The sequence below is a fragment of the Nerophis lumbriciformis genome, linkage group LG04 (genome assembly GCF_033978685.3).
Source record: "Nerophis lumbriciformis linkage group LG04, RoL_Nlum_v2.1, whole genome shotgun sequence".
In the NCBI taxonomy this organism is placed as follows: Eukaryota; Metazoa; Chordata; class Actinopteri; order Syngnathiformes; family Syngnathidae; genus Nerophis; species Nerophis lumbriciformis.
In genome coordinates, this window is record NC_084551.2 from 17,951,760 (window position 1) to 18,095,938 (window position 144,179).

The following is a 144,179-nucleotide window of genomic DNA, read 5'->3' on the forward strand; positions in this document are numbered from 1 at the left end:
GCAGAGGACAAATTTCACCACACCTAGTGTGTGTGTGACAATCATTGGGACTTTAACTTTAATATGCTGTCACTTTACAAATGGATTTTCTAAAATCCATCGACATCCAAATCGCTGTTTTTATTTACTCAGATTCTAAATCTATTTGTAATTTTTGCAATTTAAACAACTAGTTTTGATTTTGTCATTACTATTGATACTGTTGTTTTTAAAAATGTTTGCTCTTCTTTTCTTAAATATTGTATTTAATTTATTTGTATATGTCTGCATCCATCCATCCATGTGTACGCTGCCTTCCGCCCGATTGTAGCTGAGATAGGCTGCAGCGCCCCCCGCTACCCCGAAGGGAATAAGCGGTAGAAAATGGATATATATGTCTATACTAAGTATTGTAAGGGACTGGGTGTGTACCTTACGTTCATTCTATTTCATATTCCATCCATCCATCCATCCATCCATTTTCTACCGCTTGTCCCTAGATGGAAATCAACAAACAAAAATGTTTCTAGATTAATTTCTGAAACAAAAGTTGGACAACTATTTAATGACACTTTTTTAAAACGACAATAGAACTCTTGCTGAACAAAGATTGTTACCGTTATGCTAAAAACATGCTTAACGAGAAGGAAAAGCTAAAAAACTGCTTTCGGTTCAATTTGTCATCACACAGATAACAATGCATTTTTGTATTTTGGATTAACATAAATTGGATTTAAATTTTAATGAAAATCAACCATTTTTTGTTTGTTTCAAAATCTGCCATACATAATAAAAATCGAAAAACGTCCTTTATTTAGTTTTTTGATTTGCGTTTCAGAATTGGAAATAGAAGGAACGAAAGGACCTGTTCGAGTTAGGGTTGGTTAATTTTTTTTTCGCTCGATTGATTATACCAAAGACTATACAAATGGAACCCATTACCTTCCCTGCTTGGCACTCAGCATCAAGAGTTGGAATTGGGGGTTAAATCACCAAAAATTATTCCCGGGCGCGGCCACCGCTGCTGCTCACTGCTCCCCTCACCTCCCAGGGGGTGATCAAAGGTGATGGGTCAAATGCAGAGAATAATTTCGCCACACCTAGAGTGTGTATGACAATAATTGGTACTTTAACTTTTAACATTCTGTGATTTTTGTAATTAGAATTTTAGATATACATTCCTCAAAATATATTTTTTAGGCCAACATTACGCGTACAAGTACAGCTAGCCTCTTTTGAAACGGTTTTATTATGATTTATATAACCAAATAATATATTATGAGAATTTTGTTGAATCAAGAATCGAGTATAAACGAATCGTCACCCCAATAATCGTAAGTGCACAAAAATTCCCACCTCTAATTTTTATAGTTGATTACACTCTCGGTTTAACAGTATACCACCACTTAGGCCATGTCTACTATAAGCCGGATAACTCCTTAAAGGGGAACATTATCACTAGACCTATGTAAGCGTCAATATATACCTTGATGTTGCAGAAAAAAGACCATATATTTTTTTAACCGATTTCCGAACTCTAAATGGGTGAATTTTGGCGAATTAAACGCCTTTCTATTATTCGCTCTCGGAGCGATGACGTCACGTTGTGACGTCACATCGGGAAGCAATCCGCCATTTTCTCAAACACATTACAAACACCGAGTCAAATCAGCTTTGTTATTTTCCGTTTTTTTGACTGTTTTCCGTACCTTGGAGACATCATGCCTCGTCGGTGTGTTGTTGGAGGGTGTAACAACACGAACAGGGACGGATTCAAGTTGCACCAGTGGCCCAAAGATGCGAAAGTGGCAAAAAATTGGATGTTTGTTCCGCACACTTTACAGACAAAAGCTATGCTACGACAGAGATGGCATAGAAGAATATCGACCCTAGCTTCCCTGGCCTGCTGACATCAACTCCAAAACTGGACAGATCAGCTTTCAGGAAAAGAGCGCGGATGAGGGTATGTCTACAGAATATATTAATTGATGAAAACTGGGCTGTCTGCACTCTCAAAGTGCATGTTGTTGCCAAATGTATTTCATATGCTGTAAACCTAGCTCATAGTTGTTAGTTTCCTTTAATGCCAAACAAACACATACCAATCGTTGGTTAGAAGGCGATCGCCGAATTCGTCCTCGCTTTCTCCCGTGTCGCTGGCTGTCGTGTCGTTTTTGTCGGTTTCGCTTACATACGGTTCAAACCGATATGGCTCAATAGCTTCAGTTTCTTCTTCAATTTAGTTTTCGCTACCTGCCTCCACACTACAACCATCCGTTTCAATACATGCGTAATCCATTGAATCGCTTAAGCCGCTGAAATCCGAGTCTGAATCCGAGCTAATGTCGCTATACCTTGCTGTTCTAACCGCCATGTTTGTTTGTATTGGCATCACTGTGTGACGTCACAGGAAAATGGACGGGTGTATATAACGATGGTTAAAATCAGGCACTTTGAAGCTTTTTTTTAGGGATAATGCGTGATGGGTAAAATTTTGAAAAAAACTTTGAAAAATAAAATAAGCCACTGGGAACTGATTTTTAATGGTTTTAACCCTTCTGAAATTGTGATAATGTTCCCCTTTAAACAAATACTTATTTAGCCTAAGCCCTGTGTCAGCCACACTAAATCATCGTTTAAGGTTACCCTCCTTGGATATTTTTTTACACGGTAATTTCTTGAATCTCCGGCTCTTAGCTTTGTATGGACTCATTGATCGTTTACAAACTGAGTTCGGAGAGGAAGTGAAGTCAGAAAGACCGCGCCCCACACAGGAAGTGACGTCTGAAAGAACGTGCCACAGCCAGCTTCATAACAACCGGAGCTAACCACTGGAAAGATGGAGGCGAGTCATCCAGACATGCCCAAGTTTCTCCTTCCGTCTGTACTGACGCTTGTGGAAATCACACATGAGTACCTTAAGTGAAGTAAATGCGCGATTGCAGCTATTTCTGATACTACACACCTCAGACGGCACGACTGTGATTCTACTTACCGAAAAACTTTGTCTATTTGTCGAAGGAGAGACAACGAGAATGCGGGCTCCCATGGATGTGATAAAAAAAGGTAGCGTGTGCTTTGTATTACCTGGTCGACGAGTGAAGACTATGGAAAACGGCGAATGCATTTGGACTGGCAAAGCAGACTGTATCAGTTATTGACTGCCATGTATGTCGCGGACTCAACGTCTAGGTCCAGAGTATATAAAGTCACCAAAAAGGAATGGACAATGAAGGTGAAGGCAAAAGAGTGAGGAGTGTCCTGACCAGATATCTAGATCCCTAGATTGATTGTTGTCAAATGTTCTTTATCACATTACTTTCACATGTCCATTAAAGATTTGATTATTTTATGATGGCCCAGGTGTGATTCACTACAATAGGGCCCCGCAGCACACTGGATTCCAGTTAATTGAAATACCACAAGACTGGATATTGTTCAGATAAGTTACATTTAAGAACTTGCACACAAAGAAACACTGGAGGTGACTATGACGTGCGCATTTTCCGAGCATACGTACTAGGTCGCATGGAGGGGGGGAGGGGGTCTTAAACGACCATTGTGTGTGTGTGGACAAGGATAAGGTTAGGTGGGATTTACCCTGGATAACCTTAGCCGGCTTAGTGTAGAAGGGGCCTTACTCTACTCTACTTTTTTTTTTTTTTTTTTTTTTACAGTGTAGTTGTTTTTCATCAACAGCAGCCAAAGCTTTTGTTCTTAGGAACTGAACTACTTTTCAAGCGTCTGCCTTGGTGGTGCTATCAGGTGCAAATACATGCATCTTGTGCATGTGCTGCTTGTACAGTGGCAGGTGGTCGGGGAGGATTTTTAAACACCCACTCCCCCCCACCCACCCACCCACCCACCCAGAAGGTGAAGGTTCACCGTGGTATGTATTGTAAAATGCTACGGGCGACCTGTAAAGAAAAGGGCATGTGCTAACGACACAGAGGCTTCTTCCCTGATTGATTCCGAAGGAAGGGGAGTGCGCCCACATAGGTGTGTGTTGTGCCTGACATTCATACAGCAGGGGAAGCGTGTTTAATAAAGACTGCTCTCTTAAAGCAGGAAGTATCTGAATAGTGACTCACACACTGCAAGGAGAGAGAAAGAGCAGAGAGGCTCACTGTTCCAACTATGCAATAGTGAGAGTGTCATCATATTTAAGGGCGTGTGCTTCTCTTTGTTTTGTTTTGAGTCATTAAAATTGGAAGGTGTATTAGTTGTAGCTATGCAGGTCAAAAAAGGATTGTAGTATGTACGCGTGGTAGGAAAGAAATACCATTTAAAAAAAATGTGCGTGGGTGGGAATTGTACGTGTTTGCAGATTATATTAGTGTGGCTCTGAATTGTGGGTTTTCTGTAAGGTCTTGTACAGCTGAGTAGATCATATTACCTTAATGACTTGCTTTTATTACTGTGTGTTAGTAACAATTAGGGCTGTCAAACCATTAAAATATACGATCTCGATGAATCCCAATTTGTCTATAAGCAAATAAAAGTTTATATTTAATATGGAACTGATCTAGAAAGAGGTTCCGCAGCCTCTGTAGCAGAACCTCCAGGTTCTGTAACAGCTTCTTCCCTCAGGCCATAAGACACTTGAACGCATCATAATAATCCCCTCAATTCCCCCCCAAAAATGGATTAACTCGCTGGACTATAAAGACAATATAACATACATCCATAAACGTGGATGCATATGCAAAAGTGCAATATATTTAAAGATCAGAGAATCAGAATCAGAATTGTTTTATTGCCATTGTTTGAGAACAGGTTCACAAACTAGGAATTTTTCTTGGTGCAATCGTGCAACATAAAACACATACAACACAGATTTGGTAATAACAAGAGCTGTAACTGAGCTATCAGATCTTGTTATAGACTTAGAAGGAATTCTAGGGAGCTACTGTTAGGAGTTATTGTTCATGTGCCTGATGGCCGAGGGGAAAAAACTGTTCAGGTGGCGGGAGGTGTGGGTCTGGATGGACCGTAGTCTCCTGCCTGAGGGGAGAGGGGAGAATAGTGTGTGTCCAGGGTGAGAAGAGTCAGAAATTAGCTCTTCGCTGGTGTAAGAGCACCCGGACACACAATTTACGCACAAAAACAAACAAAACAGAGCGCACAAGAGCATGGCAGCCTTCATCGGCGCCATGATGATGACGATAGATAGATAGATAGATAGATAGATAGATAGATAGATAGATAGATAGATAGATAGATAGATAGATAGATGGATAGATAAATAGCTAGATAGATAGATAAATAGATAGATAGGTCTTTATTTTCATTGCATAAGTACAACGAAACTTTGCTTTCAGCACAAACCCGTTCAAGATTAAACAAACAAACAGTGTACAGGGTTACAGAATAGGAACGCTGATGGGTCGCCACAAGGCGCTCCGTAAAAGATGAGAAAAAGGTAAAACGCTGGGGAAGGATGAGTAAAAAAAATACAATCTAGACTGGGCTCCAAAGGGGGCCCAGTCTGGAGTGGGAAAAAAACCTCCATAGCAAAGCACATATACATATTACAACGTACATCTCGAGATATCTAGCAACAGAGGGAAGGGAGTGCGGGGTCATGGTGGTAGGCCGCAGCTCTCAGGCGCTGACCATCCTTTCATCACCCCTATGGGATGAAAGGATGTTTTGCATTACTGTACTTTATCTGTACAGTAATCTATTTATCTATATCTGAACCTTGTTGCTCTTTTATCCTGCACTACCATGAGCTAATGCAACGAAATGTCGTTCTTATCTGCACTGTAAAGTTCAAATTTGAATGACAATAAAAAGGAAGTCTAAGTCTAATCTACTAAAGGTTTGCGTGTGTTAAAACACGTGCAAACTTGACAGCGCACGGAAAGCTGATCCACCAAACTTGTGTATTGCGTCTCATAAATGCGGCAAATTGAGAGCGAGTGTTTGTCTTTGTGTACGTGTAGAATATATGCTGATTATCAGAACACCCACAATACTGGGAGGAGGGAGGAGATGCACCTTTAAAAAATGTTGCGCTTGCAATGTGATTCATGAAGACTGAAACTGTTCCACGTTTGCTGTTTTGCCTGTATATTTAGCACGTCCTGAAAGTACATGGAAACTGGCACAGTTACGCACAAATGACTGTTGGAATGGAGGCGATTGGGCAGCAAAGATAGACCGTGGCAAAAGAATCCGGCATTCCTGTGCGAGTCTCAGAAATAAAAATAACAGACATATTGTCATTTAAGCAATATCATTTTGTAATTTTTTTGCTGCTAGATGACTTAAGGGGCTCATTAAAACAACCGAGTAACAAACTGTGATTATTCATAACTAATCCAAATCAAAAAGTGTGATTAACCTGAATAAAAAAAAAATCATTTGACATTTATTATCATTTCAATACTTTTAAGGCTGTCCCAATCCGACATATTATTATTTTATTTTATTTTCTTGCACCTGGATCATTCTAAACGCACCATTACAACACCAGCGCCTTCTAGAGTGTATCTTCAGCATGCTAAAACTATATGCTGTTGTCTCGATCACACTTCTGGATCAAGTGGTTCATATTATATTTGTGTGCCGCATATTCCACAACACAAATTGGACCGTTTGAGCATTTGATGTCATGAATGTGGAGAGAAATGAGTGTCTTCATGGGCCTAACACACGCAAAGACTTCCTTTAAATATTGCAGTCTGCGCCACTTTTAGACTTGTTATCAGTTGTGAATGCAGTCTTAGTAGATCACCCCCCACAGGACCACTGATAGTACTCAAAATGTTTTACTTTGCGTACACTGTTTAGCGCTGTTTATTTCAAACATGCATACATTTACAACATGGTACTTCACATGCAGTTTCTTATCATAGCATGTCCGAAAAGGAGTAGGAAGAAGCAACTTTTATTTAATCCAACCCATTTTCCGTTTCATAGCAATTGTTTAACACCTTAGTTTGCTCACTTCCTGTGCTCAATCTATAACACAAACAAATACATAAATAAATTGATAAAGTTGTCATGAACAAATAGTTGTGATTCACATAATAGAAATTAATAAGATTGTTTTTTGGATTTTAGTAGATCCGGCCCTTCGTGTGCCTTGTTAAAATGTACACCCAACATTGGATTGGAAGAAATGTTTGATTTATACAAATGTTTATTTATTATACATTATGTTTTGCATATATACACTATTTGAAATTGCTCAACATAAAATGAACACAAACATTATTTTACAAACACATACAGCATACTTGCCAACCTTGAGACCTCCGATTTCGGGAGGTGGGGGTGGGGGTGGGGGGCGTGGTCGGGGTGGGGCGGGGGCGTGGTTGGGGGTGTGGCTAAGAAGGGAGGAGTATATTTACAGCTAGAATTCACCAAGTCAAGTATTTCATATATATATATATATATATATATATATATATATATATATATATATATGTATATATATATATATATACTGTATATATATATATATATATACTGTATATATATATATATATATATATATATATATATATATATATATCCATCCATTTTCTACCGCTTATTCCCTTTGGGGTCGCGGGGGGCGCTGGAGCCTATCTCAGCTACAATCGGGCGGAAGGCGGGGTACACCCTGGACAAGTCGCCACCTCATCGCAGGGCCAACACAGATAGACAGACAACATTCACACTCACATCCACACACTAGGGCCAATTTAGTGTTGCCAATCAACTTATCCCCAGGTGCATGTCTTTGGAGGTGGGAGGAAGCCGGAGTACCCGGAGGGAACCCACGCAGTCACGGGGAGGACATGCAAACTCCACACAGAAAGATCCCGAGCCCGGGATTGAACCCAAGACTACTCAGGACCTTCGTATTGTGAGGCAGATGCACTAACCCCTCTGCCACCGTGAAGCCTATATATATATATATATATATATATATATATATATATATATATATATATATATATATATATATATATATATATATATATATATATATATATATATATATATCAAGAGGGACAGAGACAGCGCACAGTGCATGTGAATCACATGTTATCATGGTGAGAAAACATGGAGAGACTGGAATGTAATGGAGTGATCCATGTTGCCATCTCCTGGTGAATGTTGGCTATAGCGTACTGGGGTTACTTTTTGGTTGGCCAACGATTTACGTGGTGTTGCGCACCTGACGTCAAGTGTGTGAGTCTGTTCTGAAGTCTACAGTAAAGAGATGTACTTCATCCCCTCGCCTGTTTATTGCCTCCAACTCAATATATTACAACAACATTGCTCCATACGGACCTGGAGGGGGCGTGGCCTCCAGGTCCGCCTGAATTTTGGGATATTTTCGGGAGAAAATGTGTCCCGGGAGGTTTTCGGGAGAGGCGCTGAATTTCGGGAGTCTCCCGGAAAATCCGGGAGGGTTGGCAAGTATGACATACAGATGCAATAGAATTTCCACCTTATTTTTATGATTACGGTAATTTTTCAACACTTGCTGTCTGCCAGTCTGGGCTACGGCGTAGTTGCATATAAGTTATTTGTGTGCCTGTGTTTGGAGGCGTAAAAAGGCAGAAAAACAAGCCCAAATAAGCAACCACGCTTTCAAAAACAAGCCCAAAAAAAACGCAACTTGTACCTCACAAACTTTGCAAGCGACTTTAGAAAAAATAAGTTACTAATAATACACCGTATATTGATAACTGAAAGCAATGTGAAAGAAAATAACTTTGGTTAAAAGAAACTTTAATTGACTCATTGTTATCGAGTGAACTTTGACAGGCCTAGTAATAATATACACAAATATTTACCTGTATCGGGGTATGTTTAATTCAGCTTTGGGAGCTGCAAAGCATTATTGAAAGGCTGGTCACTGATAAGACATCTGTCTTCAGTCACTCCATGGCAGCAGCAGTCTAAAAAACATGTCTCTCTCACTGCACTCATGCCGAGTCAACAAGCCCTCTGCAAAACAGCCCAAACACTGTAGAGTGACAGTTATTACACATGACTGCAGCACGGACACGCTGCAGCAAGCATTTGCGTTTATTATGCCTAAAATACCGTGTATGTGCATATCATATTTGTTCACGTTCCCTTGCTTCTGCCTTTATCATAGTACTCTTCCTTGTTTCTCCAGAAATTCCAGTATTCCCAGACAGTCAGTTTAACCCCTTTCTGCCCAGCACCTATGAGGCTCCAGGCAAACACGACCTAATTAATTGCCTCACTTTGGTTATTTTTAAGTAAGTTATTGTACAAAAGGTATATCTCCAAGGGGAACCCTAAGGTAAAGTGCAGAGCTGCAGAGGGCTTTTTGTCATTATGTAAGACAAAAAGCTGTCAGTTTGATTTGAACACTTTCTAACCCACTCATTTTAAATTAGTTTTTTTTTTTTTTTTTTTTTTACAAATATACATTCTACAGATTCTACGTATAAGGAGGAATAAAGTTTCCCTTGCACAACAATTCTGTAATTTTTCAACTGAAAGAAGTATTTCTGCATTTTTTTTTCTGTATCTGTACAATGTTATCTCAACTACAAGGAAAGAAGATACAACTCATTGACACTGATACTACAATATTTGTGTACTTAGTCTCATTGTTCTCGATTTACTTGTCTTTATTTATACTGTATTTATTATAGGGCTGTCAAAAACAACGAGTTAACTAATGTTAATAATCACAAAATGTTTCTTGACCGTTTAATGTTTATTTACTTCTACTGCGGAGGGTTACCTGAAAAGTGGCACTGGTTGTTATATGGTCAGTGTTTAGGTGAATCAAATCCAAATAAACTCCTGTTGAACTTAATGTGAAACAGACACTAAGTTTAAAAAAAAAATCCTAAATTACATTTTGACAATAAAATATTTAAACATTTGGGTAATTTTCAACGTTAATTTAACTCATCCAAGTGATTATGCATGATATGGCTCTCCCTTAGAGATAGGGTGAGAAGCTCTGCCATCCGGGGGGGAGCTCAAAGTAAAGCGGCTGCTCCTCCACATCGAGAGGAGCCAGATGAGTTGGTTCGGGCATCTGGTCAGGATGCCACCCGATGGGGAAGACCCAGGACACGTTGGGAAGACTATGTCTCCCGGCTGGCCTGGGAATGCCTCGGGATCCCCCGGGAGGAGCTGGACGAAGTGGCTGGGGAGAGGGTAGTCTGGGCTTCCCTGCTTAGGCTGCTGCCCCCGCAACCCGATCTCAGATAAGCGTAAGAAGATGGATGGATGGATGGATGGAAGAAAGGAATCTATATGTGTTAAACACGCTTGTATTATCATCAAACACCTTTAACTTGTTAACAAAAACGTCTCTTTCATAAATAAATAAATACAAATGATATATATGAATGAGGTAGATCGCCCTCGACTTGGTCAATTGAAAAGTAGCTGGCCTGCAGAAAAAATGTGGGCACCCCTGCTCTAAAAAGTACACGTGCAGTTCTTTGGACTAGATGTTGTTTTTGGCTCAGTCTCCTTGCAAGCTCATCTACATGCAACGTGTGTGTTTGTGTGTGCGTGTGCGTGGGGCGGAAACATGTGGCCATGAAGGAGTAAAGGGAAGGGGGGTCGATGGCGTGTTTTTGTCGATTGAACTTTTTTTTACCCAAATGATATTTCCCCCTGCATCCCATTGAATGTTTGCCTGCTGTGTTGTCATGCACGTCCATAATGTTTTCTCTTTGACATATGTGGTAGTCTTTAAATAAGGACGTGTGGATTTTAGCGACATTCGCAAAAATCGATTGTTCACGTAAGACCCTCTTAATGGTGCCGCTCAACAGGCAAACTGGGTAATCCCGTTGGGGATGAAAATGAAACAAAAAACACAAAAAAATGCAGCAGGCAGCGACCATTTAGGCTTAAGGAATAAACTTTTGATTTGTGTTTCGTTTTGTAGCTCTGATAGATTTCGAACTTGTCCTCGATGTCTCGGGCAGTGCTTTCTTTTTATTCGTGATACGTTCACGGACAAACTCCAAGCTCCGGCATTAAGTTGTGTGCGGCATTCAGGACAAGTTTCACGCGTCCGCCTATGCGTTACAGTGCGTTCTCTTATGTGCTAAAAGTCGCCACACCGCGTTTATATTTAAAAAGTAATCATAATAAACGGTATTGCAGCTCAACGTGCCGTTTTTTGCACCGCCTGAAAACCCGCGTGAGATTATATTTTCCGCCGAAAGTATTTGACTGTGGCATAAAGTGTGAAGTTTTCGTAGCGCCTGTGAAGGCAGCACTAACGAAACGACAGAGACAAGAGAAACCCACGGAGAGTGGAGTGAGAGAGGAACCTGTACTCTTCCACAGCATAAGGAGAGAGGAATCCTCATCACATTATAATCACTCGCTCATTTTTATTTTTTTTACAAAGTGAGCTAATGGCTTCACTGGGAGACACATTATAATATATCTTCGCTAGATCTGGACTCTGTCTTTTTTTTTTTTTTTTTAAAGGTGCACCTTTCTTTTTTCGCGTGTTGGAGCTCAACGGTATTTCAACTGGTAAGGAAGTGACTAGATCATTATCACTGTTTATTATTTTCAGTGTGTGTTTACAGCGTCGTGGTCATTAATATACCCTTTTCTTCCTTTTAACTATCATCACGTCCTTCAAGAGTAGGCAACAAAAGTGAATTAGCGAGAGTAAAGGTGGTTTTAAGACCAATAGAGGATGTAATTGTGCTATATGTTAACATTGTTATATGGTTACCAGTTAGCAGACTGTTAAGGTTCAAATGAATTAAGGTTTAATGATAGTTATTATATGGACAATCTTTGCATAGTCATTCTCCCTCAGGGACAAGATTATCATAGGAGTTAGTTATGTAAAACATTTTTTTAGGAGAGAGAGAGAGAGAGCGCAAGTTCATGCACAAAATAGTCTCATTGGATGTTGTTTTACAGTTTATCCAACAGGAATGATCAATAATCTCGGGTTGTCCTAATTCCTTGTTGATGTTCTTGTTTAGAAGTAGCCTTTAATTATGACACACACACACACACACAATATAATGGTGGTTTTATTAAAAGTTTATGTTAAAGTACATATTTGTCTGTAACATATTTAAAGGGGAACTGCATTTTTTTGGGTGGAGTTTTGTCTATTATTCACAATCCTTATTTGAGACAACAACACTTACAGTCATGGTCAAAAGTTGACATACACACTAAAGAACATAATGTCATGGCTGTCTTGAGTTTCCAATAACGTCTACAACTCTTATTTTTTTTGTGATAGAGTGATTGGAGCACATACTTGTTGGTCACAAAAAAACATTCATGAAGTTTGGTTCTTTTATGACTGCATTATGGGTCTACTGAAAACGTCACCAAATTTGCTGGGTCAAAAGTATACATACAGCAATGTTAATATTTGGTTACATGTCCCTTGGCAAGTTTCACTGCAATAAGGTGGTTTTGGTAGCCATCCACAAGCTTCTGGCAAGCTTCTGCTTGAATTTTTGACCACCTCTCTTGACAAAATTGGTGCAGTTCTGCTAAATTTGTTGGTTTCCAGACATGGACGTGTTTCTTCAGCATTGTCCACACATTTTAGTCAGGACTTTGGGAAGGCCATTCTAAAACCTTAATTCTAACCTGATTTAGCCATCCCTTTACCACTTTTGACGTGTGTTTGGGGTCATTGTCCTGTTGGAACACCCAACTGCGCCCAAGACTTTGGAGGTAATCCTCCTTTTTCATTGTCCCATTTAAAGCACCAGTTTAATTGGCAGCAAAACAGGCCCAGAGCATAATACTACCACCACCATGCTTGACGGTAGGGATGCTGTTCCTGGGATTAAAGGCCTCACCTTTTCTCCTCCAAACATATTGCTGGGTATTGTGGCCAAACAGCTACATGTTTGTTTCATCTGATAACATGGAGAAAGATAAGACCAGCAATACTCCATGTACATGCTGTGAGCTGCATATTAACTAAGTATCAGCGACATTGGTATTATAAGTGTTAACGCTTTGGGAACAGTAACAGCACCTTGATCACAAAAATAATGCATCTACCGCAGTTTTTGACATCCTGAGTCGGTGATTTGCTACATTGCCTCTTGAGTTAGTAAAGGTTCATGCTAGATTATACATCCTGCCTCACATTTGTATAGTAGAAGGTTGTGGTCATAAACTGAGAAGTTGGTCAACTTTAAAATTCAACTTAGACCCGAAGACATCACAAGGACCTCACTAGATGCTCGTTTTCACCCAGCATTTTTTACCTGAGGAGTGAGGATTATGATGAATTCATCATCTAAACAGGGTACACAAGTATTGTACTGAAATATATAAACATCCCATAAATCCACATCCCAATGAGAACTGACATTGTACAGTAAGTAGGGGTGTAATGGTAATGTAGATACCGCTGTATTGCGGTTTAAAAGTCTCCACAAAAATGCAGTGATGAGTGATGGTATCAAACCAAAACATGATGTGGAGTTTTTTTTCCTGGCGCTCTAGCGTTGGCCAGGTCTGAAAAAACTATATCTCCCAGAATTCTCTGCGCAGCGTGGGGCCGACAAGGCGGGGGCGTGGAACGCCGTAAACAGGAAGTGAAGTTTGTTCGTAGGAGATGAGAGAAATTTATATTTTTGGATATTTCCAGAAAAATATAATCAAAATCGATCCATAACTGTTTGAGTTATGTTGCTTACAAACACACAAACAAACCCAGCCGAAAACTTAACCTGTTTGGCAGAGGTAAGAAAGTCTGCGTTGTGCAAAGCAAAGCGCACCACTTTCGTCTTGATCATTTCCAAGGCGATACAGCCAGCTGGTTACGTCGCAGCGCATGGAAGGAAAAAAGTGTATACCACGGGAAATACGAGTAAACTGAAAAGCTACTTGATAAATCCTCAATCCATTCAATCATGTTCTACCGCTTGTCTCTCTCTCCCCCCCTCATAAACCACCACCAAGAAAATATATTTGGAGCCAGCGAAGCTAAACATCAGTGTGTGAGGTATTTACATGATTAAAAGTTATGTAGTTAGTTGATTTTTTCTGATAAACAGCATTTCCAAATTGATAAAAACATGTCCACTGTGAAGGACACTGCTTGTCTGAAAGAAAAAGTTCAAAGACACTAAAGTGAACATTATTGTTTTACACCGGATGTTTACATTGTCACTTTAAAGACACTCAACTGTAAGTTTATTTACATTTTTGCCTGAAACAATGGATGTTCCTGCCCCTAAAATACATGTTTGTAGTAATAAATATGATCAGAACCTTTCGGCAAAATGTTTGTGTTCAATTCCGGCAAGATAAATAAATAAATGATAAATGGGTTATACTTGTATAGCGCTTTTCTACCTTCAAGGTACTCAAAGCGCTTTGACAGTATTTCCACATTCACCCATTCACACACACATTCACACACTGATGGCGGGAGCTGCAATGCAAGGCGCTAACCAGCAGCCATCAGGAGCAAGGGGTGAAGTGTCTTGCCCAAGGACACAACGGACGTGACTAGGATGGTAGAAGGTGGGGATTGAACCCCAGTAACCAGCAACCACTCTGCAAGAGTGTTTATCCTCAACATTCCTGCCATTTCATTTTACACACTATGGCATTTTTAATGTATTTATTTTTGTTGACATATCGTACCAAGATATTTTGATACCGTTACATCCCTAACAGTAAGTGATAGTTGTATTACGTTCGTAGTTTGTATTTCTCGTTTAGCACTTAACAATACTGCTACATGATGCTTAGTTTTTCACTAAAACTGCAAGTGCTTATTACTGAGCTTGTAAAACTTCTAGCTCATCCTCCATATATTTAGGCTCCAAAAAGAAAGATTCTGGATTATGTTTGTCCTAAAGTAGTCATCGTTGGCTTTCCCATGATTGCAATGCGTTCTGTGAAATGAGCCCCAAAATATAAGTTCCAGCAATGCTCAAAATGACTAAAACACTGTAAATATTACATGGTATTATGAATGTACGTGCCTCATTTATAAGGTTTTGGATGTTTTTTAGAGGGTTTTATGGGCGGATCAGATCAAATCCCCATTAGCATCTTTGTTAGCCATATCTTGCTAGCGTTTATTTTTTATTTAGAATGCACATAAAAAGAGAAAGACGTGTGTTGTCTCACATACGGATTGTGAATGATAGGCAAAATAAATAAAAAAACTGGTGAAAAAAAAACTGTACATGCATGTTTATCTTCTTTGCACACTTGCTGTGAGAAGAGGTATTTATTTCCTTCACTGCCAGGTCATATTGAGGAAGAGAAAGAAGGGAGGGAACGAGAGGAAGGAGGACAGAGTGTTGTTTTGCAGGCAGGATTACATTGTCTCCCTCCATGTACTGTCGATCTCAGACACTATTTGATGTTATGTTTTTTTTTCTTTCCCTCCCATCTACTGCCAGCTGCTCTCAATGCATGATCACATAACCAGCAACAGCAGTAATTTATGATGTATCTTAGGCAAGGTGACTGAGTCAATGACAGTCAGCTATTCTTTCATGGTGATGTTTAGTCACCAAACGTTTGTGGAACATGTGAATACACATGAGGATCTGGATATTGAAAAAAACCAAGAAGAAAAAAACAATAGACATATAGGCAGTTTTTCTGAAGTGTGGGAGTATTTTCCTAGGTGTTTCTAGAACAGAGTGGTTGAGCTCTGTGGACAGAATGCCACCCATGTTTGACTGAATTTTTTTGTGGTTACAAGCAGACAGATGACTAAAATGCAAAACCGCAGTTGCTCTTTGGATAGAATAACTTAACTTTTTTTTTTTTACAACTCAACCTTGCTTAAAAAAGTTCCAAATAACTTGAGTGAAGCACGTTACTTTGCTTTAGTCAGTGGGTCTGTTTGCCTTTTGTATGCACTTTTGTGTGCTTTACATCCCTGTGCTTATCTTGATCAAACTTTCAACTTTACCATGACTCTTTATCTTTTCCAAAGACTTGACTTTTGTAGGGTAACCCCAAACCCCCACAGCAACCTTCCCCCACTCACCCACACATCTGTACACATTACTTTATCCTTTATACGTACACATTTAAAATGACATGTATTTTTTTATGTTTTTGTTTACTGTCAGCAAAATGCGCAAAAAAGTGTTGTATCGATGTGTCAAGAAACAATAAGAACAAGGCCATGCTTTGTGATGGTAGAAATCCATGTTTAACCCATGTGAATGAATAGAGCCTCACATTCCACAGCGACAGGCCCTTTACTGAATGGCAGTACTAACGCGGCTGTTTTCATTACTCATTACTGCCTTGTGCCTTTTTCAACATGGACATAATCATCTACCTTCACCACAGTGAGGGATGGATGTTGTCATCAACATAATGGTAATACCAGTGTGATTATCATATTACCCATTCACATAGTGCACTTACACTACAACCTTGACTCTTTTGTGTCACTCAAAGTTCAAGTTTTTGTTTGCCTCATCACCCCCACCAACTTGACATCACATGCCGCCCACCTATTTCCATGACTTGCATGATGTTTTTAAAAACAACCTGATTAATCTTACTTAATCGCAATCAAGAGCAGTAAATAACTTGCTTGCATAGTTTAAATTAACTTGAAAAAAGACCCCAGAATGTGATGTTTTACTTGAATACACATCATTTATTTGCTCAGAACTTGATAAAAGTATTATCTAGAGATGTAATATCGGAAATTATCGGTATCGTTTTTTTTATTATCGGTATTGTTTTTTTAAATTTATTTTTTTAAATTTATTTTTTATTTTTTTATTAAATTAACATAAAAAAACACAAGATACACTTACAATTAGTGCACCAACCCAAAAAACCTTCCTCCCCCATTTACCTCATTCACACTCATTCACACAAAAGGATTGTTTCTTTCTGTTATTAATATTCTGGTTCCTACATTATAGATCAACATATATCAATACAGTCTGCAAGGGATACAGTCCGTAAGCACACATGATTGTGCGTGCTGCTGGTCCACTAATACTAACCTTTAACAGTTCATTTTACTATTTTTCATTAATTACTAGTTTCTATGTAACTGTTTTTATATTGTTTTACTTTCTTTTTTATTCAAGAAAATGTTTTTAATTTATTCACCCGATTGTAGCTGAGATAGGCTCCAGCGCCCCCGTGACCCCAAAGGGAATAAGCGGTAGAAAATGGATGGATGGATCTTATTTTATTTTATTAATTTTTTTTAAAAGTACCTTATCTTCACCATACCTGGCTGTCCAAATTAGGCATAATAATGGGTTGATTCCACGACTGTATATATCGGTTGATATCGGTATCGGTTGATATCAGTATCGGTAATTAAAGAGTTGGACAATATCGGATATCGGCAAAAAGCCATTATCGGACATCCCTAGTATTATCTAAAGTCCCGTTGGGGCGTATTTTGAGACACAACTTGACACCGAGCACACCGGTCGGAGTATCTCTGCACTGATATATTCATTGACATGATCACTGACCGTTTTGCAGCCATTCATGTAACCAGCCACACGTACTGTCAAAATAAATTGTGTGTTTAATCTGGTGATTAATGTGATACTTTTTTGTGATAAATAGCATGTGTTGACATTGACATCCGTGATATAAAATGCACTTAAAAGGCATTTCTTAATACTAGGCTTAGTGATATTTACAGTATAACAAACCGTAGGCTGTTTCTACACGTGAATTTATATAACTAGGGCTGCAACGGTTAGAGTAGAAAAATGCAATATATATTATGTTACTTTGATTATCGTTTAGAGTGTAGGGTTGTACGGTATACCGGTATTAGTATAGTACCGCGATAATAATGAATCATATTCGGTACGATACCGCCTCTGAAAAGTACCGGTTCTGCACCACCCGCGCCCCCGTCGTCGTCACGTCGTGTCATTGCTGGTTTACGAGCAGAGGAGCATGTTCGGCAGCACACAATCACGGAGTACTTACAAGCAGACACAGTGTGTAGACAGAAAGGGGAGAACGGACGCATGTTGGCTTAAAAACTGATGATAAAGGTGAAGCTATAATACTGGAACACCCTCAGGAAGAGGTGCTTTAAGACATGGCTGGCTAGCTAGCGGCTAACGTCCATCCGCCGTCGGCAGTGTTTTAGCTACTTCTAAATCACTAATCCTCGCCTCCATGGCGACAAGTAAAATACGTTTCTTACAAGTATCATCCCTGCAGGACGAGGAATAGCTAAACATGTTTCACTACATACCGTAGCTCAGCGGCGTCAAAATGTAAAAACGCCATTGGTGGATCTACACCTGACATCCACTGTAATGATACCAAGTACAGGAGCGTACTGTATCTAGTCAATACTACTATGATTACGTTGTTATTTTTTGGCATCACAACATCTTCTTTCATTTAAAAAAAAATCATATTATGTTTATAGACTCAGTAAATATGTCCCTGGACACATGAGGACTTTGAATATGACCAATGTATGATCCTGTAATGACTTCGTATCAGATTGATACCCAAATTTGTGGTATCATCCAAAACTAATGTAAAGCATCCAAACAACAGAAGAATAAATGATTATTACATTTCAACAGAAGTGTAGACAGAACATGTAAAAAGAAAAAGTTAGCAGATATTAACAGTAAATGAACAAGTAGATTAATAATTAATTTTCTACCACTTGTTCTTAATAATGTTGACAGAATAATAGAATGATACATGACACAATATGTTACTGCATATGTCAGCAGCTAAATTAGGAGCCTTTGTTTGTTTACTTACTACTAAAAGACAAGTTGTCTTGTGTGTTCACTATTTTATTTAAGGACAAACTTGCAATAAGAAACATATGAAGCCATATTGTGTGTTGCGCTACCGATGTAAGTGTGTGTAGTGTGTATTATGTAAATAAAAAGACTCTTTGAGCAAATGTAATGCTCGATCCTCTAGTTTGTAGTCAAGAGACAGAATGAACTGAAACACATTCAAGCCAGATGTGTTTTAATGCTACACAAACGCTGCGCAATGGAGTGACTTCAGACGGTAACCAGTCACAGCGGATGCTGTCTTGTTTTAAAGCAACTTCATGGATTATTACACTATCTCAATTTTTCACTTTTTTGAGTGGATTAATATTGGCCTGTGGATTAATGGATTGCTCGGAGGACGGTTGAAAAAGTTCACTTCAAAGTGACACAGCGTGCGTGATTTTGAGGAACTTTTGAGGAGGAAATTTAGTGTTACAAACTTTTGTGTGGTGTTGCTTCCTTATTTGTCACTATTCAAAGCTGATTTTAATATGTAGCAATGGCAGTTGAACTGAATGGGACTGCGTGTCATACTTACGTTAGTCAGCTGGAACAAAAAATACCGATAGCAGTATCGTTAGGCTCAAATCATCACGGTCCTCATGGACCGACCTAATTAGGAACCGGTGCCAAAAAATACCGGTCTCTAGTAATAACACATTTAGGCATCTGAAAAAACACTTTGTGCCACACATGTATTTTTCACTAAGGCTTCGGTGTCCATATCTTGCTGTTCTTATTCTCATTTTCTTCTAATGACCCGTTGACAGTATAGTTTGAAATGAATTCGCTACACTGAAGACAAATATTATTTTGTGAAAGAATACAAGCAAATATATATATATATATATATATATATATATATATATATATATATATATATATATATATATATATCCATTCATCCATCTTCTTCCACTTATCCAAAGTCGGGTCGCGGGGGGAGCAGCCTAATTAAAAAACAAATATATATATATATATATATATATATATATATATATATATATATATATATATATATATATGTATATATATAAAGGATAATAAATGTGTTGTACTTGTATAGCGCTTTTCTACCTTCAAGGTACTCAAAGCGCTTTGACACTACTTCCACATTTACCCATTCACACACACATTCACACACTGATGGAGGGAGCTGCCATGCAAGGCGCTAACCAGCACCCATCAGGAGCAAGGGTGAAGTGTCTTGCTCAGGACACAACGGACATGACGAGGTTGGTATTAGGTGGGGATTGAACCAGGGATCCTCGGGTCGCGCACGGCCATTCTTCCACTGCGCCACACCGTCCCATATATATATATATATATAATAGGGCTGCAACAACTAATTGATTAAATCTATTAAAATCGATTATAAAAATAGTTGACAATTAATTTAAACATCGATTCGTTGGATCTATGCTATGCGCATGCGCAGAGGCTACGTTTTTATTTTAAATTTTTTTCAACCTTTATTTATAAACTGCGACATTTACAAACAGCTGAGAAACAATAATCAAAATAATAGGGCTGCTAACGGTACGTGTATTTTAGGGCTGCAACAACTAATCGATTAAATCTATTAAAATCGATTATAAAAATAGTTGGCGATTAATTTAGTCATCGATTCGTTAAATCCATGCTATGCGCATGCGCAGAGGCTACGTTTTTATTATATATATATATATTTTTTAACCTTTATTTATAAACTGCGACATTTACAAACAGCTGAGAAACAATAATCAAAATAATAGGGCTGTAACGGTACGTGTATTTTAGGGCTGCAACAACTAATCTATTAAATCTATTAAAATCGATTATAAAAATAGTTGGCGATTAATTTAGTCATCGATTCGTTAAATCCATGCTATGCGCATGCGCAGAGGCTACGTTTTTATTTTATATATATTTTTTTTAACCTTTATTTATAAACTGCGACATTTACAAACAGCTGAGAAACAATAATCAAAATAATAGGGGTGTAACGGTACGTGTATTTGTATCGAACCGTTTCGGTACGGGGGTTTCGGTTCGGTGCGGACGTGTACCGAACGAGTTTCCACACGGACATATTAAGTAGCGTACTGCACGTTGTGTAAACAATACTCAAAATGCCGGACAGCGCCACAAAAGAGGACATGTCGGGTGAAAAGAGGACGTATGGTCAGTCTATCCTAGCCCGTTAGCTGCTAGCATGCTAGCAAAAGAGGACATGTCCGGTAATAGCATGCTAGCAGTGACCGGGCTAGGTCCTGACCATACGTCCTCTTTTCACCGGACGTGTCCTCTTTTGCGGGGCTGTAGGGCAGTGTTTCTTAAATGCCTCAAATGTCCGGCATTTTGAGTTAGGGTTGCGTGTATTTTCAATGTACGTTCAGGGTTAAGAAGGTTAAAAACACAACAAGTTGTGCGTGCAGCAGCATTGGTGAGGGAGGGGGAGAGACAGAGAGAGCGAGAGAGTTGTGATAAACGCGCATGCGTCGTCAGGCTCTGCTTTTTATCGATTATATAAAAAAAAAAATATATATATATAAATAAATAATGATAAATGGGTTGTACTTGTATAGCGCTTTTCTACCTCCAAGGTACTCAAAGCGCTTTGACATTACTTCCACATTTACCCATTCACACACTTATGGAGGGAGCTGTCATGCAAGGCGCTAACCAGCACCCATCAGGAGCAAGGGTGAAGTGTCTTGCTCAGGACACAACGGACATGACGAGGTTGGTACTAGGTGGGGATTGAACCAGGGACCCTCGGGTCGCGCACGGCCATTCTTCCACTGCGCCACGCCGTATATATATATATATATATATCAGATTTCATTTTTTATTATCTATAGCAGGGGTGTCAAAAGTGTGCTTTTTTGTAACATTTTCCTTGTTTTATTTGGCAAGTTGAAAGAACATGGCGCCAGTATGCTGTTTTTTTTCAATAAAATACTGGAAAGGATAGAAATGTAGTTTGTCTCTTTTATCCGATTATTAATCGAAGTAATAATTGACAGATTAATCGATTATCAAATTAATCGTTAGTTGCAGCCCTAATATATATATATATATATATATATACAGTTGTGGTCAAAAGTTTACATACACTTGTAAAGAACATAATGTCATGGCTGTCTTGAGTTTCCAATAATTTCTACAACTCTTCTTTTTTTGTGATAGAGTGATTGGAGCACATACTTGTTACATGTCCCTTGGCAAGTTTCACTGCAATAAGGCGCTTTTGGTAGCCATCCACAAGCTTCTGGTTGAATTTTTGACCACTCCTCTTGACAAAATTGCTGTAGTTCAGCTAAATTTGTTGATTTTGTGACATGGACTTGTTTCTTCAGCATTGTCCACACATTTAAGTCAGGACTTTGGGAAGACCATTGTAATGGCTACCAAAAGCGCCTTATTGCAGTGAAACTTGCCAAGGGACATGTAACCAAATATTAACATTGCTCTATGTATACTTTTGACCCAGCAGATTTGGTCACATTTTCAGTAGACCCATAATAAATTCATAACAGAACCAAACTTCATGAATGTTTTTTGTGACCAACATGTATGTGTTCCAATCACTCTATCAATCAAATCACAAAAAAATAAGAGTTGTAGAAAGTATTGGAAATGCAAGACAACCATGACATTATGTTCTTTGCACGTGTATGTAAAGTTTTGATCGCGACTGTATATGTGTGTGTATCTGTATATATATATATATATATATATATATATATATATATATGTATATATATATATATTACACAGCTCTCACTAGTACTACACAGTCTTGGATTTGCTGTCTATTCAGTAGTGACAACATTGATTCTCTGCTGCATGGTGGGGGTTTTCACTCCTAAAGGGCAATCTCTCTGTGTTAGCCTCGAAACACCAAGCCCTTGGATTAAATTATAAATGAGCCCTCTATGGGAAACATTGCATTCTGCCATGGAATCTAAACTTGATGCAGCTACCAACTGTAGACTACTCTTTTGCTAGGGCATTCTTGGTTGACAAATGTCTTGAAGCTTCACTAACAGGTGGGTATATATTCTCTTTATTTACAAACCCCGTTTCCATATGAGTTGGGAAATTGTGTTAGATGTAAATATAAACTGAATACAATGATTTGCAAATCCTTTCAACCCATATTCAATTGAATGCACTACAAAGACAAGATATTTGATGTTGAACTCATAAACTTTTTTTTTTTTTTGCAAATGATAATTAACTTAGAATTTAATGGCTGCAACACGTGCCAAAAGTAGTTGGAAAAGGGCATGTTCACCACTGTGTTACATGGCCTTTCCTTTTAACAACACCCATTAAATGTTTGGGAACTGAGGAGACACATTTTTTAAGCTTCTCAGGTGAAATTCTTTCCCATTCTCGCTTGGTGTACAGCTTAAGTTGTTCAACAGTCTGGGAGTCTCCGTTGTGGTATTTTAGGCTTCATAATGCACCACACATTTTCAATGGGAGACAGGTCTGGACTACAGGCAGGCCAGTCTAGTACCCGCACTCTTTTACTATGAAGCCACGCTGATGTAACACGTGGCTTGGCATTGTCTTGCTGAAATAAGCAGGGGCGTCCATGGTAACGTTGCTTGGATGGCAACATATGTTGCTCCAAAACCTGTATGTACCTTTCAGCATTAATGGCGCCTTCACAGATGTGTAAGTTACCCATGTCTTGGGCACTAATACACCCCCCATACCATCACAGATGCTGGCTTTTCAACTTTGCGCTTATAACAATCCGGATGGTTCTTTTCCTCTTTGGTCCGGAGGACACGACGTCCACAGTTTCCAAAAACAATTTGAAATGTGGACTCGTCAGACCACAGAACACTTTTCCACTTTGTATCAGTCCATCTTAGATGAGCTAAGGCCCAGCGAAGCCGACGGCGTTTCTGGGTGTTGTTGATAAACGGTTTTCGCCTTGCATAGGAGAGTTTTAACTTGCTCTTACAGATGTAGCGACCAACTGTAGTTACTGACAGTGGGTTTCTGAAGTGTTCCTGAGCCCATTTGGTGATATCCTTTACACATTGATGTCGCTTGTTGATGCAGTACAGCCTGAGGGATCGAAGGTCACGGGCTTAGCTGCTTACGTGCAGTGATTTCTCCAGATTCTCTGAACCCTTTTATGATATTACGGACCGTAGATGGTGAAATCCCTAAATTCCTTGCAATAGCTGATTGAGAAAGGTTTTTCTTAAACTGTTCAACAATTTGCTCACGCATTTGTTGACAACGTGGTGACCCTCGCCCCATCTTTGTTTGTGAATGACTGAGCATTTCATGGAATCTACTTTTATACCCAATCTTGGCACCCACCTGTTCCCAATTTGCCTGTTCACCTGTGGGATGTTCCAAATAAGTGTTTGATGAGCATTCTTCAACTTTATCAGTATTTATTGCCACCTTTCCTAAGTTCTTTGTAACGTGTTGCTGGCATCAAATTCTAAGGTTAATGATTATTTGCAAAAAAATAAAATGTTTATCAGTTTGAACATCAAATATGTTGTCTTTGTAGCATATTGAACTGAATATGGGTTGAAAATGATTTGCAAATCATTGTATTCCGTTTATATTTACATCTAACACAATTTTCCCAACTCATATGGAAACGGGGTTTGTAGGTCACATTGCACCCTCCCTTCCTGTAAGGATCAATAGAGACTATGCTAAGCAAATCAGGTAGTCAGGTAATATACACTGTCAAGCCCAGATAGCTATCCAAATTAAGAGTCCAAGAAATGATTTAGTAATCAGAAGCTTAAGATAGCAGAAGGGCTGGAGCTGGTGGGGGTAGGGAAGGTGCTGCTGTGGGGATTTAGGCACAGGCACAATTTAGTCTATACTCTTGCTGGCAGCGAGCTGAGGGAGGAATGTGTTGCGTTGTGCTCAACTTGAGAATATCACTATTGTTTAGTCAAAGCTGACAAACGTTTAAACATTTGTGCTAGAAATCCACAAAGATGAATCATAAACAAATGGGGAATAAGACATGGCTTATTTAGTCACGCAGAGGGAGGAACAAGGTGGACATCTTATCTTCTCATATTCTCGTCACATAGTGAGTTGTTATATTCATCAGCAAAAGCAGTATAGCATCTAGAAGCTAAGGGCATACTTACTAAAATAGGGCGTGCTTCTCCCTCCCTCTCCTGACCCCCGCTGCAGGCCTGCACTCACACTGAGCATTCTTGCTTCAGTCTGTTTGCTGATGCCATCATTCCTACTGCTATATCATTGCAATATCGCCGACTATGTGAATTATTTTCTGTTTTATTTGAAGTCGTTGTATTTATTTCTATTGTGTAAGGTGGCAGCTGTCATTACTTGCATGTGCGAAGAGTAGGGCTCTGTAACATAATCAGTTTGTTTGATTGTGGATCGATTTATTTTAATTTCTACTAATTCACAAGGCGTAATATCAATTATTATAAATTGCTGTGCGTTACATCCAGTCTGACTGTGCTAAGAAAATAAGAGACCCATAATACTTACATATGTACTGTAATTATTTTGAACTTGAAAAAACAATACCTTATTGTAATTTGCATTGACGGAATGTTGCAATACAATTACAATTTCACTTGCAATTCGTTTCTTTTTTTCAAAATTGCACTTTTGAGATTTTGGAAGAAGTTTAAACTGTCCAAAGTTTTTTTTATGGTGAAGAGGAAAAACCGGGTTGCTGGATTGCAATCACATGACCTAGAGGCGATGGTCTAGACCAGGGGTGCTCATTACGTCGATCGCGATCTACCGGTCGATCTCGGAGGGTGTGTCAGTCGATCACCAGCCAGGCATTAAAAAATAGTCCTAAAAATGAGCGATCATAAATCTTCACTATGACGTCACTTTCGTCACTTGATTGACATTCACGGCACCCGAGGGTCTTCTGAGATGACGCTGGCTGCTGCCAGCTCATTAAAATTACCGACTGGAAGGCGAGAAACACTTTATTTCAACAGACTCTGGCGCCGTACCTGTCGTCAAAACTCCAAAGACCGACTGCACAGTTGCACAATAAAAGCTCTGCTTCATCCTGCCTGCGCTACCAAAATAAGAGTCTCAGAAAGCTGGCGTGCACAAGCTAGCAAGCTATGGAGTTTACCGACAATGTATTTCTTGTAAAGTGTATACAAAGGAGTACGGAAGCTGGACAAATAAGATGCCAAAAACCAACCACTTTCATGTGGTATTGGACAGAAAGGAGGACTTTTTTCTCCTCCATTCGAAAATGCGGACGTTATCATCACCACTGTCTGATTCCAATCAATGCAAGTCATCAGAATCAGGTAATACACCAACTTATATTCTTGTCTTCATGAAAGAAAGGAATCTATATGTGTTAAACATGCTTGTATTATCTTTAGCCACCTTTAAGATGTTAACAATATTAACTATATGTGTTAAACATGCTTGTTTTATCTTTAACCACCTTTAAGTTGTTAACAATATTAACTATTTGTGTTAAACATGCTTGTATTATTTTTAACCACCTTTAACTTGTTAACAATATTAACTATATGTGTTAAACATGCTTGCATTATCTTTAAACACCTTTAACTTGTTAACAATATTAACTATATGTATTAAACATACTTGTATTATCATTAAACACCTTTAATGTATTAACAATATTAACTATATGTGTTAAACATGCTTGCATTATCATTAAACACCTTTAACTTGTTAACAAAAACATATATTTCATAAATAAGTAAATATAAATTATATATATATGAATGAGGTAGATCCCCACGACTTGATCAATTGAAAAGTAGCTCGCCTGCAGAAAAAGTGTGAGCACCCCTGGTCTAGACTCTAGAGCCCCATTAGGCAACTGTTTATTTACCTGCATCAGTGCAAATTTGGGCATATTTTGAAAGGTTTGGAAGCATATATATATATATATATATATATATATATATATATATATATATATATAAAACCAATCATGAAAAAATATGAAAAAATTGGATGGAGAGGATTTATACACTCTTAAAACAAATATATAAAATATACAATTTACATTTTTTGAAAGATATAATCCATTCATCCTTGCTGGGTGGATGGATGGATAAACCGTTCATCATCACCAAGACGTTACTACTCGCCTCGACCTTCTTTCCTTGGACTCTCACAAGGATTTAAAGTAGAAAAGATTTGAGGCACATTATATCTTTACATCTGGAGGGGTCCACAAATGAAGCATTAATCCGTGAAAGACAATGTTGGACTTAGTCGTGCATTGCTAAATACCGTATTTTGATTGACATAACGAGTGTCGTGCTGCTGTGATTGTGACGCTAATGAGAAAAAGGATATGTTTGCTTGCTGTTGATTTCCTGCAACAAATATTAGTCTCATCTACAATTCATGCCTGCTGTTGTTTTCATGGCGTGACGTTCATATTTTGTCTCATTATTTAGTTATAGATATCCCTGTTGTTCAGTTTGCTAGCGACATCAAGATTCAGTATACATTATGCTGTTGAGCCTACGAGAGATTTATTCATCTTGTTTGTTATTAATATTAATTATATTTTTGTGATGCTAATGCATAGCACCAAAGACGCTGTAATGTGGTCATCCATTTCAAATATAGCACTTAGTTTTCCTATACAACAACAACTAAGCTTTTAGTTTCTAATATGAAAATGGACAATGACAATACGGTGGATTGGATTAACAATGTCAATATTTATTACTAGGCCTTAACATGACATTAGTTTATTTGGACAACCAGGTCTTCTTAGTTATATTTAGGTGTAGCAACCACAAATTAACACAAACTAATGCGATCTCTTGGCCTTTCTTTACGTTTAACTCTGCTCTTAAACACTACTAATATAGTAGAGAATAAACTCGATTGCATCATAGAAAGCTTCTCAAACAAATCAAATTTTCAAACAAACATTTTACAAAGTGACACAGACATGGTCCGATTGTATTCCACAAGATGATGAAAGTGATATTTTTAAAAGCCATTTCCTGTGACGCACTTACTTTCGTTTTTTCCCTGACTATTACCTTTATGACCGATTTCTTTGGGGACTCTATGAAAGCTCTTTCCTATCTCTATATCTGAATGACCGGCACACCCGAGAACAGAACACCAATGCGGCATTTTCTGCTCAAACGCTACACTCACTCTCACTTGTTTTCATGCTACGCTCAAGCTATTTGACCATCATGTGAATTAAGCCGGAAAGAAGAAAAACGGATGTGACGTCAAATGCAACACAGCATGGAACAATCAACTAGGCCACCTACTCAGTGGCCTAGTGTTTAGAGTGTCCGCTCTGAGATCGGTAGGTTGTGAGTTCAAACCCCGGCCGAGTCATACCAAAGACTATACAAATGGGACCCATTACCTCCCTGCTCGACACTCAGCATCAAGGATTGGAATTGGGGGTTAAATCACCAAAAATGATTCCTGCTGCTGCCCACTGCTCTCCTCACCTCCCAGGGGGTGAACAAGGGGATGGGTCAAATGCAGAGGACAAATTTCACCACACCTAGTGTGTGTGTGACAATCATTGGTACTTTAACTTAACTTTAACAGACATATTGAGACATACTAAATATTTACATGTAGTTCGAATAGAGTTGTATTGGGATTATTCAATTTAAAACTCTATGAATAGAAATTGAATCAATTTAGGAAATTGGCCATGATACCCAGTCCTAGGGAGGAGGGACAGGATTAATCAAATGAGACATCTTTATTGCAAGATTGAAGCCGCATGTGAGCGAGCGTACTGCCGTTTGTAACGTTTGAGTTATTTGTACTATGAAATTAGTCTTTTGTCATTAAGAACTTGCATTGCAGTCATTCTGTGAATCGTCTATGTTGTGTGTGCATGCAATTGGGTCGTGCCTGGGCCTAGCTAGTCCAGTTGTGCCTAAAGAGTGTGAGAGTACCAAACTTGAGTGTGGATCAGCACACTCACACTAGCAAAACGAGCAGGCCTTTAGGTGTGAACCAGGGCCTGAGCATGGTACAATTGAACTAGTGTAAGGAAACCCTAAAACAGTAGACTCTTCCCTGAGGGGTATGATGGAAAAGCAATAACAGAACTATAGGAAACAGAATAATTCCATTCGTCAGTCAGACAAAAAAATAGCAAATTAATAATAATATTTCTCATCTGGAGGTACAGTTAACTTAAGTTAATGACAGACAACAAAACTATTTCTAGTTAGTTTTAAGTACCGGTAAAACAAGCCACTAATGTTATGTTTAACTGTTTGTAAGACGGAAGAAATCGTTATGATTTCCTTTTATTTGCTGCAGTTGTTCAGTATTGCTTTTCACAGATCTCTCAATGGAGTAACCAATAAAAATAGAGAGCGGTTTTATTTACACATTACCAAGCGTGGCTGCAGCTCAGTGTGGGTGTTTTGTCAAAACATATCTGGCAATTACATGTTTTAAACAATGTATAAAAGGCTATAGCCAATTTATACACATTCCCAGGTGTCCAACATTACTGTACCAGCAAATGCAAAACAATGAATCAGAGCATCAATTAAGAAACAGGACATGATTATCAAAATGTGGCTTTGCTTTGTGAGTTAATGTTTGAGTAATTACCACATGCATGTGTACAGCAAAGTCACACAGTGTTAGCATCATTCTGATAAAGAGCACAATTTTGTAAGTATATGAGCAATGCTGTCGAAAAGGTTTTAGCGTTGCTTTAATTTATTCTGTCAACTTGCATCCAGTGCAATGAATGTGACTTGGACATCTATTTGACATTTTTTTTCTGAATACTTTTAAAAACCCTTTAACACCTCTGATGGCAGAGAGGTGTGTTTTAAGGGAGGAATGCTTGTTAGACCAGTGCTGATGTTTTCCACAATCATCTGCACCTCAGTGTGGGTGTGAATTTGAAATATTTGGTGTTTGAACACTTCTCTACTTACACAAATAACCCCAATGGAATAACCCACCTTGTTAGCACATACTTTCTACTCCAATGACTAAGGCTATTAAGAGTGTGACAATAAAATACTGTATCAAGTTTTGGCAAACTATAAAGATATTTAACCTCACAACGGATTATCGGTGCATATTGGTTATTTTTTGTGAGTATTTTCCTTTTTTTTTTCTATACGTATACATACACATTTATACATATACTGTATACATACAGTATATATGCACATATATACATATCTATATATATATATATATACATACATATATATATATATATATATATATATATATATATATATATATATATACTGTATATATGAATTGAGTAGAAGTCACAGAAGAAGAAAGACAAACTAAGATGTCAGATTTGAGCAATGAAGCCGAATTAAAAGAAGCACCGGCATAGTTTAAAACGGAAGTGTTGACTCACCGTGGTCCATAGTATGGATAGGACATGGATAAGGACTTTGCTGTATTTGAGAAGTGGCTCATGAAAATACAATACATGGGCGGCACAAAAAACATGCACAGTCAGCCACCTCTCTTTTGAGGAAAACTCTCTGGTAAAAAATGTTTTCATTTGTCTATCCAAACGCTAAATATTTTTGAAATGTTTCTACTTTATTTACTTGAGAGAATCAGTTCTCACTATTTGTAAGACATCTAAAATAACAGTTTTTACAGTTATGTTGCACTAAAATTTGATTTTTTTTTGCACTCCAGTTGTCACTCAATTCAATTGTTACCGGATACCGGTCGCTGCGATACACTGATTTCTGCTAAGTATAATTATTATTAATTAATCTAATACTTTCATAGAGCATAACATATTTTTTCCAACCTTCTAAATACGTTTTTAAACATAAGAGCCTTCTAAAAATAACATCCATAAAGTCACCTTGACACTCATTTAACCGACTATAGTAGCCTTGAGTTTGTTCTACTGTAGATTACTGTACTTAATTGTAGCCTGGAAGATCTTCAGTGCGTCATTGCTATGGTTGTCACCCGGCCACTAAAACACGGCCACGTCGTGGAAATACTTTCTCACATTTTGGGTTTTCCTCTAAGTTAGAACTGGGCTTCTTTATTCTGAAACCACATGCGTGTGTTGTTCTGCAGAAACGTGATCAAAAGGTCACAGCTTTGATCATAAGCTTTGTTTATACTTGTTAGCATTCCGTCTTATTAGCAATGCGTGCCCTGGGTTGTCATTCCACATCACTCACGCCAAAGCTGTGTTATTGATGTCGTTCATCTCCACCTTTCTGTTGAAAGCCGGGAGCTGATAGCAGTCTCAGTTAGCCTGAAGTTCCGCGCCAAATGTTCGATGCTACGTCTTGCTGTCGTCTTTTGACATCGCTTGTGCCAAATGCTCACCAATGCGGTGATGTGTTATTGTTGAGGCAGGAGTTGAAGACAAAGTCCATCCAAAATTGAGGTATATAATCTAAATAATAATAGGAAATACAACAAATAATACACTGTAATACATATGAGGCATAAACAACTTAATTTAACACTCAATGAAGGTAAAAAACATACAGAATATGTTTAAAAAGTAAAAATCAGCCATGTAGTGAAGCCACGATATATTTGAAGCGCGATGTAGCAATGGAACGACTGTATTTCTGTTTGTACTTTGTAATGTTGCAAGATGTAAACTCATACATTAGTTGTTTTGTTTCTTCTTCTAAAAAGTTACTAAGAGCAATATAATGGCACTATCACCAAATTGACATATCCTCGTTATTGAAGCCATGTATCATATCATATCGCTTCATGAGGTACCCTCAGATTTAAAGCCCTAATGGCTATTGTTAAGGATATTGCAGTATTGAGTTCTCAGTGGCAGTGTCCCTAAACAAACATGAAAGGGCCTAAACAAAAATCTGATAATAATGGATGAATATCAACCCTATTAATCAGTACTGTTATGTTTGTTTTCATTGGGGACACCTATGGGAGATTTTGGAATTGCGTTTTACAACAAGGAGATTCAAACCTTTGTCACACCTTTTGTTATAGATTGCATAAAATTTAATTTTTAAGAAAGAACAACCTTACTCTACCTCCGGTACCTTCACCACATTTACAAGCTGCATGTTCTGCACTACAAACACTGTTGATTTCTTATCTTACACATTATTAATGAGCCAATGAAATAGCAATTGTGATCACAGAGCAGCTGGCGGAATGTGCAGGATTAATTAACTGCCCTAATCAGTTTTTGTCGACATAGTGATCATAGTTAATTGATTTCTGCCCGCGTCTATGAACCAGTGCATGGCATTGTTGCTGTGGGATTAAAGAAGAGAAATAAGCTTAGCTGGGAAAGAACCACGTGGTTTTGATCAGGGATTGAAAGAGAGGAAAGAGAGAGAGAGAGAACGGTAAAGCTGCCCAGGGAAAGAACTGCAGTTTTCATCCAGTCCAGATGTCACTGTAGTTGACTAAAACAGTTGATCCACAGCTTTTCTACATGCACGCACCCACACACACTTTAATTGATTATTATTAAAATGCTATTACTTCAACACTTCATCTAAAAATTAACCATTAGGAATCATTTCCATAACAATACATCTCATGTTATTAGCACCCATGATTTTACTAATAAATAAGTACCATTAGTATATTTATACTCAAGCAATCAATAAACAATGTTTGAAGAACTTTTAGCATGTACATTCTTTCTTAGCCACTAAATTACTATTAAGATTATTTCTTTCTTTCTTTCTCTTTCTTTCTTTCTTTCTTTCTTTCTTTCTTTCTTTACTTTATTTTGAACATGAACACACTTACAGTATAATACATCACACAGTTTCATATCATTTCACTTTACATCATGTCCGAAAAGGAGTAGGAAGAAGCAAAGCTTATTTAAGATTATTTTTTACTGTACATCTGTAATACATATGCTCCCAAAAAATGATATTGCCATTATGTGATAAATCAATGCATCATACAACATTTTTATGCTGTATCCTGCAAACCATTTCCCTGTATTCATATTTGATAAGACCGCTAAATATTGAACAAAACTAGGTTTTCATTATTTTAAAATTTATACGTGTATATAAGTCTGTATGTTTAGCAAGCATGATGGCGGGTCTTCCTAGGGAGCCAACATAGCACCTAAACTTAATCCAAAATCACAGCAGCCCAGAGGGCATTAAGGGTGAGTGGGGGTTGGGGCAATGGATGTTTAAGCAGAGAGCTCCCTCTTTTTTATGTTTTAGCATCTGCTCGTTTGTTTTAACAGATAAACACAATTCATGTTAATTAAATATTCCATTGTTAATAAAATACAAATACTAATTATGTGGGTTCTCTATAGTTTTGGGACATTATGTGAAGGTGATTTAAGCAATGAAAACTTGTAGTAAGCATAATTTAGGGTTGTGTCTATGTGGACAAATCCTTTTATTATTTAAGTTACAGTCGAATAATGTTGTGCTTTGTTGTGAATATTGTGCTAGTATTGACGTTGTGTGCACACTACAACTAGAACGCAGAAGCAGCTCATTCAAAATGTTGATGCTATGTTTATGGGTTAGGTGATGGATGTCTCCAAATTATTGAGGTCGTCCGTTATAATTATCCGTTATAAAATACTTAAAATTGGTTGAAAGTTGACAGACATGCGGGTTGGTTGTCACACTCACTGTATCTAGCTACCAGATGGTCTGTCTGTCTCATTGTGGTATGGAAATGTACAGAATTAGGATCAGAGTTCACCTATTTCTATTGAGTAAGATGGCTGAACCTGAGGTGAGAAGACTTTTTATGTTTTTTATTTCAAATTGTAAATATACAGCTCCTCATCTTCAAGGCTTTCACACAATGAGTTAATGACAAAACAATTGTTACCCTTGAAAAAGTGTGAAGCTATAGTTTCAATTGTTGTTAGCCAGTTAACTAATTTTTACATGGTCAATAGATTTGATGTAGCAGTAAATTATATTTGGAGTTGTTTGTCACGAGGGATGCGCCGATCGATCGTCCATCGATCATAATCGGCAGATTTTAGTCCCACGGCTGACACCCTAGCAGCTTATTATGTTTCTTCATACACAGTTTGGAGCCGCTCTTCTGAGATGATAATAATCACCTCCATTGCGGCATATAAACTTAAGTATTATTATCAGGTACATTATCACATGAGGACAAGGCTAAACATGTTACATACAAAAAGCAAGTACACATGCAAATAGCTAAGCTAACTGCTCAGCTAGCTTTAAACAACACTAAGACAACTGGCCTTAGTAAACTTTAAGAAGTGTAGATGGAACTGTTTTAGAGCAGAAAGTAAAAAAACCTGATCGGAACATCCATATTATTACAAATACAGTACATAGATTTGCCTAAAGATGTGATTTCTGTTAATGTCCGTTGCTAATTTTATGTTAAGATGCATTAAGTTATGTACCGTATCTTCTGGACTATAATGCTACTGTTTTCCCAAGTTTAGAACCCTGCGACTTTTACAAAAGCGCGGCTAATCTATGGATTTTTCTTCGCTAACAGCTAAATTACAACGGTATTAAGCAATGAAATCACACAATGTACTAAAACAATTCACTTAAAAAACTGTTCAAACTCAAACTGTTTACAAAGTACAAAGAAGAATAACACTGATAAACATCTTGAACCTTAATAAGAAAGAAAATCTTATTCACCTTATAAAGGATGAATAAAGACATCACTAACTTTTCTGTTTTGTTCGATCAGCTGTTTTACTGCCGTGTTACAGGCACCGTTTGGAAACAACTATGGTTTTTAAATAACCATTTACAAAATCTTTCTATGTAAATATCTAATTTCACAACGCACCGGTATATATCTGGGGCTTATAGTCCGGTGCGGCTAATATATGAAAACATTGTTTTCTTCTTTTAAACATTTTTTGGGTGCGTTTTATATTCCGGTGTAGCTTATATTCCGGAAGATATATATTTGTAAATTTATCAATGCAATTAAATATAATATTACAACTAATCGATTAAATCGATTAAAATCGATTACAAAAATAGTTGGCGATTAATTTAGTCATCGATTCGTTGTATGCGCAGAGGCTATTTTTTTGTTTTGTTTTGTTTTTGTTTTTTTTATAAAACTTTATTTATAAACTGCAACATTTACAAACAGCTGAGAAACAATAATCAAAATAAGTATGGTGCCAGTATGCTGTTTTTTTTTCTCAATAAAATACTGGAATGGATATTAATGTAGTTTGTCTCTTTTATCCGATTATTAATCGATTAATCGAAGTAATAATTGACAGATTAATCGATTATCAAATTAGTTGTTAGTTGCATCCCTAATATATATATGTATAAATATTAGAGATGTCCGATAATATCGGACTGCCGATATTATCGGCCGATAAATGCGTTAAAAATGTAATATCGGAAATTATCGGTATCTGTTTTTTTATTATCGGTATCGATTTCTTTTTTTTATTAAATCAACATAAAAAACAAGATACACTTACAATTAGTGCACCAACCCAAAAAACCTCCCTCCCCCATTCACACTCATTTACACAAAAGGGTTGTTTCTTTCTGTTATTAATATTCTGGTTCCTACATTATATATCAATATATATCAATACAGGCTGCAAGGGATACAGTCCGTAAGCACACATGATTGTGCGTGCTGCTGGTCCACTAATAGTACTAACCTTTAACAGTTAATTTTACTAATTTTCATTCATTACTAGTTTCTATGTAACTGTTTTTATGTTGTTTTACTTTATTTTTTATTCAAGAAAATGTTTTTAATTTATTTATCTTATTTTATTTTATTAATTTTTTTTAAAAGTACCTTATCTTCACCATACCTGGTTGTCCAAATTAGGCATAATAATGTGTTAATTCCACGACTGTATATATATCGGGTGATATCGGTATCGGTTGATATCGGTATCGGTAATTAAAGAATTGGACAATATCGGGATATCGGCAAAAAGCCATTATCGGACATCCCTAATATATATTATAAAAATATGTCAAAATGTTTTAGTATGAATTTGGTAAGTTATGAAGCCGCACCGCTTGATGGATTGTTGACGCATTACGGCTACCGTAGTCAGACAGACCTTGCTTCAACATACGGTTATTATTATGGTGTGTATTAGGACCCCAAAATAGGAACCTATTTGGAGACGTAATATCTGGCTTTTTGTTTCACAATATTATGCAAAACCAACTTTTTTTACCCATTGGTACTTTGGAATCTGAAAATGTGCGTGCGTCCACCATTGTAGTCCGCGCTGTAGTTAATAAGCTCCTTATTTTTCTATATCCTCATGTTGTGGAGCATTCATCCTCCGCTGTTGACATTTCTAATATAAAGTAGCGTACAGTTCTAACCTATATCTGTCAGTTGACTCGCTATGGAAGCGCTAAAAACTACTGGGACAACAAAGGTGACAGGGAGAAGACGCTGTTGAAGTTGAGCCACGTAAATAAGACCGCCGACAAAACGACTCATGCTGAAGAAATGGTCAGAAAGCGGCTTAAAGATGGACCGTAGAACATAATCTTTGAAACATTTTGACATAAGAACCACTATCACACGTTATGTAGACCACAAGGAAATGTTTTAAATGTAGACAAAAAATCATAATATGACCCCTTTTTGTATGATTATTGTATTTTGTATTATTTTTGTGATATTGTATTTTGTATGTCTGATATCGTATTGATATTGTCTGATATTGTGTTTTGTATGTCTTGAATAGACCCGCTCATTGGCAGTGTGCCTTATAATCCGGTGCAACCTACGGTTTGAAAAATACAATACATTTCAAGCACACACTTTAAGCTTCAATTTAATGGAGGAATTACTATTGAAAGATGTTTTGATGTTAAACAATTCACACAAAAGTTAAACATGTGACAACCAACCATACATATTCACCATTTCATACATGTAGACATTTTGACTGGATAAGGCTCACACGTCTGTCCACGGGTACACAGATGCATTCATGCAGACAGACATACACACGCTCACTAAAAGGCATCCTGGCAAGGTTAGACTGACATCAGTAGCTAACGATCAGCTCTTCTGTGGACTGAATGATTAGCTGGAGTAGCCTGAAGACATTTCCAGTGTGTTTCCCTAAGTTAGTCAGACATGCAACATCACTGGCCTTCAAGCTTCACTTTATCCACTCTCTTGCTAGCCCAAATAAATGACAGTTGATTGAAGGATTATGGGAATATTGTAGACACTGTGAGGTGGCTGAGTGAAAAGCAGAACAGAGGTTGTGGTATATAAAGTGCTTTTCGTATTCAAATAGTAATGTCATTGTGTATACACACTGATGTGTGGGTGGGTCTGTTTTTGTCAATAGGGGACATTAACATAAGAAAAAAAACAAAGAATTCTGGACAATGTACAGATCAGATCATCTGATCTTGAACATTTCTGACAAAGTTGTCACACATGTGAAGTACACATTTTGTTTGTTTGTTTTTTGTGTCCTCAGATGATACTGTTACAATGAATCAACTTAGTCAGGTGGCAGCTGGCGGTGTTGTGTGATGCAAATTGTACATGACTTAGTGAACTTGTGATTTGAAGTTTTCTGATTAGTCTTAAAATCACATTGTGGTTGTTTATTTTTGTATGTATAAAAAATACCTGCCATTTTTACTCTGAGATTTGTTCATTACATCAATACTTTGGTAAGAAATCAAAGTACAAGGAGGTAATGTGCTTAAACAGGGCTGGGTAAAGAAATCTATTTTGTTTATGGACCGATATCTTTACAATTTTGCAATATCAATTCACTGGGCATGATATCGATTCCCCCCCAACCTGCCCCGTAGTAGTCTTGTGCATGAAGGAGAAAGCAGCATAGGTATCACACTATGATAATGTTAGTTTCCAACAAGCCGTCCAGGGCAATACAAAAGCACCACGAGCCGTAATAATACGGTATTAGAGGCCATCACAACTATTGTTGGCAAAGATTTACTTTTGCACTCGCCGGCTTCAAGCGGCTCGTTCTGGTGATTGAACCACATTGAGTCATTATCATGCAATGTAAACCTTTGACTGAAAGTGATATTTTTTCAAATGTAATACATTTGTCAATGAGAGTCTTGTTAGATGATCGCTAATGTGGTGCAGGCTCACTATCAAGAAAGTAAGGCAGCCATACTTCGTGAGGTACTTTTGTTTACATATGCATCTTCCTGTACACAACCAAAGAAGAACACATTGTTAGCCTCAACAATAAAATCACTGTGCGGTTTATCCTGTCTGACGGCACTAACAAAATAATTGTATGAAAAAAATAGCTTACAATACTGTTATTATTTTACACGTGACGAAACAATACCTTCATGCAATTTGCAGTGATGTAATGTTGCAGTACAAGTGCAGTTATAAGCTTTTGAGATTTGAGGCAGTCTTGCATACAGTTGAAGTTTAAATTGTCCAGTTTACAAGTTAATGCATAAAACCTATTTATAGTGAAGAGAAAACATAGAGCACCTTTGTATTTTGTAACATAGTTGAGTAGGGGTGTCACAATTCATTCATACATTTATATTCTTAAGATTCAACTACATCAATCTATGCTGGGCAAGTTGAATTTGGGAAGATATATATCATTTTAACATTGTTTTAAAAGGCAATCAGTTAATTTTATCGATACTAGAACACATTACAAAATTGGATTTATAACGGCAGACTTCATATTAAAGTTAAAGTACCAATGATTGTCACACACACACTATGTGTGGCGAAATGATTCTCTGCATTGGACCCATCACCCTTGATCACCCCCTGGGAGGTGAGGGGAGCAGTGGGCAGCAGCGGTGGCCGCGTCCGGGAATCATTTTTCGTGATTTAACCCCCAATTCCAATCCTTAATGCTGAGTGCAAAGCAGGGAGGTAATGGGTCCCATTTTTATAGTCTTTGATATGACTCGGCCGGGGTTTGAACTCCCAACCTACCGATCTAAGGGCGGACACTATAACCACTAGGCCACTGAGTAGGTGGCGTAGTATGACGTAACGACTTTAAATGTTATTGAAGTCTGTGGAGTCATCGCCACACACCATCAGTCATCAAAACAAAAATGGCGGATACCTAAATGGCCGAGAAAAGTCACAACAAATGCCACAAGACAATAACATAAAGCGACAACACAACAACTTTCAGCTACAGCACAGTTGCAGAAGCCACAACAAATACAAATGCCACAACACAGTAACATAAAGTCGCAACACGCAAAGGAAGTGACGGACACAATAGAAGTGACAGAGGACACGTTTCGCAGACGGACTCAAGGTTGACAATTGTGTAATAAACATAGTATAGTAGGAATATTGAAAAAGTAAAAGTTATTTGTGATTAAAAAAGTGGTCACACTTCAATTACTTTTCCAACTTCGACTGTTTTCAACTTTTCGCCTCAACCACTTGATCTGACGGCCAAACTGGTCCGCTATCACTTTCGTTGTGTCTCTTAGTTTGTGTTTTGGCTTAAAGTTGTTGTCTTGTGGCGTTGTGTTGTGGTGTTTTATTTATTGTGGCTTTTGTAATCGTGCTAAAGCTAAAATTTGTTGTGTTGTGGCTTGATGTTGTTGTGTTGTGGCGTTTGCATTTCTTATGATTTTTTTGGCCACCATCTTTAGTAAAAGGAGCGAAGGCTCAGGTCAAACCACTGCTCATTTAACCTAAGAAGATTTGGTTGCACTTAATTTCTTAGGTAAACTTACTGTAAATTCAACCTGAAGAGATGTTGGTTGCACTTTATTTTTGATATTAATATTGTATTAGGCTTATTTTTTTTAGCAAAATTAGCAGGTAAATCTACTGTTAAAATGTTGGTTGTTGTACTTTTATTGAAAGTCTCTTGATTGTTGAAAATGAGAACAGAAACCCAGCAGGCACAAAACATTAAAACAACATTGAGAACTTGTTGAATTAGGTCCTAACGTTGAGCAACTCAAATATAATGTTGAAACAACATGATTTTTGACAACGTTTGATCAATATTAGGTTCTGACGTTGATTTAACCATTGAATTTTGGTCATTTCCCAACCAATATTCTGCAACAAAAACACAACATTGAAACTACATGCTTTTTGACTTTTTTGGTTGTGATGTTGATTTGACCTTTCAAATTTGATAATTTCCCAACCAACAACGTGGATCCAACGTTGGACATCAACGTTGTTTCAATTTACAAACACAACTATTTTGCAACGTTGTTTCAAAGTCAGTTTTAGAAGACATGTATGTATATCAATGTCTTGTGCCGGCTGGGAAAGGTTGTGCATGCATTGGCCATTAATTGTTGTTTACTTGCTTGTTTGAATCCATAATTAATTTTATGCCTAATTCCCTTACAAGAAAGAACAGGAATATAGGAAACTTCACCTGCACTGTCTAGTATCAAGTATTTATTTCACAGTCACACAGTTTTTACACAGTCACAATTTTTCACAGGTAAAATTTTTTGCTACACATTTACTTAATCAATTTCAATTCACTGAATCATTTCAGATCAAATCATTCTAGATAAATCAATATCGTCCCTGAATCGTTTCGCTAATATTGAAATGAATTCTTACATTCCTATAGTTGAGACATTGTCTGTAAATAAGTGCAGGTCGTCTCGAATCATGATTTATAGATTTAGAACATAGAAAATCCAATCGATTTAGAACAATGGTCATAATACCCAGCTCTAGTGCTGAACCTTCTCCAATATGAAAATGTACTTCAAATAATATGATTTTTCACACTATGCAAATAGCCTTAATCTTGAGGAAGTTGTCATAAAGGCTCAGTGTTACTAAACTAATCATGTCTGCCATTAAAGGTTGTGTTCATTGGTGTCAGCTGTGGTAGGTGAGAGCATCCATGAGGTGTTCATCATTCGAAAAGTTTCCATCATCGGAAAACTTTTCACGATGATAAATATGCACTAGGGATGTAACGATCAATGGTAAAATGATCAACTAGGGGACAACTCCCAACGTTTAGTATTACCGTTTTAACCTAAAATTATCATATGTCCTTGATTGGTAACACTTTGATACACTCAAATGCTTAAATGCTAACACTAATAACATTAGTTATTAGTTATTAGACATTAACGTCGTTCCCTATTAAGAAACGACAAACCCCAATATAAACCTGTCTAACCACATTACTGTCTTGACAACTAAAGGAATAATGACAACAGGAAGTGAACTCGATTGATGTCACATAAACCGAATGTTGTGTGCCCAAAACCCATTTTTTATATGTCATTATAAATACCTTTACAAATTAAAACAGAAGATAAACATGTACACTCAAATAATAATAATATGCCCCCTGAGAAGCCAGAACAATATTTAATATTTATTCTGCCGATTGTGTGTCAATCTATTTTTTTAAACTGTTTTAAAATAAAACATGGTTTAAATATTTTAGTTAAACAGGTAGAATAAATGTTTGTTGAGCACATTCAACAACACCGTGATGAAAATGACAACTATAATGATAATGTAGGTCACAATAACCGTGATATGAAGTGTTCATATTGTTACATCTCTAATATGCACAACCTTTAAATATTGTTTTTTTGTCTCCTGTATATCATTGTTTTGAGGTAAACCGTGTTCAGTGTTGTTTTGATCTGTTAATGTTGTATAGTGAAATGATGGAGCGTGTTAGGAAGTTTAAGAAGTCGTAAAGAGGCAGTGACAGGGTCAAGTCAGCTTTGGGTTCATTAAGGACACAAGGTAAAGGAGAGTATATGTGGATTATACACTCCTCATAAAACTAAATGGAACACATTTCCTGCTACTTGTTATCTTTGTTCCGTTAATTGAAGTGTAGGATGTATGTAAAAATACAAAAATTTGATTTACTAAAACACCAGATTGTGGGAGGTCAACTAAATCAGATCTCATCTCACTACCAGTCAGTCTGACACTGGTATTGAGATGAGACCAGCCCATTGTTAACATGTGAAATAGTCATTTGAGATATTTGACTGGAGGCTAGATAAGAATGCAGGTCATGCATGTTTGTAAAATATTTTCAGTCAAAAAGACATGCAAATAGTGAACAATTACCTTAACATTTTGGCTTATTATTTGTAAGAACATAAATCTATTCTGCAGATGTAAATATCATTTTGTTTATCATTTAAGTATTATTCTTTTGTTTATTTTCTGCTATAAAAATAATCATAGTGGTCTTCTATGGACATACATCTTGGAGCTGCCTATTATGTGTGATGTCTCCCAGGGTAGTACAGGATTGTTTACTTTAGTTATATTTTACTTTGTGTTTTGGGGTTTGCTCCTCACCTCAGTTCCTAGCTGCCTCTCTGTCTGTAGCTTGGGGGCCTTGCAGTCAACTATACAGAAAAGAAGAGACCAAAGACAGGCAGGTTTTTTAGTATCTCCCCACCTCAACCACAATACACACAATCCCACGATCAGCACTACCACCTTTTCCACTGGCTCTTAAATCTTTTGTTGAAGAATTCCCCAGCACACTTACACCCTCCCTTTAGCTATCCCCTTGGCCTCAATGCCCCATTCCCACATTGTAACCAGATGTGAAGACAGCTGAGGAGAGAAAGCCCTAAAGGCAAGCCCTCCTGATAATGACCTGACATTATATTTTCTACTGTGACTTGTTTGATAATAAGCACATACTGTACTTCTGAATAATGGAAAAAAAGGTTCATGTCATAATTGCTCTATAAGTGGTCGTGTAGTAGCAGTATTTAGGGATGTTTTCAAAAATAATTGATTATTAGTGATGATTTTTTTTTTTTAATATAGCAGGTTTACAACACAGCCCATTACAAATTATTATGTTTTTGGAGGTGTTCCCTTTAGATTGCAAAGGAACTCCTCCAGGTATCACCTTCTCCAAAAGTATCAGAATTTATCTTTTGAAAATGTACACTGTTAAATATATTTCTTGAAGATTTTACCAGCATTTATGTCACTGTGTGTCGCATGTCCGTGTTATTGTGTACATGACACCAAAAGATGAAATAATACTCATCCTAACTTCTCTTTTGTCCTCCTAAACTAAATACTTATGTCGCTATGGTGCCGTCTTTTTCCGTCAGAGTTTAGCAGCTAATTCCAATTTTTTACTGGCTCACATTAAAGGGACCTATTACGCAAAAACAACATTTCTTACCTATTGGTAACCGCTGTTGTGTATTTTGGGTCCTGCATAAGTCCCGAAAATGTGAAATCAAACCGTGGAGATATATATAAAACAATCTAGCTTCATCCTTCTGCCAACAGAGCCACATGGAATTTGCGCAACCTTTGATGTCAACAGTTGGCAAAAACATCACCAGATTATCCATACAGCGGTGTACCGTCAGGGCCAACAAGGCCTTTTCTGCATAAATCATGATCATAAATTAATAAAAGTTAATACATTTTTTTTATTTACTTTCCATGAATATATACGTTTTCATCATAATCTCTTCATGTCATATTGGGCTCCTAGTGGTTAGAGTGCCCGCCCTGAGATCGGTAGGTTGTGAGTTCAAACCCTGGCCGAGTCATACCAAAGTCTATATAAATGGGACCCTTTACCTCCCTGCTTGGCACTCAGCATCAAGGGTTGGAATTGGGAATTAAATCACCAAAAATGATTCCCGGGCGCGTCCACCGCTGCTGCTCACTGAGCCCCTCACCTCCCAGGGGGTGATAAAGGGTGATGGGTCAAATGCAGAGAATAATTTCGCCACACCTTGTGTGTGTGTGTGACAATCATTGGTACTTTAACTTAACAGTGTTGCTTGTTTTTACATTAGAGCTTTTATCCAATCAGTATTCAGATAGCATGTTGCCAGCGCCTTATGAATTCTGCCGGAGGCCTTCTGAATCAACATTTGCGGCGGCTGTACAGTGTAAACGAACGGAGGACATTGCGTTAATAGACAGTTGCGATAGCCAATCAGGTCACGTGTTGTTGACAGTAGCCCATCTAGGTAGCCTTACGTTAAATGTGACTGTGATTGGATACTCACTTATCCAATCACAAATTGTTATTTGCGAAAGCAGGAAGTGGCACCAGGGCCATACCTGGCTGGCAGGGAAAACATTTTTTTAACCCACAAAGAAGGAGAGTTAAATGTTGATTAAGTGGGAAACGTACGGCCCGCCACTGGTGTTTTCTATCTTTTTGCCTTTATTTTTTGCGGTGTTTGTTGCATATTTGTTGCTCTTGCTTAATTATAAACAATGTCGATCAAGGAGTCAAGGAGGTGGCCTGCATTAGAGGAACAACGTTCATATATATTTATATATATATATATATATATATATATATATATATATATATATATATATATATATATATATATATATTAGAGATGCGCGGTTTGCAGACACAACCGCGGAGTCCGCGGATTATCCGCGGATCAGGCGGTTGAAATAAAAAAAAATTAGATTTTATCCGCGGGTCGGGTCGGGCGGTTGAAATAAAAAAAAATTAGATTTTAAATAGATTCAGGCGGGTGGCAGTTAAACCAATTCGGAAATATATATACATAGTTAAATGTTGTTACCCACATACGAAAAACGAGCAGGCACCTGCTGCATATGCCACAACAGAAGAAGAAAAAAAAAAGAGATGGACACTTTTACGGAGCGGAGAAGGGACGCCTCGCCGGGGTCCGGGACCGAGGCCCCTTCCCCCGAGAGGGCCCCACCGGGAGCCGTAGCTGAGGCGATCCGCGAGAAGGGCCCGACGCACGTCCAGGGTCACCACCGCGGCCACCGCACCGACACCCCGCCTCGTCCGCCTTCGCCGCGGCCGGCGTCACGCGCAGCAGGTAAGCAGCTTACCTGCCCGCCACCCCTGTTGCCGGGGGCGCGTAACAGGGGTCACTCCGCGCGCAGTGCGCTCACGAACGGGGTGGGGCTCACCCTGGTTGATATAGACAGCAGGACGGTGGCCATGGAAGTCGGAACTCGCTAAGGAGTGTGTAACAACCCACCTGCCGAATCAACTAGCCCTGAAAATGGATGGCGCTGGAGCATACCCGGCCGTCGCCGGCAGCGAGACGCGCTTGGAGGGACGGCGTGGCGCAGTGGGAGAATGGTCGGGCGCGACCCGAGGGTCCCTGGTTCAATCCCCACCTAGTACCAACCTCGTCATGTCCGTTGTGTCCTGAGCAAGACACTTCACCCTTGCTCCTGATGGGTGCTGGTTAGCGCCTTGCATGGCAGCTCCCTCCATCAGTGTGTGAATGTGTGTGTGAATGGGTAAATGTGGAAGTAGTGTCAAAGCGCTTTGAGTACCTTGAAGGTAGAAAAGCGCTATACAAGTACAACCCATTTATCATTTATCATTTATTTGGAGGTGCGCTCAGCGCGGCTCCCATATGATTGCGCACTGGTGTGCGTCTGGGCCGTGACAGCGTGGCACGCGAATGTCTGTGCTGCATTGGATCAGTCTCCTTTCTTTAACAGGCAAAAGCTTTATAACCTCACTAATGCCTTGCATCGTCTATATTAGATATATAACAACGGGCGGGTGCGGGCGGGTGCGGTTCTGATTAAATGTTAGACCATCTCAAAAATTATATGCACTTCAGTTATTTTACTGATTTACAGTATTCGACAGTCACAATGTACAAAAACATATAGAATGTGGGATTTACAATATAAACTGTGAACAATAAAACACTGGATATTGAGAATATGCATTGCGCTCCTGCAGACCACCTCCTTGATCGACATCTTTTATAATCGAGCAAGAATAAAAAAGATGCAACAAACATGGTGAAACATAACCGCAAAGGGTAAAAAACATCCACATATGTTGTGCAGAACTCTGCAGTAGAATTCTGCCTCCGACTGATACCCGCCTTGGCTATTTTGCTCTGTAAACAAGCCCCGCTCACTCTGCCCCACTCTGTTTGTTCCCAGAGCTCTGTATGTTACTCAAAAGTGCAAATTCTAACCATTGGAATCATATCTATAGTTTGAAAACATCCAGCGGGTCACATTAGCATGTTAATTAAATGATAATGGGTTGTACTTGTATAGCGCTTTTTTACCTTCAAGGTACTCAAAGCGCTTTGACACTACTTCCACATTTACCCATTCACACACACATTCACACACTGATGGAGGGAGCTGCCATGCAAGGCGCTAACCAGCACCCATCAGGAGCAAGGGTGAAGTGTCTTGCTCAGGACACAACGGACATGACGAGGTTGGTACTAGGTGGGGATTGAACCAGGGACACTCGGGTCGCGCACGGCCATTCTTCCACTGCGCCATTTATAATCCTGTCTTGTCACAGTGGTACGGATGCATTCTTTTTAAAGGGAACAATGAGCCGCTTCAGAAACAACAACAAAATGTAGACAGGCGAAAGAAAAAAAGAGCTAAACAAAGCTGAACACGGACAGCAAATAAACATTTGTCGCGTCTGTTTTACGCCATTGCCTGCAAACGGCGAGACTTGATGACAATGATGATGTTTGGTGGATAGCTCCCCATGTGAGTTGATGTGTATGGTTGATTGTGATCCACGTCTATCTACCAGTGAGCCGTTACAGTGTTGATAGTCGATAATTTGGTGGAAAACCATGCGGTTGACTCTGGTGAAGAAAAACGGTGTCCATGGCACGACCGCGTTTTATAGAACATTACTTTATATCGGACTGTGTTATCGAACTATACCTATACCTTACTTATTACCTAATTTAGGCCCCTTATACACTAAGGGATAACTAAGGTTATCCAGGGTAAATCCCACCTAACCTTATCTTTGTCCACACACACACAATGGTCGTTTAAGACCTCTGTTCGCCGGCACAACGCGACCTAGTACGGATGCGCGGAAAATGCGAACGTCATAGTCACCTCCAGTGTTGCTTTGTGTGCAAGTTCCTAAATTGAATTAATCTTATCTGAACAATATCCATTGTTGTGGTATTTCAATTAACTGGAATCCTGTGCGCTGTGGGGCCCTATTGTAGTGAATCACACCTGAGCCATCATATATTAATCAAATCTTTAATGGATGCGTGAAAGTAAACCATGTGATAAAAAACATTTTACATCAGTCAATCTAGGGATTTAGATATCTGGTCAGGACACTCCTCACTATTTTGCCTTCACCTTCATTGTCCATTCCTTTTTGGTGACTTTATATACTCTGGACCTAGACGTTGAGTCCGTGACATACATGGCAGACAATAACTGATACAGTCTGCTTTGCCAGTCCAAATGCATTCGATGTTTTCCGTAGTCTTTCCTCGTCGACCATGTAATATAAACCACACGCTACCTTTTTTATCACATCCACGGGAGCCCGACAAATGGACAGAGTTTTTTGGTAAGAATCACAGCTGACCTCGACATTCGAAAGTTCTCTTGCCGTCTGAGAAGTTTTGTATCCGAAATAGCTGCAATCGCTTTCTCTTAAAGTATTCATGTGTGATTTCCCACTTCTCTGTGAGCGCTTTGAGTATTTAATAATAGAAAGGCGCGATATAAAATCGAATCCATCCATCCATCCATCCATCCATCCATTTTCTACCGCTTATTCACTTCGGGGTCGCGGGGGGCGCTGGAGCCTATCTCAGCTACAATTGGGCAGAAGGCGGGGTACATCCTGGACAAGTCGCCACCCCATCGCAGGGCCAACACAGATAGACAGACAACATTCACACTCACATTCACACACTAGGGCCAATTTAGTGTTGCCAATCAACCTATCCCCAGGTGCATGTCTTTGGAGGTGGGAGGATTCCGGAGTGCCCGGAGGGAACCCACACAGTCACGGGGAGAACATACAAACTCCACACAGAAAGATCCCGAGCAGGGGATTGAACCCAAGACTACTCAGGACCTTCGTATTGTGAGGCAGATGCACTAACCCCTCTTCCACCGTGCTGATTTCCCACTTCTCTGTGAGCGCTTTGAGTATCTAATAATAGAAAGGCGCGATATAAAATCGAATCCATTATTATTATTATTATTATCTCCACAAGCGTCTGTACATGTAGAGGAAGGAGAAACACTGGCATGTCTGGATGACTCGCCTCCATCTTTCTAGTGTTTATCTACGAGTGGAAACAGGCTGTTATGAAGCTGGCTGTGGCGCGTTCTTTCTGACATCACTTCCTGTGTGGGGCGCTATCTTTATGGCGTCACTTCCTATCCAAACTCAGTTTGTAAACGATCGATGAGTCCATACAAAGCTAAGAGCCGGAGACTCAAGAAATACATGGCGCACTTACCCGTGTAAAAAATTATCCAAGGAGGGGAACCTTAAATGATGGGTTAGTGTGGCTGAAATGGGGCTTAGGCTAAATAATTATTCGTTTAAGGAGTTATCCGGATTAATGTAGACAGGGCCTTAGTAAAAATAACAAAGCTTTACATTTTGTTATTTTTAATACTATTTTCAAGACTCATACAATGGAAGCATACAAACCACCACAAAATCGTCATGACTATTTGGCTACATTTAAAATTTTGCTAACATGTATTGTGCTGACTAAATTGGCCCTAGTGTGTGAATGTGAGTGTTGGCCTTGCGATGAGATGGCGACTTGTCCAGGGGGTACCCCGCCTACCGCCTGAATACAGCACCCCCCGCGACCCCAAAAGGGACAAGCGGTAGAAAATGGATGGATGGATGGATGTATTGTGCTTGTTCCTCAGCATATAGAAGTGCCAAAGTACTGCTTCTTTAAGCCCTCATGTTGGTTGATGCATCTGTGACTGTTGAGGAAGTAGCGCGTGTCTGGTCAGTGTGCTATTTTAAGGTTTGGACGACTGTTAACATCAGAATGATACATCTTCTATCATCAAGTAATATTACACAGTTTTACATTTATTTATATAATTGTCATAAATTATATTGCTGCTCCATTACATCACGTTATCCTAACGATGTAGGGAGTACACAGGCCCACACATTAAAAACAACATCTCACACTATCATCCATGCAACTTTAAGTAGCTTTACACTAAAACCTGTGATGAAAATCTATTGCTTTTCAGGCTGACTGGCTCTGATCATTTAATCCCTCGTTGCTGAACTCTATTTAAAGAGCATGGCTAGTAATCCCATCAGATTATACCTGACCAACTCCACAGCAAATCAGTCAATTAATAGTCCTAAAGAGGGCCACAAAAGACGGTCTTCCACAAAACCAACCCCTGTAAATGATATAAAACCACTGACCCATTAATAATGCCCTAATCTCATACATTTGGTCTCAGACGTGAACTTTTTTCTCAAACCACTACAGACAAAAGAGCGGCATTAGACCTCACAGAACATAATTCCCATTTGGAGTATGATAGTGAATTGAATGTGCAGTTCTCAACACTACAGTATCTGTACACAATTATGCAAATATAATGATAGTTATGAGACATCATTATGGTTGCTCTCCAAAGAAAAGTGTGAATCTTCAAACGTTACAAAGTTTTAGATTTCTTCCAAAAACAAAGACATTTCTGTTTTTCACATAAAAGAAAACTCTCCCAAAGCATCAGTGATATTAATTTCAATTCTAGACCTGAACAATTAGTCCCATAAGCAGCTGGTCGGCCTGAGTTTAAATACTGAGGCAACTGGCTCCACAGGCATCGTTGTCCCAGATAGATCTTAGGTGGAGATTTGTGTTGTGATGTTGTTTTACTGTGTTCAACATTTTTAGGATTTATAGCCAGCTTTGTGTTTTTAGCAGAGACTGTTTATGGCCAAAGTTATTTCCTTTTAAAGTACCAGTAGAATGGCGAAACAAGTTGCCTCTATATTGAAGCTATGATCATATATTTGTGATTTATAACACCAAAAGACTTACAAAGTCTGCGAGTAAATAGATATGATCAAAATATTATCAAGCTCACTGAGATTTACAAGCCATTTTGAGAGGTAATGAGCAAGCCAGTCATGTGATCTGTGACGTAGAGGTAGGAACCACAGATTCCTTCCCCACCAACAACAATGCAAATCATGCAGACTTTGCGAGAGACAACAATGATTAATTAAAAAAATATGATCCAGAATCTTATATTTTTTAGCCTGAATATAAGGAAGGTGAGCTATAAATTTTAAAAGCTGTGTGCTAAACAAATCCAGCTTTAGTGAAACAATATAGCATCATGTAGCAGTATTGCTAGGTGCTAAACAAGAAACCATAAACATAATTAAATGATCCCTTACTGTACAATGACTGCTCTCACTGCGATGAGGACTGTTAAGATGTCCATATCTTCCTGTTTAGATGAATAATTAATCATAATCCACAAAAAGGGTTAAAAGGAAAAGTTGCTGTCTACAGACACCTTCTTTTGTTGTTGTCTTTGTATCCATCTACGGGTATACATTGAATGTCACAGATGAACCACCTCTAAATTAATGGCTCAATCCTCATATTATCCAGATGAGAGGCATGATTTGTAATATAGAATACCTTTGACGATCCGACACGCGATGTAGCAGCAGCAAGGCCGGCTCACAGTACCGCAGCATATGCTGTAGTTAGCTCTCTCTTATCAATGCGCCGCTGAAAATAGTTTGTCTGCTTTAGTGCGTATAATAACATTATTGCTAATATTTGGTTAATATTGATGTCATGGCAGGTTTTGGATGTTTTTTTGGAGGGTTTTGTGGACAGAATAGTGAGCCCCAAATGACTCAATTGTGAGTGAACTTTTTAAAAATGTATTTAATTATTTTGCATAAACAAAGAAAATCATATGTGACAACACATATCTTTTTATATTTTGCATATTTCCAGTATGACTGATCTGCTGATATGGTCACAGTGCAGAAGCGTTGCCTTTGTGACGTCATGCCACCCAGGATTTACGGAAATTGCCCAAGACATTCGTAGCGTAATATTGGAAATGGCCGTTTGAAATTGTGGCATTTTGTGAAGTTTTGACCGTATTTTCAAATACTTTGTGGATTGAAAATGGCTGATGTACAATAGGTAACTCCCAGAGCGGAATATTTGAAATGGCCGTCTGAAATTGTGGCATTTTGTGATGTTTAGATGGTATTTTCAAATACTTTGTGGATTGGAAATACAATTGGGTATGGTTTAAGGCATGGGTGTCAAACTCTGGCCCGCGGGCTAAATTTGGCCCGCCGTGTAATTTCACTTGGCTCGTGAGGTGATATCAAATTAACACTACAGCTGGCCCGCCGATTATATACAGCGGCGGTGCCGTGGTACACCGCTAATTCTCATACTTGCCAAACCTCCCGGGAGACTCCCAAATTTCAGTGCCCCTCCCGAGAATTGTAACGTCCCCTTTTCGTCCAGTTCAGCGAGTGCTGGCTTAGTTACATAATATGTGCGGCTTTGGCACACACACAGAAGTGAATGCAACACCTTTGCAGCACTAACTCTACAAGGTGTGTGTATGTGTGTGTGTGTGTGGGGGGGGGGTGGGGTTTGGAGGTAGCGGGGGTGTATATTGTAGCGTCCCGGAAGAGTTAGTGCTGCAAAGGGTTCTGGGTATTTGTTCTGTTGTGTTTATGTTGTGTTACTGTGCGGATGTTCTCCCAAAATGTGTTTGTCATTCTTGTTTGGTGTGGATTCACAGTGTGGCGTATATTTCTAACAATGTTAAAGTTGCTTATACGGCCACTCTCAGTGTAAACTGTATCGCTGTTGATAAAGTATGCTTTGTATTTCCGTGTGTGTGCGTACAGGAGCCGCTCATATCTTGTGAATGGGCAGGCACGTTGTTAGAAGGGATGAAAAGCGGACGGGACGTCAGCTCGTAGAGGACGTTAAAAGCAGTGCCTGTAAGGCACGCCCCCAAGACTGTGGAATACGAGATATAATGACTGATGAACACCTTCATTCGATAATGAGGGATGCCTCAGCTCAAAGCCTGAGCCCCGACATTAATGAACTAGCATCCAAGAAAAGATGGCAGGTATCTGGCTTGGGCACATCAGATTAGATCAGTGTGTTGCAAACTGAGCAGTTTAAAGTCCTGAATGGTTGGTTTATTCATTATTTTATTTTCAAATTTATTAGCCTGTGGAAAAAGTTAATGTTGATATTTACCTCAGAAGGCTGCAAATAGAAAAGAGGCATTCAATTTTTATTTAAATTGTATTTGATATGCCATTGATATTTTTTAATTATTATTATTATTATTTGAAACTCGATTTTGCTTGTCACAATAAAGTTATATAAGCCTTGCTTGTTCAACATTTAATGCAAAACTTGTTTGGGTCCCTATCAAAAAGGTTAATTTGTTCAACCTTGGCCCGTGGCTTTGTTCAGTTTTAAATTTTGGCCCACTCTGTATTTGAGTTTGACACCCCTGGCTTAAGGGATACAATGAAACACAATTAAGCATATAAAGTCAACTTGTTTTTCCATTCTACTGGTACTTTAAATCTTACTAGCACTTTCTAAGAGTTGCTATGGATTAAATAATATGAAACTTTTTAGAGCAGGAGGGAAAGGTACATCTAAGAGTTACAACACTGTACTAATGTCACATTGGTGTTTTTGTACTGTAATGTATGCCAAATACAGCTGGTCTATTATCTTGAGTCCGTTCTTCTTTCACTTAACAACGTTTAAAACTTGCCCAGCCCATCTGTCACTTAATAAACAAAGGTCTTTTTTATGTTGTTCAAAGTCTATGGTTTGCGCACCCGTTTTATAGTATATATTTGTGGAAGAGTATTTAAACTATGACATCAGTACAGGTACTTCTAACATATACCCACTCTAGCATTCTACCTAATACAACATTTACTGTGATAATTTATGTGCATCACAGCAGTTAAATCAGATTGAGATACTGCATACTTGACCTACATTAAAAGTTCATGGTCATCTTATTGTTGCCATTTCATCATTAATGTGACAAGTGTACTGTATGACATTGAAGTAGCGACCATCTCACTACATTTTACTGCTTAGTAGTATTACATTTTATTACAGATCATTTTTGTTTTCATATGTTTTCTCCTTAACTGGTTTTCATTTTTCTCAGCTCATGATCATAGATCAGAGGTGTCCAAACTTCTTAACACACTGAAAAATCAAAGGATTGTTATTGTATTTTTGTACAAGCTTGTGTGCTGTTATCCACATTAGTAACCCTTCTTACAGTCCGTGTGTTGTGAAGAGCTGTCCACTGAAGTGATGTGGAGAGAATGATAGTGTTTATAGCACTTTTTTCTTGTATAACAGAGCCTGCCATTTTTTTGTGGTGGCTGACTGGCTGTTTGGCATAGTTAATGACTGTTTTGCTGCTTGGCTGATACAGTAGGTAACTCCCGTTGGAACAGTCCGATCCCACCAGGGAAGTCATAACATAAACATGACTGCTTGATGCAACATTTTCCACTCAAAAATTCTAAATTTGCAGTTCAAAATCTAACAGAAACCCGAACACAGCTTATATTTTACTGTGATTCCCACTAGGGCTGCACGATTGTGAGAAAAATGGGGAAATAACATAAAAAGTACATTTCACTCGCTAACTGTGTTACAAAAAGGATCAGTTAGAAGAATACCTTACGTTGGATAAAGAGAACATTAAAATCCTTTATTTATTGAACCCAAAATATTTAAATTCAATGACTTGGTAAAAATAAAATAAAATAAGTTGCACTGGAGCCCGACCCTGCGATGAGGTGGCGACTTGTCCAGGGTGTACCCCGCCTTCCGCCCGATTGTAGCTGAGATAGGCTCCAGCGCCCCCCGCGACCCCAAAGGGAATAAGCGGTAGAAAATGGATGGATGGACTTGGTAAATTTGCAAACAGCTAAAAATATGTTCAAAGCAAACTATAACCTGCTACCCAATAATGTACAACAATTCTTCTCAACAAAAGAGGAGAAATATAGGCTCAGAGAAAAATCGAATTTAAAACATTTGTATGCACGTAGAACACTTAAAACATTTAGTATGTGGAATTACATTTTGGAATGGATTAGGAAAAAAAGTTAAACAATGTATTAATATGGTCCAGTTCAAGAGGCTGTTCAAAATAAAAGTGTTTATAAAGTACAAGGAAGAATAATTTTGATGAACATCTTGAACTTGATATTATTCATCTCATATGTGAATCATAATCACTCTTATTAAGAGATCTGTTGTATCTCATTGATGTAAATTATTTTGCAAAATGAGGACATGAAGTGATCGTATGTGCCAGTAATTGCAATGAAATGGAAAAAGGGTGGGGATGAATAAGCTTGGCTTCTGCATTCTCCTTTCCCAACATGTTATAAAGAGAAATGTAAATATGTAAACTATATGATGTATCACTTTAATTGCATACATGTTCGGAAAAAATTTAAACCTAACCAAACCAAATCAAAACCTAATTGCAATTTTTCTCTCCAAAATTCGAATAGATTTTTATATTTATACATATAAATGCATAAATCTGCTATAAATCAGCATATTCTTATCACTAGGTGCCACACATTAGAACAATATGCAATGATTTACTTTCAAAAATATGTGCCTTTATGCCAAATAATAATAGTAATGCAAGTAACCATTTAAAAGGATGTATATTAATGTTCTCATTTATCCAGGTCATTGTCATCGCAGAGCATTCAATCAATCATTTAAAAGGAAATCAACTTTTACTTTGCTGAACTTCTTTGTCGTGCTTCCTGTGTGTGTAAGCAAGCGGTTTTGCTCTCTGTCCACTGAGACAAAGATTGTGAATGAATGAAAAGAGGTCTCACTCTGTTCAGTTATTACTACTGTTAAATAAATATATTTGAGTGATGAGGGCAATGCAGCGAGTGAGACTTATTTCTAAGAAAACTAACACACACAGACATGGCAAAGTATTTCAACTTTATTTTTATTTTTTGTTCGATTGATTGTATTATTGGCTACCGACCCAGGCCTAGTCACCATTAAAACTTTTCCCAAGAAGCAAGAGGTGTTTGTTATTAGCGGGGCACACAAACATGCTGTATCCTTAAACACTTTTGATTGGCCAGGAAGCAAAGGATGCGAGCCTTAACAATTCTGATTGGCCAACATGTCTGTCACTCAAAAGCGGATAAAAAAAAACCATCTGCCTCTTGTGGTTATTTATCGCACTAATTAAAACCTTGTGTCGATTTGATATAGATTAATCGTGTAGCCCTTGTTTCCAGTATTGTTTTTTTTAAGAAATATTAATAGCTTTGTGTATACGAATTACTTTTCCTAAGTTCCATTCAAACTACAAGAGAAAAGCACTACATTTAGAAATTGAAAGTGCAACTTTGACACACATCATGTTTAATGATTGGTTAGTACAATTTAGCTATTGGGGAAGTGAATGGATTTGAGATGTTCAGATCAGAGTTTTATGCTGTCGATTCTGATAATTTGTGGTTTTGTATTATCCACTCTCTGGACTCTCATTAATATACTTGTTAATTTCCTGTTCATAGCTGGTTACTATCTGCTGTAACGCGGTTCTATCCAGGCTTCTTAAAATTTATGAAGCACTTATTTTTTTTATGTTGTTCAAACTATCTTATCTGCCTTCTTGTTTGCACCTGCTTGCTTTTACTCGTTGTGTAACATATTTCACCTTGTCCCAATCTCAGTGCATTGTTGATAACTAATGGTTATCGTCTACATATACTGTCAATTAAGTCTACAAGTGTTGTTCCGTCTTCTAGCCGTCCATAGTTTTTCTACTCATATGGATTCTTCATCACTCTAAGCAACGTTTGTAAGTTTTACAATATAACTAAAACTATTCATACTTACTAAACGGTCCCATGTGTGATGTCTGTATGAGTGTTTTCATGCATATTTATATGCGCTATTGTAATGTAATCCAGCTAGCGTTGTTAGCATTAGCTAATATGCTAATGATAACACATTTACAAGTGTCTGTTAGAATGATTATTTTGGCATTCTGTTTTGTATTTTTCCAGTTTCGGAAATTCACCAAAACATCCCAGTGGATTTGTTGAGTGTTTTAGCTGATTGGAGAGCTAGCTTTCGCAGCTAATGGGTCTAAGACGATGCCTTCTGTCTTGTTTAATCATCCGTTTTACTGCCTTGTTACAGGCACCGTTTGGAAACAATTAAGGTATCTTTCTATGTAAATAGCTAATTTCACAATGTATATATCTGAAACTTATAGTTCGGTGTCTGGTAGTAGGCCGGTCCTGTGGACCAGTGGCAGGGATTAGATGTCCCTACCAACACGATTCTCCACTGTCAAAGTTGCATGTTACTTAGTTAGTTGGTAAATTAGGGGTTGCCTACCCAAGGCATGCAGAGACTGGACGCCGTGAACTCTGCGGAGGAAAACCAAAATGTCTACTAAATATCTACTGAAACGAGCAGCGGAGGATTTCGGCAGCCGTCTGAGAAACTGAGCAGCTCTCTTCAGGACCACACTGCTCAGCTCCATGGCATAAGGAAAGGGCCAGAAAAGGTGCAATAAACATTGTCTGCTCCAAGTCCCAGCTTACCGTGGCTGGCGGGGACCCTACACATGCGGTCGACGAACAAGAAAAACTAAACAAAAAAAAACAAGAAGTATACCTCTGAATCTTGCCAAACGGAACATCCGCACACTCCTTGACAGGAACAACTGCCCCCACCCTGTTCAGCCTCAGGTTTTCAGCAATGCTGACAGACACTTTCAGAGACTCGGATGTAAGCATTTGCATCAGGTACATGTATGATTGGTCACTCTTCAACCTCGGGAGGCTTCAAGCAAAAACCAAAGTTTCAACAGATACCATCAACGATTTCTGGTTTGCTGATGATTGCATCCTGAACGCTACCTCCGACAGACATGCAACACAGGGTTGACAAGTTCTCTGAAGCCTGCAACAACTTTGGGCTCACAATCAGCACCAAGAAGACCGAGGTGATGCACCAAGCTGCTTCAGAGAGGCTCTACATTGAACCCAACATCTCTGTCAGTGGACAAAGACTCAACGTAGTGGACAAGTTCCTAATTTTGGTAGTACTCTTTACTGCACAGTTGTCATCGATAACGAGGTCAACACCAGACTCACCAAGGCAAGTGCTTCCTTTGGCATACTACTCAAGTATGTGTGGAACAGAAGGTGTACAAAGCGGTAGTGCTTACTACTGTACTCTCCACTTCCACACCACCTGCCCGAGAAAACTACTTTGCATAAAATGGCAAGACAAGATCCCAGACACAGAGGTGCACACCCAAGCCAACCTGCCCCGAAACCGCAATATCCTGATGCAGACCCAGCTATGCTGGACAGGCCATGTAATTAACATGCCAGACCATCAGCTCCTCAAGAAACTCCTGTTCGGCAAACTCCAACATGCTAAACGCTCCCTTGTAGGCCAAAAGAAGCGTTTCAAAAGACACTCTCAAACCTTCATTGAAAGCCTTCAGCATCACCCACAACTCGTGGGAGCAAGCAGCTATGGGGAGACTAAAGTGGCAGGAAGCCAAGTCCCATGAAGCCAACAGGATTGCTGCAGCTGAGCAACGCAGGCAAAACAGGAAACGCAGCACCACAAAGTTTCCGAAAGCAGCCACCATTCCTTGTCCAAACGGCACGAGAACCTACAGAAAGCGGATTAGCCTGATCAGTCATCTTCACACCCACAGTGACAGACTCTCCCAGCCCCAGGAAGACGAGATAGTCCTCATCGATTTGACGGACAAGATAAATAGTCTAGTGCGGCTAATATATGGAAAAAACATTTTTTGTTCTAAAATGTTGTGGGAGCGGCTTATATACGGCTTATATGCGGCTTATATATCTATAGTCTGGAAAATACGGTGTGTATATAAATACACACCATCATTTAGTATTCACATTTTTTCTTTCTTTCACTTGCTTGTGATTCAGATTGCCTTTTGAAAGCCAACTCTTCTTTCCACCCGCACCAGACTGCTGCATGGTCAACTACTGCGCACTGTCAGTCATTGCGGCGTGACACAATATCAAGTTAGCGCCACAGAGCCAGCTAATGAGCTTGTGGGCGGTCTTGAGGAAAACAGACTTGGTACGAGTGCTTGACTCGTCTCTATTAAATATTTGTATTTTTGTATTATTATTTTTTTTACTACATTGAATGTAACGTAACATTATTTTTGGAGAGTAACAATTGCACTGGACCATAACTGCCTTTTGAAAAAGTACAGGGGACATGTACCCCTTCACTCCCCTTACTTACGTTCCTACATACACCATACTAATTCACATCTTTTAAAAGGGATTTCCTTACATTTACTTTCATCTTTAAAATAATACACTGAACCCTGATCGCTATTTAGATGTTGCCTGACAGTCACTGAAGCCAACACTTGTAGGGCTAATGAATATGGGTTTTAATGGTCATTCTTTATAGATTGATAAAGAGAGCACAAGGTTTTTAGTCAAATCTCTCTTGTGTCTCATTGCCTACTCTTTATTTATATTTGTTGAAGATTTACATGTTTTATTTTTCAAGGAAACACTTCACATTACAGAAATTGTCCTTTGGTTTTGAAATTAATTGAGATTTTCAAGTCATGATAGAAAGTAGTGGAATATGGGCAATTTTTACTGCTGGGCCTTCCTATACAGTATAATACACAGATGTTTATTGGGTGGCTTTGGTTAGAAACGTGTTAGACTCTTGTTAAACTGGTTGAACAACGTTGAATCATCGCTATGTTTTTATGATGGCCATTTTCAGCATAGCATAGTCTCTGTCCAAGTTGCTATCTCTCCCACTTGATCTCTCTCTGTCAGCTCTTATTCTACCACTCGATCCCCTGCTGTGACTTTACATCACTACTTAGCACTTATCGTTCCTCTGCTGCCCCCCGCCCCTCGTCTGCCTTTTCTACTCCCCTTGACATGCATCTCTCTCTCCCTCCTCACTATTAGTAATGTTTTCTTTCAGGCAGGTTTACACGCTGGCATGATTTCAACAATAAGAATCACAGTCAGATAAGGTGTGATGCGGATGGACTTGCTACCTTTTTGTTTGTAAAACCATCCATCGCAATTATATTTCCACATAAGCTTTCTGTTTGTCAGGTGGAGTATGAACCAAATGGTATGTGCTGTAGCTTCACTTCTGTAGGAAAACTCTTTGTCCTTAGAATATGAAGACTAGTTCATTATTCCCACTAATTAGTTTTTTTTACAATGTCTACATCTATATTAGTTCAATAGTGGCTTGCTGCAATCCCTTAATCCATTCAACCATCCATCCATCTACACATCCATCCCCTAACCCCAGTATCCAGTTGCGGTATCCAAAGCCCTAGCGTTATAAACACAAATCTCATACACATTGCATAATAGCAGTCAACATTTAGGTTAATTATGCACAGGGCTTTAATTTTATTGTGATCTTACAAATTTGCTTGATGTTTTTTTTTTGCATGGAATCAGTGGTTTTCTGTTATATCACATTGGTAATCCATTTGGGTTATATGGTGCATTAGTAGCACACTTTTTCTGACATGTTAATACACCTTGCAGCATTGCTTCCTGTTTGAGCCCACACAATATTTTCTTGTTACTGTACAGTATTTGTGTGTGTGTGGTTATGTGCATGTGTTTGTGTGTGTGTGTGTGTGCGTGCGCGTGTGTGTGTGCGTATGCACATCCCATATCTGTTGCCCTGTTATGTTATTATATCTAGCCCTGACTACTATCTATGTTCTTAAGCACTGACCCAGTTAGATCATTGGCTATGATCGAGGACTGTTTCCTAATCAAATATTTTAATCTAATTAATTTATGCTGTTCAATTTGGGTTCTATCCAAGTACCTCCAAAGACATGCATCTGTCGATAGGCTGAATGGCAACACTAAATTAGACCTAGTGTGTGAATGTGAGTGCACATGTTGTCTGTCGATCTGTGTTGGCCCTGCGATGAGGTGACGACTTGTCCAGAGTAGGGTTGTACGGTATACCGGTATTAGTATAGTACCGCAATACTAATTAATCATTTTCGGTACTATACCGCCTCTGAAAAGTACCGGTCCCCCACACACCCGCCCCCCGTCGTCGTCACGTTGTGTCGTTTTACGTGTCTGGTTTACGAGCAGAGGATCATGTTCGACAGCGCAAATCACGTAGTACTTACAAGCAGACACAGTGTAGACAGAAAAGGGAGAACGGACGCTTTTTGGCTTAAAAACTAAAGATAAAGGTGACGTTATAACACTGAAACACCCTCAGGAAGAGGTGCTTTAAGACATGGCTAGCTAGCTAGCGGCTAAAGTCCAGCCGCTGTCGGCAGTGTTTTAGCTACTTCTAAATCACTAATCCTCGCCTCCATGGCAACAAATAAAGTATGTTTGTTACAAGCATCATCCCTGTAGGACGAGGAATAGCTAAACATGCTTCACTACACACCGTAGCTCACCGGCGTCAAAATGTAAACAAACGCCATTGGTGGATCCACACCTGACATCCACTGTAATGATACCAAGTACAGGAGCGATACTACTGTGATTACGTCGATATTTTTTGGCATCACAACATCTTCTATAGTTTAAAAAAAATGTATATTATGTTTATAAACTCAGGAAATATGTCCCTGGACACATGAGGACTTTGAATATGACCAATGTATGATCCTGTAACGACTTGGCATCAGATTGATACCTACATTTGTGGTATTATCCAAAACTAATGTAAAGTATCCAAACAACAGAAGAATAAGTGATTATTACATTTTAACAGACGTGTAGATAGAACATGTTAAAAGAGAAAGTAAGCAGATATTAACAGCTAGTGAATGAACAAGTAGATTAATAATTCATTTTCTACCACTTGTCCTTAATAATTTTGACAAAATAATAGAATGGAAAATGACACAATATGTTACTGCATACGTCAGCAGACTAAATTAGGAGCCTGTGTTTGTTTAATTACCGGTACTACTAAAAGACAAGTTGTCTAGTATGTTCACTTATTTATTTAAGGAAAAACTTGCAATAAGAAACATGTTTAATGTACCGTAATATTTTTTGTTAAAATAAAGCCAATAATGCAATTTTTTGTGGTTCCCCTTTATTTGGAAAAGTACCAAAAAGTACCGAAAAGTATCAAAATCATTTTAGTACCGGTACCAAAATATTGATATCGGGACAACACTAGGCCAGAGTGTATCTTGCCTTCCGCCTGAGTGCAACTGGGATAGGCTCCAGCCCCGCCGCGACCCCCGAAATGGACACGCGATAGAAAATGGATGGATGGATTTTAAATCCTATGTCCAGTGTTTTCTCATCCAAGCCAGACTTTGTTGATTTATGTCTCTGTTAATCTGTTTTGTCTTTGTAAATCAATTACACCATGTTCCATGTAGGACATACTGTATTACTGTTAAACCAGTTGATAATTCCTTTCCATATAAGGCAATTCGGTTAGTATGAGTTTTCGATTTGCTGGAGGTAGCTACCTCGTGTGTTTGCAGACAAGGTCCTCTTATTGTCCACACACCAACAAACATTCATTGTTAACAAAACAGCTAAAATGATATAATAGTCACTTTCTTCACTTGATTAACTTGGTAATAGAAATATAAGAGCGCACACACTCTTGATAGAGGACACTTAGGGACATCGAAATTGTTTCCTGATGTTGTGAAGGACAAGTGCGTGTGTGTGTCGTGTGTGTGTGTGTGTGTGTGTGTGTGTGTGTCCGGGCCATCTTGCTGCAATGATCCACAAAATAAAACGGTTACATCAGTGTGACAGTTTGAAAGACTGGTGGGTAATGTTGAGGTCACCAGTTTAATTACACTTCAGAGAGACTGATTTAGGTCTGCTTGCAGAGGTTGTTTGGGGCTGTGGATGGATGTAGGATAGCAAAGAAGAGGAGGGAGAAGACAAGGAGAGTTCTGAGAGGAGCGGGCATTCTGACAGTGAGTGAAAAGACATACGGTGGAGGAGTTTCAATTTAGATTGAAATTGAGCACTGCTATTACCTGCATGGAGTGTCATGAATTGGCTGAAATATTTTATTTACACTTCTGCTCCTACCAACGTCATGCATTGATGGTAGTTCATGCTGTAAATGCCGACAGTTGAAAACAAGTGTTTATGGGAGCAGAAAACAAAATGTCTTATCTTTGTTGAAGCATAGTTTGTATGTGTATATTTGTATTTGTGTGTGTTTACTGTATGCACAAAACATGAATGTTTGGTTGGTCTTTAAATTCTCTTTTTCTAAGGACCCAATATAATTTTTACCATTACACTTCATCTCATAGAACTCCTGTCAGGAAAGAGCAGTGGAATACTACTCAGAGTCAATAGTTCATATGGAGTCGGGGGAAAATTAATTCAATGGTTCAATGAATTTATTGAAAACATATTTTTAAAGGGATGAGAGACTCTTTCTGTGAATGTTGTGCTCTTCTTTTGCCATGTGTGTGTCATAATGACCTGAATAATCCACTCTGATGTGCTGTCATAGTGAAGGTCAGTATGGCAGTAGCTCAACATCCCATATGTAAGGCCATTTTGCTGAGAATGAACCAACAGTACATCTGTAAGTTGCAGAAAATGAGTACACTTCATTGTGTCTTATTTTCAAAAACACAATTTTCAGATTTTTCGAACTATAAGGCGCACTTAAATTCTTTTCATTTTTTTCAAAAATCGACACTGCGGTTTATAACCCGGTGCGCCTATTGTGCGGATTAATTCTGGTTGTGCTTACCAAGCTCAAAGCAAAGTCAGTAAACTCACTATGGAAGTGCTAAAGACACTGGTACAACAAAGATGACGGGAAGACGACGCCGTCGAAGTGGAGCCACGTAAATAGGACCCGGCCACAAAACTGCACATCTCAAAGAGTCGGTCAGAAAGCGGCTTGAAGATGATATGCAAGATAATCTATGCAAAATGTTGGCCAAACAACCACCATTACATGTCATGTAGACCACAAGGAGGTGTTTCAAATGTAGAAAAACAAATCATAATATGACCCCTTTTATACGAAGCGCCTTTTATATGAAAATAGACCCGTTCATAGGCAGAGCGCTTTATAAGCTGGTGTGCTCTTTAGTCCGAAAATACAATAGTCCACTTAATATAATACACACATACACTTAATACAATACATACATACATATTATATATATATATATATATATATATATATATATATATATATACAGTATATATGTGTGTGTATGCATGTATATACAGTATATTCATATATATACATATATATTTATATATACATACATATATTTATATACTGTAGATGCATAATGTATATCATATATTACCGACTTAATCATTGTAGTATCGACTATATACGGCTCTTGTACTTGGTATCATTACTGTCAATATTTGTATGAATCCACCCATTTGTTTACATTGAGGAGCCATAGCTTGCTGTTAACAGTTAGCTATTGTATTCTCCTTCAATGGGCAGTGAAGCATGCTTAGCAGTTCCTCGTCCTGTGGGGATGATACTTGTGAGAAACGTAGTTTATTTGTCGCCGTGGAGGCGAAGATTAGGGATTTGGAAGTAGCTAAAACACTGCCGACAATGTGTGTGTATGTATAAATATATATATATATATATATATATATATATATATATATATATACATATATATATATATATATACATATATATATATATACTATGTTATTATTATTATATATATACATATATACATACTATATTATTATTATTACATACATACTCTGTCTATCTAGGGCAGCACGGTGGAAGAGGGGTTAGTGAGTAGTCGTGAGTTCAATCCCGGCCTCGGGATCTTTCTGTGTGGAGTTTGCATGTTCTCCCCGTGACTGCGTGGGTTCCCTCCGGGTACTCCGGCTTCCTCCCACCTCCAAAAACATGCACCTGGGGATAAGTTGATTGGCAACACTAAATTGGCCCTAGTGTGTGAATGTGAGTGTGAATGTTGTCTGTCTATCTGTGTTGGCCCTGCGATGAGGTGGCGACTTGTCCAGGGTGTACCCCGCCTTCCGCCCGATTGTAGTTGAGATAGGCTCCAGCGCCCCCCGCGACCACGAAGGGAATAAGCGGTAGCAAATGGATGGATGGATGGATGGATACTCTATCTTCCTACATTAAGTGATTTAATCAAATATTTACGAAAGACTATCAGCAACGTTTGTTTTTGTATATTTTAGAACTGCAAATAGTATAGCTCAGGGGTCCCCAAGCTACAGCCTGTGGGCCAGATCCAGCCCGCCAACGTCCACAATCCAGTCCAGAGGGCGTCCCAAGTAGGAAAACAAAGTTTAAAACTGTCCTGTGCGGTGCTCAGGCAAATTCATATTGTTGATATAGATGCCCATATCTTTTGAAAAATCTATATAAAAAAATATTCATATTAATCAAGATTGGATGATGTTAAACACATTTTTGGATATTTTTTTCGGCCAAGCCTTAGGTGAACTTTCAAAGATATTGCTATTGTACCCTTGGCTTTTTACTTTTACTGCTTTGGAACATGAAACAGGTCCAGTTACCTGAGTGTCAAATATGTAAACCATATAGATACATTAGAGCAAATGGCACCTCGAGGAATGTCGATATTCGTATGAATCCACCCATTTGTTTACATTGTTTACTGCGCCCCTATTCCGGACGGTTTGCAGACATGTTGCACTGGATTAATAATAAATCATCAGTACAGCTGCTTTGGAATATGTGATGGCTAATTGCTTGTCATCATACTGAGTCAGTAATCATCTTGGTCTTCTCCTCCTGCTGTCTGACGGATACAAACGACACATTTAGCCCATCTACTGCATGTAGTGACAGGCAGGGGACTTGTCCTGCTTCCTATTTTTTCATATACTGAAAGACATTGCTTATGTGTCCTTTTCACTCCGCTAATATATCTAATAGACCCAGACAGGGTTCTAGAAATGAGGAAGCGTAGTATACACATCGTCTGTGTGTGAGAGTGCAGGAAGAATGCTGCTGTGCTGCAGGGGGACATGGAGAAGTGTGTGTATGTGTGTGTTGAGGGGTGGGAGGGGGATTCAAGCTCCAGCAACCACGGGTTAACAAGTAGTGTGAGAAAAACCGGCAGAATTTGAGAAAAGGGGGAGGGAAGCACACAAGTGGGAACGGAAGACGATCATAAAAACATTTGCACTCTATTTTGATTACTTCAGTAAAAAAATGTAAGAATACACTACAGTATCTATATTTTGCACAGTGTAAACTCCAGGTGGGGACCAGTTGCCACAAAGATCAATTAGTCTGAATTAAAAGCTGCATGTATTACATGCGTATCATCAACTAAATGCTGTGTAAGTGCATAAATGGCTGAGAACCAATCATTTCCCCCTGTGGCCTGTCCAATAATCTTACTAGCATGGATCGGTCACCAAAATGTAAAATGACAGTATTGACCCAAACACCTGCCACTTCCTAGACAAACATACACACAGGCCCAGTGGACTCTTTATCTCCAGGCCCTTCTCACGCAAATAAGGTGGGGTGGGTGTTGAGAAGAGGCAGACAGCGCAGACCCCATCTATTGTCCCGATTGGGTTTAAGGCACAGGGGGGTAGGGATGAAACCGGGGATAGGATGGGAATTGGTAAGCCTAACAATGGTGGAAAACCCCCCACTGCTCCTCCTGCTTATGAGCATGACCTGCTGTGACAGTCCAGGGACACACTCTGATGAAATGGAACTACACTTAATTGTGGTTTCACTTTCTCACTCATCTAATTTTTACACGGTGCTGTTACTGAAAAGTGAAGGATATAATTGTGATGGGAGACCATGCAGAAGGACCGGTTACCTACTTGCGAGGCAACAAGTGGAATTACACTCCTGGTCACCACATTTGACTACATTGGGTAAATTAGTTAACCTGACTCTCGCCAGATCCTTGTAGTTTGCTGAGCTCCACACAAGGATCTGGGACCGAGGGCAATGCAAACTCCTTCAAGATAGCAAAAAATAATGAACCAATCAGGATAGCCGGGTGGGATTTCATAGATGTGACGTAGCGCCGACGCGACTGTTTGATTCAAATAACAATGGCGGCATGCAGCGAAGAGTCGTGTGCTGACATTGATTCTGCTATTGCAACTATTTTGTCGAATCTATTGAATATTAATTATTTAAAGGCCTACTGAAACCCACTACTACCGACCACGCAGTCTGATAGTTTATATATCAATGATGAAATCTTAACATTACAACACATGCCAATACGGCCGGGTTAGCTTACTAAAGTGCAATTTTAAATTTTGCGCGAAATATGATGACGTCAGCGCGTGACGTCACGGATTGTAGAGGACATTTTGGGACAGCATTTAAGCTTTTAAGTCGTCTGTTTTCATCACAAAATTCCACAGTATTCTGGACATCTGTGTTGGTGAATCTTTTGCAATTTGTTCAATGAACCATGGAGACAGCAAAGAAGAAAGCTGTAGGTGGGAAGCGGTGTATTGCGGCCGACTGCAGCAACACAAACACAGCCGGTGTTTCATTGTTTACATTCCCGAAAGATGACTGTCAAGCTTTACCATTGGCCTGTGGAGAACTGGGACAACAGAGACTCTTACCAAGAGGACTTTGAGTTGGATGCACAGACGCGGTACCGTGAGTACGCATGCAGCTGCGGCTTCCAAACATTTGATCGCTTGCCCGTACGTGCGTGCCGCTATGTGCATGTCACGTACATAACTTTGGGGACTGTGGGGAAATATCTGTGCTGTATGAACTTTGGGGAGGTGAACGGTACTTTGGGCTGTGGGATTGAGTGTGTTGGCAGGTGTTTGAGTTGTATTGGCAGGTTATATGGACGGGTGGGGGGAGGTGTTTGTTATGTGGCATATTAAATATAAGCCTGGTTGTGTTGTGGCTAATAGAGTATATATATGTATTGTGTTTATTTACTGTTTTAGTCATTCCCAGCTGAATATCAGGTCCCACCCGCCTCTCACAGCATCTTCCCTATCTGAATCGCTCCCACTGCCCTCTAGTCCTTCACTCTCACTTTCCTCATCCACAAATCTTTCATCCTCGCTCAAATTAATGGGGAAATCGTCGCTTTCTCGGTCCGAATCGCTCTCGCTGCTTGTGGCCATGATTGTAAACAATGTGCAGATGTGAGGAGCTCCACAACCTGTGACGTCACGCGCATATCGTCTGCTACTTCCGATACAGGCAAGGCTTTTTTTATCAGCGACCAAAAGTTGCAAACTTTATCGTCGATGTTGATCCTTTGACAACTGCACCCCAAATTGTCCTAAATCTTCTACATTGTGTATATGTTTTGCAAACAGATCGTCGGCGTACGTGTAAGTGTGTGTGTATGTGTGTTTGTGTAAGTGTGTGTGCATCCAGCTGTGCTTTACCCCTGGCACAGAGCTTCCAGCCGACCCCTTTGTCTGTTAGTTGAGAGTAGGGTGGGAGGTGAGGAGCAGTTTGTTCATAATGGATTATTGATTGGTCTGAGAATACACTGGATCTGCACTGTGCATGTGTGTTTGTGTTTTAGGCAGCCCACCACTTCCTTTGTCCCATTCTAAGCAGACAGTGTCTCTACTTCATGAGCAACTGTGCAGAGGATGACATGGATTTTGCAAAGCCTTCACTGTATGTTCTTCACTGTGAAGCAGTGAGTCTGTGAACAGCCCTCTACACAAGCAACTTTCAATGCTGCCTGTATTGAATACTGTTAAAAGCCCACAGTGTGCACATATAGGCTTCTAAAAAAATGTGTGGGCAACATTAAAAAGCCCCCTGTTTTGCTTCTTGATTCCACACTTTCTTTGCTTGTGTGCGACTATGTGTTTGTCAGTAGTCACACAGAAGTTCCACTCTTCATTATGCACAGCTGTGTACTTAGCCTCAACTTCAAATCTTTGTCTCCGTGCTTGTTACTTGGGAGTTAACCGAACCCTGTCAATGATGAAAGATGTCCCTTACTAGAAGGACACACATTATCAGTGATAAGGAAAGTGTGTGAGCGAGACACTGCGTTTGGAATGCATAACATTAGTTTTCACACTTACTGTAAGAGCTGTTTTAAAAGGTGCCTGCAGGCCAGCAGCTTTCTTTAGCTATTGCAGTTTGCAGTGATCCCTCGCCACATTGCGCGTAAAAGTGTGAGGCTTCACTGTATCGCTCCCATCCATCCATCCATTTTCTACCGCGTGTCCCTTTTTGGGGTCGCGGGGGGAGCTGGAGCCTATCTCAGCTGCATCCGGGCGGAAGGCGGGATACACCCTGGACAAGTCGCCACCTCATCGCAGGGCCAACACAGATAGACAAACAACGTTCACACTCACATTCACACACTAGGACCAATTTAGTGTTGCCAATCAACCTCATTGTATCGCTCATTTAATAAAATTAAGCATATTCTACGTATATTTGGCAAAGGTAAAAAATGCTAAATTAACCAAATATATGAATACTACAGAAGTATTGGCCACTAGTAAACAAGTGTAAAGGGAGTATTTCATGTATATATGGCCCTGATAATGTTAAAACCATATTTAGAAGTTTGCAAATAGTTTGTTATGCTATAGCTATGATCATATTCAATTTAGAATTAATGATTCCTATTTAGCGGAAATTAATTTACCACGGTCAGGCCCAGAACCAATTAACAGCTATAAACAAGGGATTACTCGACACTGTATGTCCATGAATAATCTACGTAATGAGTTCAAATGAACTTGTACATGCACTGCACTTAATGAGTCTTACAAAATAGACATGGGGGCTTTAACACATTTTACAGATTTGTTCTGAATAATTGATTATGAGTGGGTTATCCAACTGGACAGTACTAAATTAATTCCTTCCCAAAGACCATTACTTGAAATAAGTCAACTGTTTTCTGTTATTTATGTTTCCAAATTATTGTCATTTTGACAATAGCAATCAGCAAAAATAGATAGGAAGCACACATTTGTACAGCCTAACAGGGCCAATGTGATAATTAAAAGATCGACAACCTCACACGGCTCTTGAATATTACATACAGGACACTAGATTTCTCTCATCTGTATGTGGTTCAAGACTGAGAATGTACAAAATGCAATGATTGGTTAGTTTTTGCATGTATGGCAGAACCATTGATTTCAGTAAAACATATCCATTAACCTTTTCAATTAATGATTAAAATGAGGAACACTTTTTTCACCACAGAAAAAAAGCAGAATCTGACTCAACCCATAATTATTCCCGTACAATTCCTAGGTGTAATTATTACTAGCGGGTGTGACGAGATCTCACATCATGAAATCTTGCAAGAGCAAAACATGTCCGCATGTCTCGTTTGGAGACAGCAGTTTTTTGAGGAATTGAGTGAGGAATTGTAAAATAGTTCAATCTCTCCATTTTTCACGCTTCTATGTGAAGTCCGAGTTTACATTTCTCGTTCTCAAAAATGCAAATCAGAAATGCGAGCGTTTTTGTTTTGTGGGGGATGGGGGGGATCTTAAGAGCTCCTCAACAACTACTAAAATACTACATTATATTTAACAACTGTTACTGGTTGAAGCCAGTAACAGTAAACATAGTGTTTACAATACTTCTTATAAAACTTTAAACTATGCTTCTTATAAAACTTTTAACTATGACATAAAGGCTGCAAATTTAAACTAAATGTAATCAATTGATGAGCTTTAGTGTCTGCTGGCATATTTTTTTTAAAATACTGTTAGTTTCTTCATTTAGAATATACATTAACATATCTGATATATGAAACAACTCTTTCAAGTAAGCATTTCTTGGGTTGTGAGCACAGTAAGTGCAGCCACTTTCTCTTGAGCGCATCTACAGCGAACACAAAAAAAAGTGGGTTTCATTGTGGAGGCACGGGACTGCTTATACTGTAAAATTACCCATAAAAAGTGGTTCATGTCTAATAAAATCATGATAACATGAATGTGCAGTAAATGTTTAAGTGTCTCTCTAGTGAAAGTTGCATAGTACACGCAAAAATCGCATTTAAGTATGGCGGTCTGCACCAGTTATGAATAGCACATTCAATGTTATGAGATTACACACAACACACCCACTTATAGTACACACTATTTTGTAGATTGCACATGCTGTTTTTGGATCATAGTAAATCAGGCTCAATGTGCACTCGGAGGGGAATCGGATATGATTACACCAATAAGGAGACACAATCATGCTACAAGCCAAAATATGTCAATATTTGAGTCAATGGACAACATTAAAAACCTATTGTAGCGACCACACTTCCTGGTGGTCGCTGGAGGGATAAGAATGAGTTCTTGGTCTTGACTCAGACCCGAATTTGGAGTGGGTTTAATTGTTTTACAAAATAAGATGACAACTGTAAGTGAGAATATGATGACAGACGGAAGTGATAAACAAGATGTTATAACAGCAGAGTAAAGCGTTAAACAAATAGTGTGTCACCCAAATATTTAATCTCCTCCTGTCCTCCTTTCTCTATCCTCACAGGTGTATGTGCTCTCCTTAAATTCCTAATTATGCCTATGCCCACTTGTGCACACACCTACCTATACCCATGTGACCTTTAACTCCTACAGACACACCCCTACACAGTGCTCCTCAAGCCCCCAATCCTGTCTCCTACGCCTACTACCGTATTTTCCGCACTATAAGGTGCACCTAAAAACCTCTAATTTCCTCAAAAGCTGACAGTGCGCCTTATAATCCGGTGCACCTTATATATGGACCAATATTGAGCCACAACAGGTCTCGCAACTACGGTAACTACGGCAACTTCATTTTCCCCCTTCTACGACTGCTTACCGTAGAAGAAGAAGCGCTTCTTCTTCTTCGGGGGAAAATGAAGTTAACGGCTGCTTACTGTAGAAGAAGAAGTTATTCTTATACGGGGGAAAATGAAGTCGGCGGCTGATTACCGTAGTTGCGAGACCTAAACTTTATGTAAAGACCCAAAAATGGTTCCTATTAAGAAACACGCTTACGACGCAGAGTTTAAACACAAGGCGATCAGTCATGCAGTAGAACACGGGAATAGAGCAGCAGCGAGAGAAGTGGAGGAAGCAACATGATGACCTGCGCCAAGTAAAGAAGACTAAACAGAGTTTCCGAGGGAACAAAGCGAGATGGCTACAGTTGGAGGACAAACTCGAACAGTGGGTTGTTGAACAGAGAGCAGCAAGTAGAAGTGTCAGTACAATCACTATTTGTTTTGTTGACATTCCCTTTAGCGCAGCTCCATCTAATGGATGCATAACGTAACCCCAGCCTCTACTGTAGTGTCTATTCTATGTGCCTTATAATGCGGTGCGCCTTATATATGAACAAAGTTTTAAAATAGGCCATTCATTGAAGGTGCGCCTTATAATCCGGTGCGCCTTATAGTGCGGAAAATACGGTACTTAATAAATACAGAATATTCGAGAAGAAGCCACTTGTACGTGTCATGACTAAGGTTGTCACGATACCAACATTTAGATATTGGTACGGGTACCAATATTTATTTTGATACTTTTCAAAATTTAAGGGACTACAAACAAAATTAATTACTGGCTTTATTTTAACAGAAAATCTTATAATACATTAAACATATGTTTCTTATTGCACTCAAATAACAATTTAACAAAATAAAAATAAAAATAAATAGGCATTAAACATATAAGGCTTTTCTTATTGCACTCAAGGAACAATTTACAATTTTACATATTACGTATGGCCTGCCATAATCTAGGATTAAGTTAAAATAAAATATAAAGCTTTTTTTAACATTGTATTAAATACTCTTGGTCTGTACTTTAAGACAGTAATTCATAAATACTAAAAACGGTACTATCGCTAAAACTGCACAGATAAGACATATAGCGGGTATAACAAACATTGTTAAAGACAAAACACACAGGGAATTGTCGGAATTTATTACAAAAATTGTCAAATCTCTTGCATTAGTTTATGTTACCTTGGCGGTTTTGACTTCACTAATATTTGGCAATGGGCCAACCAGCTGTATGCGTGTCTACTCATCTATATGGGCACAACAGTGGGGCTAGTTAACTACATTACCTGTCTGTCTTTAAACACATTTTGCGAGTCTGGATGCTTGTCCTTTAAATGTTTACTTAAGTTTGAAGTATTGCCACCTTTGGCAAGGCATTTTTTAAAGCAGAGCGGCACTTCTGTGTTTATAGCTTCACTTTTGTTGTTTGTTTTAAAGGCAAAATACCTCCATATTGCGCTTCATGCACCCTTTTTATCAACCAGCAGTATTTAAGTTTTTTTTGCCATTCCTCTTCCACACTGTTTCTGCTTGTATGCGATCTTTGTGTGCGTGTTGACTCACTCAACATGCAACATCACCGCGGCACATAACCGCGGCATAGCAGCATGCGGATGAAAAGAAAAGTACGGATATTCTTCTAAGGCAGTACAGTACCTTTTTTAATTCATTAGTACCCCGGTACCATACAATGCTAGTCATGACACATTTGCACATCCTGTTTGTTTTTAAATAGTCAAATGGCACATGCAGAAACAATGTCATGCGAATAGAAAACTGGACTAAAAATGAACATTTCAAACATTATTTTCATTTTTTTTATTGTTTTTGTCCATGTTTATTTTATTTAGTTATTTTTTTAAATTTTGATTCACTTTTATGGTTCATTGTTCTGATGTAGATCAAGCATACACACTCGGTAGGTAGGGTAGTACAATTTTGTATTTATATTTTTATTATAACCTAATTTTTATTCTTGCTGTACTTATACTTTTATATACATACATACATTTTATTCTTACTTGTTATGTGTGTATTTGTATCTCTAGTATCAAAATACTACAACGTTTTTAGGTTAGGAAATATGTCAAAATAGTGATATCATTGTACGGGACCAAAAACAAAACAAGAAAAATACAAGCATTGCCAATATTTCAAAATGTTTCTTACCAATACAGTAATATGTATATATATTTGAATGATTCTGATCCACGTGTTATCTTATGACAGCTGTTGATAATTGTTTTTCTGTTTGCGGTGTGTGTGTGTGTGTGTGTGGGGGGGGGGTGTGGGGTGTGGGGGGGTGGGGGTGGGGGGGGGGGGGTTGTAGCCCGGAAGAGTTAATATATTGTAGCCCAGAAGAGTTAGGGCTGCAAAGGATTCTGGGTATTTGTTCTATTGTGTTTATGTTGTGTTACTGTGCGGATGTTCTCCCGAAATGTGTTTGTCATTCTTGTTTGGTGTGGGTTCACAGTGTGGCGCATATTTGTAACAGTGTTAAAGTTGTTTATACGGCCACCCTCAGTGTGACCTGTATGGCTGTTGACCAACTATGTCTTGCAGTCACTTACGTGTGTCTGTAGAAGCCGCATACAACATGTGACTGGGCCGGCACGCTGTTTGTATCGAGAAAAAGTGGACACGACGACAGGTTGTAGAGGGCGCTAAGGGCAGTGCCAGCATGGCACACCCTCAATATGGATGTCCAGGTGAAAATCGGGAGAAATTCGGGAGAATGGTTGCCCCGGGAGATTATCGGGAGGGGCACTGAAATTCGGGAGTCTCCCGGAAAAATCGTGAGGGTTGGCAAGTATGTCTTGTGGCGACCCATCAGCGTTCCTGTTCTGTAACGCTGTACACTGTTAGTTTGTCTAATCTTGAACGGGTTTGTGCTGAAAACAAAGTTTCGTTGTACTTGTGCAACGACAAAAAAGACCTACCTACCTATCTAAGTTAAGAGCGAGCATCCACTGATTTAGTCGGTCCAGATTTTTTGCTGGTGGTGTGTTCCGGATTTTTAGCTGGTAGTGTGTGGAATTTTTAGGTTTCAAACACTATATTATTACCCCCAAAAAGTTCCTCTATGTTCGCTCCTACAATAAGGAGGTTGCTTTACCTTTGTTAATGTGCTTGTCACAGCATGTAAATGAAGCTTGTTTGTTGGCATTTTTTAAAATGTATATTTAGAATGTTTAATAGGCGGAATAGTAGAATCCCCATTGTCTACATTGTTAGCCGCTTTGTGCTAGCAGTTTTGTAAACAGTTTATCTAGATTGCACTGAAAAGGGAAAGACGTGTTTTTGTCTCAAAGAGGATTGTTTTGTATTGGGCAGAATTCCCCAAAATCTTTTCCTTTAAGACTTCACTGGTTTTAACAGAATACAAGGACCTTTAATAGGTACTTTAGGATATATACTGTAGGTGACTTTGGTGCAGGGTATTCATTTTCTTAATACAAGACATGTATGATTGTTCTTGTTCTAATGTTCCTACTTCACAACCTTATCCTCTTGTGATTATGATCAATTATCCTCATTTAATTGGAGCTGGGAAACAATTATGCTTTGGTCTCTCTGGCACCTTTTATAATAACCCGTAACAAGGAATCAGTATTAGTCTCATTTTAAACAGTGAACAAATTCATTTTCAGCTTTAGCCTCCTCTTAGAATAGTAAGAAGCAGTTTTCAAGTTTAAGAAGTTTCTGAATTTTTACACTGATGTTGTAATGTAGTTGGTGAAGACTTGTCTAACTTAATGTAAATAATAGTATACTGTTTATTTAGACTGGGTTTTTTTTTTATAACATTTTATAAAATTGTATGCACTTTGAAGCTTTTTCTAGGGATATTGCGTGATGGGTAAAATTTTGAAAAAAACTTCGAAAAATAAAATAAGCCACTGGGAACTGATTTTTAATGGTTTTAACCCTTCTGAAATTGTGATAATGTTCCCCTTTAAACACTTCTTGAGGATTGTGATTGATTCTTCATCCAAACGAGATTATGTGAGCGTCCTGTCGGTCAGCATCCCAGCGAGAGTGGAATTTGCTAAGTAAGGGTTTGTTTTATTATAATTTGTTATGGTTAATTATTAGTTTGTATGTTTAGCATCTAGCAATGCTGCTGATTCTATAGTTTTTCAATGAAGCTGCACCCATTTAGCACTGGGCTTCAAAACTTGTTGCTCATCCTGGTGTTCAACCCCAAACATAAAAGGTCCTGGATCATAACTTTTCCTAAAGTAATCGTTTTTGGCTCTCACAAAGTCTGCTTGATTAGCAATGTTGTTAATGGGGAAGGGATCTGTGGTTCATCCCGCTACGTCACAGATCACGTGACTGGCTTTCTCATTATCTCTCAAAATAGCTCGGGAATCTCCGTGGGATTGATAGTATTTTGATCATATCTATTTACTCCCAAACTTTGTAAGTCTTTTAGGGTCATAAATCAGATATATATGATAATAGCTTCAATATAGAGGCAACTTGGTTTTCCATTATACTCCTATTTTAACCTAAATTAGATAATGTTTGGATTTTATTTGCATAATTTAAAAACAAAAATAGATTAACAAAGTGGCATACATATAGCAAATGAACAATTCAGTAAAATATATACGTACCTGTGTCCTTTTAAAGAGTAAATATATGTGACATCAAACTATTAAACTAATATTTCCAAAGGATTTTATACTCTATCATGCTCTTTCTCTTTATGTTAACCTGCTTTGCGACATCATTTGACTCTAGTTTGAGAATAGACGGCAAATTGTCTGAAGAGCCACTTTCTTTTGTGTATTTAAGAACCTTGTCATGCGATAGTGTCAGTGAAAGTCTTTATGTGGAGAGAATATAGTGGCCATGCTGATCTTGCTGATGTGAACACGGAACAACCCCTGCCCCTCTCCTCCCCCACCATGATTGTGTAAAGTGTCGACTCAGCAAGTGTGGCGTCAGAGCCCCCGAACCCTGCACAAATCATTGCACAATCATGCAGATGGAAGTTGTGCATTTACGTTTAAAAGCACATATAGTCACAGATAAGTATTACAACGTACACCCACAATTATTAAGATACCATGCACAATTTGCATCAACGATTCTGAAGGAATTAAAAAAGATAATAAAGATCAGCTGTAATTGTCTCTTACAAATATTAAATCAACATTATGAGGTGTAATTTTTCAGTCATTTAGAACATTACTATATTAAGAGTTTTTTTTTAATTATTTACACTAACCCTTCTCATGAAAACTAAGGTAACCATAATATTATGAATCACCATTACAAACTACAACCACGATAAGCATTGTGTAAATTATAGTATCTTAGTGCCATACAAAACTGAGAATTGTTATCCTTTTGAAAGTAGCTGAGTGTTTCATGTTTTGTTGGATTTTTTAAAATGTCTAACTCACTAAAAATACTCTCTGATTTACTAAAGGTATCTTTCGACATTGTCTCATGTTCTGTTCCAGTTTTACGTTATCTGTTACGTAACCATACTTTTATCTATTCTTCTCAGTACTGTTTGCACAAAATGGTTGTTGAACATGGTTGGAAAATGTGTCTATGAGACAGATTTGCTTGACTAACGTTTTCATTTTCTGTTTTTCCCATCTCCTCCCCCTGCACCATTTCTTGTCTACCTCAATATCCCACTTTCTTTTTCATTCTCAGGTGGATGATCAAGATGGCCCTGAAGCTGCTGATACGTGTAGAATGTGAAGATGGTAGAGAGAGGCCAGTCATATGAATGAAAAAGAGAAAGTGTGGGTTTAACGGTCTTGATATGGAGACGTCTTGAAACGATACCTGGACAGATTATGATTTCATCAGAAACAACTTTGAATATATAATTCATTTAGTTTGCTTGTTAATGCAAACATACCTGTCGTGGTACTATGTTTTTTTTTATTTTTCATAGTACCACAAATATTGACAGTGATAGATGAAGATGGCTGGATGTCATTGTTTTTTGTAGCAGTGCTAAAAGGGCTGCTGTGATAACAGCCTTATCTCTTGATGACTGCAAGTAGATGACATTTTAATGAAAACAAAGGCCTTCTAGACATGCCTAAATGTGTTCGTGCAGATAGCAGTTTGAGATTTTAGTTAAGAGTCGAGCTATACAGGTTAGGTTCAGTCTGACGATGAATCCTAGTGTGGAGGTGATGGACATCCAAACAAGAAGTCAAAAGGAAAAATTGACTCCAATCAGAGCCAATTCCAAAAATGACCTGGAGAGTGAGGATGACAAAATCCCAGGGTCCTATGACTGCAACATTTGTGGACGCAGTTTCCCTTTCATGAGCTCTCTGTCACAGCATATGAGACGCCATACTGGTGCACGCCCTTATAAATGCCCCTACTGTGACCACAGGGCCTCTCAGAAGGGAAACCTTAAAGTTCACATACGCAGCCACAAACTGGGCACGCTATCTAGCCACCACTCCAATGATGACCAAGAGGGAGGAGCAGAGGAAGAAGAGTTGAGTGTTTCAGAGGGTTTTGATGGAGGCACAAGTCCAACCAAAAGCACCTCTGCTTGTAACCGTATGATGAGTGGAGATGGTGCTGAAGATAGTCGGAGGAAAGTGCCTGTGAGGAGCTTGAAAAGAGAGAAATCTGTAAGTGACCAGCAGCCTTACTGCTGTCGTCTTTGTGGCTATGAGGCCCAGCGGGAGGACCAGCTCCTGAGTCACATTGAAAAGGTCCACATTACTGTCGACACAGATGAGCAGACAAGTGTTAAGGAAGAAGCCGTGGTTGAACCCGAAGTTCTCCTGCCTCAGTGCGATGGGACCTTTCCTTGTGAAACTTGTGGCCAGGTCTTCACTCAGGCCTGGTTCTTAAAGTCACATATGAAGAAACATGCAGGAATCTTGGACCATTGCTGTCGCATATGTGGGAGACGATTTCGCGAAGCTTGGTTTCTCAAGTCCCACATGAAAACACACAACACAAGATCACGATCACGAGCAAAATCAGATTCTACTGAGCATCCAGCCACCATCAACGATGTAGCCCAAGATCCTGAAATTGTCAGCTGTGTTGCATCTGTCTATCAAATGTGCTCGAAATGTGGGAACTTGTTTGATAGCCGAGAGAGCTTGAGAGTCCATGATAAAGTCCACAGTCTCAGCTATGGAAAGAAATTGCAGGGCCGATCACGACCCAGCGATGATGAGGACGCCCCAGCAGCGAAAATATGTTTACTTGACTACTTATGCCTTCAGCCGTTTAGAGACAATGCTGAGGATGATGTCAGTAATAGGATACTGGGTCAGCGAATCCCTGAGCTTGATCCAGTTTGCAGCCACCAAGCATGGCAATTAGCTACTAAAGGAAAGGTTGTGGAACCAGTAGAGTGCAACAAGACTTCCAGTGATGGAGGAAGTATTGGAGAAGAAGACCTTACTGCAGCTGCTGTAGTGTATGAGAAGGAAAGAAGCAGTTATGTCCTTCAAGGTCAGGAAAGACGCAGCTCAGTTCGCCGCAGCAGCTCTGTTTTGGGAAACCATGTTTCATCTGGAGATCAGACACCAGAGAGCCTCAGTGATTCTGAGTACCGACCTTCATCTCGCCAGGAACGGAGACGACCATCACAGGCTCAAGGTCCCGCCAAATCCAATGAGTGCTTCGAATGTGGTAAGAAGTTTCGCAGTCGCCACAAGATGATTGTCCACCAGCGCGTCCATAGAAAGGATGGAGTCAGGACGTCCATCGAAAACAATGTGAGAACTGAGAATAAAGACCAATGGGGCTCAACCAGTGACCAAGAGTCAGGCTCCCCAAGCCGACCTTTCACCCCGGGGTATGGAGACTCTCCACCAGCCTCCACTCTCAGAGACCATGCATCCGAAATGGGAACCGCTAACTCAGGGGAACTTGCAGGTTAGTAACTACTCACCATAACATATTTTTAAACTGTTATCAGCACTTCATTATGTCATGGCTTGAATCTCCAGCTCTCAGTGTCTCTATACTGTTTGTAGGACAGCTCAGATTATTGTTGGGTTTTGTTTGTTTTTGCGAAAGCTAAACAAGTATACATTAGGAAGGAACTAAAATATTCAGGTTAGAGGTAGGGTACGACCTGGACTGGTTGGAAGCCAACTGCAGGGCACACATAAACAATCAACCATTCACATTCACCTGACAATTTAGAATAGAGTGTCCAAATAATCTAACAAACATTGTTTTGGAATGTGGGAGGAAACCGGAGTACTTGGCAAAATTCCACACATGCATGGTGAGAACATGAAAATGCCACAAAGATTCCCAAATTTTCGAGCTGAATGTGGCCATACATACATGTACATATGCATATACACTGCATACATATATACTGCATATATATTTATATACTGGATATGTATATATATATTAGGAGTGTGCGAAAAATTCGATTAGAATTTGAATCGCGATTCTCACGTTGTGCGATTCAGAATCGATTCTCATTTAAATTTTTTTTTTTTCTTTTAAATTGATTTATTTATTTACTTTTTTTAATTTATTTATTTATTTTAATTAATCAATCCAACAAAAAAATACACAGCAATACCATAACAATGCAATCCAATTACAAAACCAAACCCGACCCAGCAACACCCAGCAATAAACAGAGCAATTGAGAGGAGACACAAACACGACAAGGAACAAACCAAAAGTAGTGAAACAAAAATTAATATTATCAACAACAATATCAATATTACTTACAATTTCAACATAGCAGTGATTAAAAATCCCTCATTGACATTATCATTAGACATTTATAAAAAAAAAAAAAAGAACAATAGTGTCACAGTGGCTTACACTTGCATTGCATCTCATAAGCTTGACAACACACTGTGTCCAATATTTTCACAAAGATAAAATAAGTCATATTTTTGGTTCATTTAATAGTTAAAACAAATTTACATTATTGCAATCCGTTGATAAAACATTGTCCTTTACAATTATAAAAGCTTTTTACAAAAATCTACTACTCTGCTTGCATGTCAGCAGACTGGGGTAGATCCTGCTGAAATCCTATGTATTGAATGAATAGAGAATCATTTTGAATCAGGAAAACATTGTTTTTGAATCAAGAATCGTGTTGAATTGAAAAAAAAAATCGATTTTGAATCGAATTGTGACCCCAAGAATCGATATTGAATCGAATCGTGGAACACCCAAAGATTCACAGCCCTAATATATATATACACACACATGTATAGGGCTGTCAAGTGATTATTTTTTAATCAGATTTATCAAACTCTTGATCAGTGATTAATCATGAATAATCACAGGTTACGTGCTTCATAAATAAAATTTGCTTCAGAAAATACCCCAATATTTGGATACAAATGCAATTTGGTTGTCAGAATGTCATACACGAACGTTTTTTAAAAATGTTTTACGGAACTTACAGTCTTTAATTTGCTCAAAACTTGGTGACAGTAAGTGTAGTAATAATTAAGTGCACATTTTAGAAGTCTTTACAATAATACAGAAACCTAGGTACACATGTACAGCATATTAATAGATAATGTAATAAGGACGTTCATTAACAACTTTACATAGTGCACAATTTACATATGCATGTACTCTTAGTTTAACCAGTTGTGTAAACAAACTAGCTTATTTATTACCTTTCCAAATGACAGCGCTGATCTTTTTTTTGTACAAACTACCTCCGGCAGTAGTTGGCGACATGAAACCACATCTTGCAGCACTATTGTAGGTCTTCACAAATGTTAAGTGTACGGCATGCGGTGGAAGTCCAATTAAGAAAGGCATATTGTTTAACATATTTTTGCGAAACGCATGTGAACTCAGCCAGCATAGATAGTTGTCCTCTGTTTGCTGTCAATTTAACAGTCATGCTCGCAACGCCATCCTCACGTTCATGTTTCGCTTTAAGATGCCATTTTAAACTTGATGTGCGCCGATTATAAGAAAGTTTATTGCTGCAATACTAATTACTTCAGGTGTGTCTAAAGTTCCATCAGAGTTTGTTTTGAAGGGTGCAGTGCACATCCCTGTATAATAACACTGGCATATGACATGATCACTGCCTGTGTAATGCGCACCACCTTACGGTTGTCAAAACAACCACTGTAATTAATCATTAATTTATAGAAACACAATATATTTGTTATTATTCTCATGCGTTAACGCTGACATCTCTCATATATGTATATATATATATATATATATATATATATATATATATATATATATGCGGCAATTATGAGGTCATTGATGTTGGATAAAAGGATCCCTTGGTTGAGGTCAAGGTGTTTGTTATATTGTTCTGTTGTAAACTCATTCAAGCATGCCTTTATGGACAGTACTTTGTGCGCTTGGCAAAAGGGTCATGCTGGGCATGAAAAAGGGCTTCCCCTCAAACTAAATAGTGCAGCATGTCTCATTACTTTTGTCTCCAGTATGACATCTTAAGCATGCAGTTGTGACTCCTCAGATAGTAAACTTGTTTAAAAAAAAGGGCCTTTTTTTACTTGCTAAACAGCCTGTGTGGAGTGAAAACAGGGGCCACCATGTGGCTGATATCAAAACTACAAAATACCTTGTTTTTGTTGTTGTGCTGTTAACACATACTGTACTATAGAATCTGCTCAATAACTGTCCTTGTAGTACACTTTACAAGTGTACTTAAGTACACTTTACAAGTGTACTTAACACCAAGCAATGAAGTAAATTGTAAGTAAAACTATCTATTGACTTGTCAGTAGGGTAGAGTGCATTTTTTAAATACCTATCATTTTTGTCACATCCATAACCAATAAACAGTGCAAAACAAAAAGGTTAAACTTGTCTTTGCAAAGACAAACACCACTATTAAAGACGGACTGTTTCAAGGTAAACCTTTTGGTTTATGGCACACAGTATGAACAGTTGGTCTTTCATACTTTTGTAAAACATTATTGTTAACAGTTAGATGTTAATGCTCAACTCTGCACAACATAGTATAGTATATTTGTTAACAGTGATCGTTCCTAAACTTCCTTGCTCATACTAATGATCAAAAAATAGCAGCAACATCTCTTCAGGCATGATTGAGCTGTGAGCTATTTCAGGTCTTCCTGTCTCAGGAAACCCCCCCTTTTATCCCTCTGTATGTGAACTGAATTTTCATCAAGTTTTTTTTGGCAATGGAAATCTGTCTTCATGTATTGTTTTTACTATCATGCCCACTGATTTAGTGTATTTTGCAATATTTCATTATCATCAAACAAAATGAGTTTGGATTGCTTACGTTTTGGTTTAGCTGTATATACTGCAGAGTGTTCCCTCTCACCTAAACAATGGGAGATGAGGATATGTGTATAGTAGCAAGAACAATATAAAGTTTCCAGAACACATAATCAGTAGCACAATGTATTATTGTTGTGTCTTGAAAGATAATATTATAGCTTATTTGTTTGTCAGTGATGATTTAACATGGTTCATTATTGTTTTTTTTATAGTCAACAGAGGTATTGAAGTACATTGCATTATAAATATTTAGTTTTATAAGTGTAACAATTTTAAAGGGCCTCAGGCTCAGACCTATACAGTACTGTATGTGCATGGAGTACCGTGTAGGGTTAACTTTGGGTACTCCGGTTTCCTCCCACTGTTAAAAATCTTGCATTACTTTAACATAATATTCTAACCTAACTCTAAAGTGTTTGTCTCCTTGTGCTTTATAATTGACGGGGCCCAGCCCAGGGTGTTCCCCGCCTTTTGCCCAGAGTCAGCTATGATAAGCTACTGCTAAGGTGAACAGAATACATGCTAAAACATTAAAATAATACATTCTCAGACGATGCAGAACAAAAAAAAAAATCAATGACCTGATAAACAATTTTTTAAATCAATATGGCTCCTCTGCTAAACATCCAATTTAGCTGCGTTTAAAAAAAAAATTGTTTTACCATGTGTGGTTTGTGTGTGTTGCCAATAAGTAAAATAAAAAAACAGATGGCAACTTATTAGTGTTGTAGAAAAGAAGGAGAAGAAGAAATTGCTTCTGGGAGTCTGGAGTTGTACATTGTGACCAGCAAGCGTAAAAGACAATGTCATATTATCAGACATTTGTTTTCATTGTTGCTTTTTACATGTAACATACAATATCCTAGATGCAACTTTGTGTCCATTTGAAATCATTATTGTTATTTTTTCAAGCTCAAATTACCATTAGGGTAAAAAGTACCTTTGGACTTTATAGCATTAAGAAGGTAGAGTCAGGTTGCCACCTAGTGGATGGTTTTCAAAGCTGCATATATTTTAATTCCATAATATTTGCTCAATAAAGGAAACACCCACACCGTCTCACTGTACTATAGTATAATAGGTATAATAATACTAGGATCAATAATTATTTTGTGTCAAAATGCTTAGTAATGTGTGAGCAATTAAATATTTTACTTAATTCACATTGTGTTTAAAAAATGGGGAACATACTGGCACTTAGTGGTGAATTGATGAATTACAGTTCAAATCTGGAGCTGTTTCTGCTGAGCCAGCCAGACTTATTTATGTTGCTTTAATGAACCTTTTTTTTGTCTTTGCTTTTTTTGTAGATGGAAACCCTTACGTCTGTAGCCTGTGTGACTTTGTTACCACCGAGTCAGAAACGTACCTGGCTCATGTGCGTGTCCAACATCCAGCGTCCTCCGAAGAGAAAACCAGCCCCATTCCCAGAGTCGCCCCTAATGGTTATCCCAAGTTGAAGAAAGCCCTCCTGCAGGGGCTGACAATAGCAGAATCCCCACCAGCTCACCCTTCAACTTGCTCCTCTCCACTGGATCCTGTGGATCTCTGTGTCAGAGCTGGGGGTCACAGGGGCAGAACCCCCGCAAACCTCGACAGGAAAATCCTCCCAAACCACAAGTGTTCCTTCTGCTCCCATTCAACTCTCTATCCCGAGGTTCTGTGGATGCACCAGACTATTGCTCACCGCATGACCAGTAGTAGTTCCAATCTGGCACCGAAATGGGCTCTGAAAAACAGCAACAAGGCGCCCAAAAACCGCTTGTTATCCTCTGTAAGGCGTACTGGTCCCCCACCGGTCATGGAGGGTAAGGAATGTCCACCACTGCCGGCGCTAGCGCGTGTCCAACGCACACGGCCCCCAATGCAGATAAGCGAGGTACGAAAAAAACAAAAAACAAGTTCTCATTCAGGTACAACACAACCATCATCCTCTACCCCCTCGCCTTTGCCGTCGAGAGCCTCCACATCCGCCTCAAGATCTCAAGCTGGGAAAGTCCCTCAGAATCAACCTCCTCGCATCAGACACAAAGTGACTATATCCTCGGGAGGAAGCTCACAATCATCCTTCATCTCTGCAGAGAAGAGCCCCAGCACCATTTCACGACCACCAGCCCCATACCCCGATTCTTCCACAGCTTCCAGGAGGGCAGACCATTACGCGATGCCACAGGAGGGACTGGGCTTCATGCTTTCGAACAAGTATAATGGTCAAGCAGAGTACAACCGAGCTGGAGGCTCCTCTCATCGGCCGCTCGCGAACTACCACAACGAGCAGCGTGCTAATGCTTCAAGGCCTAGTACCATCACTCATAGCTCCACGATGGGACACAACTATGGAGCCTCACAGGCACATGGCAGCATGCTGCAGACTTATTTAGGTTCATCCTCCTTTCCCTCAAAACCTAATGAAAATGTGAAGCAGGAGCCATTGACAGAGATTCAAGAAATACCAAACGACATCCTCAGCTTCCTCAAAAACTACAGCCCCCATGATCTCGCTGCGCTTTACCACCGCTGGGGGGCCACTAATGCACTTTTGGATCCTACTGGTAAGGAATCTTTTTTGTAATTATTATTTTGTTCCATCAACATGTGGTAAATAAAATGGCACATTTCAAGACTCGTAAATTCCCATTTTACTGGGATCATATATTCAGTTAGAATTCACAGTGATTCTGTGGTGTGTTACTAAATAATGTGATTACTGTTTTGAACATCTGCATCAGGGTTTGAGTTTTAATCTGAGTTTTGTGGGAGTCTCTACATTTAGTGTGCGGGCGTGTGCATGCACAGGTATCCAAGTGTGCGCATGCACAAAGAAGATCATCACTGCGGGTATAGATCTGCACACTTTGACAAGTGTAATTGACTGCTTAGTGATTAACCAGCTCAGTGGCCTTGTGGTTAGAGTGTCCGCCCTGAGACTGGGAGGTTGTGAGTTAAAACCCCGGCCGAGTCATACCAAAGACTACAAAAAATGGGACCCGTTGCCTCCCTGCTTGGCACTCAGCATCAAGGGTTGGAATTGGGGGTTAAATCACCAAATGATTCCCAAACGCGGCACATGCTGCTGCTCACTGCTCCCCTCACCTCCCAGGGGGTGAACATGGGGATGGGTCAAATGCAGAGGACAAATTTCACCACACCTAGTGTGAGTGGAAGACAATCATTGGAACTTTAACTTAAACTTAACATGAATCTTTCTGCATTGAAAATACAACATTGTCAATAAGAATAATTGGGGTCTCAAACCTGATTTACCTGGGGCCGGCTGGAGGGAGAGTCGTTGTGAGACTGGGTCACACAAAGCATTCACCTCAGAATCAAGTTTTAGGCACGTGACAACATTTGTGATGGACTTCTACTTTTGTACATGCAGCTATAGTAACCCTAAGCTTTGGCAGGTTTTAAATAATTATGAATATACAGGTAAAAGCCAGTAAATTAGAATATTTTGAAAAACTTGATTTATTTCAGTAATTGCATTCAAAAGGTGTAACTTGTACATTATATTTATTCATTGCACACAGACTGATGCATTCAAATGTTTATTTCATTTAATTTTGATGATTTGAAGTGGCAACAAATGAAAATCCAAAATTCCGTGTGTCACAAAATTAGAATATACTTAAGGCTAATACAAAAAAGGGATTTTTAGAAATGTTGGCCAACTGAAAAGTATGAAAATGAAAAATATGAGCATGTACAATACTCAATACTTGGTTGGAGCTCCTTTTGCCTCAATTACTGCGTTAATGCGGCGTGGCATGGAGTCGATGAGTTTCTGGCACTGCTCAGGTGTTATGAGAGCCCAGGTTGCTCTGATAGTGGCCTTCAACTCTTCTGCGTTTTTGGGTCTGGCATTCTGCATCTTCCTTTTCACAATACCCCACAGATTTTCTATGGGGCTAAGGTCAGGGGAGTTGGCGGGCCAATTTAGAACAGAAATACCATGGTCCGTAAACCAGGCACGGGTAGATTTTGCGCTGTGTGCAGGCGCCAAGTCCTGTTGGAACTTGAAATCTCCATCTCCATAGAGCAGGTCAGCAGCAGGAAGCATGAAGTGCTCTAAAACTTGCTGGTAGACGGCTGCGTTGACCCTGGATCTCAGGAAACAGAGTGGACCGACACCAGCAGATGACATGGCACCCCAAACCATCACTGATGGTGGAAACTTTACACTAGACTTCAGGCAACGTGGATCCTGTGCCTCTCCTGTCTTCCTCCAGACTCTGGGACCTCGATTTCCAAAGGAAATGCAAAATTTGCTTTCGTCAGAAAACATGACTTTGGACCACTCAGCAGCAGTCCAGCTGGTGTCGGTCCACTCTGTTTCCTGAGATCCAGGGTCAACGCAGCCGTCTACCAGCAAGTTTTAGAGCACTTCATGCTTCCTGCTGCTGACCTGCTCTATGGAGATGGAGATTTCAAGTTCCAACAGGACTTGGCGCCTGCACACAGCGCAAAATCTACCCGTGCCTGGTTTACGGACCATGGTATTTCTGTTCTAAATTGGCCCGCCAACTCCCCTGACCTTAGCCCCATAGAAAATCTGTGGGGTATTGTGAAAAGGAAGATGCAGAATGCCAGACCCAGAAACGCAGAAGAGTTGAAGGCCACTATCAGAGCAACCTGGGCTCTCATAACACCTGAGCAGTGCCAGAAACTCATCGACTCCATGCCACGCCGCATTAACGCAGTAATTGAGGCAAAAGGAGCTCCAACCAAGTATTGAGTATTGTACATGCTCATATTTTTCATTTTCATACTTTTCAGTTGGCCAACATTTCTAAAAATCCCTTTTTTGTATTAGCCTTAAGTAATATTCTAATTTTGTGACACACGGAATTTTGGATTTTCATTTGTTGCCACTTCAAATCATCAAAATTAAATGAAATAAACATTTGAATGCATCAGTCTGTGTGCAATGAATAAATATAATGTACAAGTTACACCTTTTGAATGCAATTACTGAAATAAATCAAGTTTTTCAAAATATTCTAATTTACTGGCTTTTACCTGTAATATTGAATGTAAAAATAATACATTTGGACATTGTAAAGCTCCCCAGGAGATGGTCAGAGAGACTTCCGCTTGCTGAACGGTTGTTGCTCTTTGTGTTGCCCAATGTGTGTTTGTCTCGCTGTATTGTTTGTGTTTTCACCCTCATTGTAGTTAATGTCTATTGAGATTCAAGATTGGCGTAGTATAAATATTACAAGGTTCGCTGGTCTCAAATACATTAGACAATGAAGTCAAATAAAGGGGGCACAAAAAATGGGCCTACGGAGCGCGAGTTTGATGCCCCTGATGTATAGCTATAGAAAACCCATACATATGAATGCATTTATCCACGTTAGAGGAGATCTGGTGCTTGACTTTCATTAGCTGAAGCAAACTGTAACTCACATGTTAGATGCACTCTTCGTAGCAGTAGTTATGACCCCAAAATGCAGGCGACAGCAGGCAGCATGCAAGTAAACAAGTATTTAATGTACCAAAGTACAAGAACAAAAATAGAATGCAGCAGGGAAAATGCACAGCATAGCACAGGGGAAGCTGTGCATGAAAAGGTAAGCTTAACAGAGAGCTTACAACAAAAACAAAAAACAAAACTAGAATCTCAAATTCTACTAACCGTGTACGTAACTCCAACAATGATCCAACAATGATTCAACACCATACTTTTTCTTCTTTTTTGTATTTTACAGTGGTTGACATCCAGCTTAATGGTGCATTACTGCCACCTTCTGTTTCGGAGTGTGGGTCAGACATCAACACCAACTAAGCTATGAGACTGAGAAGGGTATAGCTGCCGCCACAGACACAGACTCTAAGTTGCGCCCACAGGGGTGACGACAATGAAAGTGAACTGTGCCTTAAAGACATGCCCACAGTGGCGCTGACAACACGAGAGTGGAAACTTGTTTTTTAGCGTCATCAAAAATGGCTAATGCAACGCACCACGATTAAAGTTAAAGTGCCAATGATTGTCACACACACTCCAGGTGTGGCGAAATTATTCGCTGCATTTGACCCATCACCCTTGATCACCCCCTGGGAGGTGAGGGGAGCAGTTAGCAGCAGCGGTGGCCGCGCCCGGGAATCATTTTGGTGATTTGTTATTTCGGTTGTTGAATGTATTGCTTTTTCGGCTGATTATATGCAACCCTATCCTTAACCCTAACCAAAACTTATTTTCAGCAGTATTTGTTTTATTTATTTCTGATTTCCGTGTTACATATTGTTTCCAGCTTCACTTCCGTTTAGGACACACTTCACTTCCCTTGTCATGGGCACGTCTTTATGTGGACGCGACTTAAAGTGGGCGCGACTTGGACTTAAAGAGTTCTAGTTGGGACGGCGTGGCGAAGTTGGTAGAGTGGCCGTGCCAGCAATCGGTGGGTTGCTGGTTACTGGGGTTCAATCCCCACCTTCTACCATCCTAGTCACGTCCGTTGTGTCCTTGGGCAAGACACTTCACCCTTGCTCCTGATGGGTGCTGGTTAGCGCCTTGCATGGCAGCTCCCGACATGTGTGTGTGAATGAGTGAATATGGAAATACTGTCAAAGAGCTTTGAGTACCTTGAAGGTAGAAAAGCGCTATACAAGTATAACCCATTTATCATTTACCATTTAGTTGGAATGTCAACTGGAATGCCCCTTGTGGTCGGATTTCTGACTCTGAAAGTTGGCGCATTCTCACCACCCCCGAATTTGTTTCAAAGATGGCTGCTCTGGATGTAAACAATGATATCCACTTCTATAATATCCGTTATTAGCACTTCTGATTAGTTTTTCTTGCAGTAAATCACCCATGTACAATGTATTGTTGTACGTACAGTATATCTATGGTAACGCCACTGTAGTGTAAACTACATTTATTTGATGTGGTATATACGTTTTACATCGCTAGCAATAGCGTCTGTGTTTTCTCTTCATCCACTGTGTTTGAAGGTTGCAGAAAGAATGCATATTTTCCCATAAGTTGTTTATATTCAGACAAGGCAAGCTCAAAAATAGCTTTCGTGGATGTGACCATCTTGATTTCCCACATCACAAATGCTCGCAACTCGGGTGTGACGTCATTCCCAGCACCGATTTCCCACTTCCCAGGTAAATAGAACGCAGCATTAGACCTAAAGTGGGTGCGACTAGAGTATCTGCGGCCGCAGCTAGATATACTTGATGAGACTGGTTTATATATTACTCTGGCAGTCATTAGTGGCAGGTGAAAAACATAGTCGCTAGTAGGCATGTCCGATAATGGCTTTTTGCCGATATCCGATATTCCGATATTGTCCAACTCTTTAATTACCGATACCGATATCAACCGATACCGATATCAACCGATAAATACAGTCGTGGAATTAACACATTATTATGCCTAATTTGGACAACCAGGTATGGTAAAGATAAGGTACTTAAAAAAAAAAAATAATATAGAAAAATGGATGGATGGATGGAAAATAAGATAAATAAATTAAAAACATTTTCTTGAATAAAAAATAAATCAAATCAAATCAAATCAACTTTATTTATAAAGAGTAAAACAATATAAAAACAGTTACATTGAAACTAGTAATTAATGAAAATTAGTAAAATTAACTGTTAAAGGTTAGTACTATTAGTGGATCAGCAGCACGCACAATCATGTGTGCTTACGGACTGTATCCCTTGCAGACTGTATTGATATATATTGATATATAATGTAGGAACCAGAATATTAATAACAGAAAGAAACAACCCTTTTGTGTGAATGAGTGTGAATGGGGGAGGGAGGTTTTTTGGGTTGGTGCACTAATTGTAAGTGTATCTTGTGTTTTTTATGTTGATTTAATAATAAAAACAAACAAAAAAAAACAAAACTATACCGATAATAAAAATAACCGATACCGATAATTTCTGATAATACATTTTAACGCATTTATCGGCCGATAATATCGGCAGGCCAATATTATCTCTAGTCGCTAGTCACCTGTAGGTGAAAAAAAAAAAAAAAAAAAAAAAAAAAAATAGCAAGCAGGGGTGAAGTTACTGCAAGCAACCAAGGACAGAACAGAAAGTGGAAACAAAATAAGAGTGCTAACCAGGAAACAAGAACTAAACATAGGAAAACTATAACAAAACAAGAAAGCGACAAAACAAGAAATGACCTGCGTAACAGGTCATAACATCCAAACCCTGATTGGTATAAAAAATACGCTGCCGACAAGATTATTAATAAAACTGTGATCTATTTAAATGCTCCTTTCCCTTTTCTCCTTTGATTTACATGAACAATATGTCTATTATTGTGATTGTTAACTACCCTGCATCCTACTGTTCTTATTTAGCTGTGGGGGGAATATTACAAAAAACCTAATTTAGCGCTACACCAAAATCCCAATATCCCCCTCAATAAATACAATGGTAAATTAATATCTATCTGACAATCGTATTGAACATTAACTAATTGATTGTTTTTCCTGTCAAGGGTTTGTACAATTAGGTGTTACGTGTAAATATTCACGTGTGCGTGCATGTTTATGAGGTATATGCAAAAAAGGCTGCATCTGAGCCAGCATGTGTGTCCATATGTGCTTGTTTTTTCTTCAGATGCAAAATAAGGGTACGTGTGTGTATTTATTTAATTTATTTATTTCTCCGTGAAAGATGTGCGAGAACCTTTGGCGCAGCTCAGGTCTGTGAGGCATGCCTCGTCTCCAGCTCCACTCTCCCAGAAAGCTGTCACAAACTGTTTAGGTCACGGTTCTGCCTGATGAGAGACTCACACAGATGCGAATGGGAGGAGTGGGGGGCAAAGAGAGAGAGAGACAGTGAGATGAGACAGAATAATTATCCCACCAGCTGCTTTGGAAATGGTCATTACCGAACATCAGCATTATTTGCCCATTTTCAGTTGTGTCTCTAAGGTCAAGTGGGGCTGCTTGGAGCTAGGGGTCAAAGACAACAGCCCCAGAGCAGATGCATGACATCACTGTCACCCGTCCAGGCACATATCGTCACCATCCGCCTTAGCCCTTTGAGTCACATGCTATAAAGTGACCTTTTTTGAGCAGCAGTCTTTCTCCTTTTTTTCCTCTGGAATATTTGTATGTTTGTGTGTGTATGTACGCTTGTGGTTTTCATCCAAATATGTCTTGTCTTTCATTAGTGCATCAGTGAGAAGGGCTGGCAGCACACGTAGAAGTGCAGTAACCAGAGGCCAGCCAACAGTTGGGGGGGCCAAAGATGCTCTCTGTCACCTCTCTCCCTCCCTTAGCTACCTTATCCCTCTTCATCCTATTTTCTACATATAAACATCCATATACTGGCATAACAAGTGGACAGAGGCCAGGGTGTAAAGTACTTCTGATGCTCGGATGGCTGTTGTTTTCCCGTGCGGGTTAGAGCTACTGCAGACTCGTCACCAAGCGCCCCAGAAATGAACCCTTTAAGCCAGTTATCCATCAGGGAGAAAGGTCACTGGAGGGCATACAAAGTGTGTGTGTTGTCGAGTAAGTCTGTCATCTTTCCCTCTTCAAGGCTGTATTGTCAGTGAACAGTTGGCCGTGTAAAGAAATGAGTTAGCAAGCAAAAAAGGAGCAGAGTAAGAGTAAAGTGTCAAGTAATGAAGTAACAAAACATAAACAAAAAAAAAGCAATTGAAATCAACATCTGTGACAGTGATAGCATTTGTAAAGCAATGTCGAGTTTTCACTGCCCATTAGTTTGTTTTGGACCTCGGCAGAACCTGTCGCTCCTTTTTACGTCGACCATGTATTTCAACACACCAGGAGCTAAAGCAAAAATAACAAGTGCAGTCAAATTGATACCTTTTTTAAAAATCAGATTAGTCACACTTTTGATTTTAGATTAATCATAATTAATCTCAGGCATTTATTTGCTCAAAACTTGGTAACAGTTTTATCTAAAGGCCCATCTGCGTCCCATTTGTCTTTGCTCTCATCTCTGCACTGATGTATGCATTGACCTGATCACTGACTGTATAATAAGCCTTTTATGTAAATATCCGCGAAGGTAAAAGAGCATGTACAGTCAAAATAAATGGTGTGATTCATCTGTGTTTATACATGATTATTATTTATGATTAATCCCATGAGTTAACTCATTATTTTTTGACAGCCCTAATCAGTGTTGGGTTAGTTACTGAAAAGCAGTAACTAGTTACAGTTACTAGTTACTTCATTTCAAAAGTAACTCAGTTACTAACTCAGTTACTTACACCAAAAAGTAATGCGTTACTGTGAAAAGTAACTATTTAGTTACTTATTTTTTTTCTTCTTTTTTTTTTTTTTTAAAGCTCCCATTAATGCCCTTTTAGCCTTCATTTCAGTACTGTTATTGCACTGGAGAATAATACAATCTGTTGATCAACTTGACATGCATTTGCATCACTGAACTCTGCTAGGCAATGTGGTCTACATACGACAAAGATATTTTACAAAGGCCAATTTGTTTCTGTCCAGAACAAATTGACAAAACTATTTTAAATAGCTGCAACATAACGTACATAAGTAACAAACAGCATAATAACAGCATAAATGTAAACCAAGAAAGGCACACACTACATACACAAAGCCAAACCAGGCATTTTCTTCCTCAAGTAATTCTGATACAAAATCATGTCTGAAGCCCAGAACACTCTACACGTTTCCCCAGTTTTAGTTTAGAGATAAGGAAAGATTGGCCTGGCCCACTAGGATCCCTCTTTATGTTTGTGAACTTTATAGTCTATACATTTAGAGTGATGTGATAATCAAACACTCTAGAAGTCTAGAATGAAAGAGTATATAAGAGAATTGACAGCAACGTTCCCTCTCAGGAGCGCGCCTGTGCAATTGCGCACTGCTCAAGCGTCCTCTGCGCACGGCAAATCTATGCCATGCACAAAATCAAATAAAAAAAATAAGCGCATAACAATTTTCGACACGACTCGGACACGACAGAGAAAACCGTTTTCGTCATCATTGTTCAAATATTGTAACGTCTGTCGAGACGCTTTGAGAACATGAATTCCATCCATCACTTTACTGAGCAAAACTCTTTATTGTCGGCCATAAACACATCACCAAAACATTAGTAAAACAAATGATATCTAGCAAAAGTGGTCATTTTCTGCAGTACAAACCAGACCAAAAGCAACTTTGTTATATCAACAGCAGCCACTGCTCTTTCTCACATGCGCCAACACTTGCACATATGGCACTTAGCCAGTGATGCGTTTACAGCCACACAAAAAGTCGAACAACTCCAACACCACACATAAAGTGTAATTCCAGGTCGTTACACTATGATTTACCAATCAAATGTGTGCTTATTCTAGTGTCATTTATTATGAATCTTAATTTATAAATATTAATCATTAAATGCTGTTAGTATATTAAATAAATACTAATAAAAATATATTTTTTACAAACAGGAAGTTGCAGGAATGTACACATGATCCCCTGCTTACATCTCATTGTGCAACATGTGAATGTTTTAATGGGAACTAAATGCAATGTCTGAAAGGGTACAAATGATTTCCAAAGCAGGACCTCCACCCAGACAAACAATACAAGTACACAGTTCATTAAAAACAATATTTGTTGCTATTGTCATTGTAAGTGGGCCTAAACACTTATATTAGAAATGGAAATGACTGCTGTCATTTGATTATAATAATAAGAGAATGTTGTCTGTCTATCTGTGTTGGCCCTGTGATGAGGTGGGGACTTGTCCAGGGTGTACCCTGTCTTCCGCCCGAATGCAGCTGAGATAGGCTCCAGCGACCCCGAAAGGGACAAGCGGTAGAAAATGGATGGATGGATGGAGATTGAACTTGTTATTTAGTCAGGTTTGGGACAGGTGTGCTGCTGGTGTAGCCACAGTGTGCACGTCTAAAGTTGCTCACATGGGCTCCACTCAATGCTCAGGGAGTTTTTGCGTTTGCTCACACACATGAACAATTAGAGGGAACATTGATTGACAGAGTGTGTGTACCTTCAAGAATGATGAGCAGAGGCAGAGTTAATCCTGAAGTGGTGGTGGTGGTAAAGTGTCATTGGAGTCTCTATCTCTCTTTACTAGCTTCGTCGAAGCATGTTGCTTATGTAGCTTGTTTCAGCAGATTTGAATTGCTGTTTTGGGCAGTAGATGGGATCTTTGATCCAAAGCACAATTTACATTTAACTAAAATGTTCTTTTCTTTGTGCTCGACAAAAGAAAAGTAGTGAAAATATCTCCATGTTAGCAAACTCGACTTCTGGCTCCGCCATGATCAGACACGCCCCCCCCCTCCCTCCCCACACTCACACACACCCACACAGAGCGCATGTCTCTCTCTCTTCTCCGGCTTGTGACACAAGAAGAAAAAGAACGATGACACAGCAGCGCTCCGATAAAACACACTTTATACTACATAAAAAGTAACGTAAAATAACGCAGTAACGCATCATGTAGTAACGGTAACTGAGTTACTGAATATAAAAAATAACGCGTTAGATTACTAGTTACCGCCGAAACTAACGGCGTTACAGTAACGCGCTAGTCCCAACACTGGCCCTAATATAATGTTATATACAGGGTTCGTACGGGTGCTTAAAAACCTTGAAAATGCTTGGATTTTAATGTTGTGCTTGTAAATGCTTGGAAATGTTCAACATATTTCTCGGCAGTCTCAATAGGCTAATTATAAAATGGAAAAAAATAAAATAAGTGTCCTTAAAAATGAAAGGTCTTTATCTGTTGGCTTTGCACAAGCGACAAGCTCTTACATTAGGTTGTTGTCATGCGACTCTGTGTCGACCCCAAGAGGACAGTGGTGCATCGGTCCATCGTGCCGGGAGGTTGTCGTTTTAATGAACATTGGATGGAAAATGACAAATACAAACTTTGGATAAAATGTGGACCCAATCCACATGTAGCCTGCTGCAAAGTATGCAAAAGGGACTATCCAACATGGTTCGATGTATTTTTTGCTCCATTATTTTGGTTGTCTACTTAACTTGTCTGACTACCTCAGTTAAAGCAAACAAGTTACATTTTGTTGTTTTGGTTAATTGCATTAAAATGGTTACATTATTGGACTTGTTTGTACTGTGAAGGTCATGTTTTATATAATTTGTAACCTTTTTAACAACTTACAGCTGAGTTAATAGGAATGATTTTGTAGTTTTTACACAACATGGTTGTATGAATTTTTTGCTCTATTATTTCCGTTGTCTACTTAACTTGTCTGGCCACCTCAGTGACGGCAAAAAAAGTTAACTTTTGTCTTTTTGTTAATTTATTATCATAGCCACAGTTATAAGGTTAGATGTGCTTAATGACAGGTGACGGAAGTGTTGTGAAACAAACAAAATATTTTCCTTTAATTTATTATCCTTAAATTAATGTGGAACAGTTTTGTTAATAAATGAGTGAAATTGACATTTTGAGGGTGCGTGTATTTATATCATATTATGTAGTTTACAAGCACAAATACGGTGTGAATCAATCTGTGCTGTTCAATGTCATTGACTGCTGTAAGTAAGAAAAAGAACAAGAAATTTAAAAAACAACACAAATGGATGGACAAATTGAATAGTCTACAGAAACACTGCTTCATTTTCTATGCCCCATTCAGTTAATGATAACTGCTGCTTCAATGTTAGGCTTAAGTTTTAGCAGATTTTCTGTATTTTTCCTACAGACAGCATTTGGTGACCTCAAACAACAAGGCTATGGATTGATTCACACTTGTTTTTGCCTTTTGAAGGGTACTGGAAAAACTGGAAAATTGATCTTGAAAGTCCTTAAAAAGTGCTGTAATTTGGCCATAGAAAATGTGTACGAACCTTGTGTATAGTAATATAATATAATGACATTATTATTACTAGAGGGCCGCACGGTAGCCTAGTGGTTAGCATCTAGGCCGCACAGATCTGGGTTCAAATGTCTGTTTGGGGATCTCTGTGTGGATTTTGCATGTTCTTCCCATGTGTGCGTGTTTATTTTCTGAGTATTCCGACCTCCTCTACATTCCAAAAATATGCACGTTATGTTAATTGTAGATTAATTGTCCATAGAGAGTGTGAATGATTGTTTGTCTTTACAGTATGTGCCCTGCGATTGGCTGGGAACCGGTCTAGGGTGTAGAGATTTGCTCCAGTTTACCTGCAACCCTAATTAGGATAAGCAGTATACAAAATGAGTGGATTATTATTAGGTAATATGACATGCATGAATTGCTGCCCCTTTAGATAGCCAGCCAGATGTGCTGGTGGCCTTCCTTGTTTTTTAGCAGGTGTTTATGTCATAATTAGTTGGATGAACACATTGCATAACCCTTTGTAGTTGAGAAAGATATTCAACAAGTTCCAGTTGTCCTGTATGGATTGCTGCATTTAACTTTAGTATCAGTGTCTAAATGTGGTCAGCGAATTCTCAGGCCTAAAAAAATGGCTTTCCTACGTTAGAGCAGACATACAATATAACCCCTTTAAATGGATACAACGCATGCAGGCACACACACCTGACATGTGACACACGGGCAGCGGAGCGGGCACATCACAGCCGGGGCGTTTTAATTGCCTGTAATTTATGCGGTGTGTGTGTCTGGCTGTCAGCCTGTGAGATGATGCTGTGTGACAGCTGCAGTCCAGTCCCTGGAGCTAGCAGCTCATAATGACACATTAGACATACTAATGATGCCTGCACTTGTCCACTACTCATGGTGCCTACCTCCACCGCTGCAGCCATGCTTCTGTGAGAATGTACGCTTACTTTGTGCACAGTACTGACCTTTATGACTTAATTTGGCCTCAAACACAACACACAAGCTTTTGGAATGAACTCATGATGACGATGCCCAGCTTTTTGTATTATATTCACAGAAACAATCCCTGCTAAAATAATACGTGAAGAAAAAGTTAAAGCTGAACAGAAAAGACATAGCGGTACTTTAAACTCAGCGACAACAACATTAAGGGCCTGACCTACTAAGATCCAAATAAAATGTGCTAAATAGTGTGTGCAATCTATAAAATTGTGTATAGTAAAGGGCATGTTGCTACTACTAAGACTGCATCTACAATTGATAACAAGTGCAAAAGTGGGGCAGAGCGGCCTATTTAAATACGTTTTTTGTGTGTATGCCGGCTGTCACCATGGAGACACTCTTTTACCTCCACATGTCTGGCATCATATGGTCCAACCTGTAGCACACGGGTTCCCACACTACCGGATCTGGCCCGCCGAACATCGACAATCTGTCATGTGGGACGTCCCAAAGTTAAAAATAGCTAAAGTATTGTGTCTCACAATACGAAGCTCGGGATCTTTCTGTGGGGAGTTTGCATGTTCTCCCCGTGACTGCGTGGGTTCCCTCTGGGTACTCCGGCTTCCTCCTACCTCCAAAGACATGCACCTGGGGATAGGTTGATTGGCAACACTAAATTGGCCCTAGTGTGTAAATGTGAGTGTGAATGTTGTATGTGTATCTGTGTTGGCCCTGTGATGAGGTGGCGACTTGTCCAGGGTGTACCCCGCCTTCCGCCCGAATGCAGCTGAGATAGACTCCTGCACCCCTCGCGACCCGAAATGGACACGAGGTAGAAAATGGATGGATGGATGTCCTCTTCAGCCGTTCAGCCCAAATCTGCTGTACTTATTTACTTTACAAAAGAGTCTGTGATACTTCTCTTGTTGCCTTATTTGTATTGGGCTTTATTAAATGTATGGATATATTCAGTGTTTGGCGCAGCTGGACCGGAGCCATCGGCGATAGAAAGAAGAAGACAAGAGACAGCGGGAAAAATAGTAGGGACAAGAGGGGAAAAAGACAACAACAACCACTTGGGGGCTACAGTGGGTTAAAATAATTTGGCCAGTCAAAAAGTTTGGGGGCCCCTGCTGCAGCATGTGCCATGTCGTTGACAGGCAGCAGACAAATATTATTTGTACCATCTTTTCTTGGCTCAATTGAAGCACGATATGGACTCAGAAGACTTTTTAATCTCGACAACAGAATTGACTTTTACTGAAGGTGCGCTCTGGGAAGTGCTGCGGTGTTTTGATGATGCGTCTGGATAATTTCCGAAAATGTGTATTGCAAGAAGTTTTTTTATATAGTAGATATAATATTACAATAATATATATATCCCATATGAAAACACAATCACAATTAAAAAAAATTATGTTTTAAACACCTGCCGCAATACACCGCTTCCCACCTACAGCTTTCTTCTTTGCTGTCTCCATTGTTCATTGAACAAATTGCAAAAGATTCACCAACACAGATGTCCAGAATACTGTGGAATTTTGCGATGAAAACAGACGACTTAATAGCTGGCCACCATGCTGTCTCAAAATGTCCTCTACAATCCGCGACGTCACGCGCTGACGTCATCATACTGAGACATTTTCAGCAGGATATGTCGCGCGAAATTTAAAATTGCACTTTAGTAAACTAACCCGGCCGTATTGGTATGTGTTGCAATGTTAAGATGTCATCATTGATATATAAACTATCAGACTGCGTGGTCGGTAGTAGTGGGTTTCAGTAGGCCTTTAAATCATCCGGCTGCTGTAAAATGATAAGATTTACTGTAATTGTTGAATAGATACAGTATGTGTAATATTTTTCTTACTGACAATCCAAATATGTTGACATGCACACAGACGGAGGATTGCCTCTCCCTCGTTTGTCTTTGCAGTGTGATATCCTTCTTTCTCACAGCCGTTTGTGCATACAGTAACTGTGCCATTTTGCACAAATATTTTAAGGCGTGCTCAATATAAATGCAAAACAGCGGCCGCAAAACACTTTCAGCTTTGATAAATCACAGTGTGTGTTCTACATGATTATATTTAAATCTCCTCCTCCCAGTATTGTAGGTGTTCTGATAAACATCATCTGCATATAAATGGCTCTTTTAAGAGACGCAGTCCTCTGCGGACAGGCTTTGTAGATCAACTTTGCGTGCGCTACAAAGTTTGCACGAGTTTTATTAAGCGCAAACCTTTGGTAGATCAGGCCCTAAGTATCTGGTGAGATCAAATACTGAAGTTGCTTTAACACAAGAAAACCATGGCAGAGGGATATTAGTTTGACAAATCTCTCATGTAGATATGGTCATGCAAATATTAGAAACCCCTCTTAGAAGAAGGCAGTGGTTCCCATGCTTTCACTTTATTTTGAACACCACACGGTGGGAGAGGGGTTAGTGCATCTGCCTCACAATACGAAGGTCCTGAGTAGTCCTGAGTTTAATCCCGGGCTCGGGATCTTTCTGTGTGGAGTTTGCATGTTCTCCCCGTGACTGCGTGGGTTCCCTCCGGGTACTCCGGCTTCCTCCCACCTCCAAAGACATGCACCTGGGGATAGGTTGATTGGCAACACTAAATTGGCCCTAGTGTGTGAATGTGAGTGTGAATGTTGTCTGTCTATCTGTGTTGGCCCTGCGATGAGGTGGCGACTTGTCCAGGGTGTACCCCGCCTTCCGCCTTATTGTAGCTGAGATAGGCTCCAGCGCCCCCCGCGACCCCGAAGGGAATAAGCGGTAGAAAATGGATGGATGGACAGTTCGTCCTTGCTTATTTACTCATTATAACGCATCTTGTCTGCCAGAGTATAAAACGAATAAGCAGGATGGATCAGTTTGTCAACTAAGCGATAGATACTTTTTTTTTGTTTCAAAAACAGCAAAAAATCTAGTGAAAAAACTTCTGCCGACTGACATAATAGAACATATTGCTCTTCTTAACGAGCAGCGAGTGATGCTCTGCTCCTCTTAGCCCTATTCAAAAGCAAATCTGTCTAAAGTAAGACAGAAGTTAGTTCATCTGTAATGCTGAATATATTTGTTTTTCTTTTGATGGTTTTTAGTAACATTTTGCAAATGTCTAATGGCGAATTATGCAAATGTAAGGCAAATATATTGCAGTCCTTTGTAAATCATTACTATTTTCCAATAATACATATAAATAAACTAATGGTTATTTTCCCCACAAGGAATACTTTTAATACAACATATATGATGTGTATCATGTGTCTGTCATCAGGGATGCTGAGGTCTCTCATGCAGCAGGGACAACATTTCTGCCACGAGTGCGGGAAGAGTTTCAGTCAACCCAGCCACCTGCGCACACATATGAGGTCCCATACAGGTAAATAACCCGGTACACTACACACTCACACACACCACTGCCACCAATGTATTGTTATGGTAGGTCATTAGGCTCTAGATTAGATAGACCTGTACAAACATATGTAATCTTGTGCAAGGGTTTATCTTTTTTAAAGACATCTAAAAAAAGTTGGAGTTGGGGTTTGCAGCGTTTTATAATTGGATGACATACCGTGAATACTGAGAGGGGTTTTTAATTTCGGTCATCAGGAAATATATTACAGAGACCTCAGTATGATGCAGTGAACTGCATACCTTATATAGTTTACAATGTAAGTATTATGAAAATCATTTTAATCAAAAGCAAAGTTGCAAATGGTGGGCAAGCCAACAAAAAGTTAATTATGTATTCACTTATGAAAAAAATAATTAATGAATTAAGAAAACTATGGTACATGTAAGAATTCAACAACATCATTTTTCAGTTTGTAAAATAACCCTCCAGCTCGTAATCGTCCATGTATTGTAACATTTTCTGTCATTCGCATGACACCTGTTCACACACATCATCGCCTTCTCAGCTATTTATCCACTCGGAGACAACTCATAAGTTATAATGAATAAATGCATGCAAGGATTCACACTCAACAATAATTCATTGTCGGACTCTCCGCGACATCCCTGCATGTACCCAAATAAATCAAAACTGATCTTTTTTGTTCAGTTGCGTGTGACAGCCAGTCTGTGAGTCCTTTCCCGCCCTGGGCCGGGCAGCTGTCTCTATTTTTTAAACTGAAAAATGTTTTTCTCTGGATACTGACCTGTGACAAATGGCATACATTATTAATCACATGTCAATTACAGAGATGGGATTGTGCATTCTAATGAAAGAGGATAACATTTGTTCACACCTGTCTCATGAGTCCATGAGCATGCATCTCAGTGATATTTATATGACGAATTCCACTAAAACAAAGTTCATACTTTATTTGTCCTCTTCTTTGGTCAAAGTTTGTGTGGGTCACAAAAATCTGTCCACATGAAAACACATTTGACTGACATCAAGGGCATGATAAAGCAACAGGTGGCATACTAACCCCTAAATGGAATGCCATTTTGGTCAGTCAGCAGCCTGAAGAAATATATTTTCAGCAATGGTAAATGTTGTGAAAAAGAGTAATTATTAATGTACCAACAGAATGATAAAGCAAACAACTACTACAAAAATGGCACAAACATAATAAAATACTTTTGGACAGTCTTCAACAGTTCCAAAAAAGTATTGCCAAGTTTATGTCTACATAAAATGCATCATTTTTTAAATTTTTATAAAAGGGAGGGGTTACACTGAAAAATAAGCACCAAGTCACATTGTTACAATACAATAATTATGTATTCAATCGAGGGATGAAACAATATGAACATTTAATGGTTATTGTGACCAAAAATACGGTTATCCATATTATCACGATATTGTTGAATATGCTCAAAAAGTACTTATACACACACTGAAATCTTTTAACCAAGGTTTACCTAAAAATGAACACAGACACACAATATACTCTTTTGGCAGAAGAAAAATTAAATATTGTTTGGGGTTCTTCAGATCCAAATTATTGTATTATTGTATTTAAATGTCTATCTTTTTCTTTTTTTCTTTTTTATATTGTTTTTTTAATGATAAAAGCAAAACGGGTGTTGTAGGCTTCCTGTTTATGTGATGTCACGCAAGTTCACTTCCTGTTGGAGACACATTGTTGTCATATTTCTCTGAGTATAGCGCAATCACTGTGTTCTAAGAGAGCGCAGCCTGTAGGTTCAATGTGCACAAATAAATATTTTAGTTTCTCAAACAGCAATGTGTTTATACACGTTTTATTTGCGATATGATGTTTCTCAATGGGGAACGACATCAATGTATCTTGTATATATGTTATTATTTAAGCTACCTAGCGCTAGCCAGTCCATGAGTTAATCAAAGTGCAGTTATCAGTCAAGGTTTTAAAATCATTTTAATTTAAAACTGTAATACTAATGGTCAAAAGTTTTACCGCTGTTTAATATTAATACTGTTTACTGTTACATGCTTATTTCAAACTGATCAGAGATCTGATGAGCCAAATGGTTGTATTCTGTATTGTTTGTGAACATTTTTAAAGGCAGTTGTCCTATACAGATATCAACACATGTTGTGTTTGCAAAGCTACTACTATATTATTGTGATTTACATATTTTTACAGATTCCAACCTAATCCTTGCAAAAATATGTTATTTTGACTGAATTAGTTTTGAAATTACAAATGTACTTTCACATTTTTTAGATTTTAATGTATTCACATAATTATGAATGAGCCTTGTAATTCTTTGTCTTTATTCTTGTAATATTTTTTTTTCTATGTGGCTAGGGCTGGGTGATATTGCAAAAAAATAATGACACATTTTCTCATATCATCTGATCTTGATTAACGTCACAATTGTTCATATTGTTTTGAACCTGCCAGTCTTAAAACCTCTGTACTAAAAACCGAAGAAACTAGAGATTAGTTAGGTCCTCGTAAACTTACTTCCTCAGACAAATGTTCTTTATCCATCATTTCAGTCACATTACGTACATTTCTGTGTTTTTCTGCCATTAATAGTAGATTCCTTTTTTAATTGGCCAATTCTGTGATTCCGACCACGTTCCGTTACCTCTGAAATTATAGGGCCCTAAATAACTCCAAGTTACTGTTAACATTTATTTTGCTGCACTCAGCTGGCGTTTAGCTACAAGTTCAGTCATTCTGTTCATATCCATGTTTTCTGTTTGTAACTGCAAATGGAGCGGGAAAGGTCGACTCTGATTGGCTGTTGTCGCAGACATTGGCACCAGGGTTTAATCAAGTTAATTAATATATGCTCACAGTTCAGAACTGTGATCAATCTGAAATGTATCAATATTATCGATCCATAATCATATAATCGCCAAGCCGTACTCGTGGCCCTACTATTCCTTAGTATAAGTTTGTTTATATGTACATTGTATTGTCTTAGACTTTCCCGTTTTATGTACTCTTCCATTTCATAGCCTTCCATTCTGTTTTCACCCCAGCGCTTCCTTCCACTTGAACTTCCCGTCTCTGCCCTTTTGCTTGTCTCACAATTGAATCATCCTGTTCTCCGGCACCTCTTTTAAAGTTCCTTCTCATTTTGGCCTCGTTATTTTCTTCCCTTCTCTCTGAATTCCTATGCTCACATGTTTCCTCCCCTACTTTACTTGTCGCCGGCTCATCTCGTGCCTCTCCTGTCCTGTCACGTCCATCAAGTGAGATTGAAGTGATCAGAGCAGACAGTCAGATAAATAGCTTCTTTATGGAGAGTGTGAATGATATGTGGCACCGCCAGTGATTCTAAGTGACAGAGGCCAAATGGTAAGTGATGCAAAGCTCAGCTTCCCCTAAGCCCTATTGTAAACACACACACACACACACACACAGCACATTAGCACACACTCACGCCCATGCACAGGCTCTGTAAACACTCGCCAAGACTGTAATTAATGTTGTCACCGACGATTGTCCTCAGCTTGGACGTGCGCACGCAGAAAAGGCCAGCCACCCTGAGGCCTCTATTAACATGCGTCATATTAAATCACTGACTTGGCTCCACCAAGTTCCATCGCCATCATCATCACCATCATCATCACCTTCACCATTATCATTACTGCCAACCCACCCTCCATTTCAATGGACGCTGGTGGTGAAAGCTATGCTGCATTGTGTGGCTGGTGGCAGGAGGAGAAAACAAAATGCTTGTGTGGGTCTTGGTAGAGCTTTTAACCGAATGCCCCTTCCTCCCCTTCCTCTTCCACCTCTCCCACCCCCGTCTTCCTCCTTCTCCCTTCACAGTTGGGTTTGATTTTAATGGACTCCACAGAGGTACTGATGCTCACACCACCGCTTCTGAAGCTCCCAAACAAGTATGTGGCACAATGGTTTATCATTTGGCACCACCATTGCTTCTGCATGTGTGTGTGGTGTTATTTTTGTTGCACCTGTCTGCATGTTGTGTCACGCTGTCAACTTCTACAGCATCTTCAATCCTGCTTTTGCTGGTTTCTTTTCACACGACGGCATTGACACATTCCATCCTCAAATAAGATTTTACTTCTAAGCAATCATATCCAACATCAGTAAGTGCGCATTTGCACAACTGTAATAAGAATAGAGTTGAATCGTTCTAATTTTCGGGGCGGCGTGGCTCAGGTGGTAGAGCTTGAGGGTTCCAGGTTCGATGACAGCTTCCACCATTCCGAGTCAGGGCCGCGCTCACTGTGGTTACAAAGTAGCTTACCATGTGAAGTGAATGAATGTTGGGTTCTTAGTTCTCTGTGAAGCGCTTTGAGTGTCTAGAAAAGTGCTATATAAAATCCAATCCATTAATATAATGTTCTTTTTAAAACAAAATTAAGAGTGCAACGCTTTTAAAAAAACAAAAAAAAACAGGGACAATGATATTAAAATAAAATATAAAAAAGTACAAATTTACAAGATTTGAGAAATGTTTTTACAGTTAAACCCACAATTATTCACACCATAGTCAAATCTGAGTAATGAAGTTTAACGACACTCCATGTTACGTGTTCACAAACGCAGTCCTATTAAATATTAATATAGTACATAAAGAAATAGGGAATTGAAATACGTAGGTGTAGTGATGCATAGTTTCGAGTCGCACAGAGAGGAAGGACAAAGTCACTTTTTTTCTTTTTATTTCAAGAACCCATAGTGTATAGATGACCGAAATTTCACTAACAAGTTCTCTTCCTGAAAATGAAACGAACGGTCATTTCCCATTATATCGGATAGACAGTGTGGATAAAGGCATACAAAAAACAAATATTTTGATCACTTAATTGCATGTTTTGTTGCCACAGTCCAGGGATTCTCAAACTGTGGTATGTGTACCACTAGTGGTACGGAGGCTTCATCTAGTGGTACGCCAAAGAATCCCTTGATTAAAGTACAGCGTTATATTTTCCCATATTCAAACATAGTGTTCCTGTTCAAACTGTATGTAATGGCACAGTGACTGAAAATATTAAATATAATTGTTAAATAACACATCTGCCTTATTTTTTAATGAATACTTTGGCCTACTATGCTACTGTATTTGAATGTTGGTCATTACGGTGGTACGTGGTGAGCCAAATTTTCTGAGGTGGTACTTGGTGAAAAAAGTTTGAGAACCACTGCCCTAGTCTATGATTACCGTATTTTTCGGACTATAAGTCGCAGTTTTTTTCATAGTTGGCCGGGCTCCAGTGCGATTTATATATGTTTTTTTCCTTCTTTATTAAGCATTTTCGGCAGGTGCGACTTATACTCCGGTGCGACTTATACTCCGAAAAATACGGTACTTCAAAATTAATATACTTAACATTATGAGGAAAAAAATTAATAAATGGAAGAATCGCCATTTCCGGGCTTCCCTGCACTTCCATCCCCTCTTCCATGGACACCATAGCCTGTTTCCTCATGCTCTTTTAGCATTTCAAGCATCTTGAGGGATATTTTATATGTCCTTCATGTGTTCTGTGCTCAGTGTAAGTGAGTTAAGAGTTAATTTAGGTATAATTTATGTATAAGTTCTGATTTACACTAAATCAGAGTTGTCGGAATGAAACTTCTTCATAACTCGAGAACCACCTGAGTCTTTAAGTGGCAAAATATAATTTTTTTAGATGTAGTTTTAAATTTAAGGATGTCTGTCACGGAAAAAAAATATTTGTAATGGATTACAAATAATTCAACTGTTATGTTTTAGCTATTTTGATATGTTTTCCCATTTATTTTGGTGCGAAATACCTGGGAACAAAAAACATGACTTTGTTTTTATATTTACATTCCATTCATCACCCATATCATTTGTCACACTGTAATCAATCAAATTGCATGTAACCAAAAGCTCATGTTTACATTCAAAATAAATCAGCCTAAGTGGGAAGCTAATCAAGTTTGTCTTTTTAAATGACATGTTACACTTTTACATGTGCCGTGTAATAAATCATCAGAGTAAGATTTATTGGGCGCTGCAGTCAAAGGTGGAGACAATAAATAAAAATCCTGTGTATTATCAGAGCATACATATGCAAAATATATCAGCCTTCCATCCATTAATGCCTGGTCTTAGTTTTCGGAGTCAGTCACAAAGACAAGAATTGAGGCCGAGTCGGGAACAGAAGTAAATCTGCTCTGCTTTGACATTCGCTTGTACACGCTGCATCTTCAACTTTATTAATCACCGATACACACACCCCACATGACTGAGATTTACCGCATGCTATATGAATGATGGGAGCAGGCGTCTGGCGGAGGGGTCCAATTAGATGCAGTGTTGACGCTGCTTTACGGTGACTATAACCTTTAGTATAATGTAGTGCAGCGGTCCCGTCAGCCATGTTTCCTCACAGGGCGATGTCGCCCAGGTTCTCGCTTTGCTCTCACGTCTAATCCTCACCTTCTTTTCCTACTGTTTTATTATATTCCTTTATGATTAATTATACCTATTTTGTTGTTATCGCTCTCTTCCTCAAACCCCCCCCCCTCTTTTTTTCTCAATGTTGTGCTTCTGATGATGTATGATAACAGCTATATTTCCCTGTGTCTTCTTCAGGGAAAATGGCGGGGGAAGGGCACAGGGACTCATTTGTTTTCCCGCTTTGATATTCTTCCATTTATCAAAATGATAATTAGGTGCAATTAAATGGCAATCTCATTTGTTTTGTTCAGGTGTGAGATGAGCATTTTTTATTATTCTTCCCTTCTTTTTTTTTTTGCTGAGGTCTGTTATCTGTCCCATTGTAGGTCAGTCTAATTAGTGTGTGTGTGTGTGCGCACACGTCTGTGTGTGTGTGTGTCACGGGCACTGAGCGGTCTAGTTGATTGAGTGAAGAGCATGAAGATAAAACTAGGACTGCTTAGACAGGAATGTGTGGCTTACCTCTGCAGAATGCAAGGAAGCAACCAGAAGTGTATTCAGTCCTGCACTATAAGAACATAAGTATTTTGTGACATGACTCTTAATGATCAGTTTTCAAAATCAGTTCATTAAGGATGTCTTTGTCACAAACACTTTGGGGAAGGCCCTCTTTGTTCCAGCATGATGAAAGCAAGGTGCATATACTGCAGGCATGCTTGGATGACTTGCCTTGCTAGCACCCCATTAAACACCTTTATGGTGAACCAAACCATAAACTGTACGACGGCTTTTTTGACCTCACACATGCTTTTCTGGATAAAAAAAATAAAAATAAAATCTCATTAACACCGAAATCTTGTAAAAAGTCTTCTCAACAGTGTGGAAGCTACGTTTGTATTACACGTGATTCTCGGTTTAGAATGTTCAGTGATAACCACTCCCATGAATTAATTAAAAACGTAATTTTTAAACGCTACGTTTGCTCGAGAACTGTGAAGAGAACGCGGTCTTTTTATGAAGCCAAAGAAATAACAATTAAAAATAGGGATATGAAATAAAAAATATATATTTTCCAAAAAAAAGGGTTTTGGTTGCAAATCTTATGGCGCAACTTCAATCTCCCTTGAACAATATGTTAAAAACCTTTTATTGGTCATTCATACCAAAGCCTTGAGGTGGGCAATACTGACCGATGAAAAGGCTTCGAACATATTGTTCGGCGGAGGCACCGCCCACATGATCGAAGTTGCAAATAAATCTTTATTTTTGTTTGAAAATACTTATATTTTTTATTTTCAAACCATTTTTTGTTTGCAATTTTTTTTGGTCATAAAACTATTTTGTTCGGTTGCCTAAAAAGACAAATTTCTCTCTATAGGGCTTGAAAATGTGTCATGGAAATGCAATGCATGGCTCCTACTGCATCAGAATATTATCTTTACTTTAGGTTGAATTTAAGACTCTCCTAAAGCTGTGCTTTTTTCTTTAACAAGTTCAAAAATGTCGCCTGTGCGGCATCAATAACTGCTTGTTGTTGTAATTGCTCTAGGGGAGAAAATTTAAAAAATAGTGAGATTTGTCTAATTTCCAGCAAAGCCAAATAAATCGGGTTAGTGAGCTAATAAAGAGGCGATGAATAGCCTGGATAGCAGCTGTGAGATGATCAAACATGACTTTTAACGCCATCACCTGTTACATGTAGGTGTTTTCATGGCATTTTCACTCTAGTAAGTTTGAATCAAAGCCTGTTTAATTATGTTACACACCTAGCAAAAAAAAGTTTAACTTTAACTTAATTTAGTAGGATGTTATCGTTAGCTAAGCTAATCCAAACTATCTGCGGGTTACGTACAACGTATAATATTTGGGAAAAAAGCAATACCCCTATTCATAGATCGATAACTGAGAAGACTTTAGATATTTCCCACAATAATGCACAGTGCATTTCAGACTTGAAGTATATTTAGTTTGAAACAAATTTCTCCAGGAGACAACACAGTGATAAGTCCTACTGGCTTACCTCTGAAAAGACGACAGCCTTCTCTTTCTGATGTAAAATTCTGAGGTCTTGCACACACCCAAAGTTGGTTTGTCCGTGATCCTTTACCGACTTGGTATTCCGAAAGGGTTGGCCTGTATAAAAACTGACTCCTTTGACGACCAAGATACAGGACACTTTCGGCAGCTTGCCCAAACCTTGTCTATTGGATGTGCTCATATGGATAAATCCCACCAATTGTACTTATTTTTTAAGGTGGCGAGTCTTTGGAACAGAGTCCAGTTTGTTTCTGTACAGTCCCTTGATTTTTGTCTTTCGTATGATCCATTTTAATCCAGTTTGTTGCTCTCTCTCACAATATCGCTGGTTGAGTATAACCATGTAAACAAAAACTTTGTCCAGCAGCAATAGCGACCCAGCCCCCACAATGCATTGCAAAGTCACATGCCCTTTCTAGCCCTAGAGCAGGGGTCGGCAACCCGCGGCTCCGGAGCCGCATGCGGCTCTTTGATCACTCTGATGCGGCTCAGCTGCATACTTGCCGACCCCCCCAATTTTCCCAGGAAACTTCCGGATTTCAGTGCCTCTTGCAGAAAACTCCCGGGATTAATATTCTTCGATTTTCACCCTTACAATAATAATAAGGCCGTGCCATGATGGTACAGCATTTGGCGCCCTCTACAATCTGTATAAACAGCGTACCAGCCCTGCTTATTGTTATATGCATCTTCTGCTTGCCCATGTAAGTGACAGCAAGGCATACTTGGTCAACAGCCACACAGGTTACACTGACGGTGGCCATATAAAACAACTTTAACACTCTTACTAATAATGTGCCACACTTTGAACCAAAACTAAACAAGAATGACAAACACATTTCGGGAGAACATCTGCACCTTAACACAACATAAACACAACAGAACAAATACCCAGAATCCCATGCAGCCCTGACTCTTCCGGGCTACATTATACACCCCTGATACCACCAAACCCTGCCCCCCTCTGTGCGTCGGTTGAGGTGGGCGGGGTTTGGTAGCGGGGGTGTATAATGTAGCCCGGAAGAGTCAGGGCTGCATGGGATTCTGGGTATTTGTTCTGTTGTGTTTATGTTGTGTTACGGTGCAGATGTTCTCCCGAAATGTGTTTGTCATTCTTGTTTGGTGTGGGTTCACAGTGTGGCGCATTATTAGTAAGAGTGTTAAAGTTTTTTAGACCGCCACCGTCAGTGTAACCTGTGTGGTTGTTGAACAAGTATGCCTTGCTGTCACTTATGTGAGCAAGCAGAAGCCCCGTACAACGTGTGGATGGGCTGGCACGCTGGTTGTAGTGGTCGCTAAATGCTGTACCATCGCGGCACGTTCGAGAGAATACTTGCCCTGAATTTCGTTGTCTGCCGGAAAAATCGGGAGGGTTGACAAGTATGACGCTGTCAAGCGCTGTTCATATAAAACCCGCGGGCCGCACTAACATTCAATTTTCATATTGATGTGTGGGCTGTGTGTCTGAGACCCTTGGTTTATACATAGCACAAAGCAAAAAAAAAACTTTGTATGCAGTGTTATTTCATTTTAAATTTCAAAAGATATTTGTGGCTCTCATTGTTTTTTTAATTTGTGAAACTGGTCAAAATGGCTCTTTGACTGGTAAAGGTTGCCGACCCCTGCCCTAGAGAGACCCAGTTAGAGCATTTGCAGTGGAAGTATAGCGTAGCCTGTGAATGCCGTGTGTGTCTGCGACAGCTACACTATAGGACGATAACGCTGACAACATTTTGCACTTCATTATGTCTCCCAAGCGCGAGGCAGACTCTTCAGGGTGCAGTGCACCAAACAAAAGGAAGGTAAAAGTGGAGTGAAGTTAGACATTATAAAACACTCAGTGAAGAAAATCAACATTTGGTACATGTCCCGTCCAAGTTTGTTGGGTTCAAATCTTTTCCTACTAAATAGATAATGCTAACTGAGCAGTGTAAACCCCAAAAAACTGTCCCTCCATCTCATGCAACGCCTCTACCAGTGGGCACGACAACCACAGGAATAAAATTAAATAATTGTTCTCTTTTACCTTAGGAGGTTATCTAATCGTTGCCGTTGGTTTGTCTGTCAATTAGTTAGTTAGCTAGTTAGTTAGTTAGCAGAATAACTCAAAAAGTTACGTAATCTTTCGGGAAATGTCTAAAGTGGGATAAGGAACAACTGATTAGATTTCGAAGCTGAACCAGATTATTTCTACTACGTTACTTTACATTTACGCTTCTCTGTGTTTGTGTGTAAGTTAGCGGCCCTGCAGAGACGAAGACAGTACAAGAGTGTTCACTCTATTTCTTTCATTCCGCTAAAGATAGGTCAAAAAGTTATTGACAAATTTTCATCTAACGTACAGGAAATGTCCGAAATGATATACCGTATTGTATGGACTATAGAGCGTGCCACCGTATAAACCGCACCCACTAAATTTTAGAAGGAAAAATATTTTTCATACATTAGCCGCACCAAACTATAAGCCGCAGACCTTAATTGTTTCCAAAAGGTGCCTGTAACATGGCAGTAAAACGGGTGATCAACAAAACAGAAGTCATTGTCATGGACCCACAAGCTGCAAAAACGAGCTCTCCAATCAGCTTAACGGAATTAATAACTGTGAGGTGAGGTTTTGGTGAATTTACAAAACTGAAAACAATACAAAAAGAATGCCATTGTAAGTTAATAATACTAACACAGACACTCGTAAACATGGTAGCATATTAGCTAATGCAAACGATACAAATACACATTAAAAAAACAGACATCAGACATTGGAAAGTTCCGTAAATATACATTATTTTAGTTATATTGTAAAACTTACAAACGTTGCTTGGAGTTATGAATGAAGAAACCATACGAGTAAAACGCTATGGACGACTCAAAGACGGATCGGCACTTGTACTTCCGGTTCAAGGCACTAAAACAGAAGGAACAACTGTAGACATTCACTGCGGCACTTGCAGTGAGCAAACTCATCCAAAACATGGCGCCATAGCACAAACAATAACACACCTTTCCAGTCTCTCTGCTTTTGTTTTATGAAAACCATTTGTAGAATACGAAACATTATGGCCGTTTGCGAACAAAAATCCACGAATTAGCCGCACTGCTTTATAAGCCGCAGAGTTCAAAGCATAGGAAAAAAGTAGCAGCTTTCAGTCTGGAAAATAAATAATTACATTTTGAGGCTGATCTGGATTATTTTTATTACTTGCCTTCCATTTACATTTCACGCCTCAACTTCTGTGTGTGTTTGCTGGCGGTCTTGCCTCCACCCACAGAGACAAAAGAGGATGACTGACAAGAGGCTTTCTTTCATTCCACTATAGATAACTCAAAACGTTATGGCTGTATTTTCATCTTACTTTCAGGAAATTCAGAAATTGTATAAGGAAAAAGTAATTACACTTTGGTGCTGATCCGGATCACCGTCTGAAGTCAGGACTTTTTTATTATTGGGAAATAGGGTCTCGTCTGAGGTCTGTGGTCTCCGAGTACATTTCTAGTTTATTATTGTTTCATTTAAATATTGTATTTAAACATTTTTCACTGTATTTAATATGTCCTTCGTGCATATAATTTTGGTATAAAATCTACACTGAAACTCAACTTACAACACAGTTACGGAACTTGTTGGTAACCTGAGGTCCACCTGTATAGCTGCACTTGGGTTACTGCAGGTGTAATGCACAGGTATCCTAATATTTACCTCCATATTTTGTACATAAGGTGTCCCTTTTCCTGTTAAATAATGCTTTTTGCTCCCCATTTTATTTCCCGTTGTACTGTCTCATCTGTGGTATACATGCATGATGTCACGTCACCAAATCCCTTGACGCTGCCACATGACCTTTAAAAATGTTCTCTGTGTGTGTTTAGGGGAGAGGCCTTTCTGCTGCCAGCTCTGCCCATACAGAGCATCTCAGAAAGGGAACCTGAAGACACATGTCCAGAGTGTCCACCACTTGCCTTTTGACAACAACCAGTACCCAGACTCAAGGACCTTGTTATCAAGCCCCGAGGAACGAGGAGCTTGTCAGACCACCACCGACGTCACGGGAGCAGCAATAGGTCCTCACATACAATCCAGGCCAGTCAGGGACTCACACATCTGACTACACCATCATTACTTTAAAAATATGAGGACTCGAGGAAATTTGCAGTTTTCGGATGACAATTTTAAATATGTTCTTGCTTCGCCATCCTTTAATGAGGGTTTCCTATATTTTTTTGTAGTTTGAAGGAGCTGTTTTAGAATAAATACATAGAAAAGGCTGCTCTACAATACAGTACAACAAGTACAGTACAGTCCTGTACAAGTTAGGGTTTACACCCATTTATGTCTTAACGTGCAGTAAAATGAAGTTTGCCAGCTCAACAAATAATATGGGAAAATGAAGACTGTGTTTAATCTATGTTTTTTTTCTAGGGTCCATGACAAAACCCATACTGTCCTAATGGTAGTCCCAACAGATAAAGAGTCCTACGGCTACTACTCGAGCAGCCGCAAACATGCTTAAAAACGACTAGTGATTATTTGATTATCAATGTAGTGGCCGATAAATGTTCTCTGGATTGTATAATTGATTAATCGACTAATCATAGCAGCTATAAAGAGTTTGTCTTCAGGGCTGGAAGCCATTAAAATGTCTGCGTGTGTGTGTGTGTGTGTGTGTGTGTGTGTGTGTGTGTGTGTGTGTGTGTGTGTGTGTGTGTGTGTGTGTGTGTGTGTGTGTGTGTCAGCATGCACAAATGTGTTAAAGTCACTTGGCTCCACTCTTTAAGTGCGGTCTTAGGAGTGACCACTCTGAGGGGGAATGATTAGAGGCAGGGAGGTGAGATTAGTGAGAGAGAGAAAGATGTGTCTGCACTAATGCTCATTAAAAAGAGTTGCGTTTTAATAGCCATTATAAATGAGTGTACCGTTTTTATGGTCATACAATTATTGTCAATTGAAGAGGAAGGGGCTGAGTGCCGGCAGTTTCCATCTATATAACTCCTTTATATTACTGAGCCTTTCCCACACTGACACTTTGACTTTGATTTACGCTGCAAACCTGCAGTGGGAGCGGCATGAAGTCTCAGATAGAAATTGCACAAATTACAGTCCGGCTTGTGCACTTTTGGTGGCAAATATAATTCTGTTAATGTGCTAAATGACACTAAGATGTCAAAACGCACAGATGTTCAATAGTCAGATTCATTCTAGACTTCCCTTTTTACTCGAAAAAAATTACATAGATTCACTGCAACCCCTTTTAAGATTTATGTACCAGACACATTTTAGTTTCTTGGTTACTGTCTTAAAGGGGTACTGCAGTTTTTTTTTTTAAATGTTTGCCTATCTTTCACAATCTTTACGTGAGACAAGAAAACATATGTCTTCCTTTTTTCATCCATTCTAACTAGTAAATAAATGTGATCATGAGAGCCAACAAACACAACAAAACATCACTTACTGTACAATGTCTTCTCTCACTGGGATGCCGACTGATGGGATGCTCATATATTCCTGTTTAGATGAAGAATGACTCATAATCCTCACAAAGAAAAAAAGTGGGGTGCAACTAAGCATATTTTCATGTTTTTCTCACCATTTCTGGGTCTAAGATGCCAAAGTTGAACAACTTTACGGATTATGTCCTCATTCTTCTACTATCAAAGTGAGAGACATTATTTATGATCTACAAAAAACTTTCACAAGTTCCGAGACGAGAAAGCAGCTCACCAGCTGATGATGTATGTCTGTGTTAGTGCTTATAATAATATCACTAATACTTGGTTGGTATTCAGGTCATTGCTGGCGGTTTTTGGATGGTTATTTAGAAGGCGTTATGGGTGAAATAGACTCCATTGTCAGTGGATTTTTATATACATCTGTCTTCTTGTCTCTCATAATGATCATGAACGATAGGCAAAACTTTAAAAAGAGAAGTGCAGTTCTCCTTCGATGTGGTCAACTACTTGATCAGTGTGCACAGCACATTAGCATTGGACTCTGCAACTGATCACCACAATTGAATACAACTCAATACCCAGAATAAAGTGGTTGTCGTTATTGAATGATTTGTAGCTTAGGATGCTAAGAGTTCTAAGAAAGTGCAGTCTGCGGTCAAAAAGTCAGGCCTGCATGCCTTGTTGGTCCCATAGCGGGACATTTAACAATGCAGCCTCAGGACTTTCCTCGACGATACAACCTAGTATTTTCACACCCATTCTATCCTTCAGCCATGCCGCTAAATAATGACCTCGTAGCTGTTTTAGAGCACATGTGTGCATGTGGTTTTTTTCAACCTGGAAATACGGTGGTACCTCAACTTACAAGTATTTTGAGAGCTGTCTCCTGCCTTTAAGTTGTGAGCATTCCTGGCGCTGGTAGTATTTGTCCACAACCAGAGAGCGACACAATCCTGCCCTCCAACCACCAGAACTGAAAAAGGGAGTGAAAAGGAAAGACACTCATCAAATCAGAAAAACAAATCAATTAAAAACTTGGGATGTACGATATCATCACAGTTTAAAGGCCACGGTACGGTATTATTGCGGTATCTTCCAAAAAAAAAAGAAGAATTGGTAATAATGCCATCGTGTGTAAAATGAAATGGGAAGATTGTTAACGATAAACACACTTACTGTAATTGAACACAAACATAATGCTCAAATTATCTAATCATATGTTTTACTATAAACAAGTATTTTGAAGTGCAAATAATAGTGCTGTAACATCCAGTGTTTCAAGTAACAAGCAAATATAAAAATATAGTTTGGTGTTTTCAAACTGACCGTGTAAACATCCAGTGTAAGAAGTGTAAAACAAAAATGTTCACCTTTAACTTACTGAGACCCCGAGAATGCTGACAATTTCACTTTTAACACATTTTAATACCTCACAAATTGATGTTTGGCCCCACTGGCTTGCTTAGTTTCACATCAAGGATATTTTCCAGGTGATGGTAAATCAAGTGGCTTCTCATATTTCTAATATTACCCAACTTATGTCTGCCAACTTTTCGTTGCATGTCCGCGCTCCCACACGATATCACTCCATGTCTATACTCATTTGTCAGATTGAAGAGAGACATGTTTCCTCCTTGATCGTTTTTGTTCATTGCAAAACCAAAATGCATTCATACTTATGATTGAAACAACGAAGGAGGTTCCGACAGTTTTCCGCTCTGCACAGGGGATCATCGGAGATTTACTGTGGTTTACTTCCCAGACCAGCCCATTCAACAGCACCAGAAAAACATACACTGAAGGGAGTGCTCCACGTTCTCGTTTGATACCGTCACATTCCATGGGAATTTTGAAACGGCAACGTACCGCACTACTTACAATACAGTTACATCTCTATTAAATCATGTCCTACCAGGGGGGAGGTCCCCACATCTGCGGTCCCCTCCAAGGTTTCTCATTGTCATCCCATTGGGTTGAGTTTTTTCTTGCCCTGATGTGGGATCTGAGCCGAGGACGTCGTTGTGGCTTGTGCAGCCCTTTGAGACACTTGTGATTTAGGGCTATATAAGTCAACTTTGATTGGTTGATTGATACCGTGTAGCAGACTCGGCGAGAAAGCCTGACCGCAGCACCGCCAGTCCGCACCATTCCGAAAGTAAAAGTCAGCCTGCACATTTATCAAGACATTTATCCATGAGAATATCGAGAAGCTGCTGAGTAGTGTACACAACCCGCTTCAGTTCGTGTTCAATTCAAACCGGACAATCGAGCAGTAGCTTTGCTCACTGGGTCAAGTCGGTTGCTTTCAACTCTGACCTCTCCAGTCCGACATGCAAAGACGTCCGTGTGCAACATAAACAACAATAACAATTACTATATTTACATGATGGAGAAGAAGCCTGAATGGCACGCCACATTCGTCCCGTCCCCAAGTAAATACTGTACAATATTATTATTTAATATTAATTCATAAAACTACTGTGCTACTTTCGACTGTAATGTAATGTGTTTTTCTTTTTCAGAATCAGAACCAGATTTATTTGGCCAAGTATACTTGCATATACAGGGAACTTGTCTTCGGTAGTTGTTAGCTCTCTAAACATACAACAAATAGACAAGTATACATTCACTGAGCAAGCAAGTACTTTTGAAAGGCATGTTACATAAAAAAAATGGTGGTATTGTGAGAGGGTCAAGTACGGATGAAATACATTTAGGTTCATTTCAATGGGAGACATTGATTTGAGATACGAGCATTTTGAGTCATAGAACCAATCTAGCTCGTAAATTGAGGTACCACTGTACTTAATCATTGGAAAAAATTGTAATTAGGAAAGGATTACTAACATCCACTCTGCAGCCTTTCTTCAACATGTGTACTAGCCGGCATCATTTGCGTGTTAACTTGAAGAAGAGGGCTGGGCTATATGAGGAGTTTTTTTGTCTCTTTTACTTGGGTTTGTTTCCTCAACAACCCCAAATTGTGTAAGCCATGCATCAACGCTTTGGGGGGAAGAAGAACAAATTGTCAGGGAATTTAAATGTTTTTGCACGGGTGGACGATGCAAAACTGTTAACAGAGAATGAGACTATAAGTCTGTTTTGAAACCTCAGTAGTTTTTAACGACCAAACAATGGATGTAATACCAGCTTGTCGTTGAAATATGCATACAATATTGTGTGCTTCAATATGCCTAATGATACACAAATGTGTATATTGAAGTTGTGCATTGGTGAAAATACTTGAAAATGGATATTCTAGCCTTGTAGTGTAGAGTAGTACTAATACCCACGTTGTACAGAATTCCCTTTAAGATGAATAATAACCTCCTCGGTTAGGAATTTGTACTCCGAAGTGTGACTTGGAAAAAAGTGTGCAGGCGGAGTGAGTGTAATATAAACGATGTACGTGTAATCCAATCCTACCAAACCCTTTATATACAGCGGTAGAAACCAAATGGCATTTTTAGTGCACTTAGAATAGGTTACTGCGTTTAACTTTGGGTTCAGTTCTAGCCAAGGTTACGTTGAGAACGTTTCTTTAACAGTGCCAGCTTAATGTAAATCTGGAAGCGTTTTGCATAGATTTTAATGACAGTTTAGTTATGTTTCCTCAAGGAAAGTTTGACAAGTGCTTATTGTTCATGAAGATGTAAGAGCTTGTTTTTAGTCTCTATTTGCTAAATTGTAGAATTTGTGTCATTAACTCGCCGTGTCTGGCCTCCCACTGGGACTGTTTTTTTTTTCTTCTTTTGGGGGTTTATCACTTATTTTAAGTTGTATTTTTTTCTGTCTGTGAGCTTTTTATTTGTAATCAACTTCATGATTAATGTACCTTAGACGACCTTATTATTCCAAGTGTTTTGGTTGGAATCTGTATTTATTATCACTTCAAAAAGGACACAAGGACAGAGGCAGGACGGTTGTTTGGTAGTTTTGATTTTTCTGGGTTACTATTTTTTTGTTTTTTTTGTTTTTTTTACTGTGTCGTTTTAAAGCCAGCAAGCTGAAGTGAAAGCTCTACCTCGTCTGAGCCATTCTCAGTTCTGTTACACTTTTGTAAATCATTTCAAAAACATGTTATGTCATGTCCACAATAAAGACACACAAAATGGCAAGGTTTGGCACCGCGTCTCCTGGTTGTTTTGCTTCCGCGCCACTGTGACTGAACACGTCCACACTCAGATTAAACAAGTTTCAGATCTTACTCACCTATCTGGTGGGAACTTTACCCAGAACCCCGCAGTGCACATCACTGCATACTCACAAATGACATATCTTGTACTCTGCTTTGTTGCTCACAATTGGCTTCTTGTTGCCATTACCACTCACTGTCAACAGCTGAACACACGTCAACAAGCCATGACTTCAAAAAAAAAGAAAAAAAAAAGCACTGAAAGAACAACAACTGCAACCTTTTCTTGTATTGCCCCCCACATTTTTTAATCAGTCTAAAATTGGCATGAGAGCTGATGTCATACTCAGGCTTTTTGTGGCCATAAACAACATTTATTTTTTTAGACCAGTTGATCTGCTGTCTCCCTTTTCTGCTATGTAGGTTATCAGGTGACCACGGATCAGCCTCCACAGAGGACGCGTTAGCTGTTCCAAGTCGGGACCTGTGGTGGATCAGTTGGTGACGTCTCTGCGCCCGACTTGTCTCCATTCAAGGTGAACTGTATCCACTCCGCATCCATTGCACCGGTCACCCAAGCCACAACCAGGATGTCGTTGTGGCTTGTGCAGCCCTTTGAGACATTTGTGATTAAGGGTTATATAAGTCAACTTTGATTGATAGTTTGAGGCCTTTCGGTCCTTCGTATCCAATTAGGTTCATTAGATCTTCTAAGAATTATGTCATATTTATTCTTATAGCCAGACTTGTGACAAGGCTACAACTGTGTTTTGAAAAATGCATCAGTTTTTTCAAAATAAAAATAAGTGCATTTTTTTCAAGTGAAATGTAAGTATAATTCAGTCTGGTATTTGTTTCAAACAAATTATTTACCTACGTTTTTCACTCTCATATATTTTGATATTTGAGCTTCTGTTTTTATCCCAATAGCAAATCTTATTTTTTACAGGGTTTTTTTGTTTTTGTTTTTAGTTTCAGATCTTTTTTTTTTTTATATGGCCACAATTCTAAATAAAAAAAATTAAGATTCGAAACTGAAATAAACCAGCTCAAAAATCAAAATATATTACATGAAAGTGAAAAATCTAAATTAAACAATTATAAGAGTGAATCATAATCACATTCAAACTGACTTTTTAAATTATTTTTGATTTTGATTTTGAATATACCAATATATTTTTCAAAATCAACATAAAATCTTAAAGGCCTACTGAAACGCGATTTTCTTATTTAAACGGGGATAGCAGGTCCATTCTATGTGTCATACTTGATCATTTCGCGATATTGCCATAATTTTTGCTGAAAGGATTTAGTAGAGAACATCGACGATAAAGTTCGCAACTTTTGGTCGCTGATAAAAAAGCCTTGCCTGTACCGAAAGTAGCAGACGAGTAGCGTGACGTCACAGGTTGTGGAGCTCCTCACATCCGCACATTGTTTACAATCATGGCCAGCAGCAGCGAGAGCGATTCGGACAGAGAAAGCGACGATTTCCCCATTAATTTGAGCGAGGATGAAAGATGTGTGGATGAGGAAAGTGAGAGTGAAGGACTAGAGGGCAGTGGGAGCGATTCAGATAGGGAAGATTCTGTGAGAGGCGGGTGGGACCTGATATTCAGCTGGGAATGACTAAAACAGTAAATAAACACAAGACATATATATACTCTATTAGCCACAACACAACCAGGCTTATATTTAATATGCCGCAAATTAATCCCGCATAACAAACATCTCCCCCCTCCCGTCCATATAACCCGCCAATACAACTCAAACACCTGCACAACGCACTCAATCCCATAGACCAAAGTACCGTTCACCTCCCCAAAGTTCATACAGCACATATATTTCCCCAAAGTCCCCAAAGTTACGTACGTGACATGCACATAGCGGCACGCACGTACGGGCAAGCGATCAAATGTTTGCATGCGTACTCACGGTACCGTGTCTGCGTATCCAACTCAAAGTCCTCCTGGTAAGAGTCTCTGTTGTCCCAGTTCTCCACAGGCCAATGGTAAAGCTTGACTGTCATCTTCCGGGAATGTAAACAATGAAACACCGGCTGTGTTTGTGTTGCTGCAACCGCCCGCAATACACCGCTTCCCACCTACAGCTTTCTTCTTTGCTGTCTCCATTGTTCATTGAACAAATTGCAAAAGATTCACCAACACAGATGTCCAGAATACTGTGGAATTTTGCGATGAAAACAGACAACTTATTAGCTGGCCACCATGCTGTCCCAAAATGTCCTCAACAATCCGTGACGTCACGCGCTGACGTCATCATACCGAGACGTTTTCAGCAGGATATTTCGCGCAAAATTTAAAATTGCACTTTAGTAAGCTAACCCGGCCGTATTGGCATGTGTTGCAATGTTAAGATTTCATCATTGATGTATAAACTATCAGACTGCGTGGTCGGTAGTAGTGGGTTTCAGTAGGCCTTTAATTATTCAGTTCTAAAGTGTGTTTTTTTTTCCAAGTACTAACATTTAATTAGCTCCTATTATCACGATTGGGTCGCATCTTACTGTTCGCCTGGGATGCAGACGGAACTCCGGACAAAGTGTGTAGATAGGAATACGATTTACTGTCCATAAATCATTCAATGACATACAAAAGTACAGGGAACGAACAAAAGGAAAGTGTGCCGATCGCACGTCGCATAGAAAACCAGGAGTCATCCAACGTAACTGTTGCATACTGCAAATAAGGAAGCCAGGCTTAGCGTGGCGAGAAACGGGAATAAGTAGCTCTCTGATTAGTGCCCGGCAGCATGTGAGCATCCCGGACACTAATCAGAGGCAGGTGATACTAATTTGCACTCATGGCAACTAAAACAAACCCAAGGGTGCACAAAACAGGAACTGAGGGAGTCCAAAACTAAACAGAATATGATCCGGGCAACGGATCATGACACCTATTGTCTGCAGCCTCGTGAGTATTATAATACAGTCACCAGATCGCGCTTCGAAGTTTGCTGCTTGTAAAAGTGAATGTGTGGATGTTATTTCACGCCTACAGATCCTTTCTAAACCATACTTAAAAAGTTGATAACAGTTTTTTTCAACTGTAGTTCCAAATTTATAGTTCATAACTTCCGAGTGTGTGTACAATAGACACAGCCAAGAAAAATGCAGTTAAAGCAAGTTTATAATTAGATAATGAAAAATTATGTATTATCAACATTTTACAAACTAATAAATATTCACATATACTACAAATTATCAGGCATGAACAAAAAACAAAAAACTACATAACAACTACTTTTTAGTAAATCCAATATGTTCAGTTGCCATGTGTTTAGAAAATTCCAGGTAATGTCCAAAGTTTTAATGAAAATGTAAACAAATATGTTGATAGGTCCAAGGAGGAAGAACAGTGTTACCTGGGGCGGTACAGCTCGGTTGGTAGAGTGGCCGTGCCAGCAACTTGAGGGTTCCAGGTTCGATCCCCACTTCTGCCATCCGAGTCACTGCCGTTTTGTCCTTGGGCAAGACACTTTACCCACCTGCTCCCAGTGCCACCCACACTGGTTTAAAAATGTCACTTAGATAGTGGGGTTCACTATGTAAAGCGCTTTGAGTCACTAGAAAAAAGCACTATATAAATATAATTCACTTCACTGTATCCTACTACCATCCATCCATTTTTTACCGCTTGTCCCTTTCGGGGTTGCGAGGGGTGCTGGAGCCTATCTCAGCTGCATTTGGGCGGAAGGCGGTGTACACCCTGGACAAGTCGCTACCTCATCGCAGGGCCAACACAGATAGACAACATTCACACTCACATTCACACACTAGGGCCAATTTAGTGATGCCAATCAACCTATCCCCAGGTGCATGTCTCTGGAGGTGGGAGGAAGCCAGAGTACCCAGAGGGAACCCACGCAGTCACGGGGAGAACATGCAAACTCCACACAAAAAGAGGCACACACCCTAACCCCTGTACCACCGTGCTGCCCTACAGTGAAGCTAATTCAAAACTCTATGCTGCTTTGGCATTATTGAAAAAGTGAACAAAACACAATAAATGGGCAAAAACTATGAAAAAATAATGTTTTTTAGACACTATATATTTAAGGGAAATGGTTGGACTACAATATAAAATTAAAAAAATACGATCGTTTTAGAAATATGGCCGTAAGCCTGTCATGATGACCCCGTTTAAAGCAATTCTAAATTAGCAATTGTCAGGCTTGGACGAAGGAAGGGACTCAGATGCAGAGATGAGATTCTAAATAAAGCTTTTATTTTGAAAACTCTTAAACCTCCAGAGCAGAGTACATTCAATTACTATGAGTCACAAAAACAGACAGCGAAAAAAGGTTCCAAAACAGGAAAAACCGAAAATCACTCCAAAAGGAGGAAATACGAAAATAAAGACGAACTATAATTAGCGCCGTATCTGCTATAGAAACTTTAACAAAAAATGCTCCAACAGGAGGAAGAAAATAATGACTATAAAAATTACTACTCTAATCTTATTCTAATAAATGTAAACAAAAAATCACTCCAAAACTTTGAGGAAGGAATATCTTAAGAAAAAAACATAACTCACCACTGCGGTTGAAAAAAGGCTAGATAACAAAAGTCGCTCTGAGGGAGGAAAAAAAGTTAACTCAAAATTACAGCGTGGGAATTTCTGGATACAAGGAAGTAGACGTGGGACGAGGCAAGGCATGGACATGGACATGAACATGAACATGGATGCTAGACAGGCACGAAAGCTCGAGACAATCTGGCACAGAACAAGGGGAGGCATGGGCTTATATGGAACATGAGGGTAATGGGGAAACAATCAAGGGTCAGGGATGACGTCAGACTGGTGACACGAGAGGAAGGACCCGTGATCTGAAACAAGAGGAGTTGCTTTTCAAAATAAAACATGCAAATCACAAGACAGAAAAAACCAAGACAAGACTTCCCTCACCGCGGTGTGACAGCAATTATCTCTATGGGCTTTTGAATAGAGGCTGCAAAACCGGACTACAACTCTTACAAAGTGAAGTGAATTATATTTATATAGCTCTTTTCTCTAGTGACTCAAAGCGCTTTTACATAGTGAAACCCAATATCTAAGTTACATTTAAACCAGTGTGGGTGTCACTGGGAGCAGGTGGGTAAAGTGTCTTGCCCAAGGACACAACAGCAGTGACTATGGCGAAAACAGGGATCGAACCTGGAACCCTCTACCAACCGAGCTATACCGCCCCAAAGGACATGCTGAATATCATTTTGGCAGACACAAAGTATAATTATATCCATGAGGCAATTCAGACCATCAAAGTTGAACAAGCAAATACCTGCGGAGCACGACGGCCATGATGATGCAACAAGTCGCCATACATGTCGGTCGGGGCGACCCTAAGCACCCGTATGTGTTTATGCCAGGGGCCTTGGTTACCCACATTCTCCCAGTGTATACCGCCCAATGAGTACCCAACTCTCCTACTTTTTAGGGACCGCAATGTCCCTTTGGGACAGAGGACCCTATTGAATTTGTAAGGTTTTATTATTCTTTATTATTATTCTTTATTATACCGCCGCCTCTTTGAGCTGCAATTTGACCCTCTTAACATGCTTCAAAACTCACCATATTTGACACACACATCAGGACTGGCAAAAATTGCCATCTAATGAAAAAACCAAACCCCAAAACTCAAAATTGCGCTCTAGCACCCCCTAGGAAAAAACACACAAAACTGCTTGTAACTTCCGGTAGGAATGTCGTAGAGACATGAAACAAAAACCTTTATGTAGGTCTAACTTAGACCTAGATTTCATACACTGACATGCTTCAGCAAAAATCAACAGGAAGTTGGCAATTCCCCCTTCTAAACAAAATTTTAGTAAAAACAGTCACTTTTGCCTCTTTGAGCTGTAATTTGACCCTCTTAACATGCTTCAAAACTCACCAAACTGCACACACACATCAGGACTGGCAGAAATTTGCGCTCTAATAAAAAACCAAACCCGAAAACTCAAAATTGCGCTCTAGCGCCTCCTAGGAATAAAACAGACAAAACTGCTCCTAGGAAGAAAACACAGACACAACTGCTTGTAACTTCCGGTAGAAATGTCGTAGAGACATGAAACAAAAACCTCTATGTAGGTCTCACTTAGACCTAAATTTAATTCATTGACAACCCCCAGAAAAAATCAACAGGAAGTTTGCAATTCCCCCTTCAAAACAAATTGGGGTCAAAACAGTCACGTTTTTTTTAAACATTATCTCCCCTGAGCGCGTTTGTCGTGTCGGCTTCAAACTAGCACAGGAGAGAGATTGAACCCTTCTGATTAAAAGTTGACGAAAGAGTTTTAACTACTGCTCCGGTTTTGATTTTACGAGCCTTCAAAGAACCGCTGCGCTGGTGCTGCTACACTGCTGCCGTCTCAAGATGGCCGCTTAAAAGCAGGAAACACCAGCGTGACCACACAATGCAGAGAAGGTAGGTACTGTGCGGGTAAAGATATGTTAACTGGGTAAAGGCAGAAAGCACAAGTGTGACCCCAATATGCAGAGAAGGTAGGTAATGTGCAGATGAAAATAGGTTGAATGGGTACAGGCAGGAAATACCTTACTATGCAGAGAAGGTTAAATTACATGATTACATAGATATGTTGTATGGGTGAAAGAAAGAAGCACCAGTGTGTCCCCAGGATGCAGGGAAGGTAGGTAATGTGCAGGTAAAGATATGTTGAATGGGTAAAGGCAGGAAACACCAGCAAAAGTCGGTCCCGTCCAACGCTGCTTGCAGCTTTAATTGTACTTGTATTTAATGCGTTGCCTGCAAAAAGAAATGCAGTAAATGTGGCCATGACCGGAGTAGATGAGGTGAAAAGAGGAGACCAAAGCCACACTGCAAGCTGTTCCCTTTCATAGCACGTGACACAGCTGATGGAAGTGGACTTTGATGTCGACCCCGACCCGTTGGCACCTTGAAGTCCACGTGTGGCCGTGCAGCGGTGATGAGAAAGCCTCAGCCTTCAACTACGAAGGACCACATAGGGATTTGTTGCCACTCTGCCAGTCTCTTTCATGCACCGTGTCCGTGCGCACACCATCTGCCTGTCGGCCTGAGTGACGGCAGAGTGACGGGTTCCCTCTGAGAACATGGCACATAACGTTAATGCCAGGCGGGCCCGCGGGCTGAGAAAAGACTGCAGCTGCCCGTCACTCTCTCCAACCTCATCAGTCACTGTGACGGCCCTGAGCTCCCTGAAACCTGTTGGCTGACAAGCCTTCTCTGGGATACAGTGACTGACTGACATGGAAAATATGCCAAACGTCAGCTGGATAAAGATGTGACAGGTAGAACATAATGTAGTGCTTCATGACCTGCTGTCATAAAGGCAACTCACATATAATATAATAGAGTTGGGGCCTCACCTATTCCTGCAAAAATATTTTTGTAGACTTGTTTTTTTGTTTTGTTTTTTAGTTTATTTTAGTGTTGTCCCGATACCAATATTTTGGTACCGGTACCAAAATTATTTTGATACTTTTCGATACTTTTCGATACTTTTCTTAGTAAAGGAGACCACAAAAAATTGCATTATTACTAGGGATGTCCGATAATATCGGCCTGCTGATATTATCGGTCGATAAATGCGTTAAAATGTAATATCGGAAATTATCGGTATCGTTTTTTTTATTATCGGTATCGTTTTTAATTTTTTTTATTTTTTTTTATTTTTATTAAATCAACATAAAAAACACAAGATACACTTACAATTAGTGCAGCAACCCAAAAAACATCTCTCCCCCATTTACACTCATTCACACTCATTCACACAAAAGGGTTGTTTCTTTCTGTTATTAATATTCTGGTTCCTACATTATATATCAATATATATCAATACAGTCTGCAAGGGATACAGTCCGTAAGCACACATGATTGTGCGTGCTGCTGGTCCACTAATAGTACTAACCTTTATCAGTTAATTTTACTAATTTTCATTAATTACTAGTTTCTATGTAACTGTTTTTATATTGTTTTACTTTCTTTTTTATTCAAGAAAATGTTTTTAATTTATTTATCTTATTTTATTAATTTTTTTAAAAAGTACCTTATCTTCACCATACCTGGTTGTCCAAATTAGGCATAATAATGTGTTAATTCCACGACTGTATATATCGGTTGATATCGGTATCGGTAATTAAAGAGTTGGACAATATTGGAATATCGGATACCGGCAAAAAGCCATTATCGGACATCCCTAATTATTGGCTTTATTTTAACAAAAAATCTTAGGGTACATTAAACATATGTTTCTTATTGCAAGTTTGTCCTTAAATAAAATAGTGAACATACAAGACAACTTGTCTTTTATTAGTAAGTAAAGGCTCCTAATTTAGTCTGCTGACATATGCAGTAACATATTGTGTCATTTTCCATTCTATTATTTTGTCCAAATTATTAAGGACAAGTGGTAGAAAATGAATTATGAATCTATTTGTTCATTTACTGTTAATATCTGCTTACTTTCTCTTTGAACATGTTCTATCGACACTTTAAAATGTAATAATCACAATTCATCATCACGTCTATTTGTGGTAACTGTAATTTTAACCGCGACTTATTTGGTCAATATCGCTAAGAGAAGTTAGATAAAGTACGACCCCTTTTTTTCGCTAAACAATGGAAGACAAAAACCAAGATAGCCGACTCCCTGTTCAATTTCAGGTATGGGTTCCTAAGACTTTTATGTGCGTCCCGTCATGATAAACGTCTCCTGCGATTCTCGTGTCGATACGTGAAACTGGTAGGAGGGGCTATTTTTTTTCTAATTTTAAAGGTGGCGCTCGAGAGACAATTTTTGGGACGCACAAAATATAAAAAAATTTTGGCCTGCAAAATATGGGTTCTTTTCTTGCATGTTAAGGACCTCAAAAAGGCGTCCATATCCGTATTGCAGGAAAACCCACAGAAAAAATTCAATCGGGCCCTGCATCGCCTCTGCGGGGCTTGCTCCGCTGTTCGGGCCCTAAATAATTCCCATGTTCCCATGCTAAAAGTGCAATGTCAATGTTATGTGAATTTATAGGCAGAAAGAATACAGGTCATCAGAAAAATCCTTCTTTTTTTTTAACACTGTTCCCTAAAATACGCATTAAGGCTCGAAGGTGTGTTTTATTCGATTACTCGATTAATCAAACTAGTTTTTGTAACCGATTACCAAAATAATGGACAGCTGTAGCCTTATAAAATATAAGTTAAAGTTAAAGTTAAAGTACCAATGATTGTAGGTTGGGAGTTCAAACCCCGGGCAAAGACTATAAAAATGGGACCCATTACCTTCCTGCTTGGCACTCAGCATCAAGGGTTGGAAATGGGGGTTAAATCACCAAAAATTATTCCCGGGCGCGGCCACCGCTGCTGCCCACTGCTCCCCTCACCTCCCAGGGGGTGATCAAGGGTGATGGGTCAAATGCAGAGAATAATTTTGCCACACCTAGTGTGTGTGATATGTTCCTGAAAACCAGCATCATGCTTTTATTTTGCTAATTTTTTGGGGATGTAGTACACCAGGGGTCCCCAAACTTATTGACTCGGGGGCCGCATTGGGTTAAAAAAAATTTGGCCGGGGGCCGGGCTGTATATATATATATATATATATATATATATATATATATATATATATATATATATATATATATATATATATATATATACAATCGACATAATGTCTTGAGTTTTCCAATAATAAGTACTTAATAATGACTAATTAAGAACCAATATGTTACTAATTTGCATGTTAATAAGCAACTAATTAATGGTGAATATGTTCCCCGAAAGGGACAAGCGGTAGAAAATGGATGGATGGATGTTCCCCATACTATGTTCCCCATACTAAACTGTTACCAAAAAAATTATACATTTTTATTTTTTTTACTTTGGAACTCCCGCAGGCCGGATTTTGGGGACCCCTGTGTTACACATTTCAGAAAAAAAAAACTTCCACATGTCCATTGCATAGGACGCTGGGTCTCAAGAGAATATATAAAATAAGGGTAACACTTTAGTATGGGGAACATATTCTAAGTAAGAAATACTTAATTTAGAGTTCTTTGGACACGAGGGGAACATATAAGGGTCAAGGTTAGGGTTAGGGTTACTAATAAGTAGGGATGTCCGATAATAGCTTTTTGCCGATATCCGATATTCCGATATTGACCAAACCCTTAATTACCGATACCGATATCAACCGATATATACAGTCGTGGAATTAACACATTATTATGCCTAATTTGGACAACCAGGTATGGTGAAGATAAGGTCCTTTTTTTAAAAATCAATAAAAATAAAATAAGATGATTAAATTAAAAACATTTTCTTGAATAAAAAAGAAAGTGAAACAATATAAAAACAGTTACATAGAAACTAGTAATTAATGAAAATTAGTCAAATTAACTGTTAAAAGTTAGTACTATTAGTGGACCAGCAGCACGCACAATCATGTGTGCTTACGGACTGTATCCCTTGCAGACTGTATTGATATATATTGATATATAATGTAGGAACCAGAATATTAACAACAGAAAGAAACAACCCTTTTGTGTGAATGAGTGTGAATGAGGGAGGGAGGTTTTTTGGGTTGGTGCACTAATTGTAAGTGTATATTGTGTTTTTTATGTTGATTTAATAAAAAAAAAAAGAAAAAGAAAAAAAACTAAACTAAAAAACGATACCAATAATTAAAAAAACGATACCGATAATTTCCGATATCACATTCTAAAGCATCTCTACTGATAAGCAATAATTCTGAGGTTATTGAGGGAAGACTCTTAGTTAATGGCTTACTGGTTGTATGATAAGGTCGTACAGAATAAGGCATTAATAAGAACTTAATAATGACTAATTAAGAGCCAATATGTTACTAATTTGCATGTTAATGAGCAACTAATTAATGAATATGTGTTCCCCATACTAAAGTGTTACCAAAAGAATAATACATTTTTATTTTTTTTTAACTTGGGACCTCCCGCGGCCCGTATTTTGGGGACACCTGTGTTACACATTTCAGAAAAAACAAAAAAACACATGTCCAATGCATAGGACGTTGGGTCTCAAGAGGATGTATAAAATAAGATTTTCTTCCCCATCCTTCAGTCAACCGTGTCCTTTTCAGATTCTGATCAATACTACCATTGATTGTAGGGCTGTGAATCTTTCGATTCAATATCGATTCTAGGGGTCACGATTCGATTCAAAATCGATTTTTTTTTCAATTTAACACGATTCTCGATTCAAAAAAGATTTTTTTTCCCGATTCAAAAGGATTCTCTATTCATTCAATACATAGGATTTCAGCAAGATCTACCCCAGTCTGCTGACATGCAAGCAGAGTAGTAGATTTTTGTAAAAAGCTTTTATAATTGTAAAGGACAATGTTTTATCAACTGATTGCAATAATGTAAATTTGTTTTGAACTATTAAATGAACCAAAAATATGACTTATTTTATCTTTGTGAAAATATTGGACACAGTGTGTTGTCAAGCTTATGAGATGCGATGCAAGTGTAAGCCACTGTGACACTATTGTTCTTTTTTTTTATTTTTTATAAATGTCTAATGATAATGTCAATGAGGGATTTTTAATCACTGCTATGTTGAAATTGTTACTAATATTGATACTGTTGTTGATAATATTCATTTTTGTTTCACTACTTTTGGATTGTTCTGTGTCGTGTTTGTGTCTCCTCTCAATTGCTCTGTTTATTGCAGTTCTGAGTGTTGCTGGGTCGGGGTTGGTTTTGGAATTGGATTGCATTGTTATGGTATTGCTGTGTATTGTTTTGTTTTGATTGATTAATTTAAAAAAATAAAAAATAAATACAAAATAAATAAATAAATAACTGCGATGAGGTGGCGACTTTTCCAGGGTGTACCCCGCCTTCCGCCCGATTGTAGCTGAGATAGGCTCCAGTGACCCCAAAGGGAATAAGCGGTAGAAAAATGGATGGATGGATGGATAAATAAATAAATAAATAAATAAATAAATAAATAAAACAATAAAATAGATTTTTTTTAAATGAGAATCGATTCTGAATCGCACAACGTGAGAATCGCGATTCGATTTCGAATCGATTTTTTTCCCACACCCCTAATTGATTGTATTGCATTTATGTAAGAAAAAAACAATCTTTTCATTTGCATCAGACGCCACACCAATAGTCAGCAGGCGTTGATGTAGCTCCGCCACCAGGGAGCACTATGTCTCCCTGACTCCCTTTCCTCAGGAGAACAAGGCGACCATCAGAGACCAAATGGCTCTTGCACATGTGCCATGGCTACAGCGCTGCAAATACATCTAAAAAAACCCCCACCGCAAACAGCCCTGAAAGTGGGACTCTTCTGCATTTTCCCGGCAAAAGGCCAAACACATTTACAACACTTCAAGTATCTGCAACACACCAAAAAAACAAAAAAAAACGCCCTCTCTGCTGTGAAATATGTAAATATTGCACTAATCAAAGGGTTGTGGAATCGCCAAATGCCACAGAAAGGTTATGACCCGGAGCCTGTGCTAATAGGGGAGCGAGGGAGGGAGGGGCGGGCGGGCTCGGGGGTTGTGTTGTTGTGTGGGTGGGTGGGTGTTAGGGGGAGGAGGGTGCAGGGGAGTGACAGCTACCACGGGCATTTCTCCTGCCTGAGGAGGACCTTCACTGGCTGACCTCCGCCGCCTGCACTCCGACGCTCTGACAGTAATGAACAGGAAGGGGCTGTTTATGCATATCAAATGTTATTTACTCTCGCACAGTGGAGTGGAGCCACAGAGGAAAGAACCAGGACGACACAATCAGCGAGGACCGCGGGGCCGCCATTACGACAATATGGACCGCAACATTGGGGTTAATTCATCCATCGCCATGAATCGCATGCAAAACGGATTGCCCGGCTTTTTTGGCCTGATTTTTATCTCATTTTTTCAAAATTCTACATTGGCGTCTGCGAGTCTCTCATTCAGGGGTGTCTAAAGTCCATCCATCCATCCATTTCCTACCGCTTGTCCCTTTTCGGGGTCGCGGGGGGTGCTGGAGCCTATCTCAGCAACATTTGAAAGTATATTGTCAAAGTAAAAATCAAAACAAAAAAACAACAGTAAATGTTCAGTTCAGTTCAATGTCAGTTTTATTTGGAACATGCATACAATACAATGTAATGCATCACACAATTCCAGTTGTCTCATTACAGCAACTCCGAAAAGGAGTAGGAAGAAGCAGAGCTTATTTAATCCTACCCCTTTTCATACCATAGCAATTTTATCCAATTTCCCTGTTCTTTGTAATAGAACAGTGAACAAATAAGTAATAAACAAATAATAAACCATAGTAAGTAAACAAATATTGTTAACACTTTAGTATGGGGAATATATTCTAAGTAACAGAGACTTAATTTAGAGTTATTTGGACCTTAGGGTTAGAGTTAGGGTTAACCCTAACCCTACTATTCATTAAGTGGTATTAAAGGGAGTATCATATACAACAACTTCCTTACTTAGTACCAATAAGCAATAATTCTGAGGTTATTGAGGGAAGACTCTTAGTTAATGGCTTACCCTTTTGTGTGAATAAGTGTGAATGAGTGTAAATGGGTTGGTGTACTAATTGTAAGTGTATCTTGTGTTTTTTATGTTGATTTAATAAAAATAAAAAAACTAAGCAAAAAAACGATACCAATAGTTAAAAAAACCATACCGATAATTTCCGATATTACATTCTAAAGCATTTATCGGCCGATAATATCGGCAGGCCGATATTATCGGACATCTCTACTAATAAGCAATAATTCTGAGGTTATTGAGGGAAGACTCTTAGTTAATGGCTTACTGGTTGTATAATAAGGCCATGCAGAATAAGGCATTAATAAGTACTTAATAATGAAAATTAAGAGCCAATATGTTACTCATTTGCATGTTAACAAGCAACTAATTAATGGTGAATATGTGTTCCCCATACTAAAGTGTTACCCAAATATTACATACATAAATAATCTTTGTCTCAATAAAAAAAATAAAGAAAGGGTTGAAGATGTTCATCATAATTGTCAGTACAAGGACTATGGTGTGTTTGTTTTCCCGAGATGCAAGTAAAGCTATACTGGTCATGGCGTGAAGGTAAATACATATTTATTTAAAACACTAACAAACTATAAAAAAAAGGAAGCAAACAAAAGGCGCGCACAAGGGCGGAAGTACAAAAACTTGGCTAATGAAACAAAAACTAGGACAAAGGCAAAACTATGGACGTAAAACTAATAAACACTTACTGTGGCATGGCATAAAGCATGAATAACAAGTGCCAGGAATGTGAAGAGCATAAATGCGGGATGTCGCCAGAAAGACAAACAGAAAACAATGAACTTAAATACTACAGACATGATTAGTGAAAACAGGTGCGTGACTCAAAACGTGAAACAGGTGCGTGACGTGACAGGTGAAAACTAATGGTTGCTATGGTGACAAAACAAACAAAAGTGCACAAAAAGTCCAAAAACAAAACCGAACATGACTAAAACAAAACATGATCACACAGACATGACAATAATTCTTGTCCCGTGTACTTTGTGAACACTTGTAGTTTGAACAGTCTCTTAAACTGAATCATATTGGTGCTTTGTTTGATTTATTTGCTTAATCCATTCCATAATTTAATTCTTTATACTGATATACTAAAGGTCTTAAGTGTTGTACGAGCATACAAATGTTTTAAATTAGATTACTCTCTAAGGTTATATTTCTCCTCTTTTATTGAGAAGAATTGTAGCAGGTTATAGTTTGCTTTGTACATCATTTTAGCTGTTTGAAATGCACCAAATATTTGAGTTTCAATAATTGCAAGCAAAAAGAGCAAACATTGTAATGTAATGAGAAGAAGAGGACATTGTCCTGATCTCTCATGACATTTATTATTTATCATTTCTGGTATTTTGTTTTATATTTTGTCCCAGCGCTGCACAATTTCTATTATCTGGGCGCTGGCTTCCTCACCTGTCCGTGATTGGCAATCTTTTTATGCTGGCTTTATATCCCTTTTGCTTCTTGTGCACATCTCTGCTGCACTCCATCCATCCATCCATTTTCTACCGCTTGTCCCACGCAGATAGGCAGACAACATTCACACTCACTTATACACTACGGTCAGTTTAGTGTTGCCTATTTTTTTGGTACATTTTTATTCATAAATACATTTTACCCGCACTTCTCCTACCGTCTCTTTATCCTTATTGAGTCAAGACACTGCCAGTAAGTTTTGGTATTGAAAAAATTGGCATTGTACAAAAAGGCTGTATTGACGATCCAACAAGTTTTGGCTTTGTGACATTTTAAATAAAAAAAATAAATACACATTTTGAAAAAACGTTATTTCTGACCGAAATTTTTTGTATCATGACTTGTTTTCAAATAGATTAGGATATACTTCATTTATGTGGTTGCAATGCAAATACAAAAAGTCCACAAAAAATAAGGTAAAAACTTATGAAAAACAAGAGTGGAAACAATAACGAACATAAAGGATTTTAAAAGAGCACAAAGCTGTTGCAACCAACTGTCAGGGCCAGCAAGGCCTTCTCTGCTTGCCTAACATAACTTGAAATCATGATCATAATTGAAGATGAAAGGAATTTATTTACTTTCCTTAAATATCTAAAATTATTCATATTCTCTCATGTCATATTATGCTCCTTCCAGTGCTGTTGTTTTTAGTTTTAGTTTGTATCCAATCAGAATTCAGCTATCTTATGTTGCCATGCTGTACCAAATCTGCCCGAGGCCTTCAGAATCAACAATGCGGGCACATACAGTTGATAGATAATCGCGATAGCCAATCAGATCACGAGTTGTTGACAGTAAGGCCTTCTAGATGGCTTCACGTTGAACGTGACATATACGCTTCCTGTGATTGATTACTCACTGGTTTGAGCCGTGGCGGTGCTATGCAGATCAGCAGTAATTACTAAATTCATCCGATGATCATAAATCAATCAAAGTTAATTTTATTTTGTTTTTACTTTCCATTGATATATAAAAGTATTCATCATATTCTCTTTATGTCAGGCTCCAGGGTTGCTTGTTTTTACGTTAGAGCTTTTAACCAATCAGAAGTCAGCTGGCTTGTTGCCAGAGCTTTATGAATTTAGCTGTAGCCTTCTGAATCAACATAGTGTAAATGAACAGAACACATACAGTTGATAGACAGTTGCGATAGCCAATCAGATCACAAGTTGTTGTTGCCTATCTAGGTAGCCTGGCGTTAACGAGACTGTGATTGGATACTCACTTGTCATTCCAAAGTGAGTATCCTATCACAAGTTTAAATATACTGAAGCAAGAAGTGTTGCACCGTAGCCATACCGGGCTAGCAGAAAAATCACCAATACTCACTTTTTTAACCCACAAAGTAGGAGAACAAAACGTTGATTAGGTGGCAGATATATATTTGCAAGGCCATTTTCAAGAAGGATATTTAAAGAGAAACTACATCTTGTGAGACGATGTCGGCCAAGCCCGGAAGCTAGCTCAGCTGTCCCGGCGATGAAATGGGGAAATGCCCGCCACTTCCACTCGAATCAACCGACTACGAGCGGTACCACTGACTTATACAAATTGTGAGTTCAAATATTTTATTTCTTTATTTTTTCACGTGTAATGTTTTTACAATTTTAATTTTGACAGTACTACGTAAGATATCTTTTAATTGCTGATGCAGGTTTATTGATTTTTAAATGCGCCAGAAATCAGCTCGTTTAGTACACTGTTGAGGTGTTTCAATGCAAAGTAGTGCGTAAATGTGTTTCTGGATAGTATTTTCCCCAGCAATGGTCATGTGGTGACATCAATTATGATATTTTGAGAAGTAATCATTGAAGTCGGACATCGTGAAGGCCTAGGTGGGAAACGCACGGCCCGCCACTGCCATATCTACATACAGCTACAAATGTAAAACACAACAAAAAACAAAAAAAAAATAGCAATAAAAGATACATATTGCGCGCGGAACAGACCCAACAAAGCAACCAAGAGAGTTAACTCCATCCTAGGCTGCCCACTAGCTAATGTCCAGTACGTGCGGATGAGCGAGAATCCGTTCAGGGAGACTGAAGTGTCTAATACATGCACATTGAGCCAGGTGTCCATGCAGCTAATCCATCCCCAAGCTGCCCCGTCTCTTCCTCCGCATCTCCTCAGGTCTCTCCACGAGTACTCTGGCGTGGCAGAGAGCCAGTAGCTGGTCTCTGGTGCAAACATGGCCATGGCCAAGAAGCACCAATGAAGTCACAAAAGCGCCAGTCCTTGTCGCGCAGTCCCAAAGGGGCCCGAACCAGAAGGCGAAAAACAGGAGGAAACATAAGGGAAACATCAAGAACACAAAGGAGCTCGATTCTACACAAGAACAGCGAGCTCCTGCAACCAGCAGCCACTACATTTTGGAAAAAAAATAAAAAGGCAATGCCAATATTTTTTTTAAATTGTTTTTGTCACAGGTTTTCATTTTTGACTTCGCATTTTTCAGTATCACTTCAGTATTTGACAGTTACAACTAGTATCTCGACTTCACGTGGAGGGAAGAGGGCCTGTGGGCGGGGCTTATAGAGTGTGAACTCTAAGTTTTACGTAGAGGAGCGAATAATTACTTGGTCACCGCCATTATTGTTCTAGTACATTTTTACTCTGCAATAAACAATTACAATATTGAATCGCAATAATCGCATTATCTTATTAGTTACCTCAAAATGAATCGCAATTAATCGCAGATATGTGTCATTTTTCACCTCTAAAGACCTTAGTGGCCACATGCGTGGACATCACCTTTTAGCTCTTATTTCCAAAATTGTGTACACTACTGTATTGGGGTCTTATGGCCCTTATGTGGACACTTATACTGCCATCTGGTGGTGTCAGAAGAGGATAACATACAATGGAATTTGGGGAAAAAAAGTGTAAAAATAAAAATTAGCATGTCACTACACATGAATCCAATCCAATCCAATCCACTTTATTTATATAGCACATTTAAACAACAGCAATGTTTACAAAGTGCTGCACAACAATATTAAAAACAATATTAAAAGCAATGTTCAAATATTATCTTTAGCTCCACCAATGACTAAATAAAAACAAAAAAAAAATAAAAAAAAATAAAAAATAAAAAATAATAATAATAATTTTTTTTTTTTTAAAACACCAAAAAAACAATGAAGTACACATTTGTGTACTTGTGGACTAAGTACATCATATCAAAACATGATTTTTAGTTTTTATTCTAATTAGGGTCCAATAAGCCCAAATAGCAAAGAGGAATAAATGTAAACATGTAAACAAACAGCTTGGGCCTTAAGAGTTTAAGCGCACTCTTGTCAGAAAATTTTCGGGGGGGGGGGGGGGGGGGGCGGGGGGGTGATCTGTGATATTTCTACCTGAATAAACGCTTTCTGTACATTTAATGTTAGAAGTTAATGGCCTTCATATTGCTTCATGGCAATGTTTTAACTGTCTCTGTTAATTAATTAAATGTAACATTGAGCCTGCCAATCATTCTGTAATCGAGGACTTGACAAGAACATGTTATAAAATAATTTTCACAATATTTCAGCCAGCCAGAAAAACTTTACTGCGCGGCCCTTGGTGGAAAAAGTTTGGACACCCCTGATCTAATGGAACTCGACAATGAAGCGCTCTTACGTTCTATTTACGTGACGTCTCCAAACAAAGGCTGATATCCGGAGACAGAATCAAGAGGATGCGAACACACACTCCCGCCATGTAATATATTTTAAGAAGGATTAATTCCTCTCCACATTGACATGATTGGTCTTAAATAGCACAAACCTCAAAGCCAGAGGGAGGAAAAGCCTGAGCGGAATTATTCAAGGGAATGACGTCGGACGACAAGCTCAAGAACATAACCTTGAGCGGGAACAATGAAGAATCAGCCGCCAGAAAACGTTTGTGTTTTCCCGAGCCCGGCGTGTCATCGCCGTCGCTTCGCGGCTCAGCTTCATTTCCCATCAGCCCCTTGTGAGAATTAAGTTGGATCTTAAGTATGCAAATGAGAACCTATTCTGCGGCCCGTGCCCTGTCTTTACAGGAATCCCAGGACAGACCATGACATTTAACATCGCCTCCTCTAATTTGTGCTTAATAGCCAAAAAGTGATTAGAATTAACATTAATGACATTTCATATGTCCCTTCGCCATTCATTAGCTGCCCGTGCTGCCGGCGAGACTTAACACGTTAATGCTGCTTTCCTAAAGCTGACTCTTTCTTGCACTTTCTGCTCCTCAAGAGAACAACAAGCAGGGACACTTAAAAGAGGACGGGGTATGGGGTGGAGGGGGTGGAGGGGGCTGATTGCCACAAAGCTTTTAAATTGAGAATCTATTCTATCGGTCACACCCTCTTTAGCCACTGACATAAGCGTCGCTGCAGATGAAGAAAAAAAAGAGGAGCGGGGGGGCATTTTTATCAAACAAATGCCGTCTAAAATTCTTCATCTCTTCTTGTCTTCCGGCCTCCTTCAATGTGGGCTTTGCTCTGCAGAGGCATATCGAAGCGGATAACACGGTGGAAATCAGAATCAGAATCAGAAATACTTGAATAATCCTCGAGGGGGAAATGAAGATTTTCAGCACAATCCCATTCAAGAGCAGACAAACATTACAGGGAGACAGAACAGGATCGCTGACGGGTCTGCCAACTTCCGGCGGCCCTTACAAAAAAGGTGAGAAACAGGTAAACGCTGGAGAGGGGGCCCCTGGGGAGGGAGTGCAGACTGAGGCCAAGGAAGAAGAAAAAACGTCATAGCCATAGCACACATAAGAATGTGTGTCAGAGGGAAACATCAAAGAACACAAAGGACATTAAAAGACATTACAAGATGCAACCAGACATTTCTACATACAGCTACAAAAGTAAAAAAAAAAAAAAAAAAAAAAACATACACTGTGGTGGCCTCTGCGGTGTTCCACGACATCGTCTGCTGGGGTGGGTGGAGCATGGCCAGAGACAGGAGCAGACCCAACAAAGCAACCAAGAGAGCCGACTCCACCCTCTGCCGCCCATGGATGAGCGAGGATGCGTCTAAGGAGACCGAGGTGTCCGATACCTGCTCATTCAGCCAAGATAAATAACTGCATTCTACTATTATTATCATTATTATTATTATTATTATTATTATGGCTCCCTTGCTCGGATCGCTGAGATTACTGTGTGAAAAGTGTGCATTGTGTTGCACGTTCTACAAATTGCAATAATTAAGGATGGTCCTCCACCTCGGTCAAGGACAAGGGGTTTGGCCTTTTTATCAGTTTTTTTTCCTCTTCTTTGGGGGGCTGGAGGTAAGTCACATGGTCATGCCAAGCACGTGACAAAGGTCGCTCAGTTATCAGCCCAACCAACTTTAAAATGACGTTCACTGTTTTTGTAATTTATTCCGTTTAAAAGGAAGTGAGTGGGATGTGCGGGTGAACCTTGACTAATGCGTGTTGCAGCATAATTACCAGCATTGTTATGTTTTCGTCATTGTTTCATCAATGTTAATTAGCAGGATTTTTGTTTACCGCTTTAAAAACCACAATTGTATTCATCTATTATTATTTGATAAGGCATTGCTTGGTCTATATGGCCATACTCATTCTTCTATATCAGGGGTCCCCAAACTTGTTGACCCGGGAGCTGCATTGGGTTAAAAAATTTTGGCTGGGGGCTGTGCTGTGTGTGTGTGTATGTATACAGACGTGATCAAAAGTTTACATACACGTGTAAAGAACATTTCCAATCATTTCTACAACTCTTATTTGTGATAGAGTGATTGGAGCACATACTTGTTTGTCACAAAATACATTCATGAAGTTTGGTTCTTTTATGACTTTATTATGGGTCTACAATTTTAGTTTCATCTGACATCACATGGAAAAAAGATAAGACCTTCTGGAGGAAAGTTCTGTGGTCAGATGAAACAAAAATTGAGCTGTTTGGCGACAATACCCAGCAATATGTTTGGAGGAGAAAGGGTGAGGCCTTTAACCCCAAGAACACCATCCCTACCGTCAATAATGGTGGTGGTAGTATTATGTCCTGGGCCTGTTTTGCTGCCAATGCAACTGGTGCTTTACAGAGAGTAAATGGGACAATGAAAAAGGAGGATCACCTCCAAATTGGGTCTTGGGCGTAGTTGGGTGTTCCAACAGGACAATGACCCCAAACACATGTCAAAAGTGGTAAGGGAATTGCTAAATCAGACTAAAATTAAGGTTTTAGAATGGCCTTCCCAATGTTCTGACTTAAGCGTGTGGACAATGCTGAAGAAACAAGTCCATGTCAGAAAACCAACACATTTAGCTGAACTGCACCATTTTCTCAATAGGAGTGGTCAAAAATTTAACCAGAAGCTTGTGTATGGCTACCAAAAGCGCCTTATTGCAGTGAAACTTGTAACCAAATAATAACATGTATACTTTTGACCCAGCGGATTTGGTCACATTTTCAGTAGACTCATAAAAAATTCATAAAAGAACCAAACTTCATGAATGATTTTTGTGACAAACAAGTATGTGCTCCAATCACTCAATCTAAAAAAAAAAAAGAGAAATTATTGGAAACTCAAGTCAAGACAGCCATGAAATTATGTTCTTTACAAGTGTATGTAAACTTTTGACCACGACTGTATATATTATATAAACATATAATATAATATAATAACATAAAATATCAGTATTTATTATATACTGTATATATAATAATAACATATTACATATATGTTATATTGCTACTATGGCACATTTTTAGTCTACCTAATACCAGCATTATCCTTTCCAACCTTCCCCTTTCCACCCTTTGAAACTGAGTTACTGTGTGGAACAATTTCCCTTGTGGATCAATAAAGTTTGTCTAAGTCTTGGGTGTCAAACTCTGGCCCGCTTGCCAAATTTGTTTTGTTGTGCTTATGTTGTGTTACGGTGCGGATGTTTTCCCGAAATGTGTTTGTCACTCTTGTTTGGTGTATATTTGTAACAGTGTTAAAGTTATTTATACGGGCACCGTCAGTGTAACCTGTATGGCTGTTGGCGAAGTATGCATTGCATTTACGTGTGTGTGCGTGCGGAAGTCGCACATATTTTGTGATCGGGCCGGCACGTTGTTGGAATGGATGAAAAGCAGACGTGACGACAGCTCGTGGAGGACGATAAACGCAGTACCTGTAAGGCACGCCCCCAAGACTGTGGTCCGGGTGCACTACGAGGTATAATGACTGATGAACACCTTCGTTCGATAATGAAGGTTGCCTCAGCTCAAAGCCTGAGCCCCGACATTAATGAAGTAGTATTCAAGAAAAGATGGCAGGTATCTGGCTTGGGCACATCAGATTAGATCAGTGTGTTGCAAACTGAGCAGTTTAAAGTCCCGAATGGTTGTTTTATTCATTGTTATTTTATTTTCAAATTTATTAGCCTGTGGAAAAAGTTAATGTTGATATTTACCTCAGAAGGCTGCAAATAGAAAAGAGGCATTACATTTTTATTTAAATTGTATTTGATATGCCATTGATGTTTTTTAATTATTATTATTATTATTTGAAACTCGATTTTGCATGTCACTATAAAGTTATATAAGCCTTGCTTGTTCAATATTCAATGCAAAACTTGTTTAGGTCCCTATTAAAAGGTTAATTTGTTCAACCTTGGCCCGCGGCTTTGCTCAGTTTTAAATTTTGGCCCACTCTGTATTTGAGTTTGACACCCCTGGTCTAAGTCTAAGTGTAAGTGTACTGGTTTTTAAAAAACAACATCTTGATAAAACGTGTCTTAATAAAACAGAGCCAGAGAAACAATGGTTTTCTTAGACCGAGTTGGGCATAAAGTAGCACTATTTGTGAACCACAATCCACAACTTATTTGTACTTGTTGTTTGAAAGGAGCACAGGTGGTGGTTGTTAAACAAGGGAACATAAATAAAGGTGGATAAGACGAGGAGAGCGTTTTACTGGCAAGTGTGTGTGTGTGTGTATAGCGTGAAAGGCTGTGAAGATGGAGGGTGATCATGGGTAATGGCAGGACCCTCGCCGCTGAGAGACAGGCCAATCTAGCGAGGAGACAGACTCAGGAGAGACGTGTCAGTCTCCACCAGCACCTCCAGCCAAGCTGCTGCACCAGCGTGCTAAATGTGTATTGGCAAAGTGTCGTGCCAATGCCATTAGCCGGCAGACCTAAATTCCCCTTGTAATTTTCTTGTTATTGGCACCTCTGATGCGTGCAGTATTTGAATCCTGGTTGAGCTTTAATGGATGACCACCGCTGGGGAGCACAGGGCCCATTTCTTATCGCCCGTACAAGTTCATGACTCCAACACAAACTTGTCCATTAGACAATCCTCATTTAGTCAACACCAGTCTAATTACCCTATTGCAAAGACGCCCGTCCCGTTGTACAGAATCATTGAACAAAATCATTGTTTGTGACTTTAATGTCAAAATGTGGTACGATACACAAACTATAATACTGTACTAGGATGTAGTTCATTACATAAAAAGTACTAGGGAAGAATAAACAATGTTTGCCAGATGGGGAATGACATATTATTGTACCACAAGCTTAACAATTATCTTATTTTGAACACAATTATCATTAGGGATGTCCGATAATGGCTTTTTGCCGATATCCGATATTCCGATATTGTCCAACTCTTTAATTATCGATACCGATATCAACCGATACCGATCTCAACCGATATATACAGTCGTGGAATTAACACATTATTATGCCTAATTTTGGACAGAAGATAAGGTACTTTTAAAAAAAATTAATAAAATAAAATATGATAAATAAATTAAGAACATTTTCTTGAATAAAAAAGAAAGTAAAACAATATAAAAACAGTTACATAGAAACTATTAATTAATGAAAATTAGTGAAATTAACTGTTAAAGGTTAGTACTATTAGTGGACCAGCAGCACGCACAATCATGTGTGCTTACGGACTGTATCCCTTGCGGACTGTATTGATATATATTGATATATAATTTAGGAACCAGAATATTAATAACAGAAAGAAACAACCCTTTTGTGTGAATGAGTGTAAATGGGCGAGGAAGTTTTTTTGGGTTGGTGCACTAATTGTAAGTGTATCTTGTGTTTTTTATGTTGATTTAATAAAAAAAAAACAAAAAAAAACAAACGATATTGATAATAAAAAAAACGATACCGATAATTTCCGATATTACATTTTAACGCATTTATCGGACATCACTAATTATCATACATTCTCAAGTTTAAGTTGTTTGGCCACATCTGCTACAATAACACAGTAAGACACGTTACTAAAGACCATGTATACACAGAGCACGTTTTAGTGAAATGGATAAGTTATTTAAATTTTGACGAAAAAAATTTACTGCATGCACTTGCATATGATCTAAACGTACCCTATTTTTCAGACTATAAGGCACACTTAGAATGTTTTATTTTTCTCAAAAACCAGCAGTGCACTTTATAACCCTCGTGCGCCTAATGTACGGAATAATCCTGGTTGTGCTTACCGACCTCGAAGCAATTTTATTTTGTACATGGTGTATTGATAAGTATGACCAGTAGATGGCAGTCACACATAAGAGATAGACTGCAATGTAACGCCAGGAAACAGCACCAAAACTTCAAATGTTCCATTGAGAATGTAAAACATTACACGCAGCGCTCAAAAATCTATCAAACTGTTTTAAGTATGACTTTGAAGCTGCACCGCTTGATGGATTGTCGGCACATTACAGCTACCCTAGTCAGATGTACGAGTATTACTATGGTGTGTGTATAAGGACCGCAAAATGGCACCTATTAGCAGACATGTTATCTGGCCTATTTTTCATTTTCAGAACCAATACAATATAAATTGTAACCCTTAGGGACCCCCTCAATAATGGTAACTGTTAAAGGTCCCGGGGACCCAAAGGGGTCTCTGTCATTAAATTGTTCACAATTATATATATATATATATATATATATATATATATATATATATATATATATATATATATGTATGTGTGTATGTGTGTGTGTATATTAATATATGATATACATATATTATATTACTATAGGATATATTTATGATATATTTCTCGACTGTCAACGCTTAAATATCTATAGATCTAGCCACTGACATAAAGTTTAAATGTTTTAAATGTTTTAAACCCTTTTCTTTTCACAAAAACACAAAATATGCAAACAAATGTTCAAAGTGGAATATTTGATGTAAAGTAATTGAAGCCTTAAATAGGTCAATAATTCATAACAACATCGCTGTTGGTTCATTATTGTTTTTTGAGTAAGGACAGTAAAAAAAAAAAAGTCAGACTTAAGGTCTTGGGGATCCAAAAAGGGACCCATTCATAAAAATGTTAATAAATATGAATATTATTTTTACCTTTATTGTTTGAATCTCCAGATCAACTTAAGATCTGTTCTATGCCCTTTTTGTAAAAAAAATAAAATAAAAAAATAAAATAAAATAAAATAAAAAATGTGTTTTATTTATATGACGAACACACAAAATATGCAATACTTCAGAAAAAAGGGACAGATATAAAAGTGGAATATTTGATATTGAGTATTTGGAATAGGTCAATAATTCATACCAACATTGATTTTGAGCAATGCCAGTTTTAAAGTAAAAAAAAAACAGCCTAAGTGGGAGCTTTTTGTTATTGGTGTCAATATTACAACAACATTTTATTGTTACATCACACAACCTCTTTTATTCCACATTTTATTTTATTTTCATTTTTTCCTAATAGTATTTTTTTAAAGTGCCGCGGCCTGTAAAAAAAAATAGCTGCGGGCCGCACTTTAGACACCCCTGATCTAATATGTTAGTTAAAACATCTAATAGCACAATTGCATATGCAAATGGTGTAACAAAACTATTATACATTTTCATTCATATATATTTAGGGTTACAAACGGCCCTCTGAGGGCAACCATAATTGTGACGTGGCCCTTAATAAAAATGATGACATATTGTGATTTTTGGAATTACAGTCATCCATCATTTAATCGCAACCAATTGGTCCCAGGCCAGATCGTGGTAAACACATTTGCGTGAATACACCCAATATTTTGGAGTGTGAATTTTTTTTTTTTTACAACCCCATCCATCCATCCATTTTCTACCGCTTGTCCCTTTCGGGGTCCTTCCAAATACTTTTTTTTTTTTTAATTATTCAAGCCATTTTAACATGAAATAACACCCAAATAGTCACCTTTACACTCCTTTCACCCAATATAGTAAGCTGATAGTATTCTACTATAGATTACTGTATTCACTGGTAGCCCAG

At 38.9% G+C, this 144,179-nt stretch overlaps 1 protein-coding gene across 2 annotated transcripts; it reads left to right on the forward strand.

The window, feature by feature from the left end:
• Window positions 1–11,265: 11,265 nt before the first annotated feature.
• LOC133597085 (zinc finger protein 516-like) lies at window positions 11,266–118,715 on the forward strand. Of its 2 annotated transcripts, XM_061950006.1 has the most exons (6): window positions 11,266–11,481; window positions 76,101–78,317; window positions 82,994–84,235; window positions 99,717–99,821; window positions 103,669–103,739; window positions 112,142–112,338. In XM_061950006.1, the coding sequence occupies exons 2-6, from the start codon at window positions 76,574–76,576 to the stop codon at window positions 112,199–112,201; spliced, it is 3,222 nt and encodes a 1,073-aa protein (XP_061805990.1). In that variant the 5' UTR covers window positions 11,266–11,481; window positions 76,101–76,573; the 3' UTR covers window positions 112,202–112,338. The 2 variants fall into 2 exon arrangements, with proteins under 2 accessions (XP_061805990.1, XP_061805988.1); XM_061950004.1 differs by lacking the exon at window positions 103,669–103,739 and having other exon boundaries at window positions 112,142–118,715.
• Window positions 118,716–144,179: the final 25,464 nt, after the last annotated feature.

Coding starts and splice junctions, on each gene's coding strand:
- LOC133597085 (XM_061950004.1), top strand. CDS start 76,574: ATGAATCCTAGTGTGGAGGTGATGGACATCCAAACAAGAAGTCAAAAG. Junction 78,318..82,993: donor TAACTCAGGGGAACTTGCAG/GTTAGTAACTAC, acceptor CTTTTTTTGTAG/ATGGAAACCCTTACGTCTGT. Junction 99,822..112,141: donor ACATATGAGGTCCCATACAG/GTAAATAACCCG, acceptor GTGTGTGTTTAG/GGGAGAGGCCTTTCTGCTGC.